Raw genomic sequence first — 144,179 nt, forward strand, 5'->3', positions numbered from 1 at the left:
TGAGAAAACTTAATCCAAACAACGAGCAGCAGGCACATGGAAACACTGACGACACAGAAGCTAACATTGACGAGGACCCGACGAGGAACAAGGAACACAGGTGGAGTTAAATACACGGGAGGGTAATCACAGAGACGAGACACACCTGGGAACAATCAAGGGGAGGACAGGACAACGAAGAGACTTAACGACACAGAAAACTCTAAATAAACAAGGAAAAACACAGATCATGACAGGTATAAAGTTTCTGTTTCTGCTGCTGACAGTCCTGGAGGGCTGAGCTGATCTGAGACTGTAGCTGTTAAACAAATCAGAGGAGAGAAGGTCAAAGGTTATGAAGTTATGAAATAAGCAAAATTGCTTCCATTTTACTAATTAAGCCCTAATAATATCTATTTAACCTCTAGAACAGTGGTTCTCAAATGGGGGTACGTGTACCCCTGGAGGTACGTGGAGGTACTGCAGGGGGTACGTGAAGCTTTTCAAAATATATTTAAAAAATCAGTAGGCTCCTCATAAGTCTTGGGAAAAATTAGTTTGTAAAAAGTTCGATAAAATATAAATGTGTGTTCATGCACTGAATTATTATTTATGTATATATTTAATTTTGTACCATTACAGAGACCAATATAAATTAGCAGCGTTTTGCATATTTCAGTTTTGACTGGTTTTATACCTTCCTGGTGGTCACCGTCTTCTGTTTTTCTTTTTTGTTTAACCATGCAATGTTTGCAATTTGGATGTATTTGTCAGGTTCACTGATATAAGTTGTTTGGCTTTAATAAATCAGACAGTGATTTTACAGCACTGTACCTCTTTTTTATTCCAAAAATGTTTTGCCCGTGTCAGGGGGTACTTGACTAAAAATATATTTTTAAGGGGGTACATCACTGAAAAAAGTTTGAGAACCACTGGTCTAGAACAACCTGGCTGCAGACTGATATATAGATCAAAAAACTCAAAGGGGTTAACTCTATATAATAGTTTGATATTAGCACCTCTGAGACCTAGAATTATAAGACTGAGATATCAAGGCAAAGAAAACTCAGTAGCTGCTGGTAGGGGCCATTCAGGAGCCTCCAGACATTCAGGGGCTGTCAGACACTCAGGGGCCCCTAGAAATGGTTTAATTGTAACGCAGACCATAGATCTAAACCTGTAGCATCATTTATAGAGATGTTATTACATTTTATTTATTTAATGCATTGAGCTGAGAAAAATAAATAGTACATTTAGGATTTAATTAGGAAGTTTACTTTGTAAAAGTTTAAAGAATCATCTTGATAGTTTGATTGTTGTGTTACCATGGCCACAATATGGTGTAGCCATGGTAATCTAATCGTTGTGTTTGAATTGGGTTTGTTCACAAATACATCACAGCACATAACCAATAATCAGTGATTGATTTTAAACTCGGCCAATAAACCTGGTCTCCCTCTCACAGATTCACCTTATCTATATTTAAACATGTTAGTGATGCTGAGGTTCTTAGTAGGACGGGTTCCGGGGGGAGGGCGGTTCTGTCTAAGGCCCCATATTACCTTGATCCGGCCCTGGAGGAACAGCTGCTGCAATGCACATCTCTGGAATCTACCTTTAATCCCCCGGTGGCCCCTGTCAGTCCCCCGATGCTTTAGGGTCATTTTGATTCATTTCATTGTGGCATGTTTGGCTTTATGCTGTGGTTCTAATTATTGCTACAATATTTTCTCTGATGTTTATTTTGTGAACACTAAATGCTCTGGGCTGAATCTTCCTTTAACACTTGAGGTTCTGCAATAACTTCTATTTACAGCTGCGAACCTCCAGCCCAGATCCCATCAGCAGCGGCTTTAAACCGCCTGGTAGAAACGTTAAGGAGAAGCAGAGCGAACAGTCAGCAGGTGGTACCAGGTGGTACTGGGTTTTGATCTGTGTCACGACTCGCGGTGACAGTCGGTACCGTGTGTTGGGTCTATTTTAGTTCGTAACCTGCAAGGAATCAACCAGAGACACAAATTACTTTTCTGCAGAAGAGGGGAGCAGAGCCAGACGCGGAGAACCGCCGTTAAACACTGTCTGTGATCAACTCCGCCGGCTCTTCGTCCCCAACTGCCTTTTATTATGATTACAAGGAGGGAGGTTGAGCTTTTTCACACAGTCACACAAAGAATTGATCAAAGACCTTTACCACAGGATGTTCTGGAACATTCTGTGGACATGCCCTTACAAGGTCACAAGGCTGACCGTTACTAATTAGTTTCACAGGAAGCTGATAACACAGGAATATGTTAATGTTTCTAGCTTCCAGGCAAACATCCTAAATACAGTTAATAGTGTATCACAAAAGAAAAGAAGTCAAGTAAACAACACACAAAATAATAATATGAAAACATAACCTTTAAAATAAACTCACAAGTAAATGAACTTAGATCATTTTTCTAACACCATGTCTTATATCAGGATGTCTTGATATAAAGACAGACATTCTTTCTACCTGTCGGTGGACCGACTCAGACTGCCTGTAGTGAACCGGGCATTTAGCAGAATGATGAAGTTAAAGTCAGAGGTTTTTTCTGCAGTCGAAGCATTTCTGTGTTTAGGGGAGAGGCGGGTTTTTTCCTGCTACTGCAAGGACAAAATATAAATAGAAACAGTTTTTCTAACGTCAACATCAGACCTGTTTTTATTCACAAACCAGTGTATGAAAAAATATTCTTGCCCATAATTTGATAGTTAGAGGTACAGATCCGCCTCCTCCTCACCATGGACCCGGAGTCTGAACAACATGGAGGCTCTGAGAGTCATTATTAAGACTGAGGGCAGCCAGACTAGTTTATTTTTACTAAATTATTATATATAGCTAAATATTATTGCTGAGGGGCACAAACAGGCCTTCTGACATACAGATAAAAATCAAAATCAAAATTTTTTGAAAAAAAAAACAAACTCAAAACGGGCACTAGGGGCATCAAGGATAAAAAAGGGCAGGGGCTCAAGCCCCCCCCCCTTCTGGGTTTGAAACTGGAGGGAGCGGATGAGCATTATCAGCTAGTGCTGACAGCTCTGTATGGGAGCCGAGAGCAGAGGAGCTATTGCAGAGCAGCTGACGGTAAAAAAAAATAAAGTATGCCTTTATTTGTTATCATCTTCAATGTAAGATGATAACAAACCACAAAATAAAATCTGAATACTTTTCTATAAAACTCTGGTGCTGAGCCTTAAGTTTAAGTTATGATACTCCCAGATATTCAATTTCTACATATTTATAGGTTCTCTGCCATCCAGGACATGGAAAAACAAACAAACAAAATATTAAAGTTTAAAGCAACTTAAGTTATAATTTAAATAACACATAACTTGTATTGAGAACCACTGCAATAAATCAATATTTATGAGGACTTTTATTAAGTGGAGTCACTCATTAAAACTTGTTTTATTTAGAGCTTTAAGAGATTAAATCTTTGACACTGAACCAAACTCATATCTAAACATTTGAATCTTAGTTTGATTTCTGTGGGTCTCACTAGGTTGAGAAAAACACATTTATTTTGCTACTTACTAGTCATTTTGGGTCCTAAGGCTTGAACACAAAAAATATTATTTAAACCACATTTTACGTTACAGGGTGAGGGCTCGCTGGGCTCGTTGAATCTGGAGTTCGAGTTCCTCCTTAAAAAGTTGCACGAAGTTGAAGTTGGTTTCCGATTCTAGCTTCCGATTTGGGAAATGGCTTAAGGGCAATTCCACTTAATTTTTCACTACCTTCCGCATCTTTAATCGACTCTAGTTTAAAAACTACAACACCTAGACACTTCAAATCAGCACTGGAATATTCTGCTCTAATAGCAGAATATTTATAACCAGGTTTGGGATTTGTGAAACTTTTTTTCTGATTTGTGAAACTGCAATAAAAGGCTATTTTTACCTTTGTTTTTGGTCTCGGTCACATGAGATCTGCTCTCATTCCAAAACTGCAACACCTAGACACTTCAAACCTGGATTGGATTATTCTGCTCTAATAGCAAAAATCCATCTTGTTAGTCATCGATCTAACGTTGCCCATGGTAACAGAGGGGAGAAACGGCTTATAACTTCTCTTCTCCATAAGCTTGTTTCTTCCTTTTTGTTATTCTCCTCTGTTTCCTCTTCTGCAACCCCGATGTGTCCTTCTCCAGATCTCCTCGGGGATTTCAGTGGATCTGGACTTCATGCCGGCTGGTTTCAGCGCAATCGGCTAATCCCTGGTGTAAACAATGCAGCCAAGTTGCTGCGCTCGGCAGAGTATAAAAAGTATCTCAATAACGAAGAAAAAGATTATGACTTTCTTAGTCAACATTGTTGGAGATACTCTTCTGGCAAAGTAAAATAATTAAAGTGGTAAAATAAAAAAATCGAAAAAATATTTAAAGCATTTAAAAAGTAAAACGATGAGGAGTAACCGCAACAGGCTGCATACATGTGCATGCGCACTATTACGCCCATTTTGTAGCATCTCCTTGCTATCGTGTTCATCCATTTTCTCTGCTGGGGTTTTTTGTGCTCGCTAGCTTCGTGTTCGGAGATTTCTTCCATTACAGGCATCTCTTTGGTTCTGTCCTGCTTTTTATAGTTTTTCTGGCTTCTTCTCTTGCTTATCCCACTCATGCCTTAGTTTTGTCTATCAAGTTCCTATTTCGTTGTGGGCATTTTTTACCCGACTCTGGGGAACTAGCTGACTATGCTCCTATTCTCTCTGCCATCTTGAAAAAAACCCCCATAGAAAAAGAATTTTAAAAATCCTAACCCATAAACGTTTCTTCCATTTCCATGCTTCCTTTCTTCTAAGAGAGCGGTCTTCAACCTATGGCTCCGAAGCTCTAAGTGGACCTCTCCCAATAGCTCCTAAAGCCTTTAATAAATCCACCTAGAAAACACAACGGATTTTTTATTTTTTTTGCATTTCCCAAATCCACAGACTGTGGGTGAATAATGACCACAATCAAAAGCATTTTAAAAAAAAAAAAATACACACCACAGTCTTCAAAAATATTACCCTTCACAATGGCTGAGAAGCACAGAAAGTACAGAGGAAAAGACAAATTATAATAATTCTTTTTAAGATAATCACCCAAAATATTTGACGCATTCGATTAACCATTGTTAATCTTTATTGCATTTCTTTAAAACAACGGAAAGTGTTGGATAATGACTCATCAACTCAAACTACCAGGCAGAAACTTTGAGTAAAACTGGTTTCTAGTTAAGTACCCCACATTTCCTCTTGCAGACCAGTTCTACATTTGTAAAGCAGAGGTGAAAAATGCATTACAAATGAGATTTAGTTTGTTTCACTTTCACCCTTCTCTTGTGCTTTGAAAAATGCAGTTTTGAGCCATTTTTGTCATTTAGGACTGCTAGAATTATTCCACCTCTTTGTCCTTGGATACATGCTAAATTGAATAACATGCATAAATAAATGTATATCCTCAGCCAGTATTGGATCATCTGGACTGCTGTATTTCTTAGTGGGTTCCCCCAGTTCTGACACAGAGCATTTTAGTAGCAAAGACTGATGAAAAAAGGAAACAACAATGTGTAAAAAGCAACTTTGCTGGTGAGTATGACTACCCAGCAAGAAACATTTATTGAGCTTAAGTCTTACCTTTGTACATCTCAGTTTGTGATTAGTTTGGCAAAATGCTTGATGACAAAATCACCAAATACAAGTAGATACAGTAAGAAAAACTGAGTTGCTTAAGATTTTTTTTATGTACTGAACAATAGTTGATCAAAATATGACCTTGTATAAAGAGCTGTGGAAGACAGGTGAGGTCTTTTCTTCATTGATAAATGATTAATCCGTTCAAACTGGCTTAATCTTTATGGCTTCCATCCAGTTTCTTGAACACGACCTAACTTCTGTCAGTCTGCATTGAGCCTCTCCTGCTGCATGTTCCCTGAGTCCCATGTAAGTCCACCTTAGATCTGCAAACAAAACATTATAATTATACTCTCAGTATTCTGTCCTGACAACTTTTAAGTTGTTCTGTTCAAAAGCATGCAACTATAAGAGCCTAACTCCAACACCCCCTTTCTGAACAACCCTGCAGACTAAAGCAAAGTTATTCCCACAGGTATCTTGTAGCTATGTATACAGGGGCTTTGTAGCCCTTAAAATGGGTTTTCATGGGTGCATTAATGAAGAAGAATCAGAGATGTGATTGTAAATATAGTTCCAAATGTAAGTATTTTCTCTTAGTATACTTGTATTGATAGTTTTAAAAAAAAGATTTCTCAAGTCCAAAAATTCTGCTGTAGTATCAACCAATATATTGTCTATACTGATCCATTTTGTTTAAAGAATCAAAGCAACACTCCAAGTGTGTTTTTGATGAGGCAATATCACTATAACCTGATGTAAATGCAAAAAAAATGATTTTATGCAATACCCCCTTTGAAATGCAAGCTGTTCCATTCATTTTACTTATTAGTTTTGATAATGAGGTGATTGTGTACCAGTGAAAAAAAAGTTCCTTATGAAGGTAAAGCTGAAAATTATTGAGAATCTTACATTCTTACATTACAGCTGGAATCTTTTTTTTTTTAACCATGCATACATGTCATAATAAACCGAAACTGAACTACTAATTAAATTAGCTTTTTCAGGATGGGGAAGCTACAGTGGTATGTTGCTAATGCTTGTGCTAGCACATACAATGACAGGAACACAAGAGAACGGACCGGGACATGGGAATGGGAAATCAATAAACAACTGAAGGAGGATTTGAACAAGTGGGGAATTTAAATCTTTTAGCTAGCATGTTTTGCTCTTACCTGTTATGAGTCATGTGACTCTTGACAAGGTGCCCAGCAGCCAGAGCACTCAACAGTGAGAGCTCTCCAGCCAGCACAGTGGCACATACAATTCTGGCCAGCTGGCAGGCATTCTCCCCTGGGTACTGCTGACTGGCACCCTGGACTCCCAGCATCTGACCAAATACACACACACGTTTGTTATAAAAATTATCTAAGTTCATTTACTTGTGAGTTTATTTGAAAGGTTATGTTTTCATATTATTATTTTGTGTGTTGTTTACTTGACTCCTTTTCCTCTGTGATACACTATTAACCATTATTAGGATGTTTGCCTGGAGGCTAGAGGCGTTTGCACATTCCTGTGTTGTCAGCTTTCTGTGGGGCTGATTGGTTGCGGTCAGCCTCATGCCCTTGTAAGGGCATGTCCACAGAAGGTTCCAGAACATCCTGTAGTACAGGTCATTGGTCACATTCTTTGTGTGACTATGTGAAAAAGCCCAACCTCCTTTTTCTATACATAATAAAGAGCAATGCAGAGAAAGAGCTGGCAGAGTTGATCCCAGACAGTGTTTAACGGCGGTTCTCCGCGTCTGTTTTCAGCTCTCCTCTTCTGCAGAAAAGTAATGTGTGTCTCTGGTTGATTCTTTGCAGGTTAGGACATAAAATAAAACTAACAACGTTATTTTTCTTTATCTTTGCAGAAACTTTCTATCGACTTCCATTCATTTCTATTGCCTAACCTCGACTAAACCAAACCATTACCAGTATATACTTAATCCTAAACTTTACATAAACTCAATTCAATGCAGCTTGCATGGAGCAACTTAAAGAGAGGAATCAGGAAGTCTAAAAGAGATTACAAGAGGAGGACTGAGGAGCACCTAGACAATCATGCACGTAAGGGGGGGGGCTTGACCCCCTGCCCCTTTTATCCTTGATGCCCCTAGTGCCCTTTTTGAGTTTTCCTTTTCAATTTTTTATTTGTATGTCAGAAGGCCTGTTTGTGCCCCTCAGCAATAATATTTAGCTATATATAATAATTTAGTAAAAATAAACTAGTCTGGCTGCCCTCAGTCTAATAATGACTCTCAGAGCCTCCATGTTGTTCAGACTCCGGGTCCATGGTGAGGAGGAGGCGGATCTGTACCTCTAACTATCAAATTATGGGCAAGAATATTTTTTCATACACTGGTTTGTGAATAAAAACAGGTCTGATGTTGACGTTAGAAAAACTGTTTCTATTTATATTTTGTCCTTGCAGTAGCAGGAAAAAACCCGCCTCTCCCCTAAACACAGAAATGCTTCGACTGCAGAAAAAACCTCTGACTTTAACTTCATCATTCTGCTAAATGCCCGGTTCACTACAGGCAGTCTGAGTCGGTCCACCGACAGGTAGAAAGAATGTCTGTCTTTATATTGTTAAGGAAAAATGATTATTTTTAGTGCTTAATACAGTTAATCTACGACATGTGTAAAAAGGTATATTCAATACTCTTATTTGGAACAGGCTTTGTCTGAGATGCGAGATGGAGCTGAATAGCAGGCATTCAGACAAGCAAAGCAATTGAGAATGGTGTGTGGTACACTTTATGGAAAAATACACAAGTACAGGGAATCGTGGCGGATTCAGACAGAGGAGTTTGCGCTAACTCTGCCGTAAATGCTGGGTTTTCTTAGTTTATGTTCTTTTGCCCTGAAGATTCATTACTGTGCTTCTTAAAAAAGGAATTTAGGAATTGCGTATTTAACATTAGCCTGCGGTAGGCTTTGAGAAATAATCTGGGGTAGATTTTGAGAAATAGTCTGAGGTAGACTGTTAAGGAACCAAGTAAAAATAGCCTGAGGTAGGCTTTACGATTGGTGTGTGGTACACTTTAATATGATGCATATTAACATATATGATCAACAGCTTGGTCTGGATTCACTTAATGTGAAGGCAGATGAATTGGAAAATATGTTGGACAATGCGGTCCGCAAACAGGAGGAACTTATTAGTGCTGGTAGTTTTCCTACGGCAGATCAGGCCCAGCGTGGAAAACCTTGTGTTTCCCTGCCTCCTTCTGCGGTATCCCCAGGTATGGCTCAAATTACACACCGATTAAGCTGCCCCACACCCGCTTTAGCCTCTCCCCCTCAGGCGGAGAAGGAGCAAGTAAATTTTAAGACACAACTACAGCTTCAATTAGGTGCAGCTAGACAGAAGCTTCGTCTTGCAAAACAGAAACAGAGGGAGGCTCAAGCTATGCTAAAAGCTGCTGCTCAATTAATTCCGGTTCCGTCTCAGGTCCCTGCTGCAGTGGCACAACCTGGTCCGCACATCTATGTTGCTCTGCGCTGGCAGCCTGGTGTTCAAGGCTGGCGTGGGGGAAGAAGAGGAGCCCCCGCATGGTCGGGTGTGCGAGGAAGAGGTGCACGAGGCGGGAGACGCAGAGACAGGTGTTTTTATTGTGGCGAGGAGGGCCACTGGGTTCGGCAGTGTCCTCATTATACACCGGTTGCTGCACAAGAGGGTGCGTTGCCAGACCTGACGCCACGACGACCTCCGAACGCTGACTTATCATCATCCTGGATAAGAGTTAAGTAAATTAAACTGGGACCAGATAACGGGAAATTATTGGTTGCTGTTAAATTTTAACATAGGTTTGACATGTCTCTTTTAAACGTGCACGATATTTAAAACAGGTTCCTGAAGATTAGAGTTTAAAATTAATTAAATTGACACATGAAAATATGTTAATAAAACATTGGACAATTTCTGAAGCTTCAGTAAATTTGATATAAATTTGATATAAATTTCAGTAAAATTTGATAAAAATTACAGTAAAACTTTGATAAAATAATGAGGACAGACTGAAAATTGGTGACTGAAACTTTGACTGACTATAAAACTTGGCCAGATGTTTTATGTTTTGTGTCTTTGTTTGTGTGTAATTTATGTTGGTGTGACAGAGTGTGTGATTGGAGATAAAATACTACTTGGTATTTTATGTCATATAGATACTGAATTTTTTAGTGCCGTTTCGTGGTGCAAAATTTCCAGTTTATAGAACACTCTATGTGTTACACTGGACTACATTATTAAAATTAAGCAATAACAGCAGTTAGCGTGACCTGCCGTGTAAAGATTGGAAGGTTATTGAAAGATAGAATCTTGATAAAAGAAATCATCTGAACAAATTGAAAATAAATTATGGGTTCTAAGGTTAAATAACTAAATAAATAAAGAAAGAAAGAATAAGCCAAGAAAATTAGGTCACAGAGGATTGTAGAAATGATGTATTGGCAAATTAATAGATAAATACATAAATGATTAGGTAGAGAAATAAATAAAATAAAAAGTATATGGAATTGTGAACTAAAATATTAGATAAAAATGTTAATTATTCCTTCTAGGCTGAAAAGGTAGGAGGAAAATAGAATAAAATACAATGAGTAAAATAGGACTTTTTTAATGAGTTGAGGATAAAGAAAAAACAAAGATCTTTAGAGAAACAGGCTCTAACTGTAAGGGGACTTGCAGCCCCCCTTGCAGCAGCTCAGCAGGAGGGCCACAGAGCTGGGCTGTAACTTCTACCCCACTAGATTCAACTAATTAACATGTGAAGCCTCTTTGCATACCACTGTAGATTATAGGAAGTTGTAGAGAGTGTTTATCATTACATCAGGCAGGATTTTGATGTGGTTTGGTTTCCTACACTTCAGTGAAACATTTTCTTTTTATTGTAGATAGTTTAAGCATGCACATACATAGTGAGCAACGAAATAATGGGGAATATGTTGAATGTAAGTTTTAGCATCAGAACACTGAGTCTTAATTGGGAAACATGCTTTGTCAAACTCTAGTGAAAATTCTTGAAGAGTTTGTAAAGTTAATTATTTGTCAATCATAAGAGTAAAGTGAAATACTGAATTTTTAAACTGTCATGGGAAGTGTTTTGGGAAAATAGAGTCATCTTCAAGGTTTTATCATGCTGAAACAAATTGTTCTGTTGTTTTGAGAGGTTTACCTTTTGGGAAAAAGGCAGCATTGAATTGGGTAGAATTTCTCAGGTACCATAATAAACCTGTTTCATCAACATCGTTATTTAACATAGTAGAAATTGCGATACATTAGCAAGTAATGTATCATCAGGGGGAAGAATATGTTATGGGTTTATCTTTTATATTACTTAATTAGATTACCGAAACTTATATTACTTAAGCAAATTTTTGAAGAACATGTCTGATCTGGTGAAATATGTGCTTATTTTAAATGGATTTGAGTTGTTCTCCATTAAAAGATGTTCTGACAATGGGCTAAAGTATTTTGAAACCAATAGATAAATTTGTAGTGATAATGAAGCATATTTTGGCTAATTAACTTGGGATTATAATGATTTTTCTAAACTTGATTTTTGTTTTGATTTACATCCATTTAAAATGATTTTGAATAAAACTTTAAATTTTACGACAAATAAAAGACCTAAAAAAATTGGTATATTTTGAAAATGTCTGGATTTGTTAAGTTATACATTGGCATTATAATTTCTCCAGGTTTAACTCTTTTGAATTTTGTTTAAGGAACGCATGTAGAATGTTTTAGACAAAAACAACCAGTAAGATCTAGTTTGTTCTATAAAAGTAATTTAGACTGGACTGTTTAATTCACACTGATATTCATTGTTTTGATGATAAATGTAAACTGTAAAACTGCAGCACATTTTAAGCTTTTGTTATTGTTTGTTTAATCCTATTTTTACAAGATTGGTTTAAGAAAAGATCTGCATTTGTTTAACATTCTGGCAAAACATTACTTTGGAAACATGTCTTTTGAAGCAAATGATTACAAGGTTTTGGTGTTTTCCATCGGTTGGAGGTATGGTATAAAATAATTGAAGCGTAGATTGAATGGATCACATCCACCGTTTAATGAGCAGAACTGGACAACTAGGAGATGCGCTTTGCATGATGAGTGCTCATGGCTTCCTACACACAGACTGGCCTGGAGTTCCGAGCTCCAGGCAGGACTCTGGACTCTGCAACGCAAGCTGTTGTCATTCGAGGAGGAGTGTGACTGCTTGGAGAAGCGGTTTCACATTTATTTCGACGATAGCAGCCACAGAGCCACGAGCGTTGGAGAATTCACTTGGACATACAGTGAATTGAAGATATTTGTGATGACTACACAAATGAAGGATGCCTTTGGAAAATCTGAACTCTGTTTTGTCATTACAGCTTTGCAGCGGTTTTCCTGGTGCCCTGTGGATGTGGTCTCATTCAAAGTCTGCGTTCTTTGATAGAAAATTAAAGTAATTCCCCTGATGGAAAATAACAAAGCCAAATTTACTTTCTTTAAGTTAAGCCATTGTTTGATTATGCTGACACTGATGATGAAGACACTAGAGAATGTTGTACTTATGTTTCTGATGCTAATGAAACTCACGTCGATGATGCAATGTCTGTTTTAACAACCTGTGATAGGTGATGGCACAAGATCTAGTTTCCTCATGAGGAGATTTCACCTTCTCCTTAAAACTCACTGTTATATTGGCATAATAATCCAATTTTCAGTGAGCAACGGCCGCTAAGGTGGAAACCTGAGGTTTCCGACCGAAGAAGATCAAGCTACAAGAGGATCGACATTAACTTTTTATTGCGTGTTTTCGTTCTTTGCGAACTCTGAAAAGGACTTTCGTTTCGTTTTTTGCGCGCATTTTTTGAACATTTCCTGACGAAGACTTCATATTTTGTTTTTTGAGAGACTGTCGACGGACATTAAAAAAAAACCAGAAAAGATGAGCAGCAGATTGTAATTTTGTGTGTTTCTCATTTTTGACAGATTGTAATTTTGTGGTGAATGTTGTCTTTTAAGTTGCAGACCATTTCTTACTAATTTTTCTATGCATGTCCCTGTTTTATTTTTTCATTTTACACTTTGGGTTTTTGTTTGTCCTGTGTTTTTGGTTGTATTGTGATAGTTTTGTTTTATGATTTTATTTTTGTAAGGATAAGTCTTTCTAACCCTTGGGTTTTGTTTAAAAAGGGGGACTGTATATAATTAGGGTACGTCACTCTTTTGTCTTTTTATTTTTTGGTTTTTTCTTTTTTATTAGTTTAATACATAGTTTTGCTTCTGTATTAGAAGGCATAATCAATTTTTATTGAGGTCTTTTGATGAAGACCTCAAAAGGAGGACTGTTAAGGAAAAATGATTATTTTTAGTGCTTAATACAGTTAATCTACGGCATGTGTAAAAAGGTATATTCAATACTCTTATTTGGAACAGGTTTTGTCTGAGATGCGAGATGGAGCTGAATAGCAGGCATTCAGACAAGCAAGACAGAGCAATAAAAGTAAGTCTTCAGAGGTACCTGCGAAATCTCATCTCAGGATTTTCGGCACCAGGGATCCCCCGTACTAGACAGGGAGTAGCACTAAGTGGTCCGCCCTTTTACTGAGACGAAAACCAGACGGCCTTCAATCTTTGCCGTAAATCAGGGAGGTTCTTAAGTTTCTCTGAGTCCCTACGGAGTTTCTAATTGGTCAAAGAACGGAACGCCTTGACTGCATATATTAAATTGAAGAAACACCACTCAGTATAAACTTTTGGGTCAGCACTAAAATTCAGAGAGAGCGGCCACTATTTTTTGCCTTTTTTTGTTTGTCTTTTGTTTTGTGTTTGTTTGTCTTCCCCTTGTCTGTCTTTATTTTTATGAGAAAAATGCATATCTCTGTACCTCTGCAGCTTTGTTAATTGATTCATGCGTTGCTTTGTATGGGATTAAACTCTGTGATCTGTGACGTCAACACGCTTTGTTGTTGTTTCGTTTTAGCAGCACGCCGCCACTCGTCGAGGATCCCGGGAAAATTAAAGAGGAAAGAGCCAAACGTTTTGTCCAAAGTTAGCATTAAATTATCCTCTTTTTTAATAATATCAAGACATCCTGATATTAGACATGGTGTTAGAAAAATGATCTAAGTTCATTTACTTGTGAGTTTATTTTAAAGGTTATGTTTGGGGCCTGCCATGCAAAGCAATGGCAGGAACCTACTGCTATTCTCCCAAGAAAGGTTTCTTTAATATTATTATAATTCTTTATTTTTCATCCGTAACCGTTAATGCGGCTCATACCGCTGCGTGCACACCTACAAATGAGGTATCAAAACGTGCAGAAAATTCACGCCATTGGAGCTATTACTTTTGGTGGGATTCGGGGTTAACATGGCGACATAATTCGCAAAAAACTATGAAAAAAAACCCATTATAAGTCACTGGGAAAAATCCTAGAAATACCCTATTTCTGAGGATTTTCTGTGTCGTCACGAATTCACGTAGAAATGCCATTCAAATTTCATTTTGTAGATACGTCTGTGATCTCTTTGAAAGTGAAGACGGCTCGTCAATACCAGTTACGGTTTGTCCACAATTTGCCTCTAAGCGACCCAAAGTTTCTCATTTTTCCTAAAATTAGAGTCTCTCTGTCTGAGTGCCCCTCTGCTACAGTGAGAAATGAAGAGATTTTTTGACCCCAAAATAATTTTGAAATCGCCATCACGCCCACAAATATCGCACGATTGGTATCAAAATCGGTCCTCACATTGATACGCATGTCTGCTCCGGTAAAATGTTTTCGAAATTTATCTAGATCGTACGGTTTTCTGTCACGGTGCTTCAGAGCAAAGTCATGCGACAGGATTTTCTGAGGCTCTCAGGCTCTCTCACTAACAGTTCACACCTTGGTGTGAAACTTATTTAACATAGCAACGGAACTCAAGAGGCTATTGGCTGCTGATTAGGACTACAAATACGCATCACTGTAGTTCTAACTATAGTGGAACCCTCAGTTGAAACACAGGTTGACTGAACTGGCCTTTAGAACTACTTGCTGCTATGGGCTGTATATAACTGATTTAACTCAGTAACTGTTACACATGGGATTAGTTTGGAACTTTAAAATGAAGCATAATAATAATTTCAAAATAAAAGCCTTGAATATTTTTAAATCAGATAATTGCTCTGTTGAGCAATATATAACTGATTTAACCCAATGACTGTTATACATGGGATTAGTTTGGCCCTTTGAAATGAAGTTTAACAAAAATTTCAAAATAAAAGCTTTGAATATTTTTACATCATGTAATTGCTCTTTTTGGCTTTATTTGACTTTTTCATCCAAAGCACTGTTACACATGGGATTAGTTCGGAACTTTGAAATGAAGCATACTGAAAATTTCAAAATAAAAGCCTTGAGAATTTTTACATGACATTATTGCTGTTTTGAGCACTATATAACTGATTTTATCCAATGACTGTTATTCATGGGATTAGGTTGGCCCTTTGAAATGAAGTTTAACAAAAATTCCAAAATAAAAGCCTTTAATATTTTTACATCAACTACTTGCGTTTTCAGCATTATATAACTGATTTAACCCAATGACTATTACACATGGGATTAGTTTGGCCCTTTGAAATGAAGTTTAACAAAACTTCCAAAATAAAAGCCTTGAGAAAATTTTAAATCATACTGAATGGTGCACGTCCACCTTACTTAACGTTCTTGTGATTCTCCACATGCCATTGATTACGTTGCAGCGTTCTGTAGCATCGATGCTAATTTGTAGCATGACAACGCCGGGCCCAAACCGACGGGCACGCCTTGGCAGGCCCCGGCTAAATTTCTTCAGAAATTTTCTAGTTTCATATTATTATTTTGTGTGTTGTTTACTTGACTTCTTTTCTTTTGTGATACACTATTAACTGTATTTAGGATGTTTGCCTGGAAGCTAGAAACATTAACATATTCCTGTGTTATCAGCTTCCTGTGAAACTAATTAGTAACGGTCAGCCTTGTGACCTTGTAAGGGCATGTCCACAGAATGTTCCAGAACATCCTGTGGTAAAGGTCTTTGATCAATTCTTTGTGTGACTGTGTGAAAAAGCTCAACCTCCCTCCTTGTAATCATAATAAAAGGCAGTTGGGGACGAAGAGCCGGCGGAGTTGATCACAGACAGTGTTTAACGGCGGTTCTCCGCGTCTGGCTCTGCTCCCCTCTTCTGCAGAAAAGTAATTTGTGTCTCTGGTTGATTCCTTGCAGGTTACGAACTAAAATAGACCCAACACACGGTACCGACTGTCACCGCGAGTCGTGACACAGATCAAAGCCCAGTACCACCTGGTACCACCTGCTGACTGTTCGCTCTGCTTCTCCTTAACGTTTCTACCAGGCGGTTTAAAGCCGCTGCTGATGGGATCTGGGCTGGAGGTTCGCAGCTGTAAATAGAAGTTATTGCAGAACCTCAAGTGTTAAAGGAAGATTCAGCCCAGAGCATTTAGTGTTCACAAAATAAACATCAGAGAAAATATTGTAGCAATAATTAGAACCACAGCATAAAGCCAAACATGCCACAATGAAATGAATCAAAATGACCCTAAAGCATCGGGGGACTGACAGGGGCCACCGGGGGATTAAAGGTAGATTCCAGAGATGTGCATTGCAGCAGCTGTTCCTCCAGGGCCGGATCAAGGTAATATGGGGCCTTAGACAGAACCGCCCTCCCCCCGGAACCCGTCCTACTAAGAACCTCAGCATCACTAACATGTTTAAATATAGATAAGGTGAATCTGTGAGAGGGAGACCAGGTTTATTGGCCGAGTTTAAAATCAATCACTGATTATTGGTTATTTGCTGTGATGTATTTGTGAACAAACCCAATTCAAACACAAAGATTACACCATATTGTGGCCATGGTAACACAACAATCAAACTATCAAGATGATTCTTTAAACTTTTACAAAGTAAACTTCTTAATTAAATCCTAAATGTAATTTTTTCTCAGCCAAATGCATTAAATAAAATGAATGGCCCCTGAATATCTGGAGGCCCCTACCAGCAGCTACTGAGTTTTCTTTGCCTTTTATCCCAGTCTTACAATTCTACTTCTCAGAGGTGCTAACATCAAAAAATTATATAGCGTTAACCCCTTTGAGCTATTTTGATCTATAAATCAGTCTGCAGCCAAGTTGTTGTAGAGGTTAAACAGATATTATTAGGGTTTAATTAGTAAAATTTCAGTAAATTTACTTATTTAATAACTTCATAACCAGTAACCTTCTCTCCTCTGGTCTGTTTAACAGCTACAGTCTCAGATCAACTCAGGCCTCCAGGACTGTCAGCAGCAGAAACAGAAACTTTATACCTGCTGGGGAAAATATATTACATTTGCTTTGCATTGTCCCCACATGATGGCAATGATATAGTAGGATTCAATTAAATTCTTGATTAATATGGGTTGCTGCTATGTTGTTGTACAGTTTTTAAGATCTTGTTCAATGTGCCCTTTTTTAACTTTGAGCCCCTGCCCCTCCAAAGGTCTCTGCACGGCCCTGTAGACTATAACGGCAGGCAGGTTTGGGTGGGAATCCAGCACATCACCAACCAGTGGCAAAGCTAGACTTTTAAAGTTGGTGGGGCCAAGGAGGGGAGAGGGCCATCTCGAGGGGGCGGGGGTGACAAAAATGAGAATGTGCATCTATATATAGATCCATCTATCTATATGCATGTATACACATGTATATATCAGAGGTGTATGTATACATACATATATACATATAATTCTAAAATCGTGTAGTGTGAACTGGGCAATAAGGAAATGAAGACGGGAAGGGTCATTGGAGAGTACCGGAGTTGAACCTTTTTTCATCCAGTGTCATCAATAGAAAGAGAAAAGGGCCACAAGAAACAATAAAGCTGATAAATTAAAATTAGGTCGATGATAACTTTCATTTATCATGCGATTAATTGAGTCATTGTTTATCGTGACAGGCCTAGGTAGGACAAGTTAATTTCTCATCATATTCAACAAATAAAAGGGGGGTCATAATTTGAATACATAAAAATCTCCCTTTCACAGCTTTAGACACATTTAAAGACACAGAAGGTAGAATCATCTTGATTAAGGGTACTCTATATGAAGAGAGGTTTTTGCTTGGTAGTGTATATGGCCCAAACATGAATGATGAGGACTTCTTTGAGGTGCTTCTTAATCAAATTGCTGAGATGGATTGCCCAAACATACTTATCGGTGGTGATTAACTGGTCTTTATGCCTTCTCATGGACAGATGCCCTCCCCAAAACACCCAGTTTAAAATCTCTAGGGCAGTAAGAAATATACTAGAGGAACTGGATTTAATAGACATATGGAGGCATTTCAACCCCTTAACAAAAAGCTTCACCTTTCACTCATTGCCACATTCAACAATGACACGCATTAATTATTTATTTATTTCGAATCATTTGGTCCACTTTGTGGAAGAGTCAGGGATAGGAATTATTTCCCTCTCTGACCATACTCCCGTTAGGCTAGCGATGCAACCTCCCAGACCACTGGATCGCACCGCTTCATGGAGGTTAAGTAGATTGCTGCTGCTAAATGAAGACAAAAGATTTACAAAAATTGCTACAAGAGCAGATAGACTTATTTAGAACTCAATGACAATAATAATACTGACCCCAGGTTGGTATGGGATGCTTATAAGGCATATATGCGGGGGATAATAATATCATATTCCAGTCGTAAGAGGAAAGAACGATTAGCAGAACAAAATAAAACTGAAAATAAAATTTAAAAACTTGAAGAGGAATATATTGTATCTAAACCATTTAAAATTGTAGGGGAACTAAAAACAGCTCGGGCTTCACTATCCGACATAATAAAGAAAGCTGAAGAGGATATATTATTTGCACAGCAAAATAATATATTTTAGCAAAAATTCTTCAAACACGGCAACAAACCAAACAAATTTTTTGACAAGATTAGTAAACAAAACCCCTGGCACAAACTTTATAGCCTCAATTCAGGACGAAAACGGCCATTGTCATATGGATAACATAAATGAATGCTTCAAACATTTTTATGAAAAATTGTACTGTTCCGAAGTAAAAAAAAAAAAGATTCTCTAGAACATGAACTGCTGGATAACCTAGATATGCTCAGTTGGCACCAGAACAGGCAAACTTATTAGAAGGACCTATAACAACTCTAGAAATTGAAAAGGCCATCTCTTCTCTCCAATTTGGTAAAGCCCAGGTGCTGATGGATATTGTTAAGAAAAAATGATTAATTTTAGTGCTTAATACAGTTTTCTGTTGAGCATTTGGGAATTCAGCTGAATAAGCAGGCATCGGACAAGCAGGGCCCTTTTCCTCCCCCACAGACAGAGCAATAAAATTTACATTCAAATGGGGAGAACTAAGGAAGTTTGGGGGGAAGAGACTTCAGAGGTGTCTGTGAAATCTCATCTTAGGACGTTTGGCGCCAGGGATCTTCCCGTATCAGACGGAGATGAGCACGAAGTGGTCCGCCCTTTTACTTAGACAAAAACCAGACACCTTTGCCATAATGAGGGGAGTTTCCAAGTTTCTCTGAGTCCCTACGGAGTTTCTAATAGGTCAAAGAACGGAACGCCTTGACTGCATATATTAAATAGGGAAACACCTCTTTAGTTTAAAATTCCAGGTTAGCGCAAAAAGAGAGAGAGAGCGGCAGCTATTTTTGCCTTTTTTTGTCTTTGTTTTATGTTTGTTTGTCTTCCCCTTGTGTTTCTTTATTTTTATGAGAAAAATGCATATCTCTGTTCCTCTGCAGCTTTGTTGTCGATTGCTTTGTATGAGATTAAACTCTGTGATCTGTGACGTCAACACGCTTTGTTGTTGTTTCGTTTTAGCAGCACGCCGTCGCTGCACGTCGCCCACGGAGAACATCACTCGCCGAGGATCCCGGGAAAAATTAAAGAGGAAGAAGGAGCCAAACGTTTTGTCCAAAGCTAGCATTAAATTATCCTCTTTTTTTTAACAATATCCTGTTGAATTTTTTTAAAACCTTAAAAGGCAAAATTAGTTGATTAATACAACCGGTCTTTAAAACATTTCTTTAAAAATCTAAACTACCTGATACCATGTATATGGCAAATATTATTGTAGTCCCAAAAAAAGATAAAGACCCAGAACAATGTTCGTTATATCGACCAATCAGCCTGCTTGGTGTAGACATGAAGATTTTATTCAAGATTTTGGCCACTAGATTGGAAAAGGTAGTCTCCAACATAGTCAGTATAGACCAAGCTGGTTTAATAAAAGAGCGTCTGTCATCAAATAATACTGAACGACTTATCAATATTATTCAACACCTTAATCAGACAAATACCAGGCATCACTGTCTCAATGGATGCTGAAAAGGCCTTTGACTGTGTCGTACAGTGACGCAAAAAGTGGGTATGCACTGTATGCAACGCATAGGGGCGATGTACTCGAGAGGTTGCAAAAACGATGTGGGGATTTTTTTTCTAGGCAGCATTTTATGTACTTAACTGTTTGTGTATGAAATGATCAATAACAGAGGAACAGCACTGATTTTTCGCCCCTCCCTTCCTGCCAGCCGTTCACCGCTCCCATACAGGTCGCTTGGGCACGCGTCCCTTCGCGAACTTGCTGAGGCGCGTTTTTCTTTCTTCATTTGAATTTTAGGAATGTACTCGAGAACGCAGAGCTAAAGATGGGGCACAGAAAAAAAAACTCTGGGGCACAAAACAGAAAATGGAAGAGGTGGAGGGATAAAGATGTTTGAGAGACGAAGAAAAGCTTTTCGAAGTGGTAGATAGACAATTGGTAAGTAATGTCACTTGTCGTGAAAACTGGTATAGAGTGGTGAGATCTTCCCAGGTAAACACAGAAAACAGATCATAAAGGCCTGAGAGACAAGTAATCTTGCATTTTGATTTACTGATTATAAAATATGCATTCTTGTATTTTGATTTATTAATGATTACTAAAATAAGGATTTTTGTATTTTGATTTACTGATGATTATACAGAGTTGATGTAATGAGAAGCAGATCAAGAAATGAATAACACGATGAATAAATGGTGAATAGAATTAAACTCAGATGATTATTATAATAAGTTATGTTTGAATTAAATCAGAAAGATGATTATGTTTAATGATTTATGGTAGTCACACAGCATACACAGAATTGCAACTGAAGTAATCATACATTGTATGAAGCATGGTGACGTTGTTCTCAGACTGTGTTATAATTATAGTGGAGGTCAGGGCCAGTCAAGAGTCTGAGCTGAGCGGGAAGGCAGGGGGACTCCAAAGAGGAACTAGAATGTTTTCTTCAAAACCAGATTAAGTGAATCCAGATGGTCAGTGGACAAAACAACAAAAAAGGAGAAGTGAGCAAGGCGTTAACTGCTGTCGGAAGGTTTGGTACTTTCCACGAAGCCATCGAACGTTCGAGAAGTCACTTAAGCCATCACTCCATACACAACTATGGGGTGAGAGAGTATAAAAACCCATGAAAAGAGGAACAAAGTGTACTTAGTCTCCGGTGCTGAAGTCAGTATAGACCAAGCTGGTTTTATAAAAGAGAGTCTGTCATCAGATGCTCTTGTGCTGTGGTGGCGCAGGGGGTTAGCACGCCTCACATTTGGAGGCCTTAGACCCGCGGACATCGCGGGTTCGACTCCTGGTCCCGACGACCTTTGCCGCATGTCCTCCTTCAAAAATGGCGCCGGCTCAGCTGGCTGCCTGCAGATGCAGCTCCCATCGTGTGTGTGTTAATCTGTGTATAAAAAATTCTTGCTGTAACTGCGAAATAATTTCCCTGCTGGGATGAATAAAGTAATTCTTCTTCTTCAAGCCAACAAAAACATGCAGACAGAAGATCAGCAGAGGGCCGCACCCTGGAACCACGGAGGAGCGAAGACTTCACACTGCTACAAGGGGGACAAGATACATCGACCCTCAACCCTGGTTCCTGATTTGACAGCTGCTCTGTGCTCAACCCAAAGATCTCAAGGCTATTGCAACAGACTTGTTGCAGGAAAGACAAAGGTCACTGAGTGATGAAGATCTGAGTGTTCAGAAGACCACAATAAGTTCTGCTTTGCGTCTATTAAGAAGAGGATTTTTGCCATACAAAGACAAAAACTCTAACCAAGGACATTGAAGTTTTCTGTTGCCGAGATCATCGACCATCTGGGTATGAGTTGAACTGCACCCCAAAGTCTCGCTCAGTAAATTAGTGACAGAGTTTAGGGAAAGAATTTAGGAAATAAGGAAGGTGTTTTTTAATAATTTTAATTTCTATTCTTAATTTGTAATCATTGATAATTAACCCGTCTGTCGCTTACCCCTGCTACAAAGCTTGCTTAATAAAGATGCATTAAAATTCTAATAAGATTTGTGGACAGTGAAATTAATTGAGTCATCTATTGTTTTTAGTTCGTCTAATTAGTGTAAAATCCATGAACATGTTTCTAGAAATGTGGTGGCTTCAGAAGTTCCTTTAGTGTTGGTAAAATAATGACTTTGGGGCTTATGTTGAGCCACTAAAAATGATCTAGTTTGTAACAAGTGCACATTGTTGATAGAGAGAGAGCTACAATTAACAAGAGTGGTTATTGAAGTTATGCAGTTGCGAGAGCTACTCAGATGATTGCTTCTTAACTGAAAAGGGTCACAGCTCTTGGATTGTAGGTAGTTAAAGGGTAGACGAGTCTCTCTCCACACCACCTTAGACAGATTATCTCTCCTAGACCTGTCTCAGGGTAAGAGTCGAAGATTTAGAGATTTTCCGGACCCGTTAGACGTAGAGTTGGTCAGTAGACAGTCCATGGGAGTTGTGAGGTTTAGGGTGGGGCTGGCTATTGTGCAATAACACAGTGTACCAACAAGACAGTTATAAATATTCAGGTTAGCTTAAGCTAGCCTAAAATGACAGGTGGTTGTTTTTGTCTCCGCCCCGTATTGAACCAATACAGGACGCAATTTATTCCATATTGCTATAAATGCCTGATAGACACACTTATCAGACACATCTCAACAATAATTGTAATAATAACGACCAAAACAAAACACGGGACATATTAAGGTCAGCTAAATCGTTATTGCGGGACCTAAACAGGACTCCCCAAACCCCCACAGACTGATGCAGTTGTCACGGTCGCTTAGAGAGTGACACTACGCAGCCGTGGTGAGCTGCTATCAACCCGCGTCTTTTTAAAATGTCGCCCGATACTACACCGTCCTTAGAAAAAATACAGACGGAAGTGGGAAGACACACATTCCAGGCTAAACAATTACAGTGACGTTTGAAAGGGGCATTAAAAAAAATATGTGTCGGCGATATTCAGTGGCACACAGTGGGTTGTTTGATATCAGACAGAATGGATCAGGAGAGGAACCGCAGACCCACCAGAACCTAAAGAACCAGACATCAGTCTCTTCATCCCTCAATCATTTCCTGAGACCGAAAAATAATATAAATGGCAATTTAAAGAACAAATCATACAAATAGATTATCCATCCATCCATCTATCCATCCATCCATTTTCTTCCGCTTTATCCGGGGTCGGGTCGCAGGGGTAGCAGCTTCAGAAGGGAGGCCCAGACTTCCCTCTCCTTGGCCACTTCTTCTAGCTCTTCCGGGGGAATCCCAAGGCATTCCCCGGCCAGCCGAGAGACATAGTCCCTCCAGCGTGTCCTGGGTCTTCCCCGGGGCCTCCTCCTGGTGGGACGTGCCCGGAACACCTCACCAGGGAGGCGTCCAGGAGGCATCCTGACCAGATGCCCGAGCCACCTCAACTGGCTCCTCTCAATGTGAAGGAGCAGCGGCTCTACTCTGAGTCCCTCCCGGATGACTGAGCTTCTCACCCTATCTCTAAGGTAGAGCCCAGACACCCTACGGAGGAAACCCATTTCGGCCGCTTGTATCCGCGATCTCGTTCTTTCGGTCATGACCCAAAGCTCGTAACCATAGATAAGGGTGGGAATGTAGATCGACTGGTAAATCGAGAGCTTCGCTTTTTGGCTCAGCTCTCTCTTCACCACGACGGACCGGTACAGCGCCTGCTTGACGGCAGACGCTGCACCAATCCGCCTGTCGATCTCCCGCTCCCTTCTTCCCTCATTCGTGAACAAGATCCCGAGATACTTGAACTCCTCCAAATAGATTAATAATAAATAAATACATTTTGTGTAGAAAACATTAAAAACATTTGTTAGGATTGTGTAGGAAAAACGTTGATATCTTTTATAAATGAAGTTTTGCTAATACAGCTCCGATGACATGTTTGCATACGCCTCAGAAAGTATGTAGTTGTGCCCCTGTGTTTGAAGTACTAAGATTTGGACTTGGAGAAAATGTTATAAACTGGGTAAAACTTCTTTATAAAAAGCCCACAGCATCCGTCTTGACAAATGGCCTCTTGTCTGCACCCTTTGGATTGGGAAGGGGGATGGCGCAGGAAGCCCTGTTTCTCTGCTACTTTTCTCCTTGGCTATAAAGCCACTTGCAATTGCAATTAGACAAAGCAATGATATTAAAGGTATATTAATAGGAACAAAATTGTATAAAATATTATTATACGCTGATATACTTTTAACTTTGACAGACCCTGTGAAACCTATCCCGGGTCTAATTGACCATGTCAACAAATTTGGTAAGATATCTGGATATAAGGTAAATTACGTAAAATCAGAAATAATGCCTTTAAATGCCTGTGACAAGGGAGAACCAGCATTCATCAAGCCATTTCGATGGGATCCTACAGGATTAAAATATCTAGGAATACGCATTACACCTAGAATTAGCCAGCTCTACCCAGAAAACATCAATCCTATGATTATTCATATTAAGGATAAGTTGGTGAAATGGAAGAAGCTCCCCATATCCTTTCTGGGGAGAGTTTACCTTATTAAGATGATAATTTTCCCTAAGTTAATTTATCCAGTGTCTATGTTGGTTTTGTTTATTGACGCTGAAGATTTAGATGGAATCAATAAAGCAATATCAGGATTTATTTGGGCAGGCAGGAAACCTAAAATTAAAACTGAAGTCTTACAACTTCTTAGAACCTCGAGTGGATGGGGTCTGCCCAAGGTTGAGAACTATGTACTGTCTTTACATGCAAGAATTATTTCACTGTGGGCTACCCAAAAACATACTAATCTATGGCTTGAGATCGAGGAAAGTGTTTGTAAACCTTGTCACCCTATAAATATGTTAAACAAAACCGAGAACTCCCACTCATTGTGAGAGATAACTTTCTAATTAATAATACTATTAAGGCATGGGGCATTCTGAGGAAAATGTTATGACAATAAAAAATTTTCATCTTTGACAACATTGGTAGTCAACCCTGATCTGACGGTGCTGGTCCTGATCTTAGGTTTTGGCAAGATGCTGACATTACTACAATACATGATCTAGGTAATAATGGAAAATTCAATACATTTGAGGACTTAACACAATATGACATTGTCTCCAGGGATTTTTATAAATATCTTCAACTAAGGAATTATGTTAAGACAAAAACATAATGTTCCCAGGGGATTATTATTTACCTGAAAAACTATTCTTGATTATCATAAATATGGGAGATTTGTCTGCGACAGACTGGCGACCTGTCCAGGGTGTACCCCGCCTCTCGCCCGGAACGTAGCTGGAGATGGGCACCAGCAACCCTCCCGACCCCATTAGGGACAAGGGTGAACAGAAAATGGATGGATGGATGGATGGGAGATTTGTGTCAAGATTCTACACTGAATTACAAGCCCTAAGGAAAATTATGGAGAATTTAAGATCAACCTGGAACATAACTCTGAAAAGCACAATTGATTCAGAAGAATGGGAAGACATTTTAACTCTGCCTTCCAGAATCTCAGTATGTAACCAATATAAAGAAATGCAATGTAATATTTTACACAATGTATACATATCTCCATATATACATGTAGCAAGTACACACCAGGAAGTTCTCCAAACTGTCCCAAATGTAAAGTAACCACAGGGACTAAAATTCACTGCTTATGGGAGTCTAAAAATAGAGGCATTCTGGAGAGGAGTATGTCGAGAAATGAGCTCTGCTATAGGACAAACACTTCTCCCTAACCCAGTGCTGTGTCTCCTTGGGCTCATACCCAGTCACCTGGATTCCCACAAAGAGAGTGTACAATTCCTATTGATGAGAAAGTCAATAATGCTTAAATGGGTTGGTTGTGATGCCCCTACGATCCAGCTATGGAAAAACGTAACTTCTGAAATTATTGTATTAGAAAGATTGAGATACTGTCTGAATGGAAAATTCTATGTTTTTTAAAAAAGATGGGAACATGTGCTTGAATATTTCAAAATTAAAAGACCAGTAATGTGAACCCGAATGATGTATATCTTTAAGTTTGTATATAAATGGTTACTTTTCTCAAGTAATTGCTGTAACTTATGTACATGCATCCTGTTTTTTGCTTTCTGTATCGGTGTAATAAGTTTTGTCCTGCTATTGTTCTTCCCCCCCCTTTCTGTATAAATTTCAAAATACCTAATAAACATAATATATATATATATATATATTAAAAACTCCCCCATATGATAAGAAACAATTCCTCACTTGAACCTGTGAAACTATAAAGGTAACCCAGATGAACAGTGTGTTTATGGAGCTACAGGAATCCTGCTAAAATTAGGCTGGTGTTTAACCAGCTCACCTGACAGCTGTAGAGCTGTAAATACAGTAATCTGTAATTACTGTACCATATTTTAATAAACTGATCCAGTTCAGTGCAACCGTCAGGCCTAACAAAACCAGCTGTACCTGGTTAAACTGTACAGAGGAAACGATAATATTCATGCATGTTTGCCAACTCAGCTTTACTATGAGTTAGTGAAACAGGTTTGCAGGCGTGTGTGTGGGCGTGTGTGTGTATACCTTGAGGCAGGCTTGTTGAGGGGGCAGGTTGGTGCCTCCTCCCACAGTGCCCACCTCTATAGAGGGCATAGTGCAGCTGATGTACAGGTCCTTCCCTGTTGGTCCTGATGGCTCCATGAGGGTAATGCAGTTACTGCTGCTCACTGACTGGGCCGGATCCTGGCAAACACACATGGAGAGACATGTTTAATGCTTAAGTGTAATAAAATAAAGGAATAAACATGATTAAAAAGAATCTCCTTACCTGCCCACAGGCTATGTAGATGGCAGCCACCAAGTTGGCAGCATGTGCATTAAATCCACCAATGCTACCTGCCATGGCTGAGCCAACCAGGTTCTTACTGATGTTAACTTCTACCAGTGCCTCAGTTGTAGTCTTCAAAACCTGAGGAATGGGAAAAACAGGGAAATTAATTGTGAGACAACCTTCATAGGTGTTTCTGTGTCCTGGAGATCACCATTCATACTGAGCACTGTTAATAGTGAGATATTTCTCCCTGCTGGCACCATATGCTTCCTCTGGATGAGGAATTCATCCAAGAATTTATAATTAAAGGCAATCTGCTGAGCTTTCTTAGATACGTTTTATTATAACATGGTCAACTAAATTTGAGTATATTGTATTATACATCTGGGCAGTGTTGTATAGTAATGAAGTAAAAATACTTCACTACTTTACTTAAGTATATTTTGGAGTACTTCATACTTTCCTTGAGTATGAAAATTTTTGATGACTTTCACTTTTACTTCACTATATTTCCGAACTTAATTGCGTACTTTTACTCCGATACATTTTCAATGTGTGGTTTAGTTACTCGTTACAAAAAAGCGAGAGAGAGAAACGCAAGTGTTTTGATCCCACCTACTGATTAGCAAGTAGGCTACCGAACAAAGTCGGTAGCCTACTTGCCTGGGCTTGTTCATCACCTCCAATGCGAGACTTGCTTTGTGTTTAATAGGAGAAGCGAAACAGGTGTATACCTGTTTCGCTTCTCCTATTAAACACAAAGCAAGTCTCGCAATCAGCAGCAGTCACATGGAGGAGGAGACGGAGACCACAACGACTGCAACTACGTCGGACACGGCTCCAGGGGAACCACCAGCTGGTGATGAGAGCCCCTGGCCTTATTTAAACACAATACACTCTTTCGTGGGTGTTAAAGATTGGTCGTACCGCATGCAGTTTATGTTATTCCTGCCCAAAGATGTTGAAATTCTATCTTACAAAAACTCCCCGTCCAACGTGAAGAAACACATCGAGGTAACTTCTTATGAAATGGTTATAATCCTCCTGTTTCAGTAACTATAGCTTGGTCACTAGGCACTACTGTATTGTGAAACGTTGACCATAAATGAACTTTGTTTGGCATTGTTTCAGTTCCACACGTGGTGGATTTAGCTGAGGCCTAATGTTGACTGTAGCAGGCTACCTAGACTCCTCTGTTCAAGGGGGGACAGAAGCCATAGCGATAGCAATTTAGACTAAATTTAACGAATATAGAAAAGGCATGCAAGTTCAAAACCAGGTTTACAGATGCCAATAAGCTGCATTTCCCTCCCAATTATTTTTTTCTTTTGCATAATGACCAGTTGTGTGCACCACCTACTGACTGTAGCATTGACTGATTCACTGATTTGTGAAGTAGAGTAATCGTAACAGCTCTTTTTCTTCATGTTGGCCGCATTTTCTGTACTATTTATTTTTCTCATTTTCAGCACTGACCTTACTTGAAGGGAAAACTTGAGGCTTACAAAAACTTTGTATTTTCTGTCCTGGAGGGTTTACTAAGAAGCTGGTTCAGTTGTAAAGCAGGTTAAGTTAACCTTGTGCTATAGGTAAAGCACCTAATTTTCTTAACTAAATGATGCCTGCAGGTATATCTATTAGCAGGTTTAATTTTGCCTGCACTTGGTTGGGTACATTATTTTAAGTGTATTTGACAAGTTTACCAAAATATAAAAAATGTCATTCAAACTGCATTTGCTTTATTTTACTTTTTACTTGTACTTTTCATTACATTACTTGAGTACATCCATTTTTACAGTAATTTCCATACTTAAGTACAAGAAGTTTCAGATATTTTAAGACTTTAACTCAAGTAACATTTCAGTCAGTGACTTGGACTTTTACCAAAGTCATATTTTGGAGAGGTACTTATACTTTTACTTGACTCTGAGATTTCAGTACTTTATACAACACTGCATCTGGGGTTCCCCCGGAGGAACTGCCAACAGTGCTGCCTGCTTTGTCCAGATGACAGTGGGTTTGTTGAAGCAGGTGTATGATGGCATCATCAACTCCAACTATATGGCGATAAGCAAACTGCAGGGGGTCTTGATATGAACTTGTATTCTTACTCAGATGGGCCAACAGGAACCTCTCCAGGACCTTCATGCTGTGGGATGTTAGGGCAACAGGCCTACAGACTGACGGGTGAGTTTTCTTTGGTACCGGAACCAGGCAGGATGTCTACCCAACAGGTTGAAGAGATGCTGCAGAATCCTACACAGGGTGGGATGTCTGTTTGTCTGGGGTCAGGAGAAGAGAATGAGGAGTTTGTTCTTGAGCTGAACCTGTTGAACAGAGCTCATTTGCTCTGTCCCTACTTCCATCTGTTTGATCCTCCTTTTGATTGAAGCCTGTAATCTTCTTCATCCCTGTCCACACATCTCTGATATTGTTCTTCTGCAGTTTATTCTCCAGCCTCTTCCTGTACTTCTCCTTGTTGTCTCTAATCCTGACTTTGAACTGTTTCTGTATACTCTTCAATAACTCCTTGTCTTGTTCCCTAAAGGCTCTTTTTTAAACTTGTTTTAAAGTTCCTTTAGGTCACTGGTGATCCAGGGTTTGTTACTCGGGAAGCATCTCACTGTTCTGGTAGGGATGGTGCCGTCCACGCAGAAGTTAATATAGTCAGTCACACACTCAGTCATGGCACTGCTGTCATCTCCATGTGGCTGGCAGAGAGTAGTCCAATCAGTTGCTTCAAACTAGCCTGGAGGGCCTCTTCTGTTTCCTGTGACCATTTCCCAACAGTCATCTTCCTAACAGGCAGCCTCTTCACTAGGGGTTTGTATTCAGAGCAGAGAAAAACACGATTATGGTTCGATTTCCCCAGAGGAGGTTTTGGTTTGGAGACATATGCATCCTTGACATCAGTGTAAAGCAAATCCAAAATCTTGTTTTTCTGGGTGGAACAGCTGACAAAATGGTGAAACATTGGCAGCATAGAAGAGAGCGAGGCATGATAAAAAATCACCAAGTATTGCAGATGCATTATCGGCAACAGTTCAGGGTGGAATTTAAACAACTGTCAAAATAACACTGGTGAACTCTCTTAGTAAATAATATGGTCAGAAACTTACTTCTAAGAGTTCAATGTCTAGGCTACAGAGATGACACTTCACAATAACATGTTCTGGATAACACCATCTGTTGTTCACAAACACCACTAAACCACCTCCCTTTTAAATCTGGTCTGCTGCTCTTAAATCTGTCTGCTCGAATAGTCAGGAAGCTTGGCAGAGAGACATTGGAGTCGGGGATACAATCCCGCAGCCATGTCTCCGTAAAGCACATTAATCTGCATTCCTTGTACTCTGGCTGAGTTCTTGTCAGGGCTTGAAGTTCTTCCATCTTGTTAGCCAACGATCTCACGTTGCCCATTACGATGGATGGTACAGATGGTTTGATCTTCCTCCTCTCTCTCCTTTCTGCTGCTCTGCATCCACAATACCTCCATTTCAACTTCTCTGGGATTTCTCGCTTCAGCTGTGGTATTATTTCAGCTTTTAAATGTTGTTCAGCTGTTCCCTGCTGTATAGGGTTAGGGTTAGTTGGGGTAGGGTTTGTTGCTATAGTTGCGCATCATAACAAAATGGCAAAAATACGAAAGATATTGCCAAAATCAGTCAAAACACAGCATGCAAAACATGAATCAACAGCTGTCCAAAAAAGCTTTTTTCATCCAAAAAAGCAGTAATTAATGTTTGAAAATCAAATTTAAATAGTAAAAAAAAAAATCTCAATGAAAACACAGAACTACTCCAACCTGCTGCCACCCTCAGTGGCACACGCTGTGATTTTATCAGTGAAAGGTCCTACACAGGGGCGGATCTACTGGGGTTGCAGTTGCCACACAACTGGTCCTACACATATCAAATTTTACCTATTTAGCTGGACTGAATTCGACTCTATATAAATAATCTGAACAAATGATAGGAATTTACTGAACTGAAGTAAAGATTGATTTGAAACAAGTTTAAATAGACTTTGGACAAAGCTGTATTTTTTTATATAATTACTTTGAAGATTTTAAGATCATGAAGGTCATTGGATATTTTTATTTAAGGGCGCCCCTCAACATGACCTTGAAGTGAGGGAAGGAATGGAGAGGGAATGGAGAGAGATGGGGAGGACTTATTTTATTTTTTGTTGGCAGCTTTAAAAACAAGATTTATATTAGAGGGGCTACGAAAACTATGGAAATAATTTACTGAACTGTATGCACGTGATGAGAAGAAAGCATAATAAAATGTGAAAGCAAAGTAGAACCTTCATAGCCGTTTGGTATAAAGAGTTAGCAGCACTTGTAGGCCTGACTCCTCTTACCTCTTGGACCACCTTTGCAGAGATGGTAGCTTCACAGACGGCAGACTTGCCCCTGCCTTCGATCCAGTTGATAGCAGCAGGTTTCTTGTCTGTACAGTAGTTCCCACTGACTGCCACTACCTGCAGCTCAGGGAAGTGCTGCTGCAGCCTGCTCAGAGCCTTTTCTGTGCCCTGCAGACAATCAAGTTTTCTATAAAACATAGGTTGCTTATCATGTCAAACATTGCATTTATATAAAGTGATGAATTCAGTTGATATGTTGAAGACTATTTTCTCATGGTTACCTTAGAGATCATATTCATTCCCATAGCATCTCCTGTCCTGCACTGGAAGCGTATGTAAAGATTTCTCCCAGCCAGACCAACCAGCAATTTTTGTAGCCTAGCAAATCTGCCAATAATAAATGCAAAAATCATAAATTATTTGTAGAAGACGAGAAGAAGTGATTACTGGTATTGGTCCTTAAGCACAGTTTATGTAGCGAGTCTGTACAGCTACACCAAGCGGTTTACCTGCTGCTGTTGTCAAAAGCCTCTGTGATGTCCTGAAAGCCATCTGGACTCTCCAGCCAGGCCTTGACCTCAGCAGCCTTGCAGGCAGATGGGAGTCTGACCACAGGACCACGAGTCATGCCATCAGACAGGATGCAGCTGCTGGCTCCTCCAGACAGCTAAAGCAAGGAGACAAAAAGGATTAAATAGATATACTTGGAATTATAAATGTCTAAATGTTTAAAAAACAAAACTAAAAACAAAGGTGAAATTGTAGCAACTGGTACAATTTTCCAGGCAGCACAGGCGAGCAACGGCAAAGATTCTCACTCTGGTAGCAAGTGAGACAACTGGCAATAAACATGACTTCAGACAGGATAGAGGAATGACAAGGATCCAACAGGGAAACACAGACACAGGTTGGGTTAAATACACAAGGGATTAATTAAGGGGAAACAAGACAGCTGGAGACAATCAAGGGGTAGGTGGGACAACATGGAGACTCAACTGAACACAGGAACCTAAATAAACACATACAAAAAAAACAACAAATCCTCACACATTTTGTGAACCAAAACAAATAAAATCATAAATATTTTACTGTATTGTATGCTACCTGTATGAATAACGCAAAAAGTAGAAGCAATTCACAATGTGGAAAAAAATATATATTTTGGATCTGCCATACGGGGTGTAAAGTAATAAGTTACATTTACATTTATTGATGAAAAATTGCCTAATTTTTACAATTTGCCTAATTTTTTCTTTAAGTTGTTTACAAAAGCTGAACTTTTACATTTCCTTGAATTTGTTTTGAATAAAGTTACTCGGTTACCCTAACCCTACCCTTTTCTCACAAATAAAGCATTCTCTGTTGAATAATATTCTTCTCTTTAAACTTATGTTTGGACGCTTTGTAATTTGCAGTCTTTACTTTGTCTGTTCAGGGCACAGTGTGCATTCAAAGCTTCTCAGCTGCGCCTTGAACTCGTTGAAAGTTAGCGTTTCTTTTGACTGAGTGACATGCACAGAAAATGGGTTGTAATCATCCGTATGACTTTTGAAAATCCATCGCTGTCAGAAGTGCATCACTAAGGATCTCTTTTAACGCAGCCACTATCTTTTCAACTAGGGCTAGATAGTCTGCTAAAGCTTCCCCTTCAGCCATTAGCACATTGGTTAGCTCTGTGTATAGCCCGACAATTTCTGGCTTTTCTTGTGATTCAAAATGGCGTTTCAATATTCCTAGGCTTTTCTTGCCATCATCTGGCACTTCGTAGAGGATTAGCGTTAGAGTCTTATCATCCAAACAATCACACAGTTCTGCATATGCCAGTTCGTTTTTCCTGGGGGTTTGATATCAGACAGAATGGAGAGGAACCGCAGACCCGTCAGAACCTAAAGAACCAGACATCAGTCTCTTCATCCCTCAATCATTTCCTGAGACTGAAAATAATACAGATGGCAATTTAAAGAACAAATCATACAAATAGATTAATAGTAAATAAATATTGTGAAGAGAACATTAAAAACGTTTGTTAGGATTGTGTAGGAAAAATGTTGATATCTTTTATAAATACAGTGTTTTGTGGTCAATATTATTTCACCATTTTATTAATGTGGGTTGCCAGTTTGGATAAGGTTTCCTATCAAGCTATAAGAATGATAGAAAACATGCTAACAAAAAGCCTCAGACCTGCAGACACAGGCTAACAGAAGCCTGTGTGTGTGTGTGGGGGGGTGAGATGTTCACATCCACCTCAAAAATATGTAGTTGCGCCCCTGCACATATGTCATGAGTACAGCAAAGCTAAATGCTGCTGGACACCGGTGGGTGGGAGAACTGTCTGATTTTCAGTTCGATGTAAAATATCGATCGGGAAAAGCCAATGTTGATGCTGATACATTATCCCGCATCCCACTGGATATGGAGAAGTATATGAGATCCTGCAAAAAGGAGCTGTCACGTGAGGCTGTTTGTATAACATGGGAAGGAAATAAAGCCGCTCAGAGGAGGGATGTTGCCTGGGTGGCGGAATTTCATGTTCGTTCACTTGATACTTCTCCGCAGTCAAATGTCCTGCCAACACTGAGTCAGGCTAGTGCCTGTAACAGCCAGTAACAACAACTCAGACACTTACAGCAATTGCACGACAGCCTCGGTTAGTGCTTGCAACTAAGCAACCTTCTGTAGTTGCCATGGGAACCTGGAACTGTTTTCCATCCAGATGTAGTGGTCCTGCAACTCCAACCGGTACTGGGATGTAACCAATCACATTCTCACAGCAGGTACCCATAACCTAGAAAATACATCCTTGTTAAAGACAGGCTCATGTGGATGTAGGGTTTCTTGTATAGCTTTCAATGTCACCTTGGAGTAGTCGTAGTTCATGTATGGAAGCGAGGAGAGTGCAGAAGGACAAGAAAGCTTGGCAGAGATCATCTGTCTTCGTATCGCCACTCCTCTCTCTGGTTTCTCCATCAAAGTCTCCAGTTTGTATGCTGCGATGTGTTTGGAGGTCACCAGCAGCATCACCTCGGCATCACTTAAATGATATGGCCCTTGCTGTAGAAACACAATCAGACTGTTCAAAGTTTTAGGAGCTGATAGTTATTATTGGAGTCTGAACAGCTGTTGCTCCACCCAGAGGCCACTCCAACTATTTAAACTGTAAAAAGCTCAGGCCTATTTCATAACACTTATTTCATATTTGATTCTGACCAATTAACTATGTATTTACTGGTTATACCCTCATCGATTAGATAGATCTGATTGTGTCTATGATGCTAAAATGCAGGGGAGGCTATACATATAAATGTAATGGTAAGAATCATAAGAAAGCAAGTACACCCTCTTTTAAATATGCAGACGTGATCCTAATAATGTGGTTTTCACCAGATTCTCAAAGGTCTTCATTCTAACCTGATGTGTACAAAAACAAAACAAAAAAAATAGTCAAATTTAAATTCTAAAAAATTTAATCATATGACTTGTGAATTGTTATAGGGGCATTATAGGATTTCTTCTCTATGTTTTACCTCAGGGTTGTTAAAGATAGACACACATTCATCAAGTCCTCTGGGATTCTGCAGCAGACTGGGCTCAGTGTTGTCATACTTCATCTCCCCATCATCTTCCCCAATGACAAACAAGCTCTTTGACTGACAGTCAGCGGTGGGGGCAGGAAATGGCCGAATAACTTCATCTAGGGAGACAAGTTGGAATAACGCACAGTGCTACACAAGCTTATCTGTTCCATGATCGTCAGTGAGGGCAGACACACCTCTCTCCTCCCTGCAGGGGGCTGCAGGTGCTGCAAATCTGGGTGCAGAAGGCTCCCTCATGCAGCAGGTCTTGTTGTATTGCTGGTTTGGGCTGGGCGCAGCCATGGTGATGGGGTTCCTAAGAGACAGTGTAGACTCCATCTCCACTTGCTCAAAGAAGATGTACTTGACAGCCAGCAGCAGAGCTAAGGCCAGACAGATCACTTGCTCTATGTCCATGGTTATCATTCTGTAAACAAGACAAACAGGCAGTCAGATTCAGACTGACTGCAGGCTGGTATTCTTCTGGCTGTTCATTTTTTTTTTGCTTTGCTCATAACGCAATTCTCAAGATACAGACTGAGCGATAGTCAAAATATTATATTTATTTAACAAACTTAATTATTTGGTGAATTGGAGATATTCTACAACAATAACTCAAAACATTCAATATATTTAAAGGTTCACTATTATGACTCCTTGAACAAGCTAGGATATGTCTGTGGGTTATACAAAACATGTTCATTACATTTAATAGACAAAATCATTCTTCAATATTGAAATTTCACCCAATCAGTTCTGTCTGTTTTGAGCTCTTTAAAGAATGCGCTGGGCTATGACACAATTATGCCAGAGAGCTGCTGCTGGCCACACCCTTCTAACTCAGCATTTACATTAGCACCTCAGACATGCAAAAATGGATACAAACAGATATACAGTGGTACAACCATTTCTATCACCTGAAGAACATTTCCAGGAATAGAGGACTAATGTCTCAGCATTAGAAAAACTCATCCATGTGTTTATCTTTAGTTGTATTGTTTACTGCAGCAGCGTCTTTACAGGTCGGCCTAAAATGTTTTGGATTGTATTGTTCATCTTGCTGAATACTAACACCTCCCACCAGTGCACAGTTATGAGAAATATCAATGGAAAGTGGTGACAAAGTCACATCAAAGCTGCTTTGATTATTCCAAATGGAATTACATCCAAAAAGACTGGAAACAAGTCGGATTCAGGACTATGTATGGAAGTGGCTCAAATCTAACTCCAAAAAATAATTTACGGGTCAGTTCTGAGTGTTAACTTTTATTCCAAAAAGTCTGGCCTGGACACTTGACCAGCGCGAACAAGGACTTATTCACACTGCAAGTTGTGCAAGTCCTTGGACAAAAGAGACCCTGGTAATGGGTGAGAGTGAAAGCAAATGTATGTCATGCTTTCTGCACACACTGCCAAACACAAAAACAATTATTTAAAGAAAAGTGCTTAGATGAGCCCTACCTGCTGAGGTAGAAGTGCCACAGTGGCATTTCTGGCTCAATTTTTCTAGGAGATAACTGATCCAGCTCCATGCCAAGTTGTGCATTACTCCCTGTTGTATTTGAGGACAATGGTTTGGAAATCCATCGGCTGTGGGCATGAACCATCACCAGTCCAAGAGACTGCACATAGAGGAACCAGCAATGATGCACACACCCTTACAAAATAAATACATAGAGAGGATTTTCTTTGCATGCAAAACATTACCATGATCATTTTGACTCTCTGGGTTACAGGATTGGGTTTGTTGTCCTCCTCCTCTATCACTCTGGAGAAGTCACTTAGCTGCCAGATCGGGTGACCTTCCTGACTCTCACGTGACAACTGGAGCAAATATATATATTTAAAAAATCAACATGATGAAAAACAGTTTCATTAGTACAGCTATCTATGGGAGCTCAAAAAGGGGGCTTTACCTCAAGGACCAGTGAGACGCAGGCAGGGAAGAAAGTCATAAACACAAAATAGTTGGCTAAAACAGACATGCATCCAAAGCCACACATGATTTCCAACTGTTTCACACCTTAAAGACAAAAGAGAAACATTTCAGCAGTTGTAATTCACATAAGAAGGAACCACAGTACAAAAACAAACATCCACAAAGTATTTAAAGGATACTTTTTCATTACTTTTTTTTTGTCAATAACAACATATATTATATGTGTAGCTGAGTTAAAGCTTTAGAAAATATTACAACAAGATCAAGGTAGTATCTAGAGTATTCTAATAAAATTTGCAAGATATAATAAAAAAGGTGCTTTTTTCTTTTCAAATGAAGCAGGACTTTTCACTTCCTGTTTCATTTGTCCACATAAAGCTGTTACTGCTCTTATCAATGTTTTTTCATTTAACCTATAAGCAGGATAAAATTGGATTGACATTAAAAGTCTCGTTTTCAAGAGAGTCCTGGATGACTTGCAGCAGCAAATAAATATGTAGCCTAAAACAGAGGCCCCAGTATAGAGACTTGTAATCTATTCTAGCATTGAAAGAATGTTGGACTTTTAATTTGTGACAGTTGAAGTGTGGCCAAGCTGAAATAAAGCTTAAAGTTTCCTAATACAGCTATCAGCTGTTGCTAATGTACAACTACAGTATTTATATGTAGTTCAACCTGGGTTTTTTTAGTAATCCATAATCACAAATAGCTGAATTGTGTTATGTGTTGGGTGTGGAGGGGGTACCAAACCCTAATCTCATCTTTGACACTAAAATAGCTAAAACTGGATGATTTGTTGGACTCTGATGTCCTAATCTGACATCATTTAGCTCCTGAAATTATTCATACCTCGGTGGTGAACATCTGAACTGTTTATAAACTTCCACAAAAGTATGTGCCACTTTACAGCTATTTTTGTTTATTTACTAGCCCGTCTAGAGTTTACATTTTAAAAGTGGACAGCAAATAAAAAACTGATCAAAACTTAAAATTAAATCCTTGATTGTAATCTGTGTTGTTGATGGTGATGATGATGATGATGATACTGATTATCCAAATAGCAAGAGATGTTATTTCAACATTGAATTATGATCAAAATGGTTGAAATTATCAACCATTAAACAATCATGCAATTCTAGCCAGTTAACTGATGTTGAAAAGATGTCATTGAATCAATGTTGTTTCATGATCGAATTTCAGTGACTCGAATACCAACTCCAGTGTGTTTCAATCCCGGCCCGTAAGACACCAGGGTTGAAAAACACCCTGGTGCTTAAAACATTCCACTAATTCAGCACACATAATTTCAATTGATGGCTGATTAACAGGGTTTTGCTGAATTGCTATCATTTGAATGGAATGTGTTGAAAATATGCAGGTCAGAGTACCTTGAGGACAAGGGTTGGTCCTCAAGTCACACTGTTAAATCAATGTATGCTGTTTGTTGCACCCTACCTGTCCCCTCCCTTCCTCTTCCCCTCTTTGACTTCTGGGTGGGAGAATTTTATTACTGGGCAGGGGTTTACCACGCTTTAAATTAAGCAATATATGTTGAGGACAGTGGGTTGAGATTCCTTTCTGTACATTTTCTTACTCGGCTGTAAAAATGATTGTGGCCTGTTGGTGTGCAATGTGTTAACATAAAAATATCTACAAGTCACTACAAGCACTGGACAGGTCCACTTCTCCCTTTTTACACCAGTGGTATGTCCCAACTACACAGCACCTTTGCTGCTGGTTTGTTTGCAGCCTGCTTCTGTATTGAATTCTACTCTGAGCCCTCTTGCAGTAAGTTTGTTGATATTACTTTTATTGAAAAATGACTGCATTGTTTTGTGTCTGTGCTGCAGCTTGATACGTAAATGTGTGATTGTACATGTCAACAAACATTAAAATATTCATGAATAAATATTCTGTAAATTTTCAATATCAGGCCTCAACGTGGATTCAATATTTCTGCTTAACCATATTTCAACATTGATTCACTCATACTTTGCTATCTGGGTAGGCACTTCTCTCTTTAAAGGCCACTTTTCTGCTCTTTTCAATGATACCGGTTGTATTGACTCACTTTACATTTTTTGCAACATCAGAGCAGAAGGAAGTACCTGACATGGTTCCTACTCCAATGAGTAAGCACTCCACCAGAGCATCTAGAGTGAAGGTAGGTCCGAGTACAGCCATTCCAGTTCCAATGTTTTCCCTCACTTCATCCTGAAAAAGCATAGAGGGAAAAAGCATAGCAATTTTGTAAAGAATGCTTCAACAAGCTGAAAGAAAATGTCTTGTCTTACCTGAGAATTGGAGCTTAAGGCAAACTTGGCAAGGGTGCAGGCCTTGGAAAGGTCAATGAGAAGCAAGAAGAAGGGCAGCGCCTCGCTGTAGAACAAGGACATGTTAGAGCTTAATGCACAACAAGCTGATAAAATGATAGATTTAGGGCAATCTTACTTGAGGCCAGTGAGCTCCTTATCAAAAAAGTGAATAACAACTGTGCTGAACACGAAGCTGGAGAAAATGGTAAAAAGACCAGCAATTCCTGGAAGAAAATGCATAAACAAAGAATTACAGTTGAAAACTGTTACATTTTACATGCTTCCGGTATCCTGCAAATATGCTGGTGTGGAAACAATATCTCACCTAGAATGTATTTGGACCCCAGTTGTCTTAAGCTCTGGAACTGAAAATATATGTAGACAATGGCTATACAACGAGTGATGGTCAGGATGATGATGTCACTGCTTAGAATTTCCTGTAAGCAACAAGGTCACAGAAAATATTAAAAAATACACTATCAAAACCTGTTCAAAACTCTCAACAGCTTTTACGGTAAGGTAAGTTTATTTATATAGCACATTTTCAGCAACAAGGCAGTTCAAAGTCCTTTACATGAATTAGAAGAAAAAACAAACCAAAAGAAAGATTAAAAGACAAAAGTATAAAACCACATATTGGTTTACCGTGTTTGATAAGAATAAGAAGTAAATAATTTATAAGCTGGTAGGGGTTTCTCTGGATTCTTGCTCTGAGAAAACTAAATGTTAGTTCTCCATGTTTGATTCCATTAGTAGGTTCAAATGTTTGAACCAAATGTTGGTTCAAGTTGTTCTGGACTGAGTTCTAGATTTGAACAATATAGAGCTAAATGTTGGTTATCCATGTTTGATTCTTGTTCTGGGTTATTAACCCTCTCATGCATGAATTATGATCCTTTGTGTCAGAATTTTTTTTCCATTTTTTAAATTTTTTTCTTAAGGCATAAAAAAGGTAGGAAATTTTTTTTGTAAAAATATTTTTTTTATTATTTTTTATTTTTATGTGATCAATTGTAATTTTGTCCAAATACAAAGTTGTTATTTGAAAAATACATCAGTAGTATTGTTCCTTAGGGGTTATCTGATGTCACAATATTTTTTTTACTTGCAAGAGTCGTCTACAGTAGAAGGAGGGACCGGGTCGGTTCTCATGCTTTTTTGTCTGTCGGCCATATTGTATTTAACAAAAATAATTTCTTGCATTTGCAGCTGATGGCCAGTAGTTGATGGTATATTTTATGATGCATTAGTGACATTTGAATACTGGCATGGATCAACCAAGGAAGAGGAAGTTTTCCTCTGTGTAGGATCATTTTCATCTTATCACAGAGAATAAGGTAAATGATTATTCTGTTCTCATTTCCACTTTTGATCATTTTTCTTTCTGATTATTTCAGTTCCTTTCTATAGAATATTTGAATTAATTCATATGGATTAACTTTTATTTATATTGTAGATGAAATGTTGGATTTGCTCCCAGGTGCCTGGGAGCAAATCCAGTCTGTAACCGGAGCACTTCCACAATGCAGAGGAATCATCATGCCCGGCATGAGGGGGATGAACCGGTTAACACTCCGTGATAAAACCCTGGTGTTTCCAGAAAGCAGGCGATTGAACTGGACCTTCAACTCAATAATCTGCTTCCGGTTCAGATTTGTCATGATTGTTAATTGTGTTTATTTGTATTTTAATGTTCTTGCAAATCACTCCATGTAATTACAATGAATTAGTTACACAGATGCATTTTATTTTTTCTCCAATGACGACCTGTGGCAGCAGGTGAACATGGAAGTCGAAAAGAACAAGGCCGATTCAAACGTCAACCCCACTGCCATTATTGAGGTATAAATATGCATCTCTGAGGCAAACAGAACAAGATCACAGGATCCACTACAATACTGGGAAACAAAAAGACATTACCCTATCTTACACAAACTTGCAATTAAATTTCTATGTGCGCCGTCATCATCCTTATTGCCCTGTGAAAAGGTGTTAGTGGATATTGGAGATATTTAATGAAGAAATCAACTTACAAAAAATCCAAAGTCCAGGGTACAAGACAATCCAAACACAAAGCACACTGAAGACACAAGGGAATAACATAAAATACCAGTAAGGTAGCAAGGGTAGAGACAAGACTGACTGGCAAGTTGTGACTGAGACAGAGGAGCTTAAATACTGGGAGGTAGCAAAAGGAACAATGGACCTAGCTAGATGAGATAACTGATTGCAGGTGTGAGTAGTTTGCACAGGAACTAGCTGGGGGCCGGGGAGAAGGTGGCACAGGGAAGCTAAAAAGACATTCTGGGGAATACAAAAGGGAGGAAACAACATGGAGCTGAAAATACTTCTAATACTAAAGAAACACTACGACTAAAGAAAACCTGATAAACTAGAAGAGAAAAACAAACCTATAAAAGAAAGAAGGCTGATCTAACAATAATAAGAACTAAGGAACAAAGAGCTAGAGTAACTATAAGGACCAAACAAAAAAATAACCTAACTAGGGTTACTAAAGGAAGATTGACAAAGATTCAGACAAAAAGACTAACTAAACCTAAAGTGACAAGATAAGAAAACTAGAAACACTATGGGGGAAAGCTAGAAGGACTTAAGAAATAACTTAACTAGGATTACTAAAGGAAGATGGGCATGGATGCAGACATAGCAGAACTAAACCCAAGGTAGCTAGATAAGAAAACTAGACACACTGCAAAGGAGCTGAAATAAGGAACAACTAGAAGTAATAAAGAAATAATCTAACTAGGACCACTAAAGGAAGGTATACATAGAGTCGGACATATATGAATAACTGAACCTAGAGTGACAAAATAACTAAGAAATAAACATAACTAGAAACACTACAAGGGAACTGAAACAAGAAACCAGACAATACTACCCAAAATAATTTACATCAAAATTATAAAACTAAAATGACCATGAAGGACTAAACTAAAATGAACTAAAACATAATGATAAATAAGATGAAAAGCAAAACCAAAAACAAAACCCCTCCAAGTTCTAACATCTTTTTTACAGCATCTAAAAATGATTCAAAATTCCACAGCTAGACTCTTAACTGGAACCTGGAAATGAGAGCACATAACACCAGTATTGGCTTCTCTTCATTGGCTGCCAGTTTATCAGATTGATTGATCTAAAGCGTTAATTGGTTTTTAACGCTTTAGATGGCTTAGCCCCAGCTTATCTTTAAGACCTTCTTCATAACCATTTCATTTCTAGAACCCATTGATCAAATGATAAATTTCTCTTACATATTTCCAGAACCAGACTGAAAAGAAGAGGAGACCGGGCACTGCTCCTAGTCTGTGGAACAACTTGCCTTTTAACATTAGATCTGCCCACAGTCTGGAACATTTTATTAAATCACTCCTTAAAACTTATTTTTATTCTTTAGCTTTTCCATAAGACCTGACATTGTAATTTACTTGCCTTGTCTGTTTTAATTTGTGTTTTATTCGTATGTGTTTTGTCTGAGTTTTATGAATACTGTACAGCACTTTGGTGTAGTTAATATCTGTTTTTAAAATGCTTTTTAAATAAAATTGACATTGACGAACTGTGGTGGCAGCATCATGCTGTGGGGATGCTTCCTGGCAGCAAGCCCTGGAAGGCTTGTGAAGATAGAAGGTAAGATGAATGCAGCAAAACATAGGCAAATTCTGGAGGTTAACTTGTTTCCAACTCCAAGAAAACTATGGCTTTGAAGCATGTTTGTTTTCAAGACAACGACCTGGAACATCCAGCTAAAGCTTCACAGAAATGATTTGAAGACAGCAAATCAGACGTTCTGAAGTGGCCCAGTCATAGTCCAGAACTTAGTCTGATAGAGTATTGTGATTAGACTTCAAAAGGAGCCAATTCCCATGCAACATGGAACAGTTTTGCTAAAAAAAATAATGGAGGAAAATTGCAGAGTCCAGATGTGCAGTCTAGTTGAGACCGATCCAGTCAGACTCCCTGCTGCGATTGCAGCCAAAGGTACGTTGACGAACTGTCACTGTCAATGTACATTGACAATACTTAGTATTGTCAATGTACATTGACTTCAATACAGTATAGAAGTCAGTATTGAAAACCCCATTCAATACTGACTTGAAGGGGGTTTTGGAATCACCTATTTTATGTTAGATATTTTCATTTAATTGTCAGTATTTTGTAGAAATCAATTTTCACATTGACTCTAAACAGTTTTTTAAAATTACTTTTCTTTGAAAAAAAACCTAATCTTAATGATCATGATTGACTTGTAAAAGCAACAAGAGGAGAATACTATTCATAGATACCGTACAGTATCCTTATTCTTCCTAGCTTTTACAGTTCTTAAATATAACATGAGAACAAGGGCTGCATTATTAGGGAGTCATGCAATAATGATGGTACTGTTAATATTGCAAAGTTAATAAATTCAGATTTTCTTCTCTCAGTCATCTGCCATATACTGTATATCTAACTCTCTCCTTGACCCTTAGCATTTTGGACATTTTCACCTGTGACATGTGTGACCATCTGCTGCAGGGCCACTCGCTCCAACAGCTTGATTTTTTTTTGTTGGCATGCATTGTATGAATTTTAGACACTTGAAAAGTAACAGCCAACAAAATTTGTTTTCAAAATAGAAATTTATTGATATTAATATAATATTAATGGCATGACACTGTGGTGACAACTTATTTGAGATATATTACCCAGCCCTTGTGAGCACATTTGAAAGGATTGTTGGTTGTGTTACCTCTTCTGTTTTGGGGCAGTCCAGATTCCAGCCGCAGATCTGATCGTTGCCGGTGAACATGTTCATGGACAACATGCAGATGGTGAGGGTGATTGTGCCAACAATCACCTCCCATGGATGTGAGGCCACCAGGAGGCCGTGGGCGCGAAACAGAGGACTTAGCATGGTGCAACAAAGCTAAGAAATAAAACAGGAAAATATTGAGATGAAAATTTGCAAATATGTTGTAGGATGAAAAGAGAAAGTGCACATAATTAATTAGAATGAGTATTTTGCTCTCATCCAACTTCTCCATATAAATACATTAAAAAAATAATATCCCTGCCGATGCGTCCTTTTCAGCATAGAAATCGGTTAAATTTTTTTAAGAAAATGCATTATGATGCCAATTTTATGAAAAGGTTTTGCAACTTTTTTTGCTATTTTTAAAATATATATAAAAATTACGTTTATGCAATATGAGTAATTTTAATAAAATACTGCTGTTAAATATGATGATGTAACGGAAGAGATTGACTGTACACTGTAGCCACTAACTTCATGCCTTCAGCTTATCTCATTAACAGCAGTTAATGCAGTGTTCGCGCGAGCCAGCAGTTTTTGTATTGTGGCAGAATGATGACTGACATTGGAATTAGAAGTAAACGGTAAGAAATGAGGTTCTTACCTTAGGTCCTGCTGCGGTGGACTGCTCTCACCCGCTGAGCCTGTACAGCAGAGCTTCAGCAGCTTTCGGACTAGGAGTCAACAACGATGGAACGATGATACGCTACTACATCATCCGACACTTTAGCCAATCATATTGGTCACCTGTTTCAGGAACGCGTTAACCACGCCTTGGTTTCCTAGGAAACAGGGGTAACAGGGCATGGCCATATGAAAGACGACTGATCTCGCCACTGCTTTGACATACGGAACAAGACTTTAAAGAACGGAGCAGGGTACTTTTAACGGAAAATTGCTATAGTGGTCCGTATATACTACGATGTTCTGTTTGGAACAATTCTATAAGTTTTGAGAGCTAAAGAAACTGTTTAAAAAACAATAACTTGAAGTTATGTGGATGAGTTCTGCTACTTAAAACAGAGAAGAGAAGAACATTTACTTTAAGGGGAAAGGACCTCGTTGCAGCAAACAGTAGGAGGCGGGGACAGACCACATGACAGACCAATACCATATTTGGAAATGGGACCATTGCACTCCGGATAGTGGCGCAAAAAGTGGGTATGCAACGCATAGGGGCGCTGCACAAGAGGGGGCGCCAAAACGATGTGGGGGAAATTTTTTTCTAGTTGAAATTTTATGTATTTAACAGCTGTTTGTGCATGTATGAAATGATCAATAACAGAGGAACAGCACAGATGAGGCGCTCCTTCATCTCCCCTCTTGTCGCGTTCCCCTCACACACAGGTCGCATGGGCAAGAACGAGCTCAGGCGTGTTTTTTTTTTCTTTTAAATTTGAATCTTTATACATAGTACACTTGACACGATACTGTATACAGGTAAGATGGCGTGGCAGAAGAAAAAAAAAGCTCTCCGGGGCACAAAACAGAAAGCAAGAGGGAGAGGAATAAAGATGTTGGAGGGACAAAGAAAAGCTTTCCAAAATGACTGAAAGAAAGAAGGTAAATATTGTCAGTGTTTAGGGTTGCCACCCCTCCCATAAAAAAATAAATAAATTATGTATATTTTTTTTAAAGTGATGTAAGTAATTCAATATGACTGAATATAAATAATAAATAATAAGCAAGCACATCCAAATATGTTAATCTATAAATGAGTGCAGAGAAAATTAGATTTAAGTTACTCAGTCTTGGACATTGTAAAGTCTAATGGCTGCAGGCAGAAATGATTTTGTGTGTTGTTCCACATCTCTGGATTTTCCTGACTTTGGGAGGTCTGGCGCTTTATCTGCCTTCATGTAGCTCATCCAGCTCTGCATTCAACTCTCCTTCTGTTAGGTCTGCCTCTAACTGTTCACTAAATTCCTGGGAAATGGTTGGAACGATTACTTTCTTCTAAGAATGTTTTCTGAGGGCTCCACATTTAATTTGAGACTTATACAGGTTTGTATAATACACTTCGAGCTCTTTATTTATTTCCCTAGGGTCTGCTATGGTTTCATCATTATCATTAACAATGCAAGTTATTCTTTCTCTTGGTTCCAACTGTTTAATCTGCCAGGTCAGAGTTTTACCCGACTTCCCTCCCTGTTTGTAAAATGCTCGGTTGAGTTTGACCATACTCAAACTGAGTATGGCTGCTCTGTCTGCCATTAATTTATTAGATTCAGCTTTTAAAAGTAGCAGCTCCTTTTCTACTCCAGGGACTTTATTATTAAACAACTGTTTTTGTACTTTAGATTCTAATTTTAGATTCCAAGTCTTTTCAGTCTTCTTTCTTTAGATTTAGTCAAGGTAGAACTAATGATGTGTCCTCTTAAAAAGGTTTTAAAGGCTTCCCACCTCATCGTTTCAGATGTTTGCGCTTTGTTCTCATTAAAGTAGTTGTCTGTTTCTTTCCCCACATATTTCATAAATTCTTTATCCAGTAGAGATTTTTGGCTTAAAGTCCATCTAGGTATTTATCTGATCAGGCTTTGATCTGTGTATAGAAGACAGCATGGTCCATGGTCAGATATTAATATACTTCCATAATAGCAATCCTTATTTCAATCCTTTTTAAAAGCTTGAGGAAAACCCAAAGGAATCTGAGATGATCTTACTGTGGACTCTGAGATTGAGCAAGCAACTAAACTATTGTACACTTCCTATGGCCAATAGGAAGTGTACAACAGATTATTTGTTAAAACCCCTAGTTCTAACAAATAATCTGGATTCAGCAAGGATCTCAAACATTTTTCAACAATAATATAAAAGCATTAGAAATTCTTTTGCAAAATGTAGTAAACTCTAAAAGCTCAACCAAATGATCAGCAATCCCAACCAAGAGATCAAGACAGTAAAAACAAGATGGCTAGCATTATAACCACCAGTGGGCTTTAGTGGTCAGATGTCCCATGACATGCAGCATTATTAACAGAACACATCAAAGTTTGTCAGAGAGCTTTACTGGGTGTAAATGACATTAGTACTTTTATCATGTTTTTTTCCTTCCTAAGTGCATTGCAGCAAATCAACAAAAACAGTGATTGTATTCAAAACACAGTCTCACACTATTTAAACTAACGATTCTGTATCTGTTCATTAACAGAACAAAGGAGTGAAAAGAGAACGTTCATGGCAGGTTGAATGGGTAATTCAAGTTTGCATGTGGGACTAACAGCATGTGTAGAATAAATGAACATGTTCCACCTTGTCACATAAAAAGTCCTTTCTACATCACTCACACAAAAACATTTGGCTCAGATGAGCTGCAAAAGCCCCACAACAGAAGAAAGCATGTCCAAAATCTATTTGTCAGATGTCAGAGTTCATCATGCCGGAGCGGATCCTGGCTGGGCTGAATGAACACGCCTTCCATGGTGCGCCACAAGTTGTGCTGGTTGGGAGTGCTCATGCCGTGCACCTCGCGCTGGCCACGGATCGGGTGGCCGTACTGCTCGCCTGTGATGCCAAGGAAGACGTCTGTGCCCACGTGTTTGAAGCGCACAGGCTCATCACGGTCCCAGTAGATTCCATCACACTGGACTGTCCACACGTCCAGATCGTCACCCTCTCCATTCTCTCCAAAGGCGCTGACTTCCTATAAAAAGCAAGACAACTCAAGGTGGCAACAGAATTGTTCGACCTTGTGATCTAGTTGTCATAATGTTGACAAATGGTAGCAATGCACTGTGTCCCTTTATCTTTTAAATATCAAAGAATGAGTTTAAATATATCAAACTCTGTCAGCTAACTTTGTGTCCTTTAAATACTTTATAATGCTTTATAAGTGCTACATTATGATTGAGGCTTCCCTAATATATTGGCAATTGTCACTTAAATTCTCATTGCCGTTTCCATTTCCTTTCTTTCTCTTGCATATTTTCTACATTTAATCAAAACATGTTCAACCCTTTCCATTTCTCCACAATGAGTACAAGCCCCTGATGGATGTTTCCCCATAATATTTTGCTGCTGCTCTTGTTAGTCTTCAGGGAGTTTTTATTTTTCTAGAAAAAGAAAAACCTTCTCGCTTAAATTAGTGTATTTCAGCAGTGCAACCTACAAAGTTAATATTTTTGGAATCCAGTCATTTTAATCGCATGTCTTTAATATGGTTGTTTTGAGCTGCTGGGTCAAGTCAAAAGTACGGTATTTCCCATAAATCTGGTAGTGCTCAGATATACAAGTTTTTCTTTTGCTGTGAACGGAGCAGTACAATTCTAATGCTCAGATAACCTAGCTTTTCACCAGCCGTGAACGCTCATCTGCGGTACGAAAGAAATTGTCAATTTTTTTTACAGAATCCCAAGTGAGATTTTGTGGCAAGAAAGTCTCAAAAATTGAAAGCTCAGGCATGCTGATCTGTGCACTAGTGTTGACTGATCCGTCCACTGCTGGTCATTTGTGCACAATTTGTAGTCACAATCATCATAATAATAAGCAAATTGTTGTGACAGGTTTTTCTGCCCAACTTTGCACATGTTTTAATATCCTGTAATTACAAAATTGGAGAAATGAATTACATTTCAAATTTGCACAATGTGTTCTCCTATAGTTAGCATTCACAGACTAGCCCATAGGTGTCACCTATGTGGGACTAATATCTGAAGAACTGAGGCCTATGCTAGCCTAGGAAATGTTGTGGGGCTTTGCACATCTTCAGTTTATTATTAATAAATCTGAACATTTTTCTGTAACAGGGCACAATGGCCTCATCTACAAAGCCAAGAGCAGAAAACGGAGGTTATAATTCACACAGTCACCAGAAGCAGACAATGACAGGCTGGAAAAAGGTTGTGCAAAACACCCCAATTCAGCTGGTGGGGTCAGAGTGTGACTCATTCTGGTAGAGGAGGGGAAAACAACATCACAGCCTGCTGACCATGTCAATCCCTTCAGGACCACAGTCTTCTGATACGAACCTCAACCTGTATTAGCATTGTGTGTTTAATAAAGTGCTGGTAAACATTTTGTCCTTAGCAGACTAGAACAACAAAGAAAGAAAGCCTTGCGACACTGGAATTGTTTCAGTAGAAACTGCTGAAATAAGAAAAGTCTAAAGTAAGTTTGTGAAAACCTTTGACCTGGTTATTAGACAGAGGGGAGCTGAAGCGGTGTGTGTGAAGGTTCCGGCTGGTCTTCATGTGTGTGATCCGGATGGGCTGACCACATTTGATGGCTGACCCACGCTGACATGGACGTGTTGGCTTCCCACGGATCTGCCAGTAACTGTTAGCATCGTCAGCACTTTCCACTCCAGTTACAGACTGCTGTCCACTACCTACACAGGCACACAGACACATCATACTGTAAGTAATAGACTTAAGCTTATGCCTTCATTTGTGTTTGCAAAACAAACTTGTTCAAATGAAAAATCTTCACACTGCAGTCATTCACCCATTCACATGCTGATTGTGACAAGCTAATCATTCTATTGATTTTGTTTATGTGTCCAATTTAGTAGTACATTAAATAATATTTTTGTTATTCTGTGTCTCTGTTTCAGACTCAGGCAGGCAGGTAGTTAAGGAAAGAACTTCATGAGAAGAACTAAAACATTTCTGTCCCTCTACTGGTTGCGTACCTCAGATAAAGTGTCCACTAAATTCAGACATATAGATCTAAAGGACAAACTTTCTGGATGTTTCTGATCAAAGAATCACTTTGTTTGTGGTCATGCGTTGGAATCTCATTGAATTGCACAACAACTGAGGAGCATTTTGCATTTTATACAATTGTTATTACTCTGCCTAGAGTGTGCGGTCTGGATGAGTTGTTTTGGCATACAAAAAAATGGTGGCTCACGTTTCTTCACTGTAAGTATATTATTGCAATTTTGTCTATTCAAAAAGATTTTTAAAAAAGGTGCAACCAATAGAAAAATAAATTCAACTGTTTTAAATTGTGGTGTAACAACAATATAGTTCTAGTAACTCGGCTATTCAACAATAATGGGAATTTAATTTTTTCTGAGTTCCTCCAAACTTCTGGTATTTCATTTTATTCTATTAGAATTTATTTTCTTTTTTACAAAAATATTTTTATTGAGATTTTCCACTTTGAAAATACAATCATGTAACTGTCTGAACAACTTTTCTTTGTAGTTAATACATGACAGTGATAATTCTTTCTCATATCAGAGAAGTGAATAACATGCATACAAAACATTTTATCAACTGATTAAATTTAATCAATTTAAAACACTATACAAGTCCAGGGTGAGGATCCATGTTTCTTTGTAGAATTCATAAAGGTAAGAATCAAGTTTAAATCCACCGCGTTTGCCCACTTCGTGCAGCTTAATATGAACCGCAAATGTGAGCTGCGCTCAGAGTTTACAGGTGTTCACTCTTGCACATTTAGAGGTGCGTGTTGAACATGCACTGAGAATATGTCTTTGTGAACAAAGCATTATATGTGGCGTGTGCGTTGACGTCTCAACATGCTGACTCTGTTTGCGGTGATAAAGTTTGAGTTCTCGTTTAGACGGTACGTTATGGTGGTCACCCGTGGAGGAGCTTTCGAGCTCGCCTCGTGACTAGCGCAGCACTCTGGTTTATTTTTATTTTAGTTTGTTTTTTGCGTTGACACAATGCATATCAAATGCTTTGTCAACTTGGAGTCAGGTAGAGTTGCCGTGCGGGCGCGTGAGATCAGAACAACTTGTCCCATGAAGCTTGGGCAACCAAAACATGAGTTTTGGCTCTAAAAGAGCTGATAAGGCGCTCATTAAAAACTCAACAGACTCTTAATAGAAGAGATTCTAAAGCCACATAGATTAAATCTACAATCAGCTGCAGAGATGCTCAGTGCAGCGGGTCTAGCTCATCATATAGGGCTTTTCCAATGTTGAATTAGGCCTTGAGCCTAATTTGACTTAGGGGCCCCTCTTGATGTTAAGAACATCAGTACCACTAACAGTATTTCACCATGGATTTAGTGAAATCTGGGAGAGGAGCCTAGTTTAATTGGCAAAGTTTAAAAGCAGCCAGGGATAATTGTAGTTTACTAAGATGTATTTATGAACAGTTAAAACTCAAAGATTAAACTGAGAGCATCAGATTGTAGCTACAATCTAACTATGAAGATTGTTCTCTAAACTTTTGCAAAGTAAATTTGCCAGCTCCTTAAAATCTTAAATTTAAATGTTAAACAATTTAATATCTTTTAATTTATCTATGCTGGAACCATTGAATCAAATTTAGCACCATCGATATTCTCTTATTTCATTTATGCCTTACATTGTAACAAATGGCTGTAAAAACTACAGCATGAAAATACAGTAAGGTGGCTGGGTTTTGAAAATACAGCTCTTTACTGTGATCTGAAATGTGTATGGAAAGTATATGGGACGTGATTGGACCGCTGGATCATGTGCAGAAATTTACAGCTGTACTATAAATTTTTAATGTGCAGTTACATTGTGGGATATTTACCGGCTGGAGGCTAACGTTCACAGGCTAGAGGGCGGGCCAACAATTAGTTCACCTAGAATATGCAAATGACTATATTCTGGTCTTTTTGCGGAAGTTGTTTGAGGGTAGGATGCCTCAGCTGTTTTTTTCTTTGTCTTTTTTTCTCACAAATAGGACTGTCAACGGTGACGTCGGCATCTATTTTGACATCAGAGCCTCTCTCCCGCAGAAGGTTATCTAGTTCACAGCAGCACGTTACACACGGGGAGCTACGAACAGCGAAATACTTTTTCCACGACAGCTGACAGCAACAAGAGTTGAACAGTTTCAACTTTCTTGTGTTGGGTCTTTAGCCAACGTTGTGCACATCTAGTTTACTAGCCCGTAATTTCACGTGCACGAATTACACCGGTCTACGCTGGCTGGATGATAACATAGTGCTGCCTCATCACAGGATATGAATGTAGAGGAACATTTCTAAACCAACGTTTAAAACAAACTGACTTTCTATAAACCTTCCTGAACATAAAAACCTGGAAAACTAAGAACCTTCAGACATGGTTGGTTTGAGACAACAAAACATTTTTCAGAATGTGCATGTTTGATATGGGCTTCATGTTGCCGTTGGCGGTATCATAAAAGGGTGGGGCATCCAAGAACTAGAAATTAAAATAGATCTAATAAAATAGATCTTATCAATCAGTTGGCTCCTGAACAAGTTTGGCAGTTGCGATTATTATTTTTCAACTTAACAGAAAAGCATATATGGCCCACTGGTGTCACAGAAGGGTCAAATGGTAGAATACCCAATGAGCCGCAAACCGAGGGGGTGTGGCTAGACGCCTGTCAATCATTCTGAGCCCTGACAGACAGTAAGGCTGAATGGGGCTGTCAGAAGTTAGCCCTCTGGAAAGACCCCGGGATTTTCCCCAGGTTTGTTGAAAATTTAACAAAATGTGATACATTATTTCTAAAATGTATTTATTTTTAGGTATTTAATTTTAAGTTGTTTATTTTAACAACTTTATTGTAAATGTCAGGGAGGGCTTAGCCCTACTAGCCTACTTATACCAGCCATCCCTGATACATACATACACGCACACACACACACATATATCCACCAAAGGTGGTGGAGAATGACCGAGCTAAGATCCTGTGGGTCTTCCAGATCCAGACAGACAAAATGGTAATGGTGAACCAACCAGATATTGTCGTAGTGGATAAACAACAGAGGAAAGCCGTTGTGGTAGATGTAGCAATACCAAGCGACTGCAACATCAGGAAAAAGGAGCACGAGAAACTGGAGAAATACCAGGGCCTCAGGGAGGAACTGGAGAGGGCCTGGAAGGTGAAGACCACAGTGGTGCCTGTGGTCATCGGGGCCCTCGGGGCAGTCACCCCCAAACTGGACCAATGGCTACAACAGATCCCAGGAACAACATCAGACATCTCAGTCCAGAAATGTCCAGTCCTTGGCACAGCCAAGATACTGTGCAGAACCCTCAAGCTCCCAGGCCTCTGGTAGAGGACCCGAGCTCAGAGGATGAGAGAGACCACCCGCGGTGGGTGAGAAGGGAATTTTTATCTATATATATATATATATATATATATATATATATATATATATATATATATAACTGTTCTGTATTGATTACTTTTTTCCCAATAAAGTTTTTTTTAAAAAGCTTTCAAAAAAGGTTTTGTGAGGCAACAGCGCCACCCTGAGGACAACATTAAATACAACCTTGTTTTAGATTAAATTAAATACAATTGAATCTGTAAAACTGGCCTGTAAAACATCTATTGGCTGTAGATGTAAGACACGCAGTCTTACATCTACAGCAGTTGGTTATCTAACCATCTAAACTGAAATTATACTGATTCCTGTAGAACTAAATAAACAGCACTACATGGTAACGACTAAAGATGGCAGGAGGCGAAAACAAATTCAAACACAAATACAAAATTATACCACAGTAGTGGTAAAGTATAAAACCAGTTCACCTGATGATTTCACATCCATGCAATATTGACAAGGCTGGGCATTTAAAAAAAGAAGAGCTGAACATTTTTAAGAAATCTCTTTGAGTCTTGCATAAAATCAGCTTTAACAGATTTTAGAATGAAGCATGTTATTTAATCTTCCCTGGCATGAGCAGGAGAAGCTCTGTTACTGTTCAGCTATTAACTGTAAGGCGCTCTAGACTCTAGAGCCTTTGAGGGGATCCAGAAGCTTTCACACACATAAATTAGCTTTACAAAGTTAAAACAACATCTTCATAGCTTTACTGGTCAATACTTTGATTTTACATTGGGCCTGCAGTTACCTGAGCCGTATTTGACATCATGTGAATGTAGACGGACGTTGTGTCGGGTGTTGAGCAGTTTGACAAGCGAGCCGCAAGTCACATAGTTTAACTCCGATTCTCTCCCCTTGCAGTCAGACAACAGCAGCAGAAGCAGCGGCAACAGCAGCAGCTGCCACCGGAACAACCACAACCTCTCCATGTTTGCAGCTCGCTCGCTCTCACACCCGGTATGCTCAGCCTCTGCTCGTAAGAGCACTACTTCAGTCCACAACCAATCAACACCTGACAAGTCCCAAAACACGGAAATAAATGTCAGCATGTGATTGGTCAGTGTACCTTTATGTTTCGTCGGAATGTTTACGACATGCCGGAAGGGACAATCATGTGTATTATAATATCAAATTATAATAAAATACTCTTTAAGAGCACACTTATACGTCTCCTGGATTACTATCTCCCCCGTCTTCAATTACTGATTGTCCTGTAGGTAAAATATGTTTCTCACTGCGTCCACAAAAAGATATAAATCAAGGTATTTGTGTTCTGTTTTAAAAACAGTGTTACTGCCCCGTATGTCATTTTATTCTTGTCACGTAATATTAAAAATATAAATAGGACAAAAGTCTGGATGTTTCCATATAAATTTTTAATAACTAATAAAATTAGAGAGGTGTCTTACAAAATTATACACAAATACTGTGCAGCTATTCACTACATGCTCCAATTCAAAAAGGATATTAACACAAAATGCTCACTATGTGATTCTCACCCTGAAACGTGTTGTTCACCTTTTTTAGCTTTGCATTTATACAAAAAAGTTTTGTATAAATTATATATATATATATAAATATATTCACCCTGAATGGTTAACTGAAGGGCGGACAATCCTAATCCAGAAGGATCCATCAGAGGGTCCAGTCCCACCCAACTACCGACCAATAACCTGCCTCTCCACAACATGGAAGCTCATGTCAGGCATCATAGCGGCCAAGATAAGCAAACACATGGATAAACACATGAGCACGGCACAGAAAGGTATCGGTGTAAATAGCAGAGGAGCCAAACACCAACTCCTCGTAGACCGCACAGTTGCCCGAGACTGCAAAACCTGACACATCAACCTGTGCATGGCTTGGATTGATTACAAGAAAGCCTATGACTCAATGCCGCATACTTGGATCATTGAATGCTTAGAGATGTATAACATCAACAGGACTCTGAGAGCCTTCATTGCAAACTCGATGAAGTTGTGGAAAACCACCCTTGAAGCCAACTGCAAACCACTTGCACAAGTGTCCATCAAATGTGGCATATACCAAGGAGATGCTCTGTCCCCGCTACTGTTCTGCATAGGCCTGAACCCCCTCAGCCAAATTATCAACAAGACTGGCTACGGATACCGACTCAAAAATGGGGCCAACATCAGTCACCTTCTCTACATGGATGACATCAAGCTGTATGCCAAGAGTGAGCGAGACATCGACTCACTGATCCACACCACCAGGATTTACAGCACGGACATTGGGATGTCATTCGGACTAGAGAAGTGTGGTCGGCTGATCACAAAGAGGGGGAAGGTCATCCGCACAGAAGGGGTCTCACTCCCAGAAGGAACAATAGCAGACATAGAGGACAGTTACAAGTACCTAGGTATACCACAAGCAAATGGCAACCTCGATGAGGTCACAAGGAAAGGAGCCACAGCTAAATACCTCCAACGAATAAGGCAAGTCCTGAGAAGCCAGCTCAATGGCAAGAACAAAATCCGTGCGATAAACAGCTATGCCCTGCCGGTAATCAGATACCCTGCTGGAATAATTAGCTGGCCAAAGGAGGAGATAAAAGCCACGGATATTAAGACTAGAAAACTACTAACAATGCATGGAGGGTTCCATCCCAAATCCAGCACCCTGAGACTGTACATGAGCCGCAAGGAAGGAGGCAGAGGACTAGTGAGTGTGAGAACCACAGTCCAGGACGAAACAACTAAGATCCATAAATACATCAGGGACAAAGCCTCAACAGACAATGTGCTCAGTGAATATCTCAGACAACAGGGAACGTAGGTTGAGGTCCCAGAGATACCATCATGGGAGGACAAGCCCCTACATGGGATGTACCACCAGCAAATAACCCAAGTGGCTGATATCAGTAAATCCTACCAATGGCTGGAAAAAGCTGGACTCAAGGACAGCACAGAGGCCCTCATCCTGGCCGCCCAGGAACAGGCCCTAAACACCAGAGCAATAGAGGCCCAGATCTACCACACCAGACAAGACCCAAGGTGTAGGTTGTGCAAGGAGGCCCCTGAGACAGTCCAGCACATAACAGCAGGGTGCAAGATACTGGCAGGGAAAGCGTACATGGAACGACATAACCAAGTTGCAGGCATAGTGTACAGAAACATCTGTGCAGAATATGGACTGGAAACCCCAAGATCAAAGTGGGAAACACCCCCAAAGGTGACGGAGAACGCCAGAGCTAAGATCCTGTGGGACTTCCAGATCCAGACAGACAAAATGGCAATGGCGAACCAACCAGACATTGTCGTAGTGGATAAACAACAGAGGAAAGCCGTTGTGGTAGATGTAGCAATACCAAGCGACTGCAACATCAGGAAAAAGGAGCACGAGAAACTAGAGAAATACCAGGGCCTCAGGGAGGAACTGGAGAGGGCCTGGAAGGTGAAGACCACAGTGGCGCCTGTGGTCATCGGGGCCCTCGGGGCAGTCACCCCCAAACTGGACCAATGGCTACAACAGATCCCAGGAACAACATCAGACATCTCAGTCCAGAAATGTGCAGTCCTTGGCACAGCCAAGATACTGCGCAGAACCCTCAAGCTCCCAGGCCTCTGGTAGAGGACCCGAGCTCAGAGGATGAGAGAGACCACCCGCAGTGGGTGAGAAGGGAATTTTTATATATATATATGTATAGTGCAACAAAGCCCTCTTTTCCTGAATTTCTTTTTATTTTATAACCTTCAATAAACTTTTGACATAACAGGAAATATTTGAGAAAAGCTTTGAATAAGGGTCATGTTTTATACATTTAGATGTATGATTTAGATAATGTTTAAAATATCTAACTTTGGCTTTTGGAGGGTACGGTATAACAATTGCAAAATTGACTTTGATATAAATGATCAGTAATAAGACCACAGACCAATGTTACTTAACAAAAATCACTGTGGAGAAAGAAAATTTGCAAGGGAATGCCACCCCTGTGTAACCTAAATAAATGGTGCTGAATCTCTAATATTAAGTCTTTCCTATTTTTTTCTTTTCCCTGAATACTACTACTTTGGAAAGCGTGCACACTACCACCCTGTCTGGTCGAACCTCCTCTAGTCACTTCAAGCTTATTATGACTGCCACCATCTCAGCTGTAAAAACAGATAGTTGATCTGAGAAGCATTTGGAAATTTATATTTTAAACTCTTGAATAAATATTCCTATTGCCACATATCGTTTTGTGTAAGCATTAAAGTGCTGGCATCCAGATCCTAATATATTCCACCTGATGAGGAAATGTGTGCTAAAACACCTGCAGCAGATCAAGTTCCCTCATCAATCAATCAATCAATCAAATTTTATTTGTATAGCACATTTCAGCAGCAAGACATTTCAAAGTGCTTTACATCATTACAAACACAGAATCACAATGCAATATAGAATCAATCATTAAGTCAAGTTACATCAATAAATTTGTAATTGATTACATTTCAAATACAATCCTAAACAGGTGGGTTTTCAGTTGAGATTTAAAAGAAGTCAGTGTTTCAGCTGTTTTACAGTTTTCTGGAAGTTTGTTCCAAATTTGTGGTGCATAGATGCTGAAAGCTGCTTCTCCTCGTTTGGTTCTGATTCTGGGGATGCAGAGCAGACCAGAACCAGAAGACCAGAGAGGTCTGGAAGGTTGATACAACAACAGCAGATCTTTAATGTATTGTGGTGCTAAGCCGCTCAGTGATTTATAAACTAACAACAGTATTTTAAAGTCTATTCTCTGAGCTACAGGGAGCCAGTGGAGGGACTTTAAAACTGGTGTTATGTGCTCCATCTTCCTGGTTTTAGTGAGAACACCAGCAGCAGCGTTCTGGATCAGCTGCAGCTGTTTGATTGATTTGTTGGACAGACCTGTGAAGACGCTGTTGCAATAATCAATACGACTGAAGATGAAGGCATGGATGAGTTTCTCTAGATTTTGCTGAGACATTAGTCCTTTAATCCTGGAAATGTTCTTCAGGTGATAGAAGGCCGACTTTGTAACTGTCTTTATGTGGCTCTGGAGGTTCAGGTCAGAGTCCATCACTACTCCCAGGTTTCGGGCCTGATCGCTGGTTTTTAGTTGTAATAACTGAAGCTGTGCATTGACTCTAGATCATTCCTCTTTAGGTCCAAAAATAATAACTTCAGTTTTGTTTCTGTTCAGCTGGAGAAGGTTTTGGCACATCCACACATTTATCTGTTCTAAGCATCTCATAAGGATGAGGCCCTCCTGACCTCTCTCATCACACGAACTGCAAAGAAGAGCTGGCAGACACACTTGTACATTTGCCTGAAGTTCCATTCCATGCTATTAACAACTGTGGAAATTAGATTTGTACAGTCCTTTTCATGTTCAACTGGGATGGAAACAGATCTTTGGGTCTCATATCTTTCATTAATGAATGTAAAAATCCAGAATTCATCTCTGAAACCCACTTTCATCAATTCATCCAGAGTACATGACTACTTCTCTATGCATAATTTGCCTTTTTAGGTGTTAGTCAAGGTATGTGGTCAGATTCTTTGTATAGAAGTCATTTTTCTTTAACTAAATTATTTGTTATGGTTCAGTCACAGATTTTTGTTTCTGCATTTTCTCCTTGCAAGACATTTTAATTGGAAATTCCTACCCTCATGCTTTCATGTCTCTTTTGATGTACCTGGGTGTTTTTTTGTTTGTTACAACTTTCCCATTTGTTCGACGGGACACTCTATCCCGGTGTCCCGTCTTGAAGGAATCTTATCATTCTTTCTCTTGTTGACAGCTCTGTTTTCGGGGTTATGTTTCCTGCCAATTAGCTGCTCCAAAAGCTTGTTGGATCTATAAGTTCTGTTTTCTAACTGCAGATAGACTCAGCTTTTGTATTTCCATATTTCTTTTATTCTACTCAAAGTGAAAAACGACATCTCAGAAGTTCCTAACATAAACCATCCCTCAAAAAGGGATGGTTTATGGAGTTTTGCTGGATATCAGTGTTTTTTTGTGCGTGTGAGTTGAATATAGCAGAGAAATAATTTTCTATTAATAGAGGTTGACATGTCAGTTTCTTAAGTGGAGTAAGTTCATGACAATTAACTGCTTAAGAAAAACATTTTAATTTAACTCAAACTAAATCCTATTCACACTGTATATTGTAAAAAAAAGTTCAATTTCCTTCAGTAACTACAGACCAACTCTATACCAGAGAAAGGAGATGAGGGACAAAAACAACTAAAACAACATTAACTGTGAAGTCGGTTATGAAAGGAGACAGTGAATGCAACATGAGGCTGGTCTGGTCAGACAGGTCAAGTGAGTTTCACACTTGGGAACAGCTTCCGCTCCCTCAGCTCATACTAATGCCTTTACCCCCAATCAGAGACACAGCCACAAGCACCACAGCTGTTGCACTCTGAGGAATAAACGGAGAATTATCAGTAGGTAAGCTGCTTTCTTAATGACTTTACTAACAGTAGTAATCAGAGAAGCTTACCTGGTGAGACAAAAGACAGGTCACATTTCATCAGCCATGTTAAGTCTGTTTGGGCCACTATAGAATATCTCTGTGTTGTAAATAGTGAAACTAGCATTTAAGGTCACACTCCCAGAGGTCTGACTGGCTGGTGTTAGTGAGTTTCCAAACTCAGGAATTTCACAGTCTAAGGTAGAAAAACATTTTGGTCCCTCCATGATTCTTGCAAGGAAACGTCTGGAAAGTCTTGGGCTATCCAGAGTAGGCACATGCTATTTTTTTACTATATGGAGCTGAACAATAATATTAAGTAATTGACATCCAATTGTTGGAAGCTGCCTGACCTCATGTCTGCCTTGTCATCTTTCCATTTTTTGTGAACATCTAATAGTGTCTTATCTTAACACTTGGAAAGTGAATTATCACAGATGCACCCATGTTTCAGAAAAAAAACCTATGGTCAAATCAAAGTATCATATCTTTAAATTAAAGGCAATGCAAGAAAAAATACATAACAATTATGTGGTATTGATGAATGCTTTCAAGGATTTGTTTTAAAAATCCAATGCTAACTCAAGCTAAGTTTGAATAAAAAAGTTTCAATTTGTAAAGCAGCTCTTGGCTCAATGTTATGTTATGTTTTCTTTGTGTTTGCTTCCAGAGGGAGTTCAGGTTGTGATGTCCGCATCTAGGTTTGACCGTGTGAGGGAAATGCCTCTCTATGACCAGGTCCCAGTGGGTCCTGGATGGAGGGACACTGAACTGCCCCCTCTCCCACCCCCACCACTACTACATGTGACTGTGCCAGCAGTCAGCTTAGATCCCTTCCCCCCTCCTCCCCTACCTGAGCAGCCAGCTGTGGGGCCTGAATCTTTCTATCCCTCCAGTGATGAGGAACCAGCTGAGGGGGACTGTGAAGCAATGGACATCAAGCCAGTTCGTCGCTTTATTCCCGATTCTGTCAAAAACCTTTTCAACAGTGGGAGCCGAAGCAGCAAAGGGTGGCCTGTTACTTCTTCTACACAGCCTCACTCCCCTGCCCCATCAGCCAATAAGAATACCACCTGCCACACCACAACAGGAGTCCCCTGCTCACCACCCAACTCTGCCCCTCCATCTCCTTCGCTTCCTGGCTCCTATCGGGACCCCTACGGTGGGTCAGGGTGGGGTTATACCTCTCAAAAGGAGAAAGATGGATTGATGCTGGGTGCTGAAGCTATGGACTTGGGTTCTGCAGTGCACAGTAATTTCTCAGCCCAGACCTACCAGGAGCGGGTGGAGGAGTACCATCAGCGCTATGCCTACATGAAGTCTTGGGCTGGCCTACTCAGGATCCTGGGTTGTGTGCAGTTGCTACTTGGAGCTGCTGTGTTTGCATGTGTCTGTGCTTATGTGCACAAGGATAATGAATGGTTTAATATGTATGGATACTCCCAGCCACAGATGTATGGAGGACTTGGTGGAGGGGCTTCAGCATATGGAAATGGGGGAAGTATCTACACAGGTCCCAAAACGCCTTTTGTTCTTGTAGTGGCAGGGATCGCATGGATAGTGACTGTAATCCTTGTTGTTCTTGGAATGACTCTGTACTACAGAGCCATTCTTCTTGATTCCTCTTGGTGGCCACTGACAGAGTGCTCTATCAACTTTGTATTGGCAGTGCTGTATATGGCAGCAGGTATAGTGTATGTAAGAGACACAACCAGAGGAGGACTATGCTACATGCCCATCTTCAATAATGGAGTCAATGGTGCATTTTGTCGCACAGAGGCTGGCCAAACAGCAGCCATAGTCTTCCTGTTCCTCACCATGGTGCTCTACTTTATCAGTGCAGGAGTTTGTCTGAAGCTGTGGAGGCACGAAGCAGCCAGGATGAGAAAGGAGGTGCTGGCACAGGAGGTCTGACCCTAACATCTCTCTTCACCTTCATGAATAAATGTTTAATCTCAGTTAGTAGTTTGACATTACATATATGGTGGAGTTATAATCCACCTCCATGTGTACATAAGAAAGACTGTTTTAACTGATTTTAAAACAGTCAGTTTTAAAGCAGTCAGGCTTTAAACATATTTGAGATTTTATTGAATTGTTTGCTACTCTGGATTGTTTGCTAAATCATTTGAATTGATCATGAAAGGTTGTAAGGTACCAGAACTACTAACATGTCGAGCTAGATTACAGAGTCAGAAGGGTTGCAAAAACAGGATTCTTTTACTTGTAGGTGTCCATGCTATATAAGGTAATAAGAAAAAAAGCAGTAGTGATGTAATTGTTTTTCATCAAGCTCACCAGATCCCTCACCATACAACCTGTCCTACATGACAAAAAGTCCATTACATACATTTCTGGTGTCCATTAAAGATAACAAAAGCTGTGTTATGGTGCATGGTGCATAAAATAAATAAATAACAGACACCTCTGCAGTAAGCAACTTTGGGTTCTGCAGACTTCTATAACTCTGTAACTTTCTTTGAATCATTTCAAGTTTTAAGCAAAAAAAAAAATGTCAAGAACTTTTTCTGCACCATATGGGAAAGTCTTTTTGGCATGCTTGTTTGTAGCTCTAATTGAAAATCACTACATACATTTTCCTGCCAAATATATTTCTAATATAGTATTAGTACATTTTGAAATTCTCTGAATCCTTCTTGAGTCCAAAGAGTTTGAATTCAGTTGAATTAAAGTTCAGTATAACTTTATTCAAGTTATTTATTAAGCGCTATTTTATCGTTCTCCTCACCACCATCTTTTGTTAACTTGAATGTCTGTTTAATTTGTTACTGACTGATTGATGAAGTAATTTGACTGTTGTGTCTGCCTCTGCTCTGAACCATCGTTGCTGATATAGAATCAAAGAGCTTTAGCAATCTTTGGTTTGTATTTGACTCTGTCCATATCAGTTTTATTTTACTACACACATATTTTTGACCACAATATATACAGACCCTTTACAAAAAATTAGAATGTCATGGAAACATTGCATAATTCCTAAAATTCCATTCAAAATATTACACTTTCATAGGTTATAGTCAGGGTCCACAGTTTAGACTTTTTCAAGTATTTGTTTCTTTATTTTTACATAATTTCTGCTTCCATCTCATAAAACCCACATAAAGAGGAATTTAATACTGCCTCTGCCTCTCTCTCTCTCTCTCTCTCTCTCTCTCTCTCTCTCTCTCTCTCTCTCTCTCTATATATATATATATATATATATATATATATATATATATATATATACACACACACATACACATATTTCTTTGGCCAATATATATATGGTCGTAGCGGTTTATGTAGTTAACATAGCTAATGTCCTGTAATATTTTCTATCATTTCAACAATTTTAGATGAAAACCACTGGATCATCCATCCCACTGTCTGTAGTAAGTATGAAGAGTTTTATTTTTTTCCCACCATACTGCATAGACATCTTCACAGTATGTTGTACTAAATGTTTACTGTTGTAGCTGGATTCAGCCTCAAGAGCCTCAGAGACGACACCTCTTCCTACCATTCAGCCTGACATTATGAATGCTCCAAACAATACTGGATCTGCTCCTCTCATGGCAGCAGAACCAGAGATTCTTCGAGGTCACATACCATCTGGATATATTCCCAAACCTGTCATCATAGCAGATTATGTTGCGTGAGTGATCTATTCCATTTTCCAATATGTGTTCTTACATCTGTTGACATCTTTTTATGATACAATTTTCTGTTATCTTTTTGAGGTGTCCCTTTGGCATTTCTTATGTTTGAAAAGGCTTAAAAACAAATAAGCCTCTAAGTTCTTGTGTTTCAGTATTGCTGAGTTGAAAGAACCATCTGAAGTTAAACTTAAGTGGAGTTGACCAGAGAGCCCAGGATTTTGTAGATCATTAAATATGATTTTCTCTTTCCTCTGTATACATACATTTGACAGGAGTCGATTTCTCTATGTAATCTTTTATTGGGAACGATAAGAAAACATAATAATTAAGTAAGACAGAGGTGGCCTGTATCAGAGAATGGATGCAATTGAATTGCTGTTTTCCGTACCAGACTATGCATACAGAAAAAAAAATAATAATAAAAATAGACAATAACTGAAGCAGTGAACAGGATGCTAATTGACGTAACATTTCTAAAGCTCAACTTTAGAAAACTGCAACATAAAATGGCATTGCTGTGTCACCAAGAATCAATAATAATTAGACCCAGAACTTTAACACCTAAATTTAGGTGATTTTAATAGATTTTAAGGCATTGAAGAATTTAACACACACAAAATTTCCAAGCTAGAACCTTTGTATTTGTGTGTTTCTGGTACACCTGCAAATCAGATGCACAATCGACATTTACAAACAACATGAATGACAAAGAAGTTACTCTTGGTCCGCTAGGTTAATTTTTGTTTCAAAAATAATCTGAAGGGATCCAGGAAACAACTGTTCACCGTTCACATTTCTAGAGAAAGATTTTTTTCAAGAAAGTTCCTTGAATGATCAGGAGTTCTTGAAACACCTGAAAGCTGAATAGATGTAATAAAACTTTGCACATATCTGAATAATAATAATAATAATAATAATAATAATAATAATAATATGTTTCATTTACAGGCACTTTTCTTGACAGTCAAAAGTGAATGAGTAACATAAATAACAATATAAAAACAATAAATATCTTTATTCTAAATACACATGCCTGTTTATTCTAACATTTAGCAGCCAAAAGGGTTTTTGAATTCTAAAATATGTTGTCAATATATGGTTTTTAATTAAAATGTGATTCATTTAATTACAGACCTTACAGTTCACTCATTACATTTCTTTATTGAGTCCCACCATTAATAATAACCATTAGAAATTCAAACAGAAATATCTTCTATATGTTCACTGTAAGGATTTGAGTTTTTCTGAGTGTTTATTTTAGGTTTCCGTGTCCACTGAGTCTCCGTGTTGTCCTGTCTACCCCTTGATTGTTCCCAGGTGTGTCTCGTTCCCTCATTACCCTCTGTATATTTATATCCACCTGTGTTTCTTGATCTTTGTCGGGTCATTGTCATTATCTGTCTTGCTGTTTGCATATGTCTCAAGTTTTTTCCTCCAGTTGCTACCAGAATTGAGCGTTTGCCTTCTGCTCATCTGTGGTGCCTGGTATTTGGGATTTTGGACTTCGGATTTTGTTAATTTCATCTTTAAATCATCACTTTCTTCACTTCAAGCTGGGTTCACTTCATCTGCTTCACCACCTCACACCACATATCATGACATTCATGTTTGAACTGCTGACACTGTGCCATTTATTCCACAGTATCTGCTCTATGTTCTAAAAGTGCTCCCTGCACTGTTATGTCAGCAGAACAACTTCCATAGCGTAGGTTCAGGGCTCACTATGACAGTCCTGTCTGAAAAGTGCTTTACACATGATTCTCTTAGAATGGCAATTAGCCATAATCATCTTGCTCAAGATCACCATTCCCTAGTAGCTGTTTAAGGAACAAACATGCAATAAATACAAATTAAAATTATATTTACTTTAAAATGTTCTTCTCTTCATATTTCTTTAAAACCACAAACCTGCTAATGTTATTTGTTTTTATTGGAATATATACTAATGGATTTATTGAACCTGAAACAAAATTAATTTGCCTCTGTTTGCACATTGATGTGTGATGCCTTTTCAGAAAGTATCCCAGCATCCTGTCGGATGAGGAGAGGGATCAGTATAAGGCCGTCTTCAATGACCAGTATGCTGAATACAGAGAGCTTCATGCTGAAGTCCAGATCATGGCTAAGAAGTTTGAAGAGATGAATGAGATGATGCAGAATCTCCCCTCGAGGCCCTCAAGTCAAATGGTACATCTCCCACTCAGTCACCTACATACAAAACTGGACATAGACCGAATGCTTCGGCCCATTAATCCTTTCATTTTCTTTCAGGAGAAAGAACGGATTAGTAGCATCTTATCAGAATATGAAAGGAAGAAAGCTGTGAGTACATGTAAAAACTGAGATTTACAGCCGATTCGTTGTCCCATTTATTATGATCAAGTCTTTTCACGCTCCAATATTTTTGTGGCTCCAATTCACAATAAATATCATCTGAGGGGACATAATAAGACAAATAAAGATTTGATTGAACTTATAAATGTTAACATTTCTATAGTGTACAAACCATACTTAGCTGTAACATCATAAGCGTTTTATTCTTTAATTAAGTAAAAAGTTGTATCTGACACTGATTAATTTCCTCTTCTACTCATTTTTTTGTCAGGACCCAACTTATTTGGAAAAAAGGGAGCGTTGTGAGTACTTAAAAAGCAAGCTGTCCCACATCAAACAGAAGATTCAGGAGTACAACAATACCATGGACTAGGGTGTTAGAAACATTCATGTCTGTAATCACTTTTCTTTAAAAATACTTTGTTGTATAAAAGAACAATTAAAGTTAATAACTTGTATCTGCTCATTGCTGTGCCTTAATTGTATTAGCCTACGTTTGAAAGAGTCCCATCATATGGATGTGCTTCAGGCATGGAAACATGGATTGATTTCATTTGAGCCTGTGTCTGTACTAACACATGGAATGGTGTATTCAGCAAAGTGTGGGCAAGATTACACTGAGGAAAACATTTTATGTGGATGTAAAACAGACATAAACATAACTTGTTGCTCATTGAACACAGATTTGTCCAAGATCTCAACTTCACGTCTGCTTGATGATTAGTACCTTTAAACACACTAAAGTCAATGTTCACTTTTAATCAGAATACAAAAAAAAAATGCAATCTGTCCGATAGAAATGCAGAAATGAACAGTTCCTTAACAGTTTCAACAGTGATATAAATCTAACCTTAAGAGCACAGAACACACCATGTCATTATCAATGAATAAACAGAACAGAAAGATTACAAAAAATTATGTACATTCCTGAAACGCCTATAATTTTTTACTACCATGACTGTTTTTGCAGCTGTGTTTTGTGGTGAAGCAGCTCATCTGTTGTATTATACAATGTAATATAATGCCTTTTCAAACATTGTTGTAAACCAAACCCTGTGCTGTAGTTCTGCAGACTACAGATCAGGACTGATGCAAAATGTGAGATTTATCTTGTTTTCAGTGCAACTCTACTGTTAACTTTACTGTTAAGTCCTATGTGTGTGTATTTTGTGTCAGATGTGGTTTTGTTTTATAACCTGGTGTTTTTTTTATAAGAACTCTAGAATACTTTCCTATAACAGATGTGTGTTCTGTGGGACTCTGATGTGTTTGTCTGACTGAGTTATGACGGGATTTTGTGTGATAGAACTCAGAAAACATTAGTATTGTACAAACATTTTAAGGCAGTCAGGAGGAGCCTATTAATTGATCAATTTATTTAATATGTACTGTCAAGAAAACCCGAGCTCATCCCACTTCCCCATGCTGGAGATTTAAGTTTAACAGTAATAATAAATAAAGTCATCTTTAAAATGAATCACTCAAGTGACATCAAGGCCCAACGGTAGACTTAAATGTCAATAAAATAAATATGGTTGTGTGTGTTGTTTTTGTCTCATGCAAACTTTGCTTTAATTCTATTTCTTTTTTCTATCTAATCCACAAGAAATCATAGTCAGAGAGAGGGAGTCATGAAACAGGAAGAGCAGGTTTCCTGGAAAAAGAGGAAGTCAGTTTCCAGCCTGCAGATTTATAAGAATGGTTGAGACTTCGAGCCAAGATCAAGATGGACAAAAAACTCTGCAGTTGAAGAAGAGTCAGGGTCACAGAGCCAAAGACTGTCCTGCGCATTTGGACCAACCCATCAGACCCGCAACATGTGGCTTCAAATCGCACTTCCTTCATCAGCTGGGTTCAGAGCCCAAAGACAAAGATGAAGATAAAGGCAAAGACCAAGACAAAGGCAAAGAAGAAGAACTGGTGCCTTCCTTCCTGCCAGCACTCAAGTCCTGTGTGACCTCACCATCCATGCGGAGAAGAAGTTCATCAGACCTACAGAGATCTCTGCCTTTGTCGATCAACTTCCTCCTCCTCCTGCTGCAACACCTTCTTCATCATTAGGCCAGGTCTGGGGTTCGAAACGCCAAACTCCGTCCGTCTCTCTCAAAGGTTCCCTTTTTAGTTCTCAGTGTCAGCATTAGGGAAAGATAGACTAGATGATTGATTGATGATTGAAACACAAATTTAGAAAGATATGTTGTAAAATTGTAACTTTAAATTCTTTAATTAAGAAACAAAAGTTCTTTATTTTCTTGCGACAGACTGGCAACCTGTCCAGGGTGACCCCGCCTCTCGCCCGGAACGTTAGCTGGAGATGGGCACCAGCAACCCTCCTGACCCCACTAGGGACAAGGGCAGTGTTGTATAGTAACGAAGTAAAAATACTTCACTACTTTACTTAAGTATATTTTGGAGTACTTCATACTTTCCTGGAGTATGAACATTTTTGATGACTTTCACTTTTACTTCACTATATTTCCGAACTTAATTGCGTACTTTTACTCCGATACATTTTCAATGTGTGGTTTAGTTACTCGTTACAAAAAAGCGAGAGAGAGAAACAAAGTGTTTTGATCCCACCTACTGATTAGCAAGTAGCAAGTAGGCTACCGAACAAAGTCGGTAGCCTACTTGCCTGGGCTTGTTCATCACCACCAATAGGATACACCTGTTTCGCTTCTCCCATTAAACACAAAGCAAGTCTTGCAATCAGCAGCAGTCACATGGAGGAGGAGACGGAGACCACAACGACTGCAACTACGTCGGACACGGCTCCAGGGGAACCACCAGCTGGTGATGAGAGCCCATGGCCTTATTTAAACACAATACACTCTTTCGTGGGTGTTAAAGATTGGTCGTACCGCATGCAGTTTATGTTATTCCTGCCCAAAGATGTTGAAATTCTATCTTACAAAAACTCCCCGTCCAACGTGAAGAAACACATCGAGGTAACTTCTTATGAAATGGTTATAATCCTCCTGTTTCAGTAACTATAGCTTGGTCACTAGGCACTACTGTATTGTGAAACGTTGACCATAAATGAACTTTGTTTGGCATTGTTTCAGTTCCATACATGGTGTTTTTAGCGTAGGCCTAATGTTGACTGTAGCAGGCTACCTAGACTCCTCTGTTCAAGGGGGACAGAAGCCATAGCGATAGCAATTTAGGCTAAATTTAACGAATATAGGAAAGGCATGCAAGTTCAAAACCAGGTTTACAGATGCCAATAAGCTGCATTTCCCTCCCAATTATTTTTTTCTTTTGCATAATGACCAGTTGTGTGCACCACCTACTGACTGTAGCATTGACTGATTCACTGATTTGTGAAGTAGAGTAATCGTAACAGCTCTTTTTCTTCATGTTGGCCGCATTTTCTGTACTATTTATTTTTCTCATTTTCAGCACTGACCTTACTTGAAGGGAAAACTTGAGGCTTACAAAAACTTTGTATTTTCTGTCCTGGAGGGTATACTAAGAAGCTGGTTCAGTTGTAAAGCAGGTTAAGTTAACCTTGTGCTATAGGTAAAGCACCTAATTTTCTTAACTAAATGATGCCTGCAGGTATATCTATTAGCAGGTTTAATTTTGCCTGCACTTGGTTGGGTACATTATTTTAAGTGTATTTGACAAGTTTACCAAAATATAAAAAATGTCATTCAAACTGCATTTGCTTTGTTTTACTTTTTACTTGTACTTTTCATTACATTACTTGAGTACATCCATTTTTACAGTAATTTCCATACTTAAGTACAAGAAGTTTCAGATACTTTAAGACTTTAACTCAAGTAACATTTCAGTCAGTGACTTGGACTTTTACCAAAGTCATATTTTGGAGAGGTACTTATACTTTTACTTGACTCTGAGATTTCAGTACTTTATACAACACTGGACAAGGGTGTTAGAAAATGGATGGATGGATGGATGGATGGATGGATGGCAGTTCTTCATTTTTAAGGTGTATTCCAAACTTTTCCCCGTAATTCATCTGCCTTTTTTCTATGTTGAGCTAATTCAATGGTACTCAAAAGATACAGAGGTTTGGGAAATTGACCACTAACTGATCAATTTCCAGTTGTGGGGTTTTCCATTGCATCAGCATTGATGCAATGGGATTCTTGTCAAGTTGAAAATAAAGCTCCCACTAACAATTTACTTCCAAGATGGCATGGTTGTTCAAAACCTAATGGTATTTTTCTTGATTTGTATTCTATCACTTTTGATAGTATATAAATAATAGATAGAAATTAGGCTGGAGATCACAACAATGGTTTACAGATTGCTGTACACACAGTTTTTCTCTCTGACCTCGTTTCTTGCACTATAACAAGTAAACCTAAAGATTTGAATACATTTCCTCATAAAATTGTCATTAAAATCTCATATTAAATATCTGATGCTTTTATCTTTCTCAGATAAGTTAAGTCTTGAGACTTTCTTTTTAACCTTTTGTTCAAAAGAGGCGTATAGCAACATTATATAGAAATATAATGTCCATAATTTTTATTTAATAGAAAAACATCATTCAATCCGCCATCTTTAAACCTAAACTAAAAAAAAAACATTTTCAGCAACCGCTGCTGATTACTGTCAACGATGACGCCACTGAGGACAGCCAAAAAGCCAGAAAGCATTATATAGAAATATAATGTTGCTATACGCCTCTTTTGAACTAAAGGTTTTATGTCTCAAAGGGATTTATTCTATAAAAATAAATAATAAAAAAGCTACATTTCTTGGTTTACAAGAAATGCAGCCTAGCCCACCAGCCTAGTGTTGTAAGCATCTTAAAAATAGATCATTTTTTTATGCATTAAAGAGGTCATAGTGATTTGAGATTTTTGAAAAAGCAGTCATTGTCCAAAGGAAATATTATGAATACCATTGCTAATATTAATTTATTATTGTTATTATAATTTTTGTTTACCACTTTAAGAGGTCTTAAAAGTATTTCTGGTAGGAATAAAAAATATTTGACGTTGGGACTTGAGCAGGAGAAATTTTTTCTTTCTGTGAAACAGATTTTTAAAAATGTGCTGTGCAGAAATTGCAGAAAATTATTTTGCAGGTTTTTTTCTGTTAGAAAAATGGTTCAAACTGTGTGGCTCATGCTGTATGGACTATAAAAGTTGTACATGTTGCAAACAACGTGTCTCTGAACGGCTCTCTCAAAATGGCGGTTTAAGTTCCTTTTTTCTTTCCATAAAAACCTGAACGGCTGGTTTCGTCAGTTGGGGACAGTAACTCTCCTTGTAAGTTTCGCAATGCTTAATTTCGCTGGTCCCCCTCTGACCCGGAAGGTCTTAGTAATGAGGTGTCTCTATTTTAGATTCTATAAATATTCGTTTTAGCATTTAAATCACCTGTAGCGTTTATTAATTCTGGAATGAATACAATCGCTGCATACTTATGGCAAGTAAAAAAATCAAGACAAAAAATAAAAATTCCTACCTATTCTGACTAAAACTGTTGTGTGACCTTGTCTGTTGTAAAAGTCTTGATAATTTTCTGGACATAATGCAATGTGAAGTAGCGACAGTGCTTTTCATTTCAACGAGCTAAAATTAAGACTGGTTTTCCGACTGAAACTAGTCAGAAAAATAAAAGCTGCGACAGAAGAAGATTTCCTGGAGTGGGAAGTCCAGCTTCTGGGAACTGTAGAAGACCACACCTTTTCTTTTTATTTGGAGTGACAGTGTTATGAGTAACACTGTCACTCCAAATAAACACCTGTTATGGAGTGGGGACAGGATAGACCTGTGTGGCCTGAGGAACAGATCACGTGATGCAAGCACACCTGCAGAGGCCAGGTAAGGAGTTCCTGCACGCGGGGCGTGGATGGATGTTGGCTCGCGCGTGCGCATATTTGGCTTGTTCTTCTTGGACGACGCCACTCTGTTGTTCAGGATCAGCTACATCACAAGGTCGGTCATTTTTTGATCTTACCGTGATAATTTGATGACCAAAAGTATTCTAATTAAGGCATAACTTATTTCAATGGATTACTTAAACAGTGGTTTTTTCTTTAAAAAATATTTTATTGAGGCCTGTGAATTTTCGCCTGAAGTCTGTCCATTGTTAAACACACTTTTTAGTGCGACTCTGTTACAAGGTATCAGAAAAACTAATTTGTTATTATTTCAGTAACAGTGTCCGTTGAACTTTAGTCATAGCATCACGGAGTCCCTTGAAAAGTTTATTTTAGCCTGTGCTCTATAAAACAAACCTGCTGTGTATTTCATGTAATCCAACGTCTTCCCTTAAAAGTGCTGTACCTAACCTGACCTATCTCTGTTAATTTTTCCGAATGACAGCATCTGTAGGCAACATTTATTTAGTTTTTAACCAGTTCCTCTAACCGCAACCATGCTCGGGTCCAAATAGCAGCCTTTCCTTTGTGCTCTTGAGCAGGTCAATATTTGGAAGGGGCCATCCATCAGACTGCTTCATTCACTTGCCAAACACAAATAGGAACTTTATCATGAATAAATCGCTATCTAAACTGCTCTAAAAGTTAAATGGACATGCATAAAAAAAATCACTGCATGTAAAATTCATCTGTAAATTACAATGTATCGAGAAAGTATTTACACCCATTCACTTCTTCACACCTCCATGGTACAATGCTATCATATGCTTCAAACTGGGGATGGTGTTAGACATGTAATTTAAAAAAAATAGCTGTTTTTGTCCTTGAACGATACCTGGAGTTTAGGCCCAAAAGATCTAGTTTGTTTTCATCAGACCAGAGAATTTAGTTTTTCCTGGCCTAACAATTTCCAAAGTGTGTTTTCAGAGGCATCATAAATGCAACATTAGTGGACTGGGTTATCAATGTTTGACCTTACAGATTTGGGCTGTCAAACATTAGTTTTAGAGGGCTTTTGTCCTGAAACTATTAGATATGTCTCTGCTTCAACATGCTTGAATCAAATAATTAGGTGATTAGCAGGACTCTGTAGAACTTGATTGGATGATGAGTTCATCCAGCGATCCAATTCTGGTGTGTTTTACCTGGGACACATCTAAAAGTTGCAGGACACAATATCTTGAGGACTGGAGGTTGACAAGCCGGTTCTAGATTTTTCTGTTATCTCCACAAGTTAACGCCATATGTTGCCATTGGGTTTTGGCCAACTCTGACCAAAACTCTTCTTCCTTGAATACTTAGTTTGGTCAGACAGTCGGATCTAAATTCTTACATTTGAAGGCTTTTTGGAATGCTTAGTGCTTCCAAGATCTTTTGTATCCTTCTCCATACTTATCCTCTGACAAATATGCTCTCATATGTCTACAGATAATGCCTTTGATGTCATTGTTTAGTTTTTGCTGTGATATGACAACCGGTGTACTAGAGTCACATTTTAGAAACGATCCTGAACGATGACCAAAGAAAAAAAATGTTATGTACCAGTTATTCTGAAAAGTAATTTTTTTTAAGTACATCGTCTGTTTTTATAGAAAACTCAACATAACTTAAGAATAATTCAATTAAATTCAGTTCATTTATATAGCGCCAATTCACAATAAATGTTGTCTCAAGGGCCGTACAAAAAATCCCATTTCAATTCAATGACATATACATTCCAAATGAATGTTATCAAACAATACAGTGTGTTAAATTAATTATTCAAAATAGATTAAAAAGTTTCTATCAGGAAGAAACCTCCAGCAGAACCAGAACCGGGCTTAGTACAAGTGCCTATCTGGCACGACAAACTGGTGTTTGAGAAGACAGAGCAGAATGCACAAGAAACAGATGAACTGATTGATGAATATTGTAAACAATTTTAAAAGTACAAAGTTAACGGCAGGAAAGAGAAAATGATTAGTTAATGGCAGGATTATCTCAGTCGATGCCATCCTCCAGGAAGGAATCGCAACCTACTACATAAACAAAAGTTAACAGTTCAAATATCCGTAAATAATTAAAATTGGAGTAGAAGAAGACAAAGAGAATTTGAAAAGAGTAAAGCACTGAATACTTTCTGAATAAACTATAGTGCTTATTATTTTTAATTATCAGCCCCTGAAGAGGAACAGCTTAGTGTATTTTAATAGACAAAAAAAAATCAAAAGAGAAGTTGAATAAAATGCCCTCAACATAAACCTTAATGGTTGTTAGTTCCTTGTAGCATTGAATGTCACAGTTCTTATGAATAGCAAAAGGTTGTCTCAGGTCTTATACAAACATTTTCTCTGTTTCCTCTAGTCCGGAGGATTGTTCTTTTTTTCTAAGAAGTTTGAGAGCCAGAATCATTCCAGGATGCCGAGCCACCGTCACAGCAACCATCTGTACCCGCCAAGTGGAAGTAAACAGTGAGTGATCACACTTTTACCTCATTCTACTTCTTTGCTTTTTTAGGTATGATCATCATACATCACAAATTTCTTTCCCATTGTAAATGGGTCAACTTTTAATATCTTTTTAACTTACAGTTGAAATCAGACGTTTACCTACACACAATAAAAAGACACATGTTTTCTTATTTTAGGTTGGTTAGAATTACCAGAATTTTTTGCTAAATGCCAAAAACTTTTACATTTTTTGTAGATTTTTTTTGTGTTTCTTTCTTTTGAATTCACAAGTTTATATGAATTTGGCAAGTAACGGTGACTGAATGACTTGGGTCAAACCTTTTGACTTTCCTTCCACTAGCATCTCACAGTTTACTAGAATTTTGGCCCATTCGTCCTCTTAGAACTGATATAGTTTACTCATGTTTGTAGGCTGCCTCACACTCCTTTCCAGATTTACCTACAACTTCTCCATACGACTGAGATTAGGGCTGCACTAAAACATGAACCTTCTTGTCCTGTAGCCACTTTATAGCTATTTTGTCTGAATGTTATAGGGTTGTTTTTCTTTTGGAAGACCAATCTACACCCAACCTTTAACTTCATGACTGATTTTCTTTTCAAAATCTAATACCACACACATAACAATAGAAAATCTTAACTAAAACAGCTTGAGTTGTGGAATGTGTGGTGCACATCAGAAGCAACCACACACAAACCAATTTCACTCACCAGCATTCAGAAATCAGACAGTAAATCCCACAAAACGTCTCGAGATCAAACGTGAGTTCAACATCACATGCTGTGAGATTGGGCCAAGACAATCCCGACAAGTTGAATATCCCCAATTTTAGAACGGAGCTGTCCTGGCGTTCATCTTGTCCTAAGAGCTATCCCTATAACACCTAAGTGTCAATTATGCAAAAAGAAAAAAAAAGAAACCAGGAAGGGCTCAAAAACTGTTTTTACACCACTGTAGGTGAGTCCCAGTTTACATCCAAGCAGAGCTTCAACTACATCCCACTGGCACCAAAAATCTGGTCTTAAGTTGGTGACCGATTCAAGAGACAGCCTACAGCATAGCTCTGAAGCATCCAGATAAATGTTAAATGACATAGCATTAGCATGTCTTGCATACAGAAAAATATCCATATACAGTGTTTTTTCATGGAAAATGTTTCTCCCTCTTGTTTTCTCAGCTAACCGTAAATAAAATTGCTTTTGTAAAATTGTGGCAATACTTGCAAAAAAAAATTTAGAATTAACTATGATATTCAGTAAGCTATTGATGCTAAATTGAAATTAATTCTATACAGTTATATCTAGAATATTTAATTCAGATATGACTTTGTGTAACTTTTATCAATCAAATTGATGGAGTCTTTATGGAACCGTGTGAGAGGTTAATAACATGTAGGTAAAACGTCCCATAGCATTACCATTTATATGGGTGCTTACTTATATACTGCCGCTGTAGGATTTTGTGTTGCTGTATGAGTCATTGCTGTTTACTTTAATATTCCATGGCATCTAAATCACCTGCATCACATTTTTATGCTGCAGTGCTTTGTACTACTTCCAACCACTGACTGGACTTTCAACACAATGTTATCATGTTGTATCCAGTCAGGTTTTAAAAATCTCTCAAGGTAAATAATATTAAAACAACAAATTAAAGTGAGCTAGACACAAGCTCTTAAAATCATAGGAATGTTAAACTATACTACTTCTAGTATACATTTTCACATGCTAAAACATGGTACACTCTTTCATATAATTCTGTCATGGCTAAAGCAGAACTATGGTAAATCTATTTCCTGTTAGTGTTGCTTCCAACATGTCAAAATCAACTATTGGGATGTTTCTTTTGAGAGGTAATCAAAGTTTGCTATTGGTGAAACATTTACTGCAAACATTCTCTGTACTAGTCTTACTATTTGGCCTTATTGTTTGAATCTGACCTACTGTGACATTCATATATTGACAAAAGCTTGTCTACTCTCTTCTGTTGACAGCAAACATAGGCACAGTGAGCCGATGTCAAACCCAACCTTCTCCTACTATAAAGCAGACAAGAACATTCAATTCTATCGCTGGACTTCCCCCCCAGGTGTGATGAAGATACTGTGCATCATCATCGTCATCATGTGTGTGGCCATCTTTGCATGTGTGGCCTCAACTCTGGCATGGGACTATGACATGAGTGTCATGGGAGGTGGAACTGCCCTGATGCCGGGTTTAACCGGTGGATACGGCAGCAGCTACGGCAGCAGTTACAGTGGCACATACAGCGGCACTTACGGTGCTGGTCTTGGCGGCAGTTCCGGCAGCTATGGCTATGGAGGAACACAAATTGACCCCAAATCTGGCAAAGGCTTTATCATTGCCATTGCTGCCATTACTTTCATAGCCACGCTGATCATATTTATCTTGGTGATTTCAAGGCAAAATGCAGCCCGTTCTTCAAAGTTCTACCTAGCACCCATTATTGTCTGTGCCATTTTAGCATTTTTGATGCTTATTTCCACCATTGTCTACCTGGTGTCAGTGAACCCAACCGCACAATCCTCAGGATCTATGTTATACAACCAGATGATCCAGTTATGTGCACAATACCAGACACAGACTCAGGCCCAAGGTATCTTCATCAACCAGTACCTTTACCATTACTGTGTGGTGGAGCCCCAAGAGGTGAGTTAAATTATTTTAATGCAGTTTCTTTTGAGACTGTGAGAGCAGAGCACAAGCTTTGTGAAACTGTTTTCATTTTGAAAATGTATGAGTGTGTTTTGTGTGCAGGTAAAAGCAAAAACCAATTTTTTTTGTGTGTAAAGTGCAAAATTCAGTACACATCTTACTGGACTACGATTAAATAATTCTAATTTTAGGATGAATACAGGGTTATTAAATCTCAGGTGAAGCAACATTTGTATAAATTTCTCTTCTATTTCCAACCATTTTATATTCGAAAATTTATTCTTGTTTCATAATATTATCATAAACTTTGAGGGCTCTTAATTTATATTATTTATATTATTTAGCCTTGATGTTGGTAGTAGTTTGATTTTGCACATGTGACCCAGGCAACATTCAACTACTCTGGTCACAAGATGCTATTTTTATTTACATCTTGTGTAGGGGTTTATTTTAGCTTTGATAAATGATACATTTAGTATGCTGATGGTAAACACAATCGATTAGATTCATTGGCTGCTGTTGGAATTTTATGTGATCCCTTACAATAGACTACATGAGTTTGACTAATGTCCTAAATGTGATGGACAACTGTCCATCGTATGTTACATGATGTTAGCCTACAGTAACTAATTTCTTTGCCAATACAGTACAAGTAAATGAAGCATTTCTTTAACGTGTAAATCTAGTTATGAACAAATCCAAGCTACATTCAGAATTCTTTATCTTGTAAAAGGTGTAAGGATTTTATGTTGAAAATGTTTTTTTCCACTAACCCTTTAAATATACAGTGAGAGATCTGAGCCGTCAAGAGACACTGTTTACTTGGAGCATGGAGGAATTTACTATGCTTGTAGCTAGATGTAATTTTGTATCACTGATATTGGATGCTTTTGTCCTGCAGGCCATAGCAATTGTCTTGGGCTTTCTGGTCGTTGTTGGCCTCATCATCTTACTGGTGTTTGCTGTCAAGACTCGCTCACTGATCCAGCGCTGGGGCCAAGACCGAATTCTCTGGGAGGAAGTGAAGATTATTAACTCTCCTCCCCACAACAGTGTTGGAGAGTGGGTAAGTAGGAATGGGAACGAGTTTGTCAATCTAAAGACAGATCACTTTACCTAAAATGTTATTTTCTGCTCAATTTTAACTGCAAACTCTCTGGAAAAAAATGTAAAAAAGGTGAAAGGTTAGATAAGTTTTAATTGTAACCTGTTGGCTTTATTTCTTTGTGTATTGATGTTGTAATATGATGTTGATGTTTATGTGTGGCTCTTAAATAGTGATCTGGATTAATAGACAACTTCAACATTAAGGCTACACATAGATGAAATTGCAACATTTATCTAAAAAAAAATTTGACTCCTGAACCTACCTGTCAGGGGATATTCCCTTTTCCTTTGCTGATCAAAACTTTATCCGTTGTACTGTTTTTCTCCATTTTTTTTTTTTTTTTTTAGAATATATATACTGTATATTTTGACAAAAGTTTAGACATCACCAGTAGCAACACACACAAGTTTCACCTTGGGAAACTTCAGCTGTTTCTTTTCACACACTGCTGCCCTAAATAGAGCTTTACTCAGCTCTATTTACTGAGTAAATAGCTCAGCTCTATTTACTCAATAGAGCTGAGTAAAGCTTTAGATAGTCAGTAATAGTCTACATACTGCTGTGGTCCAAGCAAGGAATAGTGATAAACAGATTTAGTTTGTGAAGCCTGAAGACATTGGTTCTGATGGTGAAAAAGCATAGTGCACACAATATATATATATATATATATATATATATATATATATATATATATATATTAGCTCATACAGTAAAGTAGGTAATGAAAGCAGGGGGAGACATCCGTGTTGAGGATGAAGGCTTATGTGGGTTGTGCTCTACCCCTGTGCCACCACAGCGTCCCAGCGCAACACAAGTTTTTGTTTGTCAAGTCTAGTCCATGGAGGCACCAATTCAAATGATCTGCTGCTAACATCTCATTGCAAGATTTTACAGCACAACTTGGGGGGTCTAGAACCCTCCATGTCTTGATGTAGCAAAGGGAACCAATACTGTGCTGGTAGTAATGTTGGTCATGATTAGATCTACATTTATTTAAATATGAACTGAATCATGTAATTCCTTAAGTTGTTTCATAACACATTACTCCTATTTAACGATGTTATATATCCAAAGGCTCCAAGTCTCAAAAATTATTACTTTTTTATGTAAGGTAGAGAAGAAGAGGTTAGTGGGTTAGGTTTATTTTGGCAGAGGCTACACATGTTTTGTTTTATGCAAAGCAAACTGTTTTGTAAGTTTTTCAAACCTTTCTCAATGAACTGTGAGAAAGGGTTGGATGGTTTCATTTGCAGTTTCTGGGTGTGGTCTGTTGGGCAATTGTTGGTTTCAGGATGATGTCCTGAAACTCAGAAGAGGTGTTGAGCACAAAGCAGAATTGGAATGAGCTTTTATGTTAAAGTTTGATTCCAATGATGAGAAATTAGGAACATTAGTAACTATGTCAGAACAGCCATTAAAAATCAATAAAAATTGAAGTTTTCAATTTAGTCAAGTCCTCCAGAAGAACATTCAACAGTTTAGACAGTTTTAGAGACTAAAACACAGCTCTGTCAGACTTCCTGCTGACGGCACTGATGGTATCTGTGGCATTCAGACATGCAGGAAAGAGTGGAGGAACCGGTCAGACTTGGTGCATGGCTCTTCCACCCACAGAGTTTGTCATAAAAGAAAACAGGTTACCTCAGGGTAAAAAGAACCTCAATAGAACTCAAGAAGCAGACTTCTGGAATAAGAGACTCAAAGAAACAGAAAAAACTAATGATGTCCGTCTGTCTGTATTTTCCTCTTTTGCAAGATGATGATAAACAGATTTCCAGACACATTTAATGAAAGTAGAAACATTCAGTATGATGATGAAATAATCACTTGATGGGTTTTTGTGAACGGTAATGGAATTCTGTTTAGATTAAATGAATTATCTGTTTGAACTTCTGATTTTAAATTGACATTAACTCAATTACCCCACTTCAGGTGAAGAATGTGTCAGGTGAACCAGAGATGTTGGTCCGAGACCCTAATGATAGAGTTGGGGGTTCAAGAGAGTACCTGGACAAGCTGGAGTACAACAAGCCTCTCTACCTACCAGGGTAACTTAGTTATTCAAGTCCACTTCTGCCTGGGGAGATCACTGCTTTTAATCCCTTTTCCAATTAGATCTACTTGGAAAAGGGGCAGAAGACTGGTATATAGTCCTCTGCATTCTCTGTGGAATGCAGAGGACTATATATGGAAAAACTGTCTCTGAGTATGTTGTAGCACTGTAAAAATGGTTTGGCTCATACAAAAACCTAAAGATTCTCACTCTTGTTTTCAGAGACTCCGACATAAGCAGTTTTGCAGGAGGCTATAAATCCAGGCTGAAGGAATATGATGCTGGGTTTGAGTCCGGAGATGACTTGGAAGAAGAAGATTTCAGTGTGTGAGTGATTTTTATATATATATACATATATATATATATATATATATATATATATATATATATATATACACACAGCACAGACCAAATGTTTGGACACAACTGTGTGTCCAAACGTTTGGTCTGTACTGTATACTGTGTGTGTATATATATATATATGTGTAAGGCAAGTCCTGAGAAGCCAGCTCAATGGCAAGAACAAAATCCGTGCGATAAACAGCTATGCCCTGCCAGTAATCAGATACCCTGCTGGAATAATTAGCTGGCCAAAGGAGGAGATAAAAGCCACGGATATTAAGACTAGAAAACTACTAACAATGCATGGAGGGTTCCATCCCAAATCCAGCACCCTGAGACTGTACATGAGCCGCAAGGAAGGAGGCAGAGGACTAGTGAGTGTGAGAACCACAGTCCAGGACGAAACAACTAAGATCCATAAATACATCAGGGACAAAGCCTCAACAGACAATGTGCTCAGTGAATATCTCAGACAACAGGGAACGGAGGTTGAGGTCCCAGAGATACCATCATGGGAGGACAAGCCCCTACATGGGATGTACCACCAGCAAATAACCCAAGTGGCTGATATCAGTAAATCCTACCAATGGCTGGAAAAAGCTGGACTCAAGGACAGCACAGAGGCCCTCATCCTGGCCGCCCAGGAACAGGCCCTAAACACCAGAGCAATAGAGGCCCAGATCTACCACACCAGACAAGACCCAAGGTGTAGGTTGTGCAAGGAGGCCCCTGAGACAGTCCAGCACATAACAGCAGGGTGCAAGATACTGGCAGGGAAAGCGTACATGGAACGACATAACCAAGTTGCAGGCATAGTGTACAGAAACATCTGTGCAGAATATGGACTGGAAACCCCGAGATCAAAGTGGGAAACACCCCCAAAGGTGACGGAGAACGCCAGAGCTAAGATCCTGTGGGACTTCCAGATCCAGACAGACAAAATGGTAATGGCGAACCAACCAGGAAATTGTCGTAGGGGATAAACAACAGAGGAAAGCCGTTGTGGTAGATGTAGCAATACCAAGCGACTGCAACATCAGGAAAAAGGAGCACGAGAAACTAGAGAAATACCAGGGCCTCAGGGAGGAACTGGAGAGGGCCTGGAAGGTGAAGACCACAGTGGTGCCTGTGGTCATCGGGGCCCTCGGGGCAGTCACCCCCAAACTGGACCAATGGCTACAACAGATCCCAGGAACAACATCAGACATCTCAGTCCAGAAATGTGCAGTCCTTGGCACAGCCAAGATACTGCGCAGAACCCTCAAGCTCACAGGCCTCTGGTAGAGGACCCGAGCTCAGAGGATAAGAACCACCTGCGGTGGGTGAGAAGGGAATTTTTTTGCAGAGGTGCCGTATAGGTTATGACGATTCCAAGGGCCCCTGACCGACAGGGGGCCCTTCGCAATTTATTTGTTTTTTATTTTTTCATAGAAATAAAAAAAATTGAGGCCCTGTCAATTACAAAATTAATTATACTGTGTTTTCTAAAATAATTTTTAGCAGTAAAAATCAAATGTTCTCCCTCCCAGACCAAAAAGCACACATTTGCCCTAAACCCCCCTGGATCTGCATGAAATGTTTCATTCCTGCTTGGAGCGCTTGACGGTGACATGTTCAGCAGCAGCCAGTAGATGACAAGAACTACTGTGGTTGTTACTATGTTGCTAAGAAAAATAATAAAGTAGGTTTTCAGAAAATAGAGAGATAGAGAGGGAAAAAAAACAAGAGTGTCAATTTGTAACCCAGTTTTTCTCTGAGGGGTGGGTAGACTATGTGAGATTATCAACCATTTAGCATAATTAGCTCAGCTTCAGACTACTCTTTGCCTCTATTTCATTAGCATTCTATGAACGAAGGAAAAAAATTACCATCATATTCATATATTGAACATGTACCTGTACCTCTTACCACACTTAACAGATGAGTCAGTCAGCAGCAGCTCTAACCCACGTCCCTCCTGACCCATCCTCTCCTAAGTGGAATTAAAGCTGCACTTTTATAAAAATATTTTTTTTACATATTTGTTAAAACTGTCATTATGTTGTGACAGTATGGCATGAGAGATAATCTGTGAAAAATTAATTTCATCTGCCTTTTCCCAGTGCTTTCTAGAAACAACCGGTGGTTGTTTCTAGAAAGCAACCACTCTCCTGCCTCCTGATCAGAGGCAGGAGAGTTTTAGTGCTGTCAATCACAATCTCATGTGGCGGATCCTTCCCCTTGCTAGGTGCTATGCTGTAACTAGCAATAACGATAATTTGTTTCTCCACCATTAGCACATTTAGTAGTGAGTGAATGAGTTGATTGACAGCACTAAGACCCTCCTCCTGGTTCTGAGTGGTTGTTTTTGGTCGGAATGTTGCGTTACTTTAGCCAGTAACAGCAGCTCAGGGAGCTTATAACAAACTGTCACAACATGGTGCCAGCTTTAACAAATATGAAGAAAACATATTTTTTATTAAAGTTATATATACTGAGGCTTGAATAAAATGCAACTACATAGCATTTTTGAGAAGACAGGATTGCTTCATGTATATTTTGCATGTTGCCTTTTACTGTTACTTGTGGGGAGAGACATTTCAGTAATCTAAAAAAAAGCAACCTACTTGCATATTATATGCGGACTGTTGGATGTAAAATTCACGAGCAGTAAATATTGTGCTAGTATCAGTATTGAACCAAAGGAAGCAAGGCAAGCCTTTAAAATTGTGATGCTTTTGATAGGTCAGATAGACTCAAAAAATTGTAACAGCAGCTGCGCCCAATAAAATTTTTTATCATGGGGCCCAAGATTCCTGGCGACACCCCTGTGTATGTATGTGTGTGTGTATATATATATATATATATATATATATATGAGATTGTATCTTGCTGTTGTTTACAGTTTATTTCCACCCATTATGGATGAGCAAGAGCGTCTAAGCTACAAAAGAGAATTTGACCGAGACCATCTTGAATACAAGAGCCTACAGGCTGGGATGGATGACATAAACCAGAACCTAGCTGACCTGGAAGGAGACTTGGACAGGCTCCCTGAGGGGAGCTCACAGTATCTGGTGAGGGCATTAAATAAATTAAAATATTATTGAAAAGTAAATTTATTTCAGTGACTCAATTCACAAAGTGAAAACACATTTAGACTAATCCCACATAGACTGAGGTTTTGAAGTCTTTTTTTTTGTTATGATGATATTGTGCTTACAGCTACTGAAAACATGATATCTATGGCTAGAATATCACATCAGACCAAAGAAAGCCATTTTCATACAAAAATTTTTTAAAACATACTTTTAATCTGACAAGTGGGTTTCATCAGAGTGCAAATTACAGTGTTGGTACTGGAATTGAATAGTACTGGTACTGCATACCACTACTGATTACGACACACATACATGGCTGTCTGGTTTGGGTTTTTTTGTTTTTTTTCTTTGATGTCAGTTTTGTAATATGCTGGAGTGAGTTAGGTGGGGAACTAGAAGCTTGTCTTTGTGTTTATTGTATATTTCTATTATCATGTAATGGTTTCAGAGCTGCGATAATAAATAATAATTAAAGTGGAGTAGTGATGGAGCAGCCATCTGCCTTGTGTTTTACATAATCAAAGTTGTGTATGAATCTTGAATAATATCTTTCTATATTGTGACACTAACAATGAACTGGTCTTACTACAGGATGCCTTGAATGAATACACTCAAGTCAAAAGCTTCAAGAAGGTAAGGTTAGCCAAGCTGTGAACTCTGATGATAAATATGAAGTGGACAATGGACTTTTCCATCACTATAGAGTACTTTGGACCACCATGTGTTAAAGTTACTTAAACAGCTTGTGTTAAAGTAAGTTACTACTTTAAAGGAGTAGCCTACTTTAAAATACTGGAATTTGCACAGAACTTAGTTTTGGCTGTCTAATGACACATTTAAAATATTAAATCATGTCTAATGATCAATTAAACAGTATTTGAGTAGACTCTTTACTAAATACTTTTTACACTTGCTTATTTAAAGCTTCTACTTAACATGTTGAAGTTATACTACTCTGATTTGAGTATAATATTTGGGTATTCTAACCAATCTCTGTAAATAAATAATTGCACTATTGATTTTTAAAATTTCTTTATTTTTACCAAAAGCAACCATAAAAAAGGCGGTGGAAGGCATCCCTTATTTTTTTTCTGAAAGGTTCAGCCCTAGATGAATGTAGCATCCAGTGCATTAACATGTTAGTCTTCATTATCTCTGTTTGTTGTAGTATACTGGGATAAATGTTAAAAAGATGTTTAGCAGCTGAATGTTCTAATTACCCCAGTCAACACATAAGCCTCCCAACAGCCTCCCATAAGCATTCCCAAAAGATAAAATCTAAAGGATCAGTGGACAAAGCAAGTACAGAGAACAGATGGCTTCCCATTCCATGGTCCCCACTGTGTAGCAACCATTTCACTGCACGAAAGTCACAAAAGTGTTAAAAAATATTTTTAAAAACAAGATTATCCATAATGATGAAAATAGAGGGATTATTTGTTTTTAAGTACAGTTGATGCACATGCAACCTGACTGCAGAAAGAGCCAGCCTGCTTCTAAACTGTCACCAGTTGACATGGTAACCGCCAATGACTTGCTGTTTTAATATTAGCCAGCATGTTGTCAGCACACTACAACTGTTTATCACAGCATAATAAAATAAGTTATGCTACCAAATTGACATTAGTTAATGAGATGCTTCTTGACGACCCAAACACATCACATCCAGATGAGTGGATAAATGACAAAAAATCCCCCAACCTTCAATGGGCGGACATTACTTACTAGGAATATTAAAGCAGTTTTGTTCACGGTAAGGTCAGCGCTCAATGAAATGTGTTGGGTCCCTCTAAAAATAAGATAAATATAACTATGGTGAGGAAGGTTGCTGGTGTAAAACCTTAATAGGGTTTTCCTAAAATTGTAAATTTTCATGAAAAATGGAATTCATATTTAGCATGTAAAGGACAAACACAGAATGAAGTCACAGTAGTTCATCTTTTTTGGTTTAATTAGTTCAGACTCTAAATCCTTTGGTCTACATTTGAATGGTGGAGGGAAGGACAGAGAGGATGACACAGGGGGCTAGATGATAGTCATTGTCATGTTTATTTATAAATGTAACATTTAAAAAACAATTGACTAAAGTGCTTTGGAATTATACTAAAAATAAGATGTCAACTAGAATAAAATTGTAATAAAAATAAACACAACGCTGAAGCTTTGCATTTGGGAGGGTCAGGAGATGACCTGCTCCTGCGATCAAAGAGCTACTCTTCATTTAACCGAGGACAAGCAAAGTGTATGAATCAGCAGCTCACTGTAAAGCACTGGGCACAACCCAAACACCTAAATCTGTTCTATAAGGGCAGGCGGTTCAGTTTATTGTTTTTAAGCCAGAGATGTTTCAAAGTTGAACTTGGCTTTGTCTCGGATGGTCAACCCACATTGATGAAATGAAAAGTTTGTATTTTCTTTTCTTGTCAGTCCCCAGATTACCAGATGAAGAAGAGGAGATGTAAATATCTGAAATCCAAACTGTCACACATCAAGACTAAAATCAGTGAATACGACCGCCGCCCTTGAACATTCTCCTGTGACTTGGTTCAGTTGAAGCATGTTATTTAATCTCTGTATGAAGGATGTCTTAACCAAGGCTCTCACTATATTCTCACTACAAGAGATGACTAAAAGAGTATAGTTTTCCATTAAGAATACTTTCCAAATTCAATTGCTGTGTATAAAATCTGTTGTATCTAGCTATTAATCTGCATCCATACATTGGCTTATTTTATTTACTTTAATGCCATCTTTCTTTCTACATAACATGCTAAAGCTAGCTTTTGTATACATTAAAGTTTTAATGCATGAACCTGTGTTATCCATATCATATGATTGTTTTGGAATTTGAGATGTAATCTTTTCAAGTGTTTTTATAGTATTTTCTTTGGATACATGTCAATAATAGAGCAGCAGCTTGCTGGAAAATTAAGTTATACTTTGATTATTGATGCATCTCTGGCCTATCAGGTGGGTTTTATCAAGTGTACTAAATTGAATTACATTCTAACAACTATCATATAATTTTGATTTTGTTGTTGCTGGGGCGTTCTTTAATTGACATATGTGTAGGATTTTCATCTCTGCAACGTAAACGGCATTGTGCACAATAAAATGTTCTATTAATTTGTACTCGGGAGTTTTAATTAAAAATGTCATTAATGGGCTGTCAGGGGATCGTCGCTGCATCGTGTTTCCTTCCGGAAAGAATTTTCTGGTGCACCAACTGGCAGTTGGACTGCTAGTAAAATCTCTGGTTTCAAGACAAGAACACAGAAACTTCTGGTAAGTAAAGGGAGCGGAAAATTAATCCTCTAACTTAGCATAGGATTCATCGAGACACCCGTTGAGTATTTAAGCTCTCCGGTTGGCCGTAGCAACAGCTTTGTGACCTCTAGTCGGGCGGACCGCCTGCGAAGGGTTTTGTTGTGATGGTGTACAGTTTGGGCCCTCATTCTGGTGGTTGTCGCTAAAACGGCTTCGTCTCAGCTCAGTGTGTTTCGGACTCAGAGTAGTGCTGGATGACAAAGCTTTATCCACATTAATTAGTAGTTTTTCAGTCTGTCATGTAACTGTACGAGATCTAGTCATGGAGATTAATTTTTAGCCTCTTACGGGTGGTGAATCTTTCAAGCATATAATTGAATTACAAAATATTGAAAAAACAAACAAAAATAACATAAATATGTAATGGTCACTAATCCAACATTTGACCACAAATCTGGTTAGCAACCACTGTTGCTAACAAATGAATTTCCAGCTTTTGACCTAAAAAATGAAATGTTAGATGGTCCTGACCTCGGTTATTGTTCGAGGAAGCATTTTAACAGTCAATTAGAAAGAGGTACAATGACGACCCAATCAACAGCTATAAGTGAAATATATTTTTGCTTTTCTTCAGGCTTTATTGTTCTTGAGGTGTGATACCTGTACACACTTCCATCAGTTCACAGTCGAGTTCCAGTTAAATAGTTTGGACTTGATCATTGTTTCATTGTGATTGACTGGCAGACACGATGGATGAAGAGCCAGAGAGAGCCAAGCGCTGGGAAGGAGGTTATGAAAGGACATGGTAAGATGTGTAATGTGAGAATATTCTCAGGTTGGGACATGTGCTCGTATCTGATACAACTACACGGGATATTCCTGAATTTCTACAGGGAGGTGCTTAAGGAGGATGAGTCTGGCTCCCTTAAAGCCACAGTGGAGGAGATTCTGTACGAGTCCAAAAGAAAAAGGTGCGTTAGACCGCAATTTCAATACTATTGGAAAAGCTCATTTATTATAGAAACAGTTATCATGAAGTGATTAATTACACAGATGAATGGAAAGCCTTAATTTTGTTTAATTGTTATTTCCACTTACAGCTGATGAACATATGATACAATTAGAATTTTACATCAGTTCAATAAAAGAAAATAAAAAACAGAAACCTGGATTTAATGAAAAATATGTTCAATACCTGCTTAAAAGTTAGTTTCAAAAGGCATATATTGTAATTTATTGAATGTGATGTATTTCAGGCTTTAGTTGCATGTGTTTTTCAGCCTGGTTTTTACATCACTGCTCTGCTTACCTCATAGGGTGACACAAAGCCATGCACAAGTGAGGCTTGGGATGGTGAGTGAAGTCTGGATCTTTGCTTCTCCACAGGGTTTCTCAGTCCATACTGTGAAACTACAGCAGATCTCATATGAGCTACAGCTCTAATAGATGCCATGTTCTCACAGCTAACATAGTATCTTTAGAATAAAAGTGTTGTACAGTGACAATCACCTTTAGACATTCTACAAGTTCAGCCAATGGAATTACTGTTAATGAAAAGAACCAAAGCAAACCAGCCAAGCTTATTGTCAGCATTTTTTTTTTTTAAAATTAGGGATACACAGATATAAAAATTTGGGCTGATATTGACATGCTTGCTGTCATGGCCAACAACTGATTTTTACTGATATTATATACATTTCCCTACCCTTTTGACACCTCGAAAAAAAAAAAAAAAACACACCGTTGACTTCGCAACAGCTTCTTCTTCAGTTAAACCCCCCACAATCCTGTTTTGCATCACTATCACAGTACCAAACAAATACATCATGCTCAATCTCCTCCAGCTATCAAATGGTAACAAGATAAAAATAAATCTCACTTGTTAACATCAGCCTAGTTATTAGAAAAATAGCCACCGACACCCATGTTAGGGCTAATATATTGTGCATCTCTTCTTGAATGAAGTGAGCAACCAGGCTCCAGCGTTGCCCTGAGTGAGACCAGTGTCTGGTGGAATTATCAGAAACAGCCTCACACGTTGTGTTATCATAAAAATCATTTTGAAACCCAGAGGAGATTATCATTGTCTTGTGCTCTAGATGCGCCACATATATGTTGTTATTGACTGTTCACGCAGTATGGAGGACCAGGACTTAAAACCCAACCGTCTCACCTCTACCCTGAAGGTGAGACAGAACACACCTGGCACCAGTTACTGCACATGGTGATTGTCTCTAAGCCATATTCTCTTTCTTCATCTTCAGCTGATGGAGGGATTCATCGATGAATACTTTGACCAGAATCCCATCAGCCAGGTATGACACCGTTAGATTTGCGCTTAAAGAACGGAGCAGACGGACAACATGCTCAGTGTTGGTAGTTGTAGGACAGGGGTGGGCAACTCCGGGCCTCAAGGGCCGGCCTCCTGCAACTTTTAGATGTGTCTCTACTTCAACACACCTGAGTCAAATAATGAGGTCATTAGCAGGACTCTGGAGAACTTGACTGCACTTAGGAGGTGATTCAGCTGTTGGATTCAAGCGTGTTGGACCAGGGAGACATCTAAGAGTTGCAGGACACCGGGCCTCGAGGACCAGGATTGCCCACCCCTGTTGTAGTTCATCTAGAATTTTCTGAAATAAACTACGTTAGTTTTTGTCTTCCACCTACACTCAGAAGACTGTAGAAAAATGATCTGGAATGGAACATCAAAGTATTTCAGCTAACACTTTGATGTTTGTTGAAACATCTAATAATTTAATAATATTCACTATATTAGAGTGAATAATATTTCACTACTAATATTTAGCTACTTTTTAGGGCTTCTGGAGAAACACTTTACCCGACCAGCAGCATCCGCCTCTTCCACCCGATGAATTCTCCTGTTTTTTGGCAGTGTGTTTTGTGTTGTTTAGCATGATGAAGGATCTTCCAGAGTTTGGCTGATGATAATACAATCACTGCTGCCCTCTGGTGGTTGTTGGTGATGTAACTGTGTTGTTTGACGTCTCTTTTGTCTTCAGAACATTATTGCTGTCCTCTGAACTGTGGATCAGATCCGCATACCTGTAAATGAAATGTTTATCTCTTGACTCAGTTATGTTGTGTTGTCAGAGGTAAATGTTTGCACTCTGCAGCCTCACTGTTCCATCTCACAGGAGTGTAAGTGTAAATATTAAAAATACTTCAATTTATGTGTAGATTACATTCTTTCAGTTTCAGTAACATTTAACAGGCTTCTAATAAAAAGGAGTGTTTCAAATATTACTTTAAGAAAAATCAAACAATTGCTCTGTGATTCTAAAACTCCTCAGTGTTAACATTGGTAGAATATGAAGCATTAAGCAGCAGTATAAATTTACAGTTGATTGTCTAATTCTTTTTATTTCACTCAGTTTCAATAGTAGTGATGCTGAGTAATAAATGTTTAAGTGAATGTAAGCAGGAGGACAGCCATTGTTTCAGGTAAATAGGGGTGGTTCTAAAGCTCCTCTGATTATGTAGCTAAGCTAATTAAATGGGTTGTGTTTAATTCCAGGTTGGCATTATCACCACCAAAAACAAAAGGGCTGAGAAGCTTACAGAACTTGCAGGTGAGGATCAAAGTTCATTAGCTATCTGCTGAACATGTATTTGTCAGCCCAACCACCAGGAATAGTTTCTACACACAAATCCACCATGTTTGACCTGTTTTATGTAGACCAGGCTCAGTTGTGTGGTCTGCTGCCAGCAAGGTTAGTCCAGGCTGCAGGTAGTCCAGATTAATGCTGCTCAGTTAGTGTTAAAATGTCCATTCTCTACAAGTGTTACTGAAATGCACCACACTTGAGTGGCCTCCATTGACTGTTAGGTTGGAGCTTGATTTATTCACATTTATAAAGAAAGTCATACTAACAGGGAAACATAAATCATTTTATGAAAAGTTTTTTTATTCTGATATTTAATCATTTTACCAGATACTCTAGGGAGACAAATTTAATCCTAAACTGTGCTGAGACAATTTGTTACAAAAAATTTGTCAACATAGCAATTAAGGAATGGAAATAATTTCCTAAGAACATCAGAGATTTAAATGGCACACTTGGAATCTCTCTTAAAAAATCCCATGTTCACTTATGGAATTTGTAAAACATTGTTCCTGCAGCTCAAACTACATTAACTGCACTTTTACTGGTATTTATAGGCAACTTAGTAAGATTTTTGCGATGCATTGCACACCGCTGTTTGTGCAATGCACATTTTGCGGTGCAAAACGTACATTTTGTACAAAATGTAAATAAGCAAAAAAGAGCTCAATATATATCAAATTGCAATCACTGTGGGTGTAAATTTGTGCAAAATTTAGAATGCTGTGTTAGGAGGATTTAAGAGTTTCCAGCGTTGCCTGTCAATAATATATTTGACCACTTTAATTGTCATTTATGCTCACACCTGATGAGGATCCTAAAAGAACTTTTTAGTATATTTTTTTATTCACATATATTTTTTGTCACAGCCTAATCTGAATATAGACTTAATTTCAGTATTCCAGCTTTTTTAGAGGATGGAACATAAACAATCAGCCTTTAAAGTCTGAGTTAAAGCTGTCTTTGGTACTGAATGATGAAACAGGAAGCATTGCTCTGCTCATGTGCACAGGGGCTTATCTCAGCCTGCTGCTATGTGTTCCAGGAGTCTATGGACTTGCATCAATTTCCTGCCCTCCTTAAATGAATGAATCATTGTTACAAAAGCGATTTAGACAGAGGACGATTCTAGAACCATGGCATCAGACATCATGTAGTCCCCAAGGCTTACACACTGATTTTCTTTAATGACTTCACCCTCGTTTGCACATATCCCGAATTGAAGCATACTGTTAGTGTCTTTTTTTACGATCCACTGATATTTTTTCACTGGCCAGTGTACTGTACCAGAGTCGACTATACCCTTTCAGAGAATAAGTCCATCAACATAGGATTGCCTCAGGGTGTTGCACCTAGACAGTTATCTGCACAAATAACTCTTCTAATTAGCAGCCTGGGAGCTCAGATTGGAAATCTTCTGATGGTTCCTGGTTCACTAAACAGAGACAAGCTTGCTAGTTGGAAACAAAAAACTGTACAATTGTATGGTATGGCACCAACTATAGTTTAGGCCTGTTGCAATAAATTAAGTAATTGCATAATTAAACAAATCCAGTAATTTACATGATTTATTGTTTTTCTTTTTCTTTCTACCAAAAATTGGATTACAAAAGTCTTCAGTCTGGTGCATTGACATCAACTAGCCCTTTTTTGAAGGACAATTTTGTTTACGGAGACGTCATTATTAACTTAGTTGTTGTATCTGTTGTTGTTCGCTTATTTTGGATACAATTACAATGTTTTCCAGCTCCAGGGTTAAATGTTCATTAGATTTGATAGTTTATTGAATCGAAAGATCTCAAAGATGTTGCATTATTATGCCATTATTTTACTTGAAAATGGTCTCAAAACAACCTTTATTGTAATAACTTCTAGGACAATTTATTGTCCAGCAAAATTTGTTATTGTGACAGGCCTACTATAGTAATCTTCTATTTCATAACAAATAAATAACTCTGATCTAAATATCTGAGGTTCAGATGGATCACACCTTTAATGTGACTGAAGGGACATATGAGCAGTGTGTTTTTTAGAAAGCTTTTAATTTATCCCTGACAATATACAGTCCCCACAGTGTATAGAGAGCAGCCTGTAACTCTAAGTCAAATATTCCTAGGAGACAATGAAGGCTGTTCACAGGAACAGCTTGGATTGCAACAAATATTAGCTAATTATAGTAGTACAATGCATTCAGTCTCTCAGCTAGTCATTTGTTTGATGTGGCCTGATTTTCTAAAGAACCAAAGTGTTTCAGGAGCCAATAGCATGTTCTGGTAAAGATGTAAATAAATTACAGATTAGCTGTTTCTATTCTGAAGCAGCAGATGTAGCCAGGTGAAACTTTTTCAATGAAACTGTGTTACTAAGATAGAAATAGTGATGTCCAGTTGTTCACAGTAGCTAGATATACTGCTTTTTGTCTGGGATCCAAGTTTCCAATGAATCCAAGGCAGAAACACATTCGTATTGTTCAGCTAACTATGTGTTTATTACACACCACATTGTCCTTCCAACAGTTTACATGTTTTCCTAATATTGTGCATTACCAGAGAAAATAAATGGTTGTGTGGGTTTCTCCTGCTCCCTCAGTCTACGCTGTGCCAGTTAAACCTGCTCATCCTTTATTTTGTTTTTCCAACAGGAAATCCAAAGAAGCACATTGCTGCTCTGAAGAAAGCAGTTGACAGCTCATGTGTCGGAGAGCCTTCCCTGTACAACTCTCTCAGCTTAGCTATACAGACTCTCAAGTGGGTTCACCACAGATGCTGTTCCACAGAGGCTTTTTGAGTGAAACAGCAACACTTAGATTCTCTCTCTCTAAAGGCACATGCCTGGGCACACCAGCAGAGAAATCCTCATCATCCTCAGCAGCTTGACCACATGTGACCCAGCTAACATCTATGAGCTAATCAAGGTGAAGACATGTTTAATCCCGGACTTCTAATCCCAAGCTGGTAATTAGAAGAGTTATCTGTCCAGATAACCGTCCAGGTCCTACAGTAGACTCTAGGCGCAACACCCTAAGGCAATCCTACGTTGATGGACTTACCTTCTGAAATGGTATAGTAGACTCTGGTATAGTGTACTGGCCAGTGAAAAAAGATCAGTTGATTGTTAGAAAAAATGACACTAACAGTATGCTTCAATTTGGGATACGTGCAGACGAGGCAGAAGTCATTAAAGAAAATCAGTAAAGTCAGTGATCATAATGTTATAATGTAGTTTCATTTGCCAAGAAGGCATTCATTGTTGTAAGGAAAGTGGTTTTTTTTTTAATGATATATATGACTATATTTCAGATATATCATCAAAATATCTGAAATATGGATATTTTGATTCATTTCCATCTATATTTATCAAATATAGATGAAATGAAACCACCTTAAAAGCATATTTTGTTTGATGTGACTGTTTAAAGTAATTTAAGAACTGGCTCTTAACTTGTGCTGAGGTTCACATACTGGTTTATCATCACTTTCTTTAGTTAACCTGTTTTATCTGAACAAAACTTTTTTGTTTTGTAATATTCTCTGTTTCTCTAACTTGTTGTTTGGCAGCAAAGAGCACAAATTGCACGTTTTTCTTTGCTTTCAGACCCTGAAGTCTCTTAAGGTGCGAGTGTCAGTAATTGGCCTCTCAGCGGAAGTCCGAGTGTGCACGGTTCTGACCAGAGACACAGGTGGATCCTACCATGTTATCCTAGATGAGAGTCACTTCAAAGAGCTGCTCATGCTTCATGTCAAACCTCCGCCAGCAAGCTTCTCATCGGAAAGCTCTTTAATACGAATGGGTCAGTACTAGAATGTTTGACATTCATATTCTCTAAATTAACTAGAATTGCAACATATTTTGCTGCCGGCATGATAAAAGTTGAGTTTCCTCTCCTGAAAGAGATGTTTGGTTTCTTTAATGTTGTTGTTTCCTTCAGGTTATGTCACAGATTAAAAGTATTCTGGCACTGGATGGGGAGTCAGGGTTTCCCCCAGAAACCTTGCAAAGCCCAGTGTTTGGGGTGCCAAGGTGGTCCACCGGCGGTCCCTGGGGTTTTGTGTTAAAAGCTGTTAAGTTGACAAGAAATGCAAAAATATTACTGGTTAGCTAACTATATGCTATGGGACGACATCGCCAGTGACACTCTATTTAAATCCACAAATGTAGAATCTTAAGAACAACAAATAAAAAAAATATAATTAAAATGAATATCAATTATTTGCATTTCTTTTTAATCCAAATTAAGTCAGCAGCTCAGTAAGACCCCCCCAGGCCTTCAGGGGCCCCATGAACACTAATATTTTAACACAGACCACAGATATACAAATGTAAGATTTGTTTAATGAGAATACCAATGCTGCTAAATTTGATTTAATGGTTTCATAAATTAAAAGATTTTAAATTGTTTAACAAACACAGACTAGTGTTATGACCAGTTAGGCAACATTAAATTTAAGGTTTTAAGCAGCTGGCAAGTTTACTTTGTAAAGGGTCAAAGAACAATATTCATAGTTAGATTGTTTTGTTACCACAGCCACAATCTGATGCTTTGAGTTCAGTCTTTGAGATTGAGCTCTGTTTGTTCACAAATGTATCTCAGTAAACTACAATTATCACTTATTGCTTTTTAGTTAGGCAAATTCAACTACTCCCCTCTCCCAGAATGTACTAAATCCATGTTGAAATGCTGCTACTGGTCCTGATGTTCTTAACAGCTAGAGAGGCCCCTAAGTAAATTTCTGCTCAAGGCCTAATACAGCCTTGGACCTGCCCTGCATGATATGTTAAATTCGCACAGACACGCACAGCAAACGGGAGATTTAATTTAATGCTACTAATGTGGCTTTGGTAGCTCCTCCATTTTAAGTCTGTTGAGTTTTTAATAAGTACCACAGAGACTGTTTTGGTTGCCCAATCTTTATGGACTGAGTTTTTCAGATCTGTCTAAGTGGACAGAGTTAATATATTTGATGCATCGTGTAACCGGAAAATAATATAACTGAAAATAATATAAAATAAAAAAATAGTATAAAATAAAGTGCGTTAGCTCTTTCCGTGGAGCTCCAGCTTTTGGCCGGTGCTTTAGCTTAACCCCAGACACAGAGCCACGAGCTGGGAAGCGTGTTGAGATGTTAAAGCTGCACATAATTCTTTGTTCACAGACACAAATCATTCTCATTGCTCGCTCAACAAGCACATGTGAAAGCGCGACTACAGGCTATACCTGCAGTTCAAATCATAATTTCTCACTTTGGGTTGATGTAAATGTTTATACAGGGCAGCCTGTGTCCAGACTGAGTGAACGGAGGTGCATGCGACCCGCGCTTAGGTAAACTTCAGAGATCAAACATGCAGAGGCGCCAATGGTGTGATTGGTCCATTCTCCAGATTTGTGGCTTGTTAAATTCATCAACTATAAACCAATTTTTAAGGAATAACTCTGTTCTGCCAATGAAATGTTCAGCGCAACAGAGACGCTGAAATGATTCCTCGAGTGATTCAAGCACCTTGATTATTAAAATCCCTCGAGGAAAATTTATCTGCCTTGAAGCTGCGTTAAGTAATTTTTTATTATTTAATACACCTGTTCCGGCCGGGTTATTACTTGCGATGCGCAACGCTCTCACTTCTGCCTGAGTTTGTTGAAGAATGCTAAGTGTTAGCAGCATAACGTCCAGTTTTCAAGTTCGGCCTGGGAGGTTTTTATTGATTGATGATAATTTCTGGGTCTTTGTCGTTTTTCGGGGGACCAATAAGCATCCTTAAAATGACTGGCGCGATGCCTGGACTACGGCAGCTTTTCTCCTCCCTGAGCCGCTGCGTAGTGGCCGGTTCAGAGCGAACAGCGGGGAAGAGCGCTGCAGGTGTATTTATACACCTGAGCGAATAGACTGAACACGGCGGGCGGTTGTGCATTACATGATTAACATAAGTGTAGAATTACAGACGAACCGGAAAATTTATTTCATATCATTCTAGTCGCAAATGGGTGGCGGAGCTCATCGTGACGGTACATAGCTGGTATATGAGTTCCTGTGTGTCAAATCCCGTCGCTAACATGGACACAAAAACTATAAATGTCTGGGCAAGGTGAGAGTTCATCTATTACATTGACTGAAGGTGAATACATAAACGAAAAGCTGGACTATAGAAATTTTTTTATAAGCGTATTTGTGAGCCTGCCTCTTTATTATTAAATTGAATATAGTTTCAGGTTTTTTATATAATGTTTCTTTAGGTTAATTTAGAAATTGGAGTGAGCTGTTATTGTTACAGGTTAATTTTCTAAACTACAGAAAAGTTATTCAAATGTGAAAAATTTGACTGGTGTTGATATGCGATAGTAATACTGCTGTTATGTTAGATTCACCAATGTTTTATTTTATCTTTTTTTTTATCCGATTACTTGATTAATCGTAAGAATAATCAATAGATTACAGTGAACCCTCGTTTTTTGCGGGGGTTAGGTTCCAAAAGAACCCGTGATAGGCGAAATTCGTGAAGTAGTAACCTTTATTTTTTTACAATTATTATACAATGATAGAACCTGGCTATCCATGATACATTAAAACCAAAGAACAAAACCTTTTTACAGGCCCAAACATTTGTTTAACAAATAAAAGTACTGTATAAACGTTTTTGTTTTTTTTTTTACAAATAACTACTGTACTGTAAAATAATACTTCCAATACGAACTGAAGGCTTCAGATTGCGGAGATCAGCACCGCCCCACCGTGACCCGAATCGTTGGATTAGAACGGGAAAAAATGAAAAATGATTATGAAAAAAAATACAAAGTACAGTAGGACAAATAGTGACTCACATGTATTTCAATGCTCTTCTGACTGAGCCGTAGCATCCTGACTTTGCTCTGCAGCGTTTTTTTCTTCTAAAGCCCGAGGTGCAGGTGTGTTTTGTCGAGAGAAGAACATAGTTATCAGTAGCTGTTGTCGTTCTTTTTTCTTCTGGGCAAAAAGATTCTTGAAATTGGCAAGCTGTTTTACGTTTGTGTACATATTAAACCGCAACGCTGTTGACACACAAGTAGAAAAGAAACGGAGAGACTGTTTAGCCAATCAGAATGCAGAACACAATGCACGATGCAAATCCGTGAAGCAGCGAGACCGTGAAAGGTGAACCGCGTTATAGCGAGGGGTCACTGTACTCGATTACTAAAGTATTCGTTTACAACCGCCCTAGACGTATGGCAGTAGGGGGCAAGTAAAGCTACGGTCACATTGAGACCCGGGGGCCCTCTATTGGTTGTAGGGGGTATTGTGTCTTACCTGCTGTTTGACATGTCAGCCAGTGAATGGTGGTTGTTGTTTCACCCCTCAGGAAAATTTGGTTATTGGAGCTCAGCTATGACACATAATAACAAGTTCATATTCAAAAATACTTCATTAATCCCAAAGGGAAATTAAATTAAATGTTGTAACTCATTAATTCTTCAAGATGCAGCTTGTGATGGTTGTTGACAGAAAAGATCTCCTGCAGCAATCTGTATTAGAGTAACTCTGAAGAAGCCTCTGACTGAAGATACTCTGCCTTCCCAAGACAGTGTCACGAAGAGGATGGTCAGGGTTATCCATAATTCTTTTGATTATATGAAGAATCCTTCTTTGCGCAATCATCTCACGAGGTTCCACAGTTGCCTCCAGAACAGAATCAGCCTTCTTTTTCAGGCTGTTGAGACTTTTTAGGTCCCTGGTTCTGATGCTACTGCCCAGCAGATGATGGCAGAAGAGATGACACTCTCAACAACAGACTGATAGAAGATCTGCAGCATCTTGGTGCAAACCTTGCAGGATCTTAGCTTCCTCAAGAAGTCCAGTCCGCACTGCTCCTTCTTATTGATGCTTCACTGCTGTGTCTTCAGTCCAGTTTGTTGTCAAGGCAAACATTGACTAGTGTTATGACCAGTTAGACATTAAATACATGTGGTTTTAATTATTAAAATAGTGTTACTGTGTAAAGGTCATTAGTGGAATGTCATGATGTTGCACCCTAATCAGCTAATGAACTCAAGACACCTGCAGAGGTTTCTTTCACTTCAGGTCAGTGGGTCAACATCATGGGGAACACTGCTGACTGGACAGATGTCCAGAACAGAGTCATTGACACCCTTCACAAGGAGGGGAAGCCACAAAACATCATTGCTGAAGAACCTGGCTGTTCAGAGAGTTCTGTATCCAATCAATCAATTGAATTTTATTTGTATAGCACATTTCAGCAGCAAGGCATTTCAAAGTGCTTTACATCATATCAAACACAGAAACACAATGCAACATAGAATCAACAATCAAAACACGACATTAAGTCAAGTTCCATCAATATATTTGTAATTGATTACGTTTCAAATACAATCCTAAACAGGTGGGTTTTTAGTCGAGTTTGCATCCATAAAAGGTTTACCTGTTACACTCCTACTGTGTTATATGGAACAAAATACCTATTACTATTGTTATTCCCACTCACACTCACAATCACACAGTTTAAAACGATGTAGATATCCAAGCATATTAACATAAAATTGAGTGGAAGGAAGATGTATGGCAGAAAAAGATGCATAAACAACAGGGAGAACTTCAGACTTGAAAGGATAGTCAAGCTAAATCCATTCCAGAAAAGCATAAGACAGAGGCAACGGCAGAGGTGTCTTACCTGGACTGTTGAGTCCTGTTTTCGCATTAAAGTAAATTCTGCATTTCATTTGAAAATCAAGTTCCCAGGGTCCTTGAAATGCACATGGTTCTAATTATTAAAATGGTATTAAAAAGATGTACAGTACTTGTATCCAGGCAGTCTAGCTAGAGTCGGTTCCTTTGTCTGTGCTTTGTTTGGACTGTTGATACTAACAGGAACCCATGTTTGCTTAGGTTTTCCTCAGCACACTGTAGCCTCTCTGAGTGACCAAGATGTCAAACCATCATTCAGCATGTCGTAAGTACAGAAAAAATGAAGCTCCACCATTTTAACTGCTGGTTCCCACAATGAGTTGTATGTGTGTTTTTGTTCCTAGTCATCTGGACAGCAGTGGCGGCCCGGCTCTGACTCTAGGAGGATACTTCTGTCCGCAGTGCCAAGCAAAATACACCGAGCTTCCTGTGGAGTGTAAAGTCTGTGGTATGTGTGATGCAGGCATTCATTGTGTATGGAATGTTTTATGAAGCTGATGCTCATTTTTCTCTGTTCATATCTTTAAGCTAACATAGCTTTAGCTGTGTGAGTATGTGGGTGTTTTCTTCTCAGGTTTGACGCTGGTGTCTGCTCCACATCTGGCCAGATCCTTTCATCATCTGTTTCCCCTCCAAGCATTTATTGAGAGTCCAGCTGAGAATTATCAGCAGAATAGGTAACGCTTATTAATTTACCTGTGTCATTATTGCCATGTAATTCGCTCCTGTGTGGCCTTAAATGTCATTTCTTTCAGGTTCTGTCAGGCCTGTCAAGGGCAGCTGAAAGATAAAAATGTAAGTAGAATTCCAGAAAATTGGTTTCTCTTTAGATCTTCAAGGAAGAAGAGCACCGGTCCGGCTCTATTTCTTCCTGGCAATAATTATATAAATGAGAATGTTTGGTTTGTATAAAAAGTTGTAGCATATGTTTATCAACACTAAAGCAGCTGTGTGTTTGTAAAAGTGTTAAATGTTAAGTTCCTAAAGACACCGGCATTGCTTTGGAATTTGTAATCTTTAGAATTAGTTTTCTCTCCCTTACATTCAACCATTGTACTAAAGCCTTTACACGTCAGTTGAGCTTAAAACATAGGTAAATGATGTTTCTAGGGAACCCAGAATGAACTAATTTAACTAAAACTGGGGAATGATTTGCTCTCATTATATTAGCTACTGACCAGCTCTGTTGGACCAATCATTCCTCAACATCTGGACTTCTCTCTGCTGGCTTCCAGGTCTTCGCCTGTCCTTTGTGTCGCAGTGTGTTCTGTGGAGAGTGTGATCTCTTCATCCATGAATCACTGCACTGCTGTCCCTGCTGCATTCACAATCGGACTGCTACATGAGGCCCAAACAGAGGCGGTTGTAGCCAGTTTGGCGCTCTGGGCAAAACACTTTACAAGGGGGAGTGGGTGGGATTGGGTGTTTTGTAGTAGGCACTATTGACCATCAGATTCTCCGTTTGAGAGCTGTGGGGAGGGAGGCAGGAGGGGAGAATATACACAATGAGAGGGGCTGGGGGCTCTCATGCCACCCCACAAGATAACACCCTGAGCGGTTGCCCATTCTGCCCATATCAGAAACCGCCACTGGGCCCAAAGAATCAGTCTTCCTTATCAACCCATCACCTCTGATTCCTCATGTCTGTCCTGTCAGTGATCCCTCTGTCTGAAGAACTGGTTCTCACAACTCACGATTTTGTTTTTCGGGTTGCATGAAGATCATCCAACTAACAATGCTTGGAATGCTTGAAGAGCAAGAGGTTGTGTTTTTCATTCATCCTTTCCTTTCCATCAAAACATTAAGGATAAAACTGCTGTAAATAATTAAAACTGGTTTGAAGCACAAAGTGCCTGATGTGGGTTTTTACATCATCTGAATCCAGATTTGAAGTATAGAGTTTGGACAAGTTCAATGAAACAGTTCTTTGCACTTACTCAAATGCTTAGACTTTCATGTGTTTCTTGGTTGAATTTCCAAAGTTGTACTGCATGTTTTACCTGTACCGATATTATTTTACTATTTCTCCACAACATTGACTTCTCCACTGCTTCTCTGCTTCAGTTAAACTTCCCACAATCCTGTGTTGCATCACAGTCAAGTGACCAAACAAAGACCACATGACTAACCCCCGTCCTCCCTCTCTAAAAACAAACGGCAACAAAAAAATAAATATTAGTTGTTCATATCGGCCCAGTTTTATTTATTGGACTGATACCAATATGCTAAAAATTTACCAATCAGTCGATACCGATTTAAGTACCACTATATCATGCGCCCCTACTCTTTTATCTTGCTGTTTACTATGAAATATTAGAAAACTGTCACTTCTAGGGTTTAATGTAGAAATGATAAAATCTGGTGAAATATAAACCACACTGCCACTTAAGCCAGAATGGAAGACTGAAGAATTATCTATCCCCATTACTTCTTTTCTACCTACATCAACTCTGAAGAATTTAAATTAATATGAGTTACAACATTTAATTTCCTTTCAGGGTCAATAAAGTATTTTTGAATTTTCAATTTCTGCGAAGAATATCCTTTTTTTTATTGATTTCATGTAATATTAAAATTTTGTGAGACATTTCCAAAAAAGTAAAGGCTTGTATTTCACTCTGTGTAATAAAATTGGATAATAATTTTACTGACATGAGTGACAAAAAACATTGAACTTTGTGACATTCTTTATATATGTACATATATATATATTTTTGAAGATGTACCTGTAGATCAGAGGTACTCAAGTCCAGTTCTCAAGAGCTACCATCCTGCATCTTTGAGATGCACCCTGCTCCAACACACCTGAGTGAAATGGCTCGTTAGGCCTGTTCAGAGCTGAATGACTGATGGTGAGGGAATTCATCCATTTGATCCCGGTCTGTTGCAGTGAGGATGAATCTAAAAGTTGCAGGAGGGTAGCTCTCGAGGGCTGGACTTGAACACCCCTGCCAGTAGGTGGATGTCATTAGCTTTAAATAGTGATGGGTAAATGAGGTGTCATGTATCGTTTCGACCCAAAGCAAAACTGTATTGATACTGTGTCGATGCTGTGTCACTAAATACTGACAAATGCTAGACATTAAAAATCTCTACAGGCAACGTAGTTCACAGACTGATTTAATGACCTAGTCTATACATTAAGATTTAAGTCATTGTATTTTATTGTATATTATATATTGTATTATTTCATATCTTCAGTTAAATTAAAAATATATTTTATATTCTTCGATACAGTCAATAAATAAAGTGAACATGTACCAAGTGATGAAAATGAAAGTGAACATGTTTGGAATGAGGATGCTTGTGGACTCTTTTTGGGTTTTTTTTCACAAATTTTCATTCAAAAAAATACGTTTTTCAAACATTTTGAAATCTAGTCTGTTACGTTTTTTTTGACACATCTTCTCCTGCTGTAGAAAAAAATTAAGTAAACAATACATTTATATGAAATAATTTGTAAAAAGCAACTGAGTAATTTGTAGAATGGCTGTATACCTGAATTTATCCTTCATTCTGATGCCTGGCCCTATAATGCCTCAGCATTGAGGAGGTGAATTTATTTAAATAAGACATTTCTGTCAAACATATGCGACACTTAACCTGCAGAACATAATATGAAAGTAAAGTAAGACTCAATTTCAGCTGAATTTTGATTCAGATAGATCAAGTACATACTGAAAAGAACCGGATGAAACAACGAAATGAAAACAAATACCTTGTTTTCCGATGTAAGATCAGATCAAAATGGTCCCACGCTGCGGAAAACTTTCGTTTGCCTTGAGGCTCCATAGTTGACGCCGTACAGTAAAAGATAAAGAATCTTTTTGGCAAATGCATCCCGTCTACAGATTCGCTTCCTTATAAACACAGTTTGGCGCGTCAGCGTCATTTCAAAACAGTTTCTGTATCGGTCACGTGACTTGCTGAAATCAATACGCGCACCCACACGAGTTTGGGCTTGATGTATGCGCCGACGCATCGGTGTTGCCGGAACCATCACTAGCTTTAAATTCCAATGTTAACTAACTATCAGCCAGTCTGTATTGACATTATGGTTTTTGGGGGAAAGGTGTGGTTTTGTGAAAACAAATGGTTCACAAAACCACACCTTTCCCCCAAAGACCTTAATGTCAGTCTACATCTTCTCTCCTTTTATAGCTCCTCTCCATAGAAGCGACATTTTGTGTAGTATTCTGTTTGACTATGATTCCTTCCTGGAGGAGGACATCAGCTGAGATAATGCTGCCACCAATTAAGTTGGTCATGACAGATGGCCACTTGTATTGAGTCAGGTTCTGGTACTGCTGGAGGTTTCTTCCTGTTAAAGGGGAGTTTTTCCTCCCCACTGTTGCTACATTCATGCTCTGTATGAGGGATTGCTGTAAAGTCAACAACACAATGCAAGCAGTTGTCACTGCAGGAGGAATTAATTCTGCAAGTCAATAACAACAAAAAGTTTTTTGCTCGAGTTTCATACTGCCACATTTAGCACTTGTAGAAGTGACTTCTGAACCACTTTCTATCCTCACTTTGTCTTATGCCTAAACCTTGTAAAATATAATTTTGTCAATATCTTTGGAAAACTAGAACATGTCCTTTTTAAGATCTTGATTTAAGGGTACAGAATAGTTGTTTAAATTCAATCAATACCACCTATGTACACAGGGGGGCAGTAGATAAAATATGCGGAAATAGTAATCCAGAAAACAAGATCGTAATTTCCGGTCATGTTGTGTTGGCGGGAAACGCTGGCTGTCAGCAGTTTTGAGAAGAGTCAGACTACATTCTCCATGTCGCGGGTCCTGAACGGAATTGTGGCGGTGTGCCCCAACCTGGGCATTGGGAAAGATGGGAATCTGCCCTGGCATCCTATTCGACTCAGGTCAGTTACCATGGCAGCTCAGGAAGGAATTAAGCTGTCAAAGTGCTGAACCCCTTCGTTGATTCATTCAATTTCCCGTTGGGATCAATAAAGTAATTTGTATTTTCAAATTTTCAGCAACGAATTCGCTCATTTCCGAAAGATGACAGCCACACCGTCAATAGCAGGTAACTTCATCCTTCTAGATGGCAGAGCCTCCATAAACATGCGTTATGGAGGAGCTGCTGATTTAATTGTTGCTTCTTAAATAATCAATTTCTCTGTGTGATGAGCACACAGAGAAATTGTTAATCAGTTGTATTAGTAAGCGACTGAAACTGCTCCGGTAGGCAGGAAGAATGTGGTGGTCATGGGCAGGAAGACCTGGTTCTCAATCCCAGAGAAGAACAGGCCACTGAAAGGCAGGATCAACATCGTCCTCAGCAGGGAGTACAAGTATGACGCACACAAACACCGAGTGCACGTGACCCACCGTTCAGGAACTCCTCCTTAACATTTGTTTCAGTTTTCTATATGTAGTTTATATTTCACTCTGCTGTTTTGAATACAAAATAATTTTTTAAAAAAGTAAGTTTTATTCAGTCGGACACACCCCTGGTGAAAAATAAATATACTAAGTATGTTCAATTTTAGTATACTTTAAGTCAGACTAATCATGAGTATACTTTATGTTCACTTAGGATTAGTTAACTTAAAATATGACATTTTGGAACAACAACTTTTGTACTTGGTGTATTTTAATAGTATATAAATTGTATTAAAGCACAATTTAAAGTGTACTAAGTGTACTTTCATATACTTTTTTGGAAATAATTTAAGTTAAATTTAGTATACTTTAAGTATTTTGCTTTTTATGTAATATAAACATGCTTGATTAGTATATTTTGAGTGTACTATTTTAGTGATTGAATTACATTTAAAATATATTTAGAATGTATTTTCAGTATATTGGCATTACATATTTTATATATTAGTAGTGTGATTACAGTATGCTACAGTTACACTATTGGTTTATTATAATTGCTAATGAAGTACACTTCTCGGTTACTTATCAATATCTTTTATTATGGCCACTTTGTACATTACATGCTTAATACACACTACAGTACTGCAAACATATTAGGCTAAAAGAACACAGAAGGATCAACTATAACACACTCCACAGCTGAAAAACGTACGTTGTGTATTCAATATATTGACATTTTTCAAGAGTACAATATACTATCACAGAATTGAACAAATTGTCAATATAGTCAAAGTTTATAGACAACATGGTTATGAAAATTAGCACAATAAAACAACAGATACACTTTAGAGGAAATGTGAAAATGTTTCACCAAGGAGTATTGTTTTAATTTAATGTCACAGTATTCCAGTATTACTGCAGACAAACTGACATTTCTCCTTCCTAAGAACAGTGAGGATCAGCAGAACATTCCCATTCACTGGACCACTGCACTTTACAGAAACCTACAAAAAAGTACAATAGAGCAATTAAACAGAGAAAGCACTTGTATTTTAAAGAGTACAGAAAAACGGCAAAGAAAAACACAAGACTTACAATTTTTAGACGTTGTGGACTCGCTATGTATGTGGCATCATCAGAACTGGTAATGATTGGGACCGGATGCCTGGGGTGGAAAAACATTTCTGGGTGACTTCTTTGCCTGTTTATGTTAGAAGTAGAAAAAATAGTCAGCAATATCGTAAAATCAGCTGATGCTGGCATTAACTATGAAGTTGTTTTAAGTGTGGATTTAAGGGAGACAAACTACCTTAAAATCTTTCCGTCCATGATCTGAACACGTTGATCCTTGAATGGTGGTGAGGGGGGCTGGTGGTGCCCGTCTCTAGCAGTCATCAGATGAGAGGCGGGGTTCACCCTGGACAGGTCACCAGTCCATCACAGGGCCCTGAAAGATAACAATGAATAAAATGTATGAACGAGAAATGGTAGATTAACAAGGGGAATAAATTCTGTCCAATTACTTTTTAATCAAATCATGTTTATTTAAGAACTTAGCGTTGGTTACATACCAGTTTTTGCTGTTAAAAATGTGGCCAGCTGCTCAGTGTAAAAAAACAAAGAGCCTTCCACCAGGAAGACGATGTGGAGGTTCATCCTCAGAACTGGTTGGTGATCTGGTGGAGCCAGAGCCTCTTCTGAGACAGGAAAGTCTTTAGGTTTTCTAATTCTTGTTCACTGGCTTCCTCTTTCATCTTAATTTGCATAGACTGCAAAAATATGTTGAAGATAAAAACAATGATGAGTTATAACAACCTCACAATATCAAAGTCTTTTTCGCATAATGAGCTTAATTAAAACCAGGTTATGTTTATGAAGAAAAGTATATTAAGTCGCAACAAACAGTGAAGTGATTTTGTTAAACAAACAAACCTTGCATTCTGACTAAAACCAGGAAGTTAGAGCACATCACCCCAGTTTTAAAGTCCTTCCACTGGCTCCCTGTAGCTCAGAGAATAAACTATAAAATACTGTTGTTAGTTTATAAATCACTGAATGGTTTAGCACCACAATATATTAAAGATCTGCTGTTGTTGTATCAACCTTTCAAACACCTCAGGTCTTCTGGTTCTTTTTCTGCTTTGCATCCACAGAACCAGAACCAAACATGGAAAAGCAGCATTCAGCTTCTATGCATCACAAATCTGGAACAAACTTCCAGAAAACTGTGAAACAGTAGAAACACTGACTTCCTTTAAATCTCAACTAAAAACCCACCTGTTTAGAGTTTTATTTGAAATGTAATCAATTACAAATTTAACAGTGGTTGACTTAATGTAATGTTTTGATTGTTGAGTCTATGTTGCATGAATTTGTGTTTTTGTGTTTGTTATGATGTAAAGCACTTTGAAATGCCTTGCTGCTGAAATGTGTTATACAAATAAAATTTGATTGATTGATTGTGTAACTAAGTGGGAACCAGGAACCTGAACCTAAAGAGCTGAAACAGGAACAGATAGAAAATTTAAAAGGATCGTAGTTCCATAGAAATGTCTAAATAATTAGGATAAAAAGAATATGTGTGTGTGTGTATGTATGTATACATGTATGTACGCATGTATATGTGTGTGTATGTGTGTACACGTGTATATATGTATGTGTGTATATACTGGATTGATTCAATCTACCTTGATGCCAAGTGACCTGCAATGTTAAAGCAAACCTTATCTGATCTAATTTGCTCTAGGGTGCCACCTGCAGGCGCACACTACCTGGCGTCAGACTTCAGCTCAGCTCTAACACTAGTTGACACAGAACTGGCAGAACAAGCTGACCAGGTCTGGGTTATAGGAGGAAGCTCTCTATACAAGGTCATTATTTTTTTCTGTTGTGTCTTAAATCCCACCCCGAGGTAGAACATATGACCTGAGTAAACTACATATTTTTGCTTACTTTAATTGCCCTTCTGCTTACTGCTTCAGTTAATTTGTTTTTTATGAAGCAAAGTAACTGCAGCTACCTACAACTCTCACTTTTTGTTTTGGGCTGCACAGGAGTTGATGGAAAGCCCGGGAACCAGGAGGCTGTTTGTCACACAAGTCCTGCAGCAGTTTGACTGTGACACTTTCCTTCCTGAAATCGTCCCAGAAAAATATCAACTGCTGCCAGAGTAAGGGCATCATAATCTCTGGTAAAATGTATTTGAGTGTGAAACATCCCTTTAATTAATGTAGAGTTAAAGGTTAATTAAAGGTTAAGGATTGTTTTCAGCTGATTTTTAGTAGGAATGGAGTTGAATGTCTAATGCACAGTGTGTGTAATCCTGTGAATTAGGCAGAGATTATAATTATGGGTGCAACAGAGTGAAATGAGACCAGAGGCTGTTAGCAGGGCCCACTCAAGCCTCCATGGGGCCGTCAACAAAATCTGTTTTTGGGGCCCACTATTTCTGCTAATAATGTGGACTGCTGCAATCAACAGTTAGACAATTAGATTATTTGCACACCTGCTATAAACATACTGTTTTGAAGCCAAAAAACCTCAAACATATAGGACCAACCAGGAGAATCAGCCCATTTAAGGTTAAAACTCAGTTTCACACAAATGCAGACATTCTACCATAAACGTTTTGGCTGTTGAACTGGACTGTTGAAGGTCACTATGATGTTAATTTTATATTAGCAGCTCCACAAATCTTTTTGGTAAACATTACATTAGCAAGAGACATGAAAACATACCTTCATCTTGGCTTTTTTTTTTCTGTTCTTTTATTTTCTTTTGAAATCTGATATATTTTCACTCTTTAGGAAGGATTTTCACTCTCAGCATGTATTTGAACTTCTCTCTTTTATTTACTTCAGCGCAGCTCACAGTTTTTAACTAATTCTGTAGCTTTCTGTGTACTTCTAAATCTGCTCCTTAGTTGCATCTTTTTGGCCCCTTCTACTGCCTCTAGTGGCGTGTGGGTGGTAACACAACTAATTTAATTACATTACTAAATCAGAATACCACAAAGTCTTTATTATTTATTATTAATTCTGGCTTTACTGGAACCGTAAAATATAAATTGAAACTGTAGCAATTTTTAAATTCCTTGTGCCATTCCTGAACAGTCAGCTCAACTTTGCTAAAAACCCTGTTTCTTTTAAGAACTGTTAAACTCGATCTAGTGATCTTGGGGTTACTCAACTTGAGGTTGTGTAACCTCCATCTTGTTTTTTGCCAGTTTGAGCCTCTGAGCTCATGAAGGTGTTACAGTGTTCCTCTGGCAACTAAGAACATCTATTAAAAGTCATTTATTGATGGTGCAATAATTATTCTTAACCAAACTAAATGATAGTATTTACCTATGGCTAAGTGTTTTGCTCTATTCACAAATTGTTGATAATGTGATTCTATGAATATGATTTGTTGTTTTGGAGTTGAAGGAAAATTACCACGTTGATAGACTAAATAGTTTCATCTTATTTTGTCCTATATATAAGACTGTACCAACAAAAAGTCTCTCAGAATAATTTACATGGCTCCGTAAAAACAAAAATATAAATTTTTGCTTGTATCTGCTTAACAACCCTGGTTGTAACGACCTGATTTATTATTCTTCTGTACCTAATTCATTTGTTTATTGACTATTGCTCTATTGGATTTCTTATATATATATATTGCAAATGGATTTTTTATCATAGTCGATCATGTTGTTTTTCATGTCTCCTTATTTCTTTTGTTCCTATAATAATTGATGGAGATATACACAGTACAGACCAAAAGTTTGGACACACCTTTCTAATTCAATGGGTTTTCTTTATTTTCATGACTATTTATAAGGCAAGAAATCCCACTTATTAACCTAACAGGGCACACCTATGAAGTGAAAACCATTTCAGGTGACGACCTCCCGAAGCTCATCAAGAAAATGCAGAGTGTGTGCAAAGTAGTAATCACAGCAAAAGGTTGCTACTTTGAAGAAACTAGAATATAAGGGCTATTTTCAGTTGTTTTACACTTTTTTGTTTAGTGCATATTTCCACATGTGTTATTCATAGTTTCGATGCCTTCAGTGTGAATCTACAATGTCAGTAGTCATGAAAATAAAGGAAACTCATTGAATTAAAAGCTGTGTCCAAACTTTTGGTCTGTACTGTAGATATAATTTATATTGTATAAAAGTATTGTTTATGTCATTTAATTAGCTCTACATCCTTAAGGAAATGAAAAAATATGGTGTTTTATGAGATAATTTATCTTTAACGGTGCCAGAAATGCCAAAATTAATAATAAATAATTAAGAATTTGTGGTATTCTGATTTAGTAATGTAGTTAAATTAGTTGTGTTACCACCCCCACGCCACTAGAGGCAGTAGTTGGGCTACAGAATTAGTTAAAAACTATGAGCTGTGCTGAAGTAAATGAGAGAAGTTCAAATACATGCTGAGAGTAGAAATCCTTCCTAAAAGTGAAAATATATCAGATTTCAAAAGAAAATAAAAATGGGAGACCCCGGATAATATAGGAAATAGCGCCCCCATCACTTCTGGAGAGCAATGGTCCCATTTCCAAATAAGGTATGAGACTGACTGTGGTCCGTCCCTGCCCGTTTCTGTTTGCTGCAGCGAGGTCCTTCTCCCCTAGTGGCCCAGGGGCCCTTATCAGCCACTTAGTTTCCTTAAGCCTGGGGCAGATAATATTGATGAAAGTGCCAGGATTTTTTGTTCCGATTTGTAAAACTGCGCCATTATTAATAATCAATATTTATTTCCATCCTGTTGTCATTTGTGTCTGCAGAGGAAGTGGAAGGGGTCGGCCATGTGGTATTTGTTTAGTCATGTGACAGATATTGAAAGGCTATCTATCATCAGTTAATATTGATTATTGACCATAACAGCAACATTAATATTGGATAGCAATCTCAAACTAAATGTTCATATTGATGCATCTCTAGTGGAACTGGCTGATCATGTGAGAGGTGGAGGTGAATATGACGGCAAATTAGAGCATGAGGTCAGGTGTTACATGGTAGGAGCCTGATATTAGGAGCCTGTATTTGGGAACAAACTGGTCCATCATATGAGCAGCAGGGCCAACAATATATCATCACCACAATATTGATATCTTAGAGGGTTGTTTGGACTTCATTAATAATAATTAGGACTGGGCAATAAAACAATTGTATCGATTATTTGAATTTGCTGTATAAAATGTCACTTTTGGATATCTGGAATTTTTTTTTTTTCACCATTGCGCACCCGGGGTTTCCATTGTTCAGTGATATCTGCTCACTCAGGGCCTTTTATCTTGGTTTCCAGGCATGTTTGACAGCTTATGTTTATTTGGACTTTGAATTCAGGTCAACTCCCAGAAGAGATGATTGATAAAATTCTTGGTTCCTCTGTTACTTTTTATCAATCTTCTCTTAGGAATCTTGGTGTCATTTTTGACAGTTGTCTTAAATTGGATAAGCAGGTGAGCTCTGTTGTGAAATCAAGCTTTTTTCATTTGCGCCTTCTAGCTTCTGTCTTAAAGACTTTGAGAAGCTTATCCATGCCTTCATCACTACACTAAACGTGTAGTTTAGTTGCAATAGTCTAAACGACTATTGCAACTCATTTTATAAAAATATGGACCAATCTTCTTTACAGTGTCTCCAGATGACTCAAAATTCCACAGCTAGACTCTTAACTGGAACCTGGAAATGAGAGCACATAACACCAGTATTGGCTTCTCTTCATTGGCTGCCAGTTTATCGGATTGATTGATCTAAAGCGTTAATTGGTTTTTAACGCTTTAGATGGCTTAGCCCCAGCTTATCTTTAAGACCTTCTTCATAACCATTTAATTTCTAGAACCCATTGATCAAATGATAAATTTCTCTTACATATTTCCAGAACCAGACTGAAAAGAAGAGGAGACCGGGCACTGCTCCTAGTCTGTGGAACAACTTGCCTTTTAACATTAGATCTGCCCACAGTCTGGAACATTTTAAATCAATCCTTAAAACTTATTTTTATTCTTTAGCTTTTCCATAAGACCTGACATTGTAATTTACTTGCCTTGTCTGTTTTAATTTGTGTTTTATTCGTATGTGTTTTGTCTGCGTTTTATGAATACTGTACAGCACTTTGGTGTAGTTAATATCTGTTTTTAAAATGCTTTTTAAATAAAATTGACATTGACATAAAAGTTACGGTAATTTTATCTATATAACACATTTTCAGCAACAAGGCAATTCAAAGTTCTTTACATGAGTTAAAGTAATAAGTACTCCACAGTTTATAAAGTATATAAAGTAGATGCTCCTCTTCTGGGTTGCTAGGCAAGAATAAGTATGCCATAATTTATAACTCTAACCCTAATTTATAAAGTAGAAGCAGTTTCTCTGGATAAATTAATAGGAGTTTTTCTTCTATAATCTTAAAAAGTATAAAGCAATGTATTGGTCTAAAGCAATGATTACTCCACAATTTCTAAAAATAATAATAAACTAGACAGACAGGGCAAAGAAATGACACATTAAGAAAAATAGCACGTGTAGCAACATTCAGATAATACACAATAAAGACATGAGCCAGCGAAGGCAGTGAAGTCAGGGAGTGTGTATCTGTAACCATGAGGATGTACATGTAGTTTGACTGTGAATTCCGTTAGAGCCTGCTCTCCCATGCAAACAGTTTCTGATAAAGGTGATATTATCTCAGAGCAAGTCCTTGAGGGGGTAGGAGATAAGAAAGAGCGGCTTGTTTACATATCCTCTGGGAGATCAGAGATAGCCAGCCAGCAGAGGCAGACACAGGGGAGATAAGATAAGATAATTGAGATAAGAATATTCTTTAGTTCGGACAGATTTTCAATCTGTCCTAAACTCTCCCGGTGCATCTTTATTAATTCCAATCATTCCGATTAAAATGGCCTTTCCCGCCGGGCCGGACTTGCAAATTCTCCCACATCAATTCCAACCCACTGGTGAGCTCCAGTACCTCCGGCCGGGTTGCAAATCTCAGCAAGAATTGCATCCGGTTTGCTGTGGTCCCACAGCATTCACAATGTTCACCAGAAGACCCAATCCATCACACTTATCAGGCAGCTTGACTAGTGTCGAAACAGCTGCCGACGTCTTCTGAATTTGTCGATATGCCAGGTATCTGCCAGCAGAAATCCCGTTGTCATGAAATAAACACAGATTCTCCACGTCTTCCAGGTGTAACCTGGACAGACAAAAAATTTTGTAGACATCCCAAGAGTCCAAAATGTATCCCGCTGAGTGAGTTCCAGCAGGACACGCGGGCTCTCCTTTGTCCAGTCTTCTCATTTAGAAAATTTGATCAATTACATTGAGAGACCAGCTGACCAGATCCATAATTTGTAGATGAATTAGATAAAATTAAGTTTTGTCGTTTGTAATTGTTGACTTTACAATGATTGCTGTAAAGTGAATAACACAACACAAGTGCTACATGTTCATCCAGGAGGAGTGAATGCTGCTAGTCGATGATGCTATCTGTTGGCTTTCCTTAGACAGAAACTTTTTAATCTACTTTGGATAATTAATTGATAATAAGCTCAATTGGAATGTATGTGGAATTGAATTTACTTTTTTTGTAAAGTGCCTTGAGATGACTTTGTTGTGAATTGGCGCTATATAAACAAACTGAATTGTAAATTAAACTGAAAAAAATCAGATATGATGTGAAAAAATTTTAGATTTTATTTTTTAAGCTGTATTGCCCAGGCCTAATAATGACAGTAATACAAATGGTAGGTTAATGTATTCTAAGAGTTAAAGATGCATTTTACTTGTTAATGTAATATTTAGCCAATTGGACAGCCTCTCCCTAAGGACACAAATGACCTTGCCTAAATGCTGAAGGTCACTGATTGATGGAAGACTGATGTGAAAGAAACTTGGTATGGATTGCAACTGAGATCATCATTGCAATGTTTGTCGTTATTATTGGCATCATTAGATTTTCTAATATGGTGCAGCCCCACATGGAGGCTTTGGCTGTATAACACAGTTTTGGAAAACTGATATTGAAGGGTTTTCTCTACTCTTGTGCATTACATCATATTTATTTCTTCTTCAGGTTCCCAGGAGTCCCGAAAGAGCTTCAGGAGGAGAATGGAATTCAATACAGATTTGAAGTGTATGAAAATATTTAACAAATGACGTAATATGAATAAATAAGATCCTGAGACAATGCACTGTAAATGTTGACGCATATCATACATGCAGGCAGATTTACTGTTTTATTTCACTATAAATGTGGTGGCACAGTTGGTAGCAGAGTCTGTTCTGGCTCTTGTGGGTTAAACAAAGGGTGTACGGTCATTGTTATGATCAATCTGATCAGCATCTCTTGGGAATGTGGGAGGAGATGGGAGCATTTCATCAAAGCTCCCATTTTCCTGCCCAGTGTTGTTGTATGTTGATTGACCGAGATAAATAAGTGTAATTATTATTGTAACTGAAGCATCTCTATTAAAAACAAATGCATATATTAGTTTCTCTCACTTATATAACTTAGAAAAACCAATTGACCAAGCTGAAACATATCAAAGCTAGAAATGTTTAATTTTAAATAAAATGCAAATCTTTTAATCATTAAGTCCTTAGTGCTTTGAGTCTTTTCATGTCGGTTGTGGTGCTCCTGGTAATGTCAATGTTGGGAAGCAGGCCATACTCAGAACCAATAGAAAAGTCTTCTGCAGGTTGTATCATCTAAAGAACTGGATCTTCAATTATCCACATTCACAATGTGGATGTTCCACTCTCTTCACCTCAGTTTTCTATCAGGAGCTGAGCAGAAATCCGCTTTCTACATGTAGCACATGGTAGAAAGCTGATTTTTGTGTCTAAAGAAAGGAAACGATAGTCTTAGTCTTAGATATGAGCAGTATCTTAGCAATGATACATTATTTCAGGAGTTAACTTTGAATAAGTAGAACTTTTTAAGAAAATTAATAGAAAAGAGGTCTTTGCTTGTGATATCATTCTGGATCTTTAATACAGTCCAGTGATAACCATGAATGTCAGTGTTGGATTTTATGTGATTGACCAATAAAACAGTGGCTCATTTTTGTGAAACTGATATGAAAATTATTGCCTGGAGAAAACAACAGCAGATCTCAGGGCTGTTGAGCATTTCCACATCCACATGGGGAGGAAACTCAAGGGATTGGGACTGAACAGCTGTGAAGCAAAATGAAGCTAGAACTGCAAGCAGTTCTAATGGGTTCCTCTCCCGACCCTGCACCCCCCCCCCCCCCCCCCTTTATTGCTTTATTTCCCATATTGGGAAAAGAAGTCTTCTTGTTGGATTAGTTACTTTTTCTACTTTCCAGGAAAAAAAAAACTGGAAACCAGCGCCCCCAAATGGCCCGGGGACACAGGACTACATTATTTTAAGATGTATTAAAAAAAACTTCATTGTGAAAGTATGATGGTAAAACACAATCAAGTAGTTGTATATGAAAGGCATTAAGATGTAAATGTAAGAAAAGTATGTAGCTGATGTTTGACAATGACTGATTTATCAAAACTCAGAGAATAGCCTTTAAAATACTGTTGTTAGTTTATAAATCACTGAACCTCTTAGCACCAAAATACATTAAAGATCTGCTGTTGTTGTATCAACCTTCCAGACCTCTCAGGTCTTCTGGTTCTGGTCTGCTCTGCATCCCCAGAACCAGAACCAAACGAGGAGAAGCAGCTTTCAGCATCTATGCGCCACAAAATTGGAACAAACTTCCAGAAAACTGTAAAATAGCTGAAACACTGACTTCTTTTAAATCTCTACTAAAAACCCACCTGTTTAGGATTGTATTTGAAATGTAATCAATTACAAATTTAACGATGGAGCTTGACTTAATGTCATGTTTTGATTGTTGATTCTATGCTGCAATTGCACAAAAATCCGTGATCCGTGAATTTCCAGAGCGAAATTCCGTGAAAGAGGTGTACAGAGCCTCGTGCCGGAAGAAAAACGGCAAGTGACTGAGGGTCATTGCGCGTAACAGAAACCCTGTAAATTCTAGACACTAACAGGTACCATAGAATTGCACAAAAATCTGTGACGGACGACGGAGTCCCTGCTCGAAATTCCGTGAAAGAGGTGTACGGAGCCTCGTGCCGGAAGCCCGTTGAAAGGCTGTTTACATCGTTTTAAACTGCGTGATTGTGAACGTGAGTAGGAATAAAAATACCAATAGGTATTTCGTTCCATATGACACAGTACTGTACTAGTGTAACTGGTAAACCTTTTATGGACGCAAAAGCAAGAACCCCCCACTTGATGACTTTGTGTTTCTGTGTTTGATATGATGTAAAGCACCTTGAAATGCCTTGATGCTGAAATGTACTATACAAATAAAATTTGATTGATTGATTGATCAAAGTTTATTGTTTTTCTAATATCCACCCATCCATTTTCTTCTGCTTTACCTGGGGTCGGGTCACGGGGTAGCAGCTTCAGAAGAGAAAATCCTCTCGATGTGAAGGAGCAGCGGTTCTACTCTGAGTCCCTCCCGGATAAATGAGCTTCTCACCCTATCTCTAAGGGAGAGCCCAGACACCCTACGGAGAAAACCCATTTCGGCCGCTTGTATCTGCGATCTTGTTCTTTCGGTCATGACCCAAAGCTCATGACCAAAGATGAGGGTGAGAACGTAGATCAACCGGTAAATCGAGACCTTCACTTTTTGGCTCAGCTCTCTCTTCACCATGACGGGCCGGTACAGCACCCGCTTGACGGCAGACGCTGCGCCAATTTGCCTGTCGATCTCCCGCTCCTTTCTTCCCTCATTTGTGAACAAGATCCCGAGATACTTGAACTCCTCCACCTGGGGCAGCACACTCGACCTGCAGAAGGCACTCTACCCTTTTCCTGCTCAAGAACATGGCCTCGGTTTTGGAGGCACTGATCCTCATCCCGGCCACTTCACACCCGGCTGCGAGCCACTCCAGCAAGAGCTGCAGATCACGACCTGATGAAGCCAATAGGACCACATCATCCGCAAAAAGCAGAGATGCAATCCTAAGGCCACCAAAAAAAAGAATCCCCTCAACACCTTGGCTGTGCCTAGAAATTCTGTCCATGAAAGTAATGAACAGAATCGGTGACAAAGGGCAGCCCTGGCGGAGTCCAACTCTCACCGGAAACGAACCCGACTTACTGCCGGCAATGCGGACCAGACTCTGACACCGCTCATACAGGGACCTGACAGCCCATATCAAAGGGCCGGGTACCCCAAACTCCCAGAGAACCCCCCACAGAGCTCCCCTAGGGACACGGTCGAATGCCTTCTCCAAGTCCACAAAACACATGTAGACTGGTTGGGCGAACTCCCATGCACCCTCCAGGTCCCTGCTCAGGGTGTAGAGCTGGTCCAGTGTTCCACGACCAGGACGAAAACCACACTGCTCTTCCTGAATCCGAGGTTCGACTATCCGACGGACCCTTCTCTCCAGGACCCCTGAATAGGCCTTGCCAGGGAGGCTTAAGAGTGTGACTCCCCTATAATTGGAGCACACCCTCCGGCCCCCCTTTTTGAACAGGGGGACCACCACCCTAGTCTGCCAGTCTAGGGGAACTGCCCCCGATGTCCATGCAATATTGCAGAGTCGCGTCAGCCAACTCAACCCTGCAACATCCAGAGCCTTAAGGAACTCTGGACGGATCTCATCCACCCCCGGGGCTCTGCCACTGAGGAGCTTTTTAACCACCTCGGCGACCTCGCCCCCAGAGATTGGAGAGCCCAACCCAGAGTTCCCAGGCTCCGCTTCCTCAATGGAAGGCATGTTGGTGGGATTGAGGAGGTCTTCGAAGTATTCTGCCCACCGGCCCTCAACATTCCGAGTAGAGGTCAGCAGCACACCATCCCCACTAAAAACAGTGTTGGTGCTGTACTACTTCCCCCTCCTGAGACGCCGGATGGTGGACCAGAATCACCTCGAAGCAGTGCGGAAGTCTTTCTCCATGGCCTCTCCAAACTCCTCCCACGCCCGAGTTTTTGCGTCAGCAACCACCCGAGCTGCATGCCGCTTTGCCCGCCGGTATCCATCAGCTGCTTCTGGAGTCCCACAGGCCAAAAAGGCCAGATAGGACTCCTTCTTCAGCCTGACTGCACCCCTCACCAAAGGTGTCCAACGGGTTCGAGGGTTGCCGCCTCAACAGGCACCGACAACCTTGCGGCCACAGGTCAGATAAGCCGCCTCGACAATGGAGGCACGGAACACGGTCCACTCAGACTCAATGTCCCCCACCTTCCCCGGAACGTGTTCAAAGTTCTCCTGGAAATGGGAGTTAAAGCCCCGTCTCACAGGGGATTAAACCTGACGTTCCAAGCAGACCCTCACTTCACGTTTGGGCCTGCCAGGTCTGACCGGCATCCTCCCTCACCATCGGAGCCAGCTCACCGCCAGGTAGTGGTCAGTGGACAGCTCCACAGCTCTTTTCACCCGAGTGTCCAAGACGTACGGCCGCAGATTCAATGAAACGATGACAAAGTCAATCATCGAACTGCGTTCCGAACTGCTGGGGGACTTCAACCCTCCGTTGAAGTCCCTCAGCAGAACAAGGGAGTCCCCAGGAGGGGCACTCTCCAGAAGCACAAACGATAGTCAGCACCCGTCCCCCCACCCGTAGGCGGAGGGAGGCTACCCTCTCATTCACCGGGGTAAACCCCAACATACCGGCGCCGAGATGGGGAGCAACAAGTATGCCCACTCCTGCCCCACGCCTCTCACCTTGGGCAACTCCAGAGTGGAAGTATGTCCAGCCCCTCTCAAGGAGACTGGTTCCAGAACCAGAACCATGCATCGAGGTGAGACTGACTATTTCTAGCCGGAACCTCTCAACCTCACACACTAGCTCTGGCTCCTTCCCCACCAGAGAGGTGACATTCCACGTCCCAAGAGCCAGCTTCTGCAACCGAGGATCGGACCGCCAGGGTCCCCTCCCTCGGCCGCCACCCATCACACAATGCACCTGACCCCTTTGGCCCCTCTCACGGGTGGTGGGCCCATGGGAGGGGGGGACTCATGTCACCTCTTCGGGCTAAGCCTGGCCGGGCTCCATGGGTAAAAGCCCGGCCACCAGGCGCTCACCATCGTGCCCCTCCTTCAGGTCTAGCTCCATAGTGGGGCCCCAGTGACCCGGGTCTGGGCGAGGGAACACGAAGTCCAATGGTGCCATTCATCAATGGGGTCTTCGCGCTGCGCTAGGACCTGTCTGCTTTGGGTGACCCTACCAGGGGCATAACGCCCCAGACAGCATAGCTCCTAGGATCATTGGGGCACTCAAAACCCTCCACCACGATAAGGTGGCAGCCCAAGGAGAGGGCTTTTTATAATAAAATACCTAAAAATGAAAAGGAGCATTTTCTTTTTTCATATCTTGAAATGACAAATGAACATTAAATTATGGAATCATGAAAATATGTTCATGAACACACCTCTGTAAAGCTATGTGTCTGTTCATCAATGTCTAAATAAAAGTGATTGGTCAGAATATGTTGTATCAAATACAAACGTGCTCTTTATTCAGAAAGCCTCCAAAACAATTAATCTCATCAAAAAGTTAGAAATGTTGTATCTAGTGCTTTCTTTGATTCTCAAACATATTAGTGTGAGAGAGAATGTATCAGTGACAGGTGTTAACTTAAAATACTTTGTAGGACAGCACTTTAGAAAGTTCTGTCCATTTACTTGTATTAGCTTAGTGGAAGATATGCCACAGTCAGTAAGGTGGACCCTGTGACATATTGCAGTAACGAGTCAACCCAATCAATGAGCTAACTGTGTCCATGCCTATGGACACGTCAGGGTAAGAAGAGAGAGAGAGGCAGAGGAAGTGATGCACACATCTCATCCTGTCTACTCTATAAACTTGTGGGGGCACGGCTCATCTGGAGTTGGTACATTATTATGACTGACATGACACTGTCAAACATGACATTACACCTGCATTGAACATTTAGTCATGAATGTCAAGTTGTCATAACAAAGACATTTTAAACAACATCAACTTTGCATTAGAAAAGTTATTATTTACTGAATGACACTTAATGACAATAGAATATATTGTGAATATATTTTGGATCCTCACATGCCGCCTAACAACACTGAAGCACGTCCCTGTGTGTTAGCCAAGCTTTCTGTCTCTCTACATCGATGACTTCTGGGAACATTGTTGTGTCCATGTAATGAGTGAAGCTTTTTGTTGTGCAGTTTTCACCAAGATAAATGTGCCTGCAACCTTGAACCATCCACTGACGTTGGCGGTACTATTGTCATTCCACACATCAGCAGACTGAATGCATGAAGGTGAAAAGAAATTAGTCTTACCTGCGCAAGTGCTTGACTGAATCCATCGTCTGGATTGTGGGTGCTCATAAAAGAACGTGCTGCCATTGGTTAGGCACCTCCTGCCTCTTTGATGCCATAGGCTAGGCTTTCTGTTCTCATCTGACGTACTTTAGACTTCAGTATCTTCAGAACCTCTTTTCACTCGTCAGCCTGTCTGCTCTCCCTCCAGGCTCTATTTGACCTGCAGCCTGCCAGTGGCCTATCAACTGGAGTAAATGGCACTTTCAGGATTTTTATGAGAAGGAATGAAACACTTTCAGGTAAGTTCATGCAGACATTTTATTGGTACACATTTTTACTAGTTTTATCTAAAGGAAACATGTTCTCTGATAAGTTTAGGACTTTTTACTTTTTCTTTGTGAAAGATTTGACTTAATGTTGATGGCAAGTGACACCTCATTACCCGCAGGTTACTTTATTTCCTTCATTTAGTGCTTATGCATAAAACAGAATGTTTCATTAGACTTTTGCATTTGTTCATTTGAGACCAAACAAATAAAGTCAAGCTTAGAATTTGTAAATATTTTTAAACTTTTATCAAATTATTTAATTTGCATTTCTGTGTTTTTTTTTTTGTTTTTTTTTTGCTTGATTTTTCATTATTAATGTACACAGTCTATCTAGTTGCATATATAGATAGCTCTTTTCCATGCATCTGTACAGATCTATTCAATAAATTAAATAAAATTAAAAAGCCCATCTAATTAAAGAACTTTATTACACACAAATGGATGTTTGAAAGCCTTTATTTCTGTTAGAGTGATGTTTCACCTACAGCAAATGAAAATATAACATTAAAATGAGATTATTACAATAAAGAAACTAATTTAAAAAACAAAAATGGTACATGCAAAAAGTTGCATGTAACTTTTATAAAAAATGCTTTTTTTTTATTTGTAAACTTGTACAAATAAAAGGGTACATTATTCTGTCACTGTGTCGTGACAGAATAATAAGAGACAGATAATCTGTGAAAAAAATCCAGCTCCTCTCCCTTCTCTCAGCACGCCAAGTACAAACTGCAGAAATACATTGCTCAGTCAGAAAATACCAATCAGAGCAAAGTGGCAGGTTTTAGCACTGTCAATCATACTTGTGTGCAAACTTGCTCACACCTTCCACCCTCTAGGGTGCAGCTTCTTCCTGACAGCAGAGTTTGTCATGAATGCTAATGATACTTAGCATGACTACTGATGACTACGGATAAACGATTTTCCTATAATTATCTCATTTTGCACTACACCTTATAACCCTCTAATGAAGTATGTACTCAAAGTGCAAAAATTGAAGAATATGGACAGTGCGGATTTCGATAACTGCAACATCCAAAGTGACGGAAAATAGTGAAATAGTTAATAACTGCTGTACATGTTTTAGGTGGCAGTATGAATTTAAATGTACAGTATAGATATTTATGCTTTGCAAAGTCATTGCAGGATATATTTGGCTGTTCAAATATGTTTTGGTATGACTTGTTGAATACAGAGCAAAATTTGATAGTATCCTACAGTACAATAAAGTAGAAATAAACAAAAAGGGCTTCAATACTTTAACATTTGAAGACATCTTTTTTGCAACAGACAGCTTGCTCTGTGAACATTGCCATATTTCTGCCATTTAACTGCATATGCAGCGATAAATTGTGGACAATATATTTTGCTGAAGTCCACTTGGATGTGAGCTTAGCCGAAGTGTGGATCAAAGGTGCAAAAGGGGCTGGGTGAAAGACCACTCCAGAGAATTGGACACTCCCTAGAGAGCACAAGATGGTAATTCAATGTTGAATTATTGTCAGAATGGTTGATTTTTGGCTGAAGTCAATCAATGTTGAAGAGATGTCATTGAATCAATGTTGTTTTGTGGTTGAAATCTAATGATTGAAATGCCAACATCTAATCCAGTGTTTTTCAACACTAGTCCTCAAGACACACTGACCTACAGGTTTTAGGTATTTCCCTAATTCAGCACACAGGATTTCAATTGATGGCTGAATAACAGGGTTTTGCTGAATTGAAAACATGCAGGTCAGCTTGCCTTAAGGACGACTGTTGGGAAAAAACTGGTAATCAATTTTGAATCAAAGTATGCTGTTTGTCACCCCTCTTCCCAGCCCTTTTCTTTTTTTTCTGTCCTTTCCTTTCCACTCTTCCTCCTTGAGTTCTGGGTGAGAGCATTTTATTACTGGATGGGGGTTTATCAAGTTTTAAATTAAGCACTACATTTTGAGAACAGTAGGTTCCTTTCTGTACAATTTCTTACTTGTCTGTAAATATTATTACTGACTATTTGTGCATAATGTGTTGACACAAAAACATCTACAACTTATTACAAGGAGTGACATGGTCCACAACCCCCATTTTACACTAGTGGTTTGTCCCAACCAAACAGCCACTTTGCTGCTGGCTTGTTTGCAATCTGCTTCTGAATTTAATTCTACTCTGAACTCTTTTGTGGTAAGTTTGGCAGTATTACTTTTACCTTAAATGTGTCTATTGAAAAGTAACTACATTGTTTTGTGCCTATTGTAACCCAGGTTATTTTGGTGCAAACCAGATATTCTTAATAATTGAGGTCATGTCTCCCTTTGCATTTTTTTTTTTAATCCTGCCCACCACTTTAAGCCTAGGTATGAAATCCTGTGAGATTTTGTGGGATTTCAGTTTTTAAAAGTAGGGCAGGGTCTATTGTTTGGTCTGGGAGACCATGTGGTGGACAAGGAAGTTTAGGACTGGCTGCTGCAGGTGAGCTGTAAATCATTTGTTTTCATTTTTATTATGATGTGCTTACTGATATTAGATGTGCCTCTATTCTAGAACAGCTGACTCAGATGATTGTATGACCTTCTGCACTCATCAAGAACTGCAGAAGGCTGTTAGTCACCCACAGATTCAACCAGGTGTGTGGCATATTGATTCCCTCATTTTAACATGAGTTCAGCATCATAACTGCTACACTACGCTGCAGCTTGATGGGTAAATGTAATATATGTAACATTAAGATAAATATTAATGAATATTCATTAGCGAGTCCTCAATAATTTAACTGAGTGTACATGGGCAACTGTACGGTGTTTGTTCTCAGATCTATAACCAGTGCACTATTCAATATTTCAATGACTTTCAAAATGTTTAAAATATTTATCATCTTTCTATCCGGCGCCATCAATACTGCAAAACTCAGCAGAGAGTTGAACACAGCTGCTGCTGCCGGTGTCCTGCAATTTTTAGATGTGCCACAGGTACAAAACACTGGAATGAAATGGATTAATTTCCTCCTCCTTGTGTTGATAAGTTTTCCAGAGCCTTGCTAACAACCTAATTATTCTATTCAGGTGTGGTGCAGCAGAGGCACATTTAAAAGTTGCAGGACACTGGCCCTTGAGGACTGGAGTTTGACACCCCTGGTATCATAGAAAAGTTCACTACCTGGGGTAGAACCGAACCGCACATTAACCAGTTGGTGTGTGAATTACCAGTGGAAAAGCACCTTAATTTCCTAGCTCCCTTCAGCAGGAACATACGTTTGAAAGACACAAGGGTGGAAGTTTGAATATTGGGACATGGCCAGTAAATTGTTTCTCCCCCTTTAGCATACTGAGCAGGACATACACAAGCTTGACTGACAGCGCTAAGACCCTCCTCCTGGTTCTGATTGGGAGATGTGCATTTCTGTAGATGCCAAAAGTGGTACTGGGAGGAGGTGGAGGAGTTTGATTGTTTTAACAGTTTATCGGTCTCATCTTGTTTTTGTGACAGTATGGCTACTATCACAAAATAGTGATGGTTTTAACAAATATATTAAAAAAAACATATTTCTATATAAAATTTGAAACCACACATGCTGGGGAACAAAGCACCACAGCACTGTAAAATATGTGAAAGGCTCTGATTCTTTGGGTACTATGTTCAGGACATTCACAGGAGATGGTTTAAAAACTCTATAAAACCTGGTCTGCAGAGGCAGTGGTAGCTTTATTTGCATGATGCAAGTGCTGAGAGTAAACACAAGCTGTAAAAATTTTCACTGTCTGACCTGTTAATGACATAATCATTTATTTCCCTGACATCCCTGTAAGGTGGAGCTGTAGTGTTCTACAGTCTCAGTGTGACAGCAGCTCTGATTTACCCAGGCAGGCAGGCAAGGAGTTTAAAAGCATTACATACACAAGATCATAAAAGCAAAAATACAAGAACTAGCAGAAGGGAATCAGAGCAGTGCAACAGTGCTCTTATAAATTGATCAAATATAACTAATCAGATCTGTTTTATATTCTGCATGTTACTTCTTCAGGACATAAAGAAACTAGATGATGTTTAGAATTTTTGCCACTGTTCTTGAACTCCAGGGCTTCTCAAGGATTTTGAAGTTCTGTCAAAGCAGAAATGTGTGAAATTGGGATCATTCATAAATGTCAGAGAATCACTGGGGCTATTCAAAGCAACTATACAGTACAAACATGATCTCTGCTGTGTCAGACAGCCTTCACTTTGTATTCATTTCAGTATTTCAGTGCTGCGAAATACATCACACATTTACAAAGCTGTGAGAGTGCTACAGTCATCTTGTTTGGTAATCAGATGTTGTTACTATGGATACAATATCTGAGGTGCTTACCCTGTTCGGGGCCAGGTGTGGGCTGGAGTCTGTCCCAGCATTCAAGACATGAAAAACAAGTTAGCAACACACGGATACAGAGGCTGGCAAAAATATTCATACCACCATAAGTTATTTTCATTTTGTTACGTCAAAACAATTTTGGTGAATTTTATTTGGACTAGTGATACAATGTGATAAAGCAGCACAAAGTAGTGCATACCTGTGACAGTTTTAGTTTTCCACCACACACAGTATTTTGCATCAAGGTCAAAAGATTTTTGACTCATCTGACCAGAACACCTTTTTCTAATGTTTCCCATGTGCCACACACCGGTCTATCTGCCGTTGTGAGGGAGCCTAAGGTGAACACAACAAAAGGGAGGTGAGAAATAGATGATAAAAATATATTTATTTGAAAAAAAACCCTAACGTTTAGTGCTTTAATTGTAACCTAAATGGTAATATTCTAATTAGGTGGTGAAAGGATAACTTTTTAAACTACATGAAACATAAATACACTGCTCAAAAAAATAAAGGGAACACTTAAACAACACAATATAACTCCAAGTAAATCAAACTTCTGTGAAATCAAACTGTCCACTTAGGAAGCAACACTGATTGACAATCAATTTCACCTGCTGTTGTGCAAATGGAATAGACAAAAGATGGAAATTATTGGCAATTAGCAAGACACACTCAATAAAGGAGTGGTTCTGCAGTTGGGACCACAGACCACTACTCAGTACCTATGCTGTCTGGCTGATGTTTTGGTCAGTTTTGAATGTTGGTGGTGCTTTCACACTCGTGGTAGCATGAGACGGACTCCGCAACCCACACAAGTGGCTCAGGTAGTGCAGCTCATCCAGGATGGCACATCAATGCGAGCTGTGGCAAGAAGGTTTGCTGTGTCTGTCAGCGTAGTGTCCAGAGGCTGGAGGCGCTACCAGGAGACAGGCCAGTACACCAGGAGACGTGGAGGAGGCCGTAGGAGGGCAACAACCCAGCAGCAGGACCGCTACCTCCGCCTTTGTGCAAGAAGGAACAGGAGGAGCACTGCCAGAGCCCTGCAAAATGACCTCCAGCAGGCCACAGATGTGCATGTGTCTGCACAAACGGTTAGAAACCGACTCCATGAGGATGGTATGAGGGCCCGACGTCCACAGATGGGGGTTGTGCTCACAGCCCAACACCGTGCAGGACGCTTGGCATTTGCCAGAGAACACCAGGATTGGCAAATTCGCCACTGGCGCCTTGTGCTCTTCACAGATGAAAGCAGGTTCACACTGAGCACATGTTACAGACGTGACAGAGTCTGGAGACGCCGTGGAGAGCGGTCTGCTGCCTGCAACATCCTTCAGCATGACCGGTTTGGCAGTGGGTCAGTAATGGTGTGGGGTGGCATTTCTTTGGAGGGCCGCACAGCCCTCCATGTGCTCACCAGAGGTAGCCTGACTGCCATTAGGTACCGAGATGAGATCCTCAGACCCCTTGTGAGATCATATGCTGGTGCGGTTGGCCCTGGGTTCCTCCTAATGCAGGACAATGCTAGACCTCATGTGGCTGGAGTGTGTCAGCAGTTCCTGCAAGATGAAGGCATTGAAGCTATGGACTGGCCAGCCCGTTCCCCAGACCTGAATCCGATTGAGCACATCTGGGACATTATGTCCATCCACCAACGTCACGTTGCACCACAGACTATCCAGGAGTTGGCGGATGCTTTAGTCCAGGTCTGGGAGGAGATCCCTCAGGAGACCATCTGTCACCTCATCAGGAGCATGCCCAGGCGTTGTAGGGAGGTCATACAGGCACGTGGAGGCCACACACAATACTGAGTCTCATTTTGACTTGTTTTAAGGACATTACATTAAAGTTGGATCAGCGTGTAGTGTTATTTCACTTTAATTTTGTGTGTGGCTCCAAATCCAGGCCTCCATTGGTTAATAAATTTGATTTCCATTGATGATTTTTGTGTAATTTTATTGTCAGCACATTCAACTTTGTACAGAACAAAGTATTCAATGAGAATATTTCTTTCATTCAGATCTAGGATGTGTTATTTGTGTGTTCCCTTTATTTTTTTGAGCAGTGTATAATGACAAGAACTAAAAAAGCAAACATGGAAGCTATAACTGCTAGTTACAGCTAGCTTTTATCCATCAACTCTGGCTACCTCTGCTTCTGAATGTCACAGTTGTTCTCTGCCTGGACTTACAAACTTAAAAGTCAGAGAAGATTCCATTGAATAAACTTCAAGCACTCTTTTATTCCTATAGCAATTTCTCTTTTTAATCCGGGGTAGGAAAGAGGGACTCATACTTGACTGTTTGTAGACCTCTGTTGCCATTTGTTGCATATATTATACACTGCCTGGCCAAAAAAAAGTCGCCACCTGGATTTAACTAAGCAAATAGGTACAAGCCTCCTATTGGATAAGTACTGCATAGGCGATTATCTTTTAGCTGGCAACAAGTTATTTAACCCCAGCTGATGCAATGAGTAACTCCTCATTTCTTAAACAACCATGGCAAAAGACACATCCTGTGGTTGTGGAAAAGACGTTAGTCTGTTTAAGAAGGGTCAAATCATTGGCATGCATCAAGCAGAGAAAACATCTAAGGAGATTGCAGAAACTACTAGAACTGGGTTAAGAACTGTCCAACGCATCATTAAAAACTGGAAGGATGGTGGGGAACCATCGTCTTCCAGGAAGAAATGTGGTCGGAAAAAAATCCTGAATGATCGTGATCTTGTCATGAATTGGTGCGGTGGATGTGGTGAGGCAGACGCAGCAGACCCAGGTAAAGTGAGAAATGACGGTTTTAATGATAAATAAGTCCAAAATAGTCCACAAACAACCAGGCAGCACGACTGAGCAGAAGCCAGGGCTCAACGCCGGTAGCAACTGGTAAATTGACTGGACAACACGAAGGACTGAACGCACATAAGACGAGGACCCAACAAAGAACAGACACACAGGTGACACTAAATACACTGGGGGTAATCAGGGAACAAGAAACACCTGGGGACTAATCAAAGGGAGACAGGACAACACTGAGACACAGATACACAGGAAACTCAAAATAAACACAGAAAAACACAGATCCTGACAGATCGGCGATTACTTAAACGTTTGGTCAAATCAAATCGAAGAAAAACAACAGTAGAACTCAGGAGTAGTATGTTTAATTGTGAACGCAAAAGCATTTCCACATGCACAATGCGAAGGGAACTCAAGGCGTTGGGATTGAACAGCTGTGTAGCCGTAAGAAAACCTCTAATCGGTAAGGCTAACCAGAAAAAAAGGCTTCAGTTTGCTAGGGAGCATAAAGATTGGACTCTGGAGGAATGGAAGAGGGTCATGTGGTCTGATGAGTCCAGATTTACCCTGTTCCAGAGTGATGGGCGCATCAGGGTAAGAAGAGAGGCAGGTGAAGTGATGCACCCATCATGCCTGGTGCCTACTGTACAAGCCTGTGGAGGCAGTGCTATGATCTGGGGTTGCTGCAGTTGGCCAGGTCTAGGTTCAGCAACATTGTGTGCCCAAAGAATGAGGTCAGCTGACTACCTGAATATACTGAATGACCAGGTTATTCCATCAATGGATTTTGTCTTCCCAAATGGAACGGGCATATTCCAAGATGACAATGCCAGGATTCATCGGGCTCACATTGTGAAAGAGTGGTTCAGGGAGCATGAGACATCTTTTTCACACATGGATTGGCCACCACAGAGTCCAGACCTTAACCCCATTGAGAATCTTTGGGATGTGCTGGAGAAGGCTTTGCGCAGTGGTCAGACTCTCCCATCATCAATACAAGATCTTGGTGAAAGATTAATGCAACACTGGATGGAAATAAATCTTGTGACACTGCAGAAGCTTATTGAAACAATGCCACAGCGAATGTGGGCTGTAATCAAAGCTAAAGGCGGTCCAACAAAATATTAGAGAGTGTGACCATTTTTTGGGGACGACTTTTTTTTTGGCCAGGCAGTGTATTACTGATGTTAATAGTAACGTTCGATCGACAATGACATACACTGCTGTACTCTTCCGATCATGTATTGATTTATAATTGATGTCTTTTTTGGGGTTTTTTGGTACATTTTATTTCTTTTATTTAACTTTTTGATTAATTTTTCTGTCTTTTTATATATACTTGCTGTAACATGAATTGCTCATTCGGGGCTTGAATAAAGCTGACTCTCAATCTACAAACACAAAACTTAAAAAAAAAAAAAAAAGATTTAACTTGTCCGTTAACACAAGAAACAATTTCTCATTTCTCAGTTCAATGGTCAATATACTGTATCAATGCCATGTATCTCATGTTTTTCTACTGACTCAGCACTCAGGAAAAAGAGATTGCCCTATGTTGAAGTCAAAAATGTTAATACCGACATGTTGAGCACACAGGCTTTATGTTTGCTGCTGGGAAGTGAGCCTCAGCCCTATTCTCACTTCATTTTCAGTCTATAACAGTTTTTCGTCCAGATTTGCCCTGTACTGAGTTTCATCCTTCTCCCCTAACTGGATTCCTTGTCCCTACCAAAGAACAGCAAGATGCCGTCATGATGGTGTTTCACCATGGGCACAGTGTGTGCAGGCTGATGTGCACTGTTATTATTTACTTATTTTACCACACATAGCTGATTGCCTAGGCAGACAAGTAGACTTTTTGTGTCACATCAGACCAAATCACCTTATTCTGTCTGTGTGCTGTGTTGGAAACATGGTAAATTACAAACAGGATATCTTCTGACTTTCTTTCTGCCACACTTTCATAAAGTACTGATTTTCTGCAGGCTACTACTAAAAGATGTGCTGTAAATTTGTTTGTTGTTGGAAGTTTACCAAGATTCTTTATTACTTCTCAAGTTAGTGCTTTCATTGTCTGGAAAGCCCTAGATGTCTTTCCAGACAATGGTCATGTGCTAGATGGCACCTCAAGGAGTGGTTGATATGTTTAAAGTTGCACCATATTTCAAGACAGATACAGTCCTTGTTTTTCATTATCCTGTTTGTTCAACAATGTTCCTCTAACAAACCACTGAATCACAACGTAGACTAATTTGGACACACGTTGACACTGTTAATGGACTTCTAATCCAACTTTTAAAGCAACTTTTTATTAAAAGTGTAATTATTTACTGAATGACACTTGTTAGTATGTTCCTAACAGGTGTTGTGACATGTTTATGACAGTATCATGTCAGTCTTATTCATACCTCGTCAAAGTTTTACCCACATTTTTCAAGAGTACGTTGACAATATACTATCACAGAATTGTACAAATTGTCAATATATTCAGTGGCGCAAAAAGTGGGTATGCAGTGTAGCAAGGCATAGAGGTGCTGCACTAGAGGGGGCACAAAAACTATGTGGAGAATTTTTTTTCCTAGTCAGCATTTTATGTATTTAACAGCTGTTTGTGTATGAAATAATCAATAATTGTCACGGCTACTTTTGCAAGATAACAAGTTCCCAAAAATTAAAAAAAGTGCAAGAGTAGTTTCCAGGAGGAGGTTTTTGTCTCACCCAAAACAAAAAAGCACTCGTGGATAGTTTTCTGGTTTCAAAATGTGAGCTTCCTTCACTTACAAAAATAACAGAAACACTCTCCGAGTTGACTTACAAAAAATGTAAAAATAAACTTTATTTGGTGGTAGAAAAACTATTTCACTCCTCACTCCTTAACCAAACAATCAGATCAACCACAGCAGCTGCTTCTTCTTGTTAATCACAGCAGGAGACTGACTGACAAGGAGGAGGGTCTGAGCAAAACAAATAAATAAACAAGTAACAATAGAGCTATCATTCACATAACTTTAGATCCCTAACCCTAACAATACACTAACAAAAAAAAAAAAAAAATTAATCTAATTCTTAATAAGCTCCAACAATAACAGAGGAACAGCACTGATTAGGCGCCCCTCCCCTCCTTCCAGCCCCTCTCCCCTCCCATACAGGTAGATTGGGCAGCGTCCTTTCGAGAACGTGCTTACTCGCGGGGTTTTTTTTCCTTTAAATTTGAATTGTAGTAATGCACTCGACAACAGGGAGCTAAAGATAGGGCAGCAGAAAGAAACTCTGGGGCACAAAACAGAAAACGGAAGAGGGGGAGGGATAAAGATGTTGGAGAGATGAAGAAAAGCTTTTCAAAGTGGTTGAAAGACAGAAGGTAAGTAATGTCAGTATATCAACAAGAGAGTTGTAAATATTCAGGTTAGCTTAAGCTAGCCTAAAATGACAGGTGGTTGTTTTTGTCTCCGCCCCATATTGAACCAAAACGGGACGCGATTTATTCCGTATTGCTATAATGTCTGATAGACACACCTATCACAAACATCTCAACAATAAGTGTAATAATAATGACCAAAACAAAACACGGGCAATATTAAGGTCAGCTAAATTGTCGTTGCGGGACCTAAATAGAACCCCCTGCCCCCCTACTCCAAACCCCCACGAACTGACGCTGTTGTCATGGTTGCTTAGAGATGGACATTACGCAGCCTCAGTGAGCTGCTACCAACCTGCGTCTTTTTAAAATATCCACCCAATACTACACCTTTCTTCGGAGTAAAACCTCTGGCAAAAATACAGACGTGAGTGAGAGGAAACAGGCTAAACAATCACAGTGACATTTAATAGGGGCATTAAAAAATGTGTCGGCGATATTCAGTGGCGCACAGTGGGTTGTTTGATATCAGACAGAATGGATCAAGAGAGGAACCGCAGAACCTAAAGAACCAGACATCAGTCTCTTCATCTCTCAATCATTTCCTGAGACTGAAAAATAATATAAATGGCCATTTAAAAAACAAATCATACAAATAGATTATCCATCCATCCATTCATCCATCTTCTTCCGCTTATCCGGGCTCGGGTCGCGGGGGTAGCAGTTTCAGAAGGGAGGCCCAGACTTCCCTCTCCTCAGCCACTTCTTCCAGCTCTTCCGAGGAAATCCCAGGGCGTTCCCAGGCCAGCCGAGAGACATAGTCCCTCCAGCGTGTCCTGGGTCTTCCCCGGGGCCTCCTCCTGGTGGGACGTGCCTGGAAACACCTCACCAGGGAGGGGTCCAGGGGACATCCTGACCAGATGCCCGAGCCACCTCAACTGGCTCCTCTCGATGTGAAGGAGCAGCGGTTCTACTCTGAGTGCCTCCCGGATGACTGAGCTTCTCACCCTATCTCTATGGGAGAGCCCAGACACCCTACGGAGAAAACCCATTTCGGTCGCTTGTATCCGCGATCTCATTCTTTCGGTCATGACCCAAAGCTCATGACCATAGATGAGGGTGGGAATGTAGATCGACCGGTAAATCGAGAGCTTCGCTTTATGGCTCAGCTCTCTCTTCACCACGACGGACCGGTACAGCGCCCGCTTGACGGCAGACGCTGCGCCAATCCGCCTGTCGATCTCCCGTTCCCTTCTTCCCCCATTCGTGAACATGATCCTGAGATACTTGAACTAATCCACTTGGGGCAGGACACCCCCAATGACCCGGAGAAGGCACTCTACCCTTTTCCGGCTCAAGACCATGGCCTCGGATTTGGAGGCACTGATCCCCATCCCGGCCACTTCACACTTGGCTGCGAGCCACTCCAGCGAGAGCTGCAGATCACGACCTGATGAAGCCAAAAGGACCACATCGTCTGCAAAAAGCAGAGATGAGATCCCAAGGCCACCAAAACGGATCCCCTCAACACCGTGGCTGCACCTAGAAATTCTGTCCATAAAAGTAATGAACAGAATCGGTGACAAAGGGCAGCCCTGGCGGAGTGCAACACTCACCGGAAATGAGCCCGACTTACTGCCGGTAATGCGGACCAGACTCTGACACCGCTCATACAGGGACCTGACAGCCCTTATCAAAGGGCCGGGTACCCCAAACTCCCGGAGAACCCCCCACAGAGCACTCCAAGGGACACGGTCGAATGCCTTCTCCAAGTCCACAAAACACATGTAGACTGGTTGGGCGAACTCCCATGCGTCCTCCAGGAACCTGCTCAGGGTGTAGAGCTGGTCCAGTGTTCCACGACCAGGACGAAAACCACACTGCTCTTCCTGAATCCGAGGTTCAACTATCCGATGGACCCTTCTCTCCAGGACCCCTGAATAGACCTTGCCAGGGAGGCTTAAGAGTGTGACTCCCCTATAATTGGAGCACACCCTCCAGTCCCCCTTTTTGAACAGGGGGACCACCACCCCAGTCTGCCAGTCCAGGGGAACTGCCCCCGATGTCCATGCAATATTGCAGAGTTGCGTCAGCCAACACAACCCAATGACATCCAGAGCCTTAAGGAACTCTGGGCGGATCTCATCCACCCCTGGGGCTCTGCCACTGAGGAGCTTTTTAACCACCTCGGCGACCTCGTCCCCAGAGATTGGAGAGCCCAACCCAGAGTCCCCAGGCTCAGCTTCCTCAATGGAAGGCATGTTGGTGGGATTGAGGAGGTCTTCGAAGTATTCTGCCAACCGGCCCACAATGTCCCGAGTAGAGGTCAGCAGCACACCATCCCCACTATAAACAGTGTTGGTGCCGTACTGCTTTCCCCCACTGAGACGCCGGATTGTGGACCAGAATCGCCTCGAAGCTGTACGGAAGTCTTTCTCCATGGCCACTCCAAACTCCTCCCAAGCCGGAATTTTTGCCTCAGCAACCACCCGAGCCACATGCCGCTTTGCCCGCCGGTACCCATCAGCTGCTTCCGGAGTCCCGCAGGCCAAAAAGGCCAGATAGGACTCCTTCTTCAGCCTGACTGCACCCCTCACCAAAGGTGTCCAACGGGTTCGAGGGTTGCCGCCACAACAGGCACCGACAACCTTGCGGCCACAGCTCCGATCGGCCGCCTCGACAATGGAGGCACGGAACATGGTCCACTCAGACTCCATGTTCCCCACCTCCCCCAGGACTTGTTTGAAGCTTTGCCGGAGATGGGAGTTAAAGCTCCATCTCCCAGGGGATTCTGCCAGACGTTCCAAGCAGACCCTCACAACACGTTTGGGCCTGCCAGGTCTGACCGGCTTCCTTTCCCACCACCAGAGCCAACTCACCACCAGGTAGTGGTCAGTGGACAGCTGCGCACCTCTCTTCACCCGAGTGTCCAAGACATACGGCCGCAGATCCGATGAAACGATGACAAAGTCGATCATAGAACTGTGGCCTAGGGTGTCCTGGTGCCAAGTGCACATATGCACACCCTTATGCTTGAACATTGTGTTCGTTATGGACAATCCATGACGAGCACAGAAGTTCAACAACAGAACACCACTTGAGTTCAGATCGGGGGGGGGGCATTCCTTCCAACCACGCCCCTCCAGGTCTCACTGTCATTGCCTACATGAGTGTTGAAGTCCCCCAGCAGAACAAGGGAGTCCCCAGGAGGAGCACTCTCCAGTACCCTATCTAAGGACTCCAAAAAGGGTGGGTAATTTGAACTGTTGTTTGGCCCGTAAGCACAAACGATAGTCAGCACCCGTCCCCCCACCCGTAGGCGGAGGGAGGCTACCCTCTCATTCACCGGGGTAAACCCCAACATACAGGCGCCGAGATGGGGAGCAACAAGTATGCCCACTCCTGCCCCACGCCTCTCACCTTGGGCAACTCCAGAGTGGAAGTATGTCCAGCCCCTCTCAAGGAGACTGGTTCCAGAACCAGAACCATGCATCGAGGTGAGACTGACTATTTCTAGCCGGAACCTCTCAACCTCACACACTAGCTCTGGCTCCTTCCCCACCAGAGAGGTGACATTCCACGTCCCAAGAGCCAGCTTCTGCAACCGAGGATCGGACCGCCAGGGTCCCCTCCCTCGGCCGCCACCCATCACACAATGCACCTGACCCCTTTGGCCCCTCTCACGGGTGGTGGGCCCATGGGAGGGGGGGACTCATGTCACCTCTTCGGGCTAAGCCTGGCCGGGCTCCATGGGTAAAAGCCCGGCCACCAGGCACTCACCATCGTGCCCCCCCTCCAGGCCTGGCTCCAGAGTGGGGCCCCGGTGACCCGGGTCTGGGTGAAGGAACACGAAGTCCAATGGTGCCATTCATCAATGGGGTCTTCGGGCTGCGCTTTGTCTGGTCCCTCACCTAGGACCTGTCTGCCTTGGGTGACTCTATCAGGGGTATGAAGCCCCAGACAGCATAGCTCCTAGGATCATTGGGGCACTCAAACCCCTCCACCACGATAAGGTGGCAGCCCAAGGAGAGGACAAATAGATTAATAGTAAATAAATAAATATTGTGAAGAGAACATTAAAAATGTTTGTTAGGATTGTGTAGGAAAAATGTTGATATCTTTTATGAATACAGTGTTTTGTGGTCAATATTATGTAACCATTTTATTCATGTGGGTTGCCAGTTTGGATAAGGCTTCTTATAAAGCTATAAGAATGATAGAAAACATGCTAACAAAATGCCTCAGACCTGCAGCTCATAGGCAGTTCTAGACACAGGCTAACAGAAGTCGCTCTTTGGCTCAAATATATTAAATGATGAAATATTGCCCTGTTTTTTGTTTCATTCTTCTTTAATTGCCCTGTATGCAGCAATTTATTCACATATATTCAGTATTATTGACACTTTAATTAAAAATGAGTTGTACAAGTTTATGCTGTTGGGGCGGGAGTGGGGGCACCGATGACATGTTCGCATACACCTCAGAAAGTATGTAGTTGCACCCCTGAATATATTCAAAGTTTACAGACAACACGCTTATGAAAATTAGCACAATAAAACAATAAATACACTTTAGAGGAAATGTGAAAATGTTTCACCAAGGAGTATTGTTTTAATTTAATGTCACAGTATTCCAGTATTACTGCAGACAAACTGACATTTCTCCTTCCTAAGAACAGTGAGGATCAGCAGAACATTCCCATTCACTGGACCACTGCACTTTACAGAAACCTACAAAAAAGTACAATAGAGCAATTAAACAGAGAAAGCACTTGTATTTTAAAGAGTACAGAAAAACGGCAAAGAAAAACACAAGACTTACAATTTTTAGACGTTGTGGACTCGCTATGTATGTGGCATCATCAGAACTGGTAATGATTGGGACCGGATGCCTGGGGTGGAAAAACATTTCTGGGTGACTTCTTTTCCTGTTTATGTTAGAAGTAGAAAAAATGCTCAGCAAGGACTTTAAGGATTTTTTTTAATTCTTTGCCATTTTAACAAAAATAGTAAAAGATTATTAAGGCACCTAAAAAGGCATACTTTATTAGCCTAAATTATACACTGACATGTAATTTAAAACATACTGAAATTAATAATTGAAAGTAAGCGTTAAGTGAATTTTAAGTGAATTTTAAAAAAATTCTATTTTCAGCATATATTTTAAAATATACACAAAATATATTTGACAGATATTTTAAAGATATTTGTTACAGGTCCCGAGTGTCAGAACCGCTGTAACAGCGATGACACAATCTAGAGGACAAATTGACAGGAGTTATCAATGGAACGTAGCGCTGCCTTTAGCATCCAGATTGCTTTTCCATTTATTATTATTTGTTAACACACAAAACCTTTATATTATACAATAGTAATGCCTTACATTGCCACTAAGCTTTACTGCAATTTTACTGTATTCCTTTTTTTAAAAAAAAGCAAAATGAATCTTCTCAAACATAAAGACGTTGAAATATAACGGTCCTACAAGGAGACGTTATATTTTAACGGCCCCACATGAAGATGTTAAAACATAACGGTCCTTAGAGCGAGCCGACACATTACCGACGCTACCCCCGTCCGACAAAACTGACAAAACGGTGCATAGAAACCGTGACTCAAAAATACATCACGTCAATCAATATGTAAACATCCTACAAAGTTGCCTTGGTGGGTTTTTTCCACTGTATACTAACCTGGAGGACAAATTGACAGGAGTCATCAATGGAACGTAGCGCTGCCTTTAACATCCAGATTGCTTTTGGGGCAGACAGGAAATCCATCCTAAACCCAACCTGGAAGCAACGCCCCCCAAACAAAGATTCCGCTTCGCCACTACCACTCCCGTCCCCACCTCAGAAAAGCATTATAAATGTAAACAGATGAACATGCCTAACTGTGAACAAAATGTAATTTGTTAATTCGTTTTTTTCTTTTAGAAAATAGAATAAATATTACCTGAAACTATTTCAAAATTAATTTTAAAAACCCCAACTAAATACTGTGGTAGCATTTCTAGGTGCACCACATGCTCCCCAACTTAAAGGTGGCTCCAGACACTTCAAAGCCAGTGATGACAATTCACAAAGTATTAACAACTTGGTTATTATCACAGGAACCTCACTCAAATTACCTTTTCCTTCAGTGTACACTTCTCAGTATACAAAATTATAAGGCATTGTAAAAGGGACTGTTGTTGTATAAGGTACAGTCTGATGAGGAGCATAAAAATGTCCTTGTACAGGTTGCATTACCCACAATGGTGAAGCTTGTAATCCACACAGTCCAACATGATCTATGACCCCTTTTGGCTGGTAAGAAGGCTGGCCCATAGTGTTGTAGCTGAGTGTCTGAGGTGGTCTCCTTGCTCGTGTAGATCTCCTGAGAAATACCTCCTGATTTGGTACTTGCTCCTCCTGCTTGAGTTCAAGTTCAACCTGTTCAGTGTCTCTTTCCAGTTCTTGTTCTCTTTGTTCATTGTCTGTTTCACAGTTTTGGACCAGTTCATATTCAGCTGGATGCGGATGCTCCGTTGGAACATTTTCATCTGCAGTGTTCAGTTGGGAGTCCCTCCCTTGGTCGACAGGTGTGAAAACCTGGCTTGAGACTGGATGCGTTTGAGTGGCTGGTTCCTGTAGTCCGGTTGTCACAGGTACTCTGAGCCAATAATGAGTCCTGGAGTCACTCTCAGAATCTGATGAGTCGCTGTCTCTGTTACTTTGGCTTGGAATGACACGGTGACCTTTGACTCTGTTTCTGATTGGCGCTTTATCTTTTCTGTGACCAACAGTTACAGGTAAGTCATTAACCAGGTGCAGGAGATTTCTGCAGGAGATTAAAGACTCCTCCATGGGCTGCCACCTTATCGTGGTGGAGGGGTTTGAGTGCCCCAATGATCCTAGGAGCTATGCTGTCTGGGGCTTCATGCCCCTGGTAGGGTCACCCAAGGCAGACAGGTCCTAGGTGAGGGACCAGACAAAGTGCAGCCCGAAGACCCCAATGATGAAGGAAAACCTTGGACTTGGTGTTCCCTCGCCCGGACGCGGGTCACCGGGGCCCCACTCTGGAGCCAGGCCTGGAGGGGGGGCATGACGGCGAGCGTCTGGTGGCCGGGCTTTTACCCATGGAGCCCGGCCGGGCTCAGCCCGAAGAGGAAACATGGGCCCCCCCTCCCATGGGCCCACCACCCGTGGGAGGGGCCAAAGGGGTCGGGTGCACTGTGTGATGGGTGGCGGCCAAGGGAGGGGACCCTGGCGGTCCGATCCTCGGTTGCAGAAACTGGCTCTTGGGACGTGGAATGTCACCTCTCTGGTGGGGAAGGAGCCGGAGCTAGTGCGTGAGGTCGAGAGGTTCCGGCTAGAAATAGTCGGTCTCACCTCGACGCATGGCTCTGGTTCTGGAACCAGTCTCCTTGAGAGGGGCTGGACATACTTCCACTCTGGAGTTGCCCAGGGAGAGAGACGTCGGGCAGGAGTGGGCATACTTGTTGCTCCCCATCTCGGCGCCTGTACGTTGGGGTTTACCCCGGTGAACGAGAGGGTAGCATCCCTCCACCTACGGGTGGGGGGATGGGTTCTGACTGTCGTTTGTGCTTACGGGCCGAACGACAGTTCAGATTACCCACCCTTTTTGGAGTCCTTAGAGGGGGTACTGGAGAGTGCTCCTCCTGGGGACTCCCTTGTTCTGCTGGGGGACTTCAACGCTCACGTGGGCAACGACAGTGAGACCTGGAGGGGCGTGGTTGGGAGGAACGGCCCACCCGACCTGAACTCGAGCGGTGTTCTGTTGCTAGACTTCTGTGCTCGCCATGGATTGTCCATAACGAACACCATGTTCAAGCATAAGGGTGTCCATATGTGCACTTGGCACCAGGACACCCTAGGCCGCAGTTCGATGATCGACTTTGTCATCGTTTCATCGGATCTGCGGCCGTATGTCTTGGACACTCGGGTGAAGAGAGGTGCGGAGCTGTCCACTGACCACTACCTGGTGGTGAGTTGGCTCCGGTGGTGGGGGCGAAAGCCGGTCAGACCTGGCAGGCCCAAACGTGTTGTGAGGGTCTGCTGGGAACGTCTGGCGGAATCCCCTGTGAGACGGAGCTTTAACTCCCATCTCCGGCAAAACTTCGAACACGTCCCGGGGGAGGTGGGGGACATGGAGTCTGAGTGGACCGTGTTCCGTGCCTCCATTGTCGAGGCGGCCGATCGGAGCTGTGGCCGCAAGGTTGTCGGTGCCTGTCGCAGCGGCAACCCTCGAACCCGTTGGTGGACACCTTTGGTGAGGGATGCCGTCAGGCTGAAGAAGGAGTCCTATCGAGCCTTTTTGGCCTGTGGGACTCCGGAAGCAGCTGATGGGTACCGGCGGGCGAAGCGGCATGCGGCTCGGGCGGTTGCTGAGGCAAAAACTCGGGCGTGGGAGGAGTTTGGAGAGGCCATGGAGAAAGACTTCCGCACGGCTTCGAGGCGATTCTGGTCCACCATCCGGCGTCTCAGGGGGGGGAAGCGGTGCAGCACCAACACTGTTTATAGTGGGGATGGTGTGCTGCTGACCTCTACTCGGGACGTTGTGGGCCGGTGGGCAGAGTACGTCGAAGACCTCCTCAATCCCACCAACATGCCTTCCACTGAGGAAGCGGAGCCTGGGGACTCTGGGTTGGGCTGTCCAATCTCTGGGGGCGAGGTCGCCGAGGTGGTTAAAAAGCTCCTCGGTGGCAAGGCGGGTGGATGAGATCCGCCCGGAGTTCCTTAAGGCTCTGGATGTTGTAGGGTTGTGTTGGTTGACGCGACTCTGCAATATCGCATGGACATCGGGGGCAGTTCCCCTGGATTGGCAGACTGGGGTGGTGGTCCCCCTGTTCAAAAAGGGGGACCGGAGGGTGTGCTCCAATTATAGAGGGGTCACACTCTTAAGCCTCCCTGGCAAGGTCTATTCAGGGGTCCTGGAGAGGAGGGTCCGTCGGATAGTCGAACCTCGGATTCAGGAAGAGCAGTGTGGTTTTCGTCCTGGTCGTGGAACACTGGACCAGCTCTACACCCTCAGCAGGGTCCTGGAGGGTGCATGGGAGTTCGCCCAACCAGTCTACATGTGTTTTGTGGACTTGGAGAAGGCGTTCGACCGTGTCCCTCGGGGAGCCCTGTGGGGTGTTCTCCGGGACTATGGGGTACCGGGCCCTTTGATACGGGCTGTCAGGTCCCTGTATGACCGGTGTCAGAGTCTGGTCCGCATTGCCGGCAGTAAGTCGGGCTCGTTTCCGGTGAGAGTTGGACTCCGCCAGGGCTGCCCTTTGTCACCGATTCTGTTCATCACTTTCATGGACAGAATTTCTAGGCGCAGCCAAGGTGTTGAGGGGATCCGATTTGGTGGCCTTAGGATCTCATCTCTGCTTTTCGCAGACGATGTGGTCCTTTTGGCTTCATCAGATCGTGATCTGCAGCTCTCGCTGGATCGGTTCGCAGCCGAGTGTGAAGCGGCCGGGATGGGGATCAGTGCCTCCAAATCCGAGGCCATGGTCTTGAGCCGGAAAAGGGTAGAGTGCCTTCTCCGGGTCAGGGGGGGTGTCCTGCCCCAAGTGGAGGAGTTTAAGTATCTCGGGATCTTGTTCACGAATGGGGGAAGAAGGGAGCGGGAGATCGACAGGCGGATTGGCGCAGCGTCTGCTGTCAAGCGGGCGCTGTACCGGTCCGTCGTGGTGAAGAGAGAGCTGAGCCAAAAAGCGAAGCTCTCGATTTACCGGTCGATCTACGTTCCCACCCTCATCTATGGTCATGAGCTTTGGGTCATGACCGAAAGAACGAGATCGCGGATACAAGCGGCCGAAATGGGTTTTCTCCGTAGGGTGGCTGGGCTCTCCCTTAGAGATAGGGTGAGAAGCTCAGTCATCCGGGAGGGACTCAGAGTAGAGCCGCTGCTCCTTCACATCGAGAGGAGCCAGTTGAGGTGGCTTGGGCATCTGGTCAGGATGCCTCCTGGACGCCTCCCTGGTGAGGTGTTCCGGGCACGTCCCACCGGGAGGAGGCCCCGGGGAAGACCCAGGACACGCTGGAGGGACTATGTCTCTCGGCTGGCCTGGGAACGCCTCGGGATTCCCCCGGAGGAGCTAGAAGAAGTGGCTGGGGAGAGGGAAGTCTGGGCCTCCCTTCTGAAGCTGCTACCCCCGCGACCCGACCTCGGATAAGCGGAAGAAGATGGATGGATGGATGGATGGATGGAGGAGATTTCTGTGGAGAACCCTGGTTTTCTGGACATTGCTCTCAGGATATACTTTGTAGATGGGGTTGTCATTAATCTGTTCTTTGACAATGTACACAGTCTGTTCCCAATATGACCTGAGCTTTCCAGGTACGCCCTTTTCTCCAAGGTTGCGAACTAACACTCGGTCACCGGGCTCTAAGACAACTCCTCTCACATGTTGGTCATGGTGTTTCAGCCAATTGCTGGCTGTTGTTGGTAGCAATATGATAAGCCTCTTTCATCCTCCTTGCCCACTTTTGCACATGTCCATGTGGTGTTTCACTGTCCTTCTCTGTTGAGTCCAAACATGAAGTCCACAGGCAAGCGGGGGGGCGTCCAAACATTAAGAAATGTGAGTAAAACCCAGTGGCCTCGTGTTTTGTGCAATTATATGCATGAACAACTTGGGGCAAAAAGTCTTTCCAGTTATCCTTTTCTGTTTCCTCCAGAGCACTGGGCATTTGTAGCAGGGTGCGATTAAATCGCTCGGCAGGATTTCCCTGTGGGTGGTATGGTGTGGTACTTGAGTGGCTGACACCTGACAGCTGCTGTAGGCCCCTAAACAGTGAGTTTTCAAATTCACGGTCTTGATCGTGATGTAGCCTAGCAGGGTAACCGAAGCGAGGAATAAAATCACTGTATAGTTTCTCCGCAGCAGTTTTTGATGACTTGTTTCTGGTTGGCCACGCCTGAGCAAAGCGCGTAAACTGCGACAAGTATGTATTCGTAACCACCTCTGCTCTTTTCTAAATGCATAAAGTCAATGGATACTAGCTGCATGGGTGCACTGGAACTGATGCTCCCCATGGGTGCCCTGACATGCTTTGTGGGTTTTTTTTGTTTTATACAGGGACATTGTCTTGTCACATAAGCCTCAATGTCCTCCTTCATACAGGGCTAGTAGAAACGATCTCGGGCTAGGTTGATAACTCTTTCAGCACCGAGGTGACCCATATCCTTATGAAGGTGTTTTAGCACCAAGGACCTGTACTCTGCAGGCAGTACAAGCTGCTTTCTACCCCCAGCTTCCCTGTAAAGTAGCTCATTCTCAACCTTAAGTTTTCCCCACTCACACATTAACCTCCTCACTAACCCATCTGCATTTTGTCTGTCTCTGTCAGTTAGTGTGGGTTTTGCCTCTTTTAACCTGAGAAGTTCTTTTATTGTTGTGTCTTGTCTTTGTGCTTTTACTAGCTCTTCATGGCTAGTGCTAGGTAAGGCTGGTGTGTCCGACCTAGTGTCTTGAGCCAGATTTAAGACAACTACATAGGCAACATCACTTTTCTTTGCTACTTCACTTCCTTCCCATGTTGCACAAACAATGTCTCGGCTAAGCTCCTCTGTACACTCCCCGACATAGCTATCAATGTCCAGCGGAAGGCGTGACAAAGTGTCAGCGTCCACATTAACTCTACCAGGCCGGTACTTTATGTTAAACCTGAAATCTGCAAGCTCTCCTACCCATCTATGTCCTGTCACATTCAACTTTGCAGTGCTCATTACATATGTCAGGGGATTGTTGTCGGTATACACCGTGATCTCTGGGGCATAAAATAAATAATCCCTAAACTTTTCACAAATGGCCCATTTAAGAGCTAAGAACTCTAACTTACCGGAATGTAAACAATAGTTTTTTTCAGCTGGGGTCAGAGTTCTTGAGCCATATGCTATGATTTTTAATTTCCCCCCCCCTGCCTCTGATACAACACAGCCCCAAGCCCTTTCTCACAGGCGTCAGTATGTAAAACAAAAGGCAGTTCAAAGTTGGGGTAGGCAAGCACAGGTGGATCAGACAGAGTGTCAATGAGCTGCCTCAGGATGTGGTCATGTTCACCTGTCCAGTTGATAGGAGTCTTTGAGGGCAGCTGAGAACTTCGGCTTTTTCTGGACTTGGTCTGAGTGTTTTCAGGACTCCCTTTGACTTGTAGGAGGCTGTACAAAGGTTTGACGATCCTGGAAAAATCTTGAATGTAGGCCCGATAATAACTTAGGAACCCAAGCAGTCTTCTTAATTTACCCACATTTGTTGGCGTCTTCTGAGTGAGTGACTTGACAGCGTCATAGTCCTTTGGATCGATTTGGACTCCATTTTCTGAAACCAGCCTACCCACATATCTGACCTCTGCTTTGAACAGTTCACATTTTTTGGGTGAAGCTTGACCCCATGTTGTTGTAGAGCTCTGAGGACTTTGCGCAGCGCCTCAATATGTTCAGTGAATATCTTAGAATAGCAAAGAATGTCATCCAGATATGGAATAGAACAATCATCATGCAGGGTGTCCAGCATGTCTTCCATACTGAGTTGGAAGGCAGCAGGGGCATTACTGAGACCAAAAGGGATCCTTACCCACTCGTATAGGCCCCCAGGGTGAGATGAAGGCAGTCATATGGCGGGAACCCTTGGCCATGTATCCCTGGTGGTAAGTTTCCCTTGGTCTAGAATGCTGAACCAGCTGTGGCCGCCCAGCGTGTCCAGGAGGTCTCGGATGCGTGGAAGTGGGTGGCGGTCAGGCACTGTTTTCTGATTCAACTGTCTGTACTCAATACAAAGTCTTAGCGTGCCATCCCATTTCCTCACACACAGTACAGGTGCAGAAAAGGGTAATTTTGACTTGACTATACAGCCTTTAGCCAGTAAGTCTTGGATGTATTCTTTCACCTCTTTGTATAATGGCTTGGGGATGGCAGTGTATGTGCGTTGGACTGGGATGTCATCTTTCAGGTTGATAGTCATGTTCAAACTCGGAATATTCCCAATGTCACCATCATCTCGGCAAAAGCATTTGATTCCTCACATAACATTTGCTTTACTTATTTTGTTGTTCTGGTGTTAGGTGACTAATGTCCACTGGGGGGTGCCAGTGAATAGCATTGGATGGCTCCTGGCCTTGACTGGATTTGGACACAGAGTCAATAATACAGGTGGAGACTGGTGTTGTTTCACAAGAGTCTTTGGGTTGGTCAGTCTCAACTATTTTTGTAATGGGCTCAATAGAACCCAAAACCGTTGGGCTGGGTAAAGTCACACTCTGGTTAGTATAGTTTGACACAGGTACTGTATTTTCCGCACTATAAGGCACACCACATTATAAGGCGCACCTTCAATGAACGGCCTATTTTAAGACGTTTTTCATATATAAGGCGCACTGCATTATAAGGCGCATAGAATAGACGCTACAGTAAAGGCTGCGGTTACGTTATGCATCCATTAGATGCGTTAAAGGGAATGTCAAAAAAATAGTCAGATAGGCCAGTCAAACTTTATTAATAGATTACAAACCAGCGTTCTGAAAACTCCTGTCATGTTCCGTGTTTTTCCTGTGTATTTATTTTGAGTTTCTGAGTTTCCATGTTGTCCTGTCTTCCCCTTGATTGTCCCCAGGTGTTTCTCGTCCCCGTAATTACCTCCTGTGTATTTAGTGTCACCTGTGTGTCTGTGTCTTTGTTGGGTCCTTGTCTAATGTGCGCTCAGTCCTTCATGTTGTCCTTTCGTAAACCAGTTGCTACCGACGTTGAGCCCTGGCTTCCACTCAGTCGTGCTGCCTGAGTTATTGGACTGTTTTGACTTCATTCTTCATTAAAACCATCATTTTTCACTGCATCCTGGGTCTGCTGCGTCTGCCTCACCACCTCTCACCACACCGTTTCATGACAACTCCGTTCATTCCCAAAATGAATAAACAGCTGTTTTATTATTTCCCCCGAGGTAAAGTAAGTGACGTGGTATTTTCGTGACACAGTTGATCTTTTAACAACAGCAAGGTATAACATATAGTGGAGGGGAACGTTTCCTCGATTCAATAAACACGTAAAAAACAGTCTGATACTGTTACAGTAAATCAAACGTTAGTGCAATCACAATATATATCCACTTCCGCACCATTGATTCATTCATGTTGAATCCTCTCGCTGCTGTTCTATTCCCGTGTTCTACTGCGTGACTGATCACCTTGAGTTTAAACTCTGCGTCGTAAGCGTGTCTCTTAATAGGAGCCATTTTGGGGTCTTTACACAAAACCCAGCGTGCACCGCGCGCTTCTTCTTCTACGGGGAAAATGAAGTTGGTGGCTGCTT

At 40.1% G+C, this 144,179-nt stretch overlaps 6 protein-coding genes and 1 long non-coding RNA gene across 11 annotated transcripts; 4 read left to right on the forward strand and 3 right to left on the reverse strand.

The window, feature by feature from the left end:
- Window positions 1-5,111: 5,111 nt before the first annotated feature.
- Window positions 5,112-44,538, reverse strand: LOC114155192 (3-hydroxy-3-methylglutaryl-coenzyme A reductase). The gene is made up of 20 exons (XM_028034975.1): window positions 44,391-44,538; window positions 43,724-43,900; window positions 39,296-39,407; window positions 39,107-39,194; window positions 38,950-39,034; window positions 38,764-38,869; window positions 36,633-36,739; window positions 36,424-36,540; window positions 36,178-36,338; window positions 34,914-35,143; window positions 34,669-34,835; window positions 34,001-34,195; window positions 33,771-33,929; window positions 31,651-31,808; window positions 31,423-31,528; window positions 31,139-31,309; window positions 26,771-26,911; window positions 26,527-26,685; window positions 6,796-6,950; window positions 5,112-5,946 (listed from the first exon to the last, which is right to left on the reverse strand). Exons 2-20 carry the CDS (start codon window positions 43,886-43,888, stop codon window positions 5,874-5,876), a joined length of 2,655 nt encoding a protein of 884 aa, XP_027890776.1. The 5' UTR covers window positions 43,889-43,900; window positions 44,391-44,538; the 3' UTR covers window positions 5,112-5,873.
- A 2,236-nt stretch (window positions 44,539-46,774) lies between these two features.
- sdf2l1 (stromal cell-derived factor 2-like 1) lies at window positions 46,775-53,810 on the reverse strand. Its single transcript, XM_028034991.1, has 3 exons — window positions 53,574-53,810; window positions 48,916-49,112; window positions 46,775-47,429 (listed from the first exon to the last, which is right to left on the reverse strand). The coding sequence occupies exons 1-3, from the start codon at window positions 53,752-53,754 to the stop codon at window positions 47,151-47,153; spliced, it is 657 nt and encodes a 218-aa protein (XP_027890792.1). The 5' UTR covers window positions 53,755-53,810; the 3' UTR covers window positions 46,775-47,150.
- Window positions 53,811-59,129: 5,319 nt separating this feature from the next.
- On the forward strand, window positions 59,130-65,727 carry marveld2b (MARVEL domain containing 2b). Of its 3 annotated transcripts, XM_028034980.1 has the most exons (8): window positions 59,130-59,246; window positions 59,939-60,430; window positions 61,112-61,176; window positions 62,625-62,660; window positions 62,745-62,923; window positions 64,943-65,114; window positions 65,199-65,249; window positions 65,533-65,727. In XM_028034980.1, the coding sequence occupies exons 2-8, from the start codon at window positions 59,956-59,958 to the stop codon at window positions 65,632-65,634; spliced, it is 1,080 nt and encodes a 359-aa protein (XP_027890781.1). In that variant the 5' UTR covers window positions 59,130-59,246; window positions 59,939-59,955; the 3' UTR covers window positions 65,635-65,727. The 3 variants fall into 3 exon arrangements, with proteins under 3 accessions (XP_027890781.1, XP_027890779.1, XP_027890780.1); XM_028034978.1 differs by having other exon boundaries at window positions 59,939-61,176; XM_028034979.1 differs by having other exon boundaries at window positions 59,130-59,242; window positions 59,939-61,176.
- A 1,578-nt stretch (window positions 65,728-67,305) lies between these two features.
- On the forward strand, window positions 67,306-85,968 carry oclnb (occludin b). Of its 2 annotated transcripts, none has more exons than XM_028034983.1 (9): window positions 67,306-67,327; window positions 73,471-73,577; window positions 75,572-76,247; window positions 77,155-77,319; window positions 79,294-79,409; window positions 79,637-79,741; window positions 82,641-82,812; window positions 83,428-83,469; window positions 85,264-85,968. In XM_028034983.1, exons 2-9 carry the CDS (start codon window positions 73,525-73,527, stop codon window positions 85,360-85,362), a joined length of 1,428 nt encoding a protein of 475 aa, XP_027890784.1. In that variant the 5' UTR covers window positions 67,306-67,327; window positions 73,471-73,524; the 3' UTR covers window positions 85,363-85,968. The 2 variants fall into 2 exon arrangements, with proteins under 2 accessions (XP_027890784.1, XP_027890785.1); XM_028034984.1 differs by lacking the exon at window positions 67,306-67,327 and adding an exon at window positions 71,075-71,182.
- A 32-nt stretch (window positions 85,969-86,000) lies between these two features.
- Window positions 86,001-101,500, forward strand: gtf2h2 (general transcription factor IIH, polypeptide 2). Its single transcript, XM_028034985.1, has 15 exons — window positions 86,001-86,121; window positions 86,848-86,908; window positions 86,997-87,074; window positions 87,420-87,456; window positions 88,203-88,289; window positions 88,368-88,418; window positions 89,642-89,696; window positions 92,371-92,476; window positions 92,553-92,643; window positions 93,324-93,519; window positions 98,600-98,663; window positions 98,743-98,846; window positions 98,973-99,075; window positions 99,154-99,193; window positions 99,634-101,500. The coding sequence occupies exons 2-15, from the start codon at window positions 86,853-86,855 to the stop codon at window positions 99,742-99,744; spliced, it is 1,179 nt and encodes a 392-aa protein (XP_027890786.1). The 5' UTR covers window positions 86,001-86,121; window positions 86,848-86,852; the 3' UTR covers window positions 99,745-101,500.
- Window positions 101,501-103,005: 1,505 nt separating this feature from the next.
- Window positions 103,006-113,348, forward strand: dhfr (dihydrofolate reductase). 2 transcript variants are annotated; one of them, XM_028034993.1, is made up of 6 exons: window positions 103,006-103,283; window positions 103,401-103,450; window positions 103,613-103,718; window positions 106,496-106,619; window positions 106,803-106,939; window positions 112,827-113,348. In XM_028034993.1, the coding sequence occupies exons 1-5, from the start codon at window positions 103,129-103,131 to the stop codon at window positions 106,920-106,922; spliced, it is 555 nt and encodes a 184-aa protein (XP_027890794.1). In that variant the 5' UTR covers window positions 103,006-103,128; the 3' UTR covers window positions 106,923-106,939; window positions 112,827-113,348. The 2 variants fall into 2 exon arrangements, with proteins under 2 accessions (XP_027890794.1, XP_027890793.1); XM_028034992.1 differs by having other exon boundaries at window positions 103,018-103,283; window positions 106,803-106,918.
- Window positions 104,608-105,729, reverse strand: LOC114155208 (uncharacterized). Its single transcript, XR_003597691.1, has 4 exons — window positions 105,321-105,729; window positions 105,059-105,196; window positions 104,845-104,950; window positions 104,608-104,753 (listed from the first exon to the last, which is right to left on the reverse strand). It is a non-coding gene; the product is annotated as an uncharacterized LOC114155208 (long non-coding RNA).
- Window positions 113,349-144,179: the final 30,831 nt, after the last annotated feature.

The sequence above is a fragment of the Xiphophorus couchianus genome, chromosome 12 (genome assembly GCF_001444195.1).
Source record: "Xiphophorus couchianus chromosome 12, X_couchianus-1.0, whole genome shotgun sequence".
In the NCBI taxonomy this organism is placed as follows: domain Eukaryota; kingdom Metazoa; phylum Chordata; class Actinopteri; order Cyprinodontiformes; family Poeciliidae; genus Xiphophorus; species Xiphophorus couchianus.

Bases quoted from the DNA above. Each gene is read 5' to 3' on its own strand.
- LOC114155192 (XM_028034975.1), bottom strand. From the start codon at position 43,888: ATGCTAAGTCCTCTGTTTCGCGCCCACGGCCTCCTGGTGGCCTCACAT. The intron at 26,912-31,138 runs GTAAGAGGAGTC...CCCATTCCTCAG, and splicing joins CTGCAAAGGTGGTCCAAGAG to GTTTTGAAGACTACAACTGA. The intron at 6,951-26,526 runs GTATACACACAC...GTATTTGGTCAG, and splicing joins CTCAACAAGCCTGCCTCAAG to ATGCTGGGAGTCCAGGGTGC.
- sdf2l1 (XM_028034991.1), bottom strand. From the start codon at position 53,754: ATGGAGAGGTTGTGGTTGTTCCGGTGGCAGCTGCTGCTGTTGCCGCTG. The intron at 49,113-53,573 runs GTAACTGCAGGC...GTGCCTGTGTAG, and splicing joins TGATGTCAAATACGGCTCAG to GTAGTGGACAGCAGTCTGTA. The intron at 47,430-48,915 runs GTCAAAGGTTTT...TGCTTTTTATAG, and splicing joins CCCCTCTGTCTAATAACCAG to GAAGTCAGCGCCTTTGGAGA.
- marveld2b (XM_028034978.1), top strand. From the start codon at position 59,956: ATGTCCGCATCTAGGTTTGACCGTGTGAGGGAAATGCCTCTCTATGAC. The intron at 61,177-62,624 runs GTCTGACCCTAA...CAACAATTTTAG, and splicing joins AGGAGGTGCTGGCACAGGAG to ATGAAAACCACTGGATCATC. The intron at 65,250-65,532 runs GTGAGTACATGT...TTTTTTTGTCAG, and splicing joins AATATGAAAGGAAGAAAGCT to GACCCAACTTATTTGGAAAA.
- oclnb (XM_028034983.1), top strand. From the start codon at position 73,525: ATGCCGAGCCACCGTCACAGCAACCATCTGTACCCGCCAAGTGGAAGT. The intron at 73,578-75,571 runs GTGAGTGATCAC...TTCTGTTGACAG, and splicing joins CCGCCAAGTGGAAGTAAACA to CAAACATAGGCACAGTGAGC. The intron at 79,410-79,636 runs GTAACTTAGTTA...TCTTGTTTTCAG, and splicing joins AAGCCTCTCTACCTACCAGG to AGACTCCGACATAAGCAGTT.
- gtf2h2 (XM_028034985.1), top strand. From the start codon at position 86,853: ATGGATGAAGAGCCAGAGAGAGCCAAGCGCTGGGAAGGAGGTTATGAA. The intron at 88,419-89,641 runs GTATGACACCGT...GTTTAATTCCAG, and splicing joins ACCAGAATCCCATCAGCCAG to GTTGGCATTATCACCACCAA. The intron at 99,076-99,153 runs GTAACGCTTATT...CATTTCTTTCAG, and splicing joins GAGAATTATCAGCAGAATAG to GTTCTGTCAGGCCTGTCAAG.
- dhfr (XM_028034992.1), top strand. From the start codon at position 103,129: ATGTTGTGTTGGCGGGAAACGCTGGCTGTCAGCAGTTTTGAGAAGAGT. The intron at 103,451-103,612 runs GTAACTTCATCC...CTGCTCCGGTAG, and splicing joins AGCCACACCGTCAATAGCAG to GCAGGAAGAATGTGGTGGTC. The intron at 103,719-106,495 runs GTATGACGCACA...AATTTGCTCTAG, and splicing joins GTCCTCAGCAGGGAGTACAA to GGTGCCACCTGCAGGCGCAC.